Raw genomic sequence first — 114,319 nt, 5'->3', positions numbered from 1 at the left:
GTCGTGAAAATTTTGTCAACTTGTCTGCTGTATTAATTTCAGAGGGGGATCCAAATTTAGCGATTTTGGATCAGAAATAAGGATGCGTATATCTGAACAGCGAAGGAACTTGGTTAATTAGTTGGAATCCAACTACTTTATGACATGCATTTACAGACGATTCACATAAATATTTATCATATATTGTCAGTATCCCTGGCTTGGTGATGTGCGTCCAGAAACTCTACATATTGCAATAATATAGATTATGCCACGAAAAAATTACTCACATATATAGATCTTAAATCCTTATACGTTTATGTGTAGAGCCGTAGTAAATTCTCCCATTAGGAACTAGAGTAAACTATCAATATCCAACAGTTTATGTGATTTAAAAATTTAAACAAAAAATCTAATACCGGTACTTTACTAATGTGTGTATATACTGTAAGTGTTTTCGAATCGCAATTGTCCCAAGACTTTAACAACTTACACTTCCTTAAATTCGAAGACATAATCGAAGAGTTGTTTCTGAGATATCGAGTGCATATAACATGACTTTGTCTCTAATCTCCTCAGAAACTTGGGACTAGTGCTTGACATCCTAAGCAATATCACTCACTTTAATAAACGTTATCTCTAACATACACTATTTACGGGGCTAGACTGAGATATAAGAGAATAAATATGGTATTTGTTTTTGCCCTTATATTAAAACGCGGAAGAGAATAAGATATGTAACAACGTTATTCAAATCAATTATCTTACCTGCAGAATTATAATATAATGTCATTACATAGGAATATTAATGGACGTCAACATGTTTCATGAAAGGGCAAGTGTTCAGTGTATTGTGCTTATTTAATTCACTTGTTTTAAAAGTTTAGGAACAGATGCATTATAGGACCCACCCTAAATATAAAAATATGCAAAGCCACGAAAAAAGGCCAACGAAAGTAGCGTTTCGATCAATTAAATGATCGATATATATTGTTTTCATTATGTCGCCAACCAATCAATATTGTTATAAATTAGTTTGATCATAATCATGGCGGCAATTTCGAATGCTATAGTTAAAAATAAAAAAGATGTGGATCGAATTCTCCCTCTTGATTTAAAATGTAGGCCTCGAAATGAAAAATTATGGAATTATATATAAGTTGTAAGCTTTTTAGTTGGTTGATCCATGAATAAAGATATATAGACTATGTTTATGTTTTTTTTTATGTGAATGTGATTTACTTAGGAGTGAAATGTTTTGCGAAACATGTAATCCTGAGATGAGACTGAAGAAATTTAAAAGTAAACGAGATGAACTCCTGTGGAGATGTCATTGGAAATTACAAGGTTCTAAATGATAGATACAGGAACGCCGTATCGTAGCACTTTGTGAAATCACTCAGATAACGGAGAAGATGAAACGGAACATCTCCAGTGAGGTCCATGGTAAAATGCTAATTTTACAGCAATTTTGTTTTTAATTCTTTGGTCCAGGGAAAATACTAGTAAAAGTGTGTTTTTGTGAAAGACTAGTATTTTCCCTGGACCAAAAATGCAGTATAAATGGAGTAGAATTAGTATTTTATAATATATTATAAAGATGAATAATATGAACTTAATTTTATTGTTGCATTAATACCAATGTTGTATTGTTTGAAAGTTTAATGTTACTGTAGATGCTTTATGGTTGTGCTAGCAGATGGAGTTATTTGTAAACAATGTGACGCTTAAACGTGTGTTCAGGTTGTGCCCAGCGACAGTCCTGATGTATTTTTATATATGCGATGATTGGTTAATTAACATTAACCCGCACACTCACAATCACAAATTTCCAGACTCTAGAGACCCAGTGAATTCTTCTTCTTAAAGAAAAATTCACCGAGAGCCTAGCCCGGGAATCGAACCCGGAACCTCCCGATCTGGAAGCCAGCAAGCTGACCAACAGACCACGGAGGCAGTCTAGTTTAGCTTTGGTTTGTTTCTTTAACTTTGTTTTGAATAAAACTTAATATACTGTATAACAAAGATTACTAATATGAGCTTAATTTCATTGTTGTTGGTTTTATTAAATTATACATGTTTATAGTACTATGTGTTTAGTTTTGTTAAGATGGCATACTTGATATAATAATCGAAAATATACAATATATAATCGTTACTCTGGAATACTCGGGGTGGGTCCTATAATGCATCTCTTCGTAAGTTTACAGAGATATGAGGAACACATAATATGTAATTGAGGGCTTTGCCGGAAGAAAGGTAGATAAACCTTACGCCCTTCTTCGGGAAAACGGTTTAAAATGTAGTGAACAATTATAGTAGCGAAATTTTGTTTTGATTGTACTGTACAAACCTACAGGACAGGACTGCGTGCGTGTATAACATTTTATGCAGGTGCGTTTTAAAATCTTAGATTGCATGTATCTCAATTCGACATATTGACGTATACGCCCTTTTTCCGGCAAACCCCTCAATTACGAAACTCAAGAATACAAACATATACACAGTACACGGTATTATTATTTCAGAAATTGGAGCAATTATTATGGCCTGTCTTACCATAAATAATGTTACGAATACGTGCCGAATTCTTAGAGGTATGGCAACAATTATTACAGGACTATACTCAATGCTGCAAAAATGTCACCGCAGTATAATTTTAGCTAGAAGATAATAGGCTCAGAGACGAGTGAGAGTCACTTGCCACAAACATCGTATTTGAATTACGTTCCGCATATGTGTAAGCGTGCATGACTTTCCCGGCTCTGAGAAAGACGTTTCACACACCTTGCATTTAAATTGGTTTCAAAATATATGCGTGCATGTGATTAAACTTCGTGCTGAGGAACATATCCACCCAATCCTTCCATTTGAATGGTCTTTCGCCTGTATGTATGCGTGTAGGCGTTTTTTTTTTTTTTTTAATAAAATAGAGATCTTGAGAAAGGCTTTCTACACAACTCGCATTTCATTAACCTTACGACGGCTTGCCTACATGACTTTCTACATATTTCTCGTGAATGTAAGTTTAAACTTGCCAACTAAAAAAAAAAAAATGGGATTTCGCTTGTGTGTGCTTTAAATAACGCAATTGTGAAAAACACTTTCCACACAACTCGCATTTGAATGGGTCTTCGCCACAACGTATGGGTGCACGTTTCTTTAAGGGGAGAGGATGGTATTTTTGATGGAAAATGACTAAATTAAAAAAAAAAAAAAATCTTTAAAATTCTCTGTGATATGTGTGGATCGCCATTTTTAAACTTTCTGCATTATGGATTTATAAATCACTCGCCCACTTTTATTGTTGTTTCCGGTAAATTAAATTTTCAAAAAAATTGTTTTTCTTTAAAATACCCTTTGACATGTGTGGAATGCATTGCATAAAATTTTGTGGGTATTTCTGCCCTTATCGGATGTTGAGACGTCATTTTTAAACTTCCTGTACTATGGATTTTTATATCACACGCCCGCTTTTATCTGTTTCCAGTACCTTCACTTTTTTTGCTACATTGCCAGACAAAAATTGATATAATTTCTGAACTATTAAAGATACATGCATGAAATTTAGAACACACATTCTTTAGACTATTAGGAAAATTTCTCTGTAACAGAATTTTGTTAATTGATTTCATTTAAAAAAAAATACGTGCGTTTGTTTGCAAGAAAGGAAATCAGAAAATTGTTATTAAATTTTAATTGTTTATTTTACAAACGTAGGGACTAATATCAAAATTCTGTTACAGACAGTTTGTAGAATATGCTTTTGCAAATACATTGCAAAAACTGTTTGAAGCTATCTTTGAAAAAAATACGTGCGTTTGTTTGCAAGAAAGGAAATGAGAAAATTGTTATTAAATTTTAATTGTTTATTTTACAAACGTAGGGACTAATATCAAAATTCTGTTACAGACAGTTTGTAGAACATGCTTTTGCAAATACATTGAAAAAACTGTTTGAAGCTATCTTTGAAAACGATTTAGATATATCGGTTTTAGTACAATCCTGCATTGGGTATATTTGTTTCAAATTTGGGCTCCAAATAATTTTTTTTTTTTTTATTTTTTTGGTGGAGTTGCCACAGCTATGAGCTCTCTATATACAAAAAATTAATAATTTACACCAAATAGGAAAAAAGTTAAAAAAAATACCATCCTCCCCCCTTAAATCTCCAAATTAAAAGAACGGGTTTCCACACATTAGCCAGTATGTATGCGTGCATGTCTCTTTAAATTTGACCATATTGAAAAACACTTTCCACACAAATCACACTAGAATGGCCTTTCGCCACTATGTATGCGTGCATGCTGCTTTAAATCGGCAGGTCTTAAGAAAGACATTCTACACAAATCGCATTTCGCCGGTATGAATGCGTTCATGGGCCTTTAAATAATCAGACCTTATGAAAGTCTTGCTACACAAATCGCAATTGAATGGCCTTTCGCCACTATGTACCCGTGCATGTGCCTTTAATTCTTCAGATCTTGAGTAAGACTTTTTACACAACTCGCATTTGAATGGCCTTTCGCCTGTATGTATTCGTAAATGTCTTTTTAAATTTACCAAGTGTGAGAATAGCTTTTCACACAACTCACATTTAATTCGCCTACCACCAGAATGAATGACGGCATGCGAGTTTAAATTTGACGATGAAGAGAAACGCTTTCCACAGACATCGCATCTGAATGACTTTTTAGTTTTGTGTGTATGATGATGAAGTTCCAATGATTGCGGTGTCGCAAAAACCTCGCTGCATACATTACACTTGATAGAATTACGTCTGACGTCACTAACGTACGAAGAGACTGGACTATGGCTCCCACACTGCATCAATTTGTCTTCTTCACTATCAAAGCCAGCAAATTGTTGCAGCATATTATTCTCAACGTTATCCGGATTGCTGAAAAGAATATAAAAATAGATCAGTCTTCACAATAGTACAATGAAAGTGGTCAGATCCATATTTAACAATGATTACATACATACTGCCGACACCATATTTATGCTAACGACATACAAATCTATCTGCATATCCGACCTAACTACATAAATGACGCTATAACTAAAGTTAATGATGGCTTGAATTCAATATCCATATGATCGAAAACGCACGGATTTAACTAAATGCAAGTAAATCACAGGCCATCTTAATAGAACATCAAACATCGAAGTGTGACAAACAAAATTTGCCACCGATAATTGTAAATAATACTACTATTCCTTACAGCTCGAGTGTGAAGAACCTTGGCATTTATATAGATTGTCACCTGGAATGGAATGAACAAGTGAATCACGCTGAAGCGACTGAAGCACTCTCTTCCTGATAAATTAAAATTAATCCTTGTACAAACACTCGTGATGCCACACTTTGACTACTGCGATATTATATTAAGTAACCTAAATGCAAATTTGAGCAGCAGGCTACAACGTGTGCATAATGCGTGCGTCCGTTATATTTGCAATATTCGTAAGTATGATCATGTTTCCCCGTCTTTCCAAACTCTGTCTTGGCTAAGGCTAAGCGATTGACGAGCCCTGCATTCTCTTGTTCTCTTATTTCAAATTGTGCGCACCGCTACCCCAATCTATTTGGCTTCTCGTTTTCAAAATTTATCCGCATATCATCAGCTAAGTACAAGATCTCATCATAACAATTTACTCATTATACCCTACCACATACTTACTTACTTACAAATGGCTTTTAAGGAACCCGAAGGTTCATTGCCGCCCTCACATAAGCCCGCCAGCGGTCCCTATCCTGTGCAAGATTAATCCAGTCTCTATCATCATACCCCACCTCCCTCAAATCCATTTTAATATTATCCTCCCATCTACGTCTCGGCCTCCCTAAAGGTCTTTTTCCCTCCGGTCTCCCAACTAACACTCTATATGCATTTCTGGATTCGCCCATACGTGCTACATGCCCTGCCCATCTCAAACGTCTGGATTTCAAGTTCCTAATTATGTCAGGTGAAGAATACAATGCGTGCAGTTCTGTGTTGTGTAACTTTCTCCATTCTCCTGTAACTTCATCCCGCTTAGCCCCAAATATTTTCCTAAGCACCTTATTCTCAAACACCCTTAACCTATGTTCCTCTCTCAGAGTGAGAGTCCAAGTTTCACAGCCATATAGAACAACCGGTAATATAACTGTTTTATAAATTCTAACTTTCAGATTTTTGGACAGCAGACTGGATGATAAGAGCTTCTCAACCGAATAATAACAGGCATTTCCCATATTTATTCTGCGTTTAATTTCCTCCCGAGTGTCATTTACATTTGTTACTGTTGCTCCAAGATATTTGAATTTTTCCACCTCTTCGAAGGATAAATCTCCAATATTTATATTTCCATTTCGTACAATATTCCCGTCACGAGACATAATCATATACTTTGTCTTTTCGGGATTTACTTCCAAACCGATCGCTTTACTTGCTTCAAGTAAAATTTCCGTGTTTTCCCTAACCGTTTGTGTATTTTCTCCTAACATATTCACGTCATCTGCATAGACAAGAAGCTGATGTAGCCCGTTCAATTCCAAACCCTGCCTGTTATCCTGAACTTTCCTAATGGCATATTCTAAAGCGAAGTTAAAAAGTAAAGGTGATAGTGCATCTCCCTGCTTTAGCCCGCAGTGAATTGGAAAAGGATCAGATAGAAACTGACCTATACGGACTCTGCTGTATGTTTCACTGAGACACATTTTAATTAATCGAACTAGTTTCTTGGGAATACCAAATTCAATAAGAATATCATATAATACTTCCCTCTTAACCGAGTCATATGCCTTTTTGAAATCTATGAATAACTGATGTACTGTACCCTTATACTCCCATTTTTTCTCCATTATCTGCCGAATACAAAAAATCTGATCAATAGTCGATCTATTACGCCGAAAACCGCACTGATGATCCCCAATAATTTCATCTACGTACGGAGTTAATCTCCTCAAAAGAATATTGGACAAAATTTTGTACGACGTCAACAAAAGTGATATTCCTCGAAAGTTACCACAGTTCGTTTTGTCCCCCTTTTTAAAAATAGGTACAATTATGGACTCCTTCCATTGTTCTGGTACAATTTCCTTTTCCCAAATAGCAAGTACAAGTTTATAAATTTCGCTATATAATGCACTTCCACCCTCTTGTATTAACTCTGCTGGAATTTGATCGATACCTGGAGACTTGTACTTTTTCAGATTTTCTATCGCAATTTCGACTTCTGAAATCGTGGGTTCGGGTATAAATGGCTCAGCAGTTTGTATTTCAATATCGTCCCGATCATTTCTATTTGGCCTATGTACATTTAGTAGTTGCGCAAAATAGTTTTTCCATCTGTTTAGGATTGATGAAGAGTCTGCAAGCAAGTCACCATTCTCATCCTTGATCACGTTTACCCTTGACTGATATCCGTTCTTAAATTCCTTTATACCCTTATATAAATCTCGAATGTTTTTATTCTTACTATTTGTTTCTACCTCATTCAGTTTTTCCTTCAAGTAACCTCTCTTTTTATTCCTAAGTGTACGACTTGCTTCCCGTCTTTCATTGAAATAATTATCTCTATTCTCCTCAACTGGATCCTGTAAGAATTTCAATTTTGCCTGTTTCCTTCTTTCTACTACCATGCAACAATCTTCATCAAACCACGGTTTCTTTTTCTTAGTTTCATAATAACCTATGCTCTGCTCAGCTGCAATTTTGATACTATCTCTGATATTTTCCCACACGCTATTAACATCTAATTCTTTCTCAACTTCGTCGGAACTTTCTAAAGTGGCAAACCTATTCGAAATTTCGACCTGATAATTTTGCTTAGCTTCCTCGTCCTTTAATTTCAAAATATTGAATTTAGTAATATTAACTTGTTGCTCTACTCGCTTGGCTACTGATAATCTTTCTCTTAATTCTCCAATCACCAAATAATGGTCAGAATTACAGTCTGCACCTCTGAAAGTTCGAATATCTACTATACTAGTATGTCTCCGTTTATCTATCAAGACGTGATCTATTTGGTTGTGTGTCAATCCATCTGGAGAAGTCCAAGTATATTTATGTATATCCTTATGGGGGAATGTTGTACTTTTGACAATTAAATTTTTCGATGTGGCAAAGTTGACTAATCTAACTCCATTGTCACTACTAATTGCGTGTAGGCTCTCTTTTCCAATAGTTGGTCTAAAAATATCCTCCCGTCCTACTTTAGCGTTGAAATCCCCCAATAAAATTTTCATATGATATCTAGGGAACTGATCAAAAGTATGTTCCAATTCCTCATAGAAGCTATCCTTTATATAGTCGTCTTTCTCTTCTGTAGGGGCGTGAGCATTTATAACTATGATGTCGCACCATCTACCCTTAAGTACTAAATATGATAACCTGTCACTGATAAATTCGACCTTTTTTACTGCTGATTTTATTCTTTTATGTACAAAGAATCCTGTTCCTAATTGGTGATTATTGTTTCCTTCCCCATAATACAACAAGTAATCTCCTATTTGTGATATGCCATTCCCATCTAACCTAACCTCTTGTACTCCCACAAAGTCTATTCTATATCTAGCTAGTTCTTTTGCTACTAATGTTACCCCTCCTGTTCTATAAAGACTAGTTACGTTCCAAGTGCCAAATCTCAAAACCTTATTCCTTTGCTGTGGTCGTGCCAGAGAATCAGTCCTATTCCGAGGCTTACTGTAGGAATTCGTAACAAGCTGTTTTTTACGGTGATGGGTTGTTAGCCCTTCGCCCAACCCCCAAGCTGGAGGACCACCCCTTATCGGCTGTCCACGACTGCTTATTCAATATATTCGCAGCTACCCTCCATATCTGGAGGCCGTCTCCTCTATCCGCAACCTGAGGACGCGCCATGCCGTGGTGATAGGGACCCACCATACATGGATACCCTACCACAAGACATCTTTATATTCATCATCTTATAGAGTTTCAGTTGCTAGAAATTGGAACTCGCTACCGAGTGATATAAGGGGTTGTTGCATTTAATGAAACTAACATCTGTCCATTCTTATTATTGTCATTAATTTCTCTAAATAGATTTGCAAAATCTCTAATGGCAATTATATTAATATTCTCATTATAGAAATCTATTTTAGATTTATATATATATATTTTTTTTCCTCCCTGTAACATAGTTCTAGTAAGCTTATATTAAATTAATTTTCATCATTTTACTAGCTATCTCAAATCTCAAATTAATTATAATAGATTGAATTAAATTAGCTCATAAATTTAGTTACTACTTTACCTTATAGGTTTACCTAAATTTAAATAAATATGTAGTCTACTAGTCGTTAAAACTTAACTGAAGATTATTGCTGGAAAACCTTTTAAGTGTAGTGTAAATATTCGTAATTTAAATATGTATTGTACTGATTAAGGCTGGTTGAGTGGAAGAGATGGCCTTTTGGCCTTAACTGCCAACGAAAATAAAACATTATTATTATTATTATTATTATTATTATTATTATATTATTTTTATTATTATTACATTTCACACACAACACACAATCTGTTGCTCTCTTCCAGGTCAGTTTAAGCATTTATACAAATTTGAATTTCAATGAAAAATTTTGTACATTTACTCGTATTTACATTCTACCTCACTTCGATTATTGCGACGTTTTGTTCAGTGATCTCAGGATTTATTCCGCTCAGAAACTACAGCGTGTTCATAACGAGTGCGTCCGTTTCATTTGCAATGTTCGATACTATGATCATATCTCAACTTCTGTCGAGAAGTTATCATGGCTTAGGTTACATGAGAGGAGAAATCTGCACTCACTTTCTCTCTTATATCGAATTATGCACACTTCGTCCCCCTATTATTTATTCGCTCGTTTTCATACTCTCTCTCGCTATCATAATAATACTCGATAACACGCTAGAAATTCCACTTCACACATCATCTCTGTATTCCTCATCTTTCACTGTTGCTACCTCTCGTCACTGGAACTCTCAGCCGCCTGAAGTCAAGGGCTGCCGAACATTGAAATCTTTCAAATCCAAGTTAGAAAATTATCTTATGACGAGTTGCCAAACTAACTTACTATTATGACAAGTGTTGTATTGCATATTTGCACATAATCACATTTTTTTTCTGTTCTAGTGTTATTTAACTTATTTTATGTTCGACTATGCCGAAATGTAGTAATTATACACCTGGTAGCAGTCCATTAATGCATGTCATTAAAGTACACCTACTCATTAAAGTTCTGGTGTTCAGCCAATGACAAGTCAGCTCTTTACCGTTATATAGATTATTCTCGGATATGCAACCGAAAGACAATTAGCGAAAAGTCACGGAGACTGGAAATCCAATACTGTCGCAGAAGGTTATGTTCTGTTACTATAATAATTAGCGTTAATTGTAAATAACATTCAAATAAATTCAATTTGTCATCTCGTTTTTCAATTCTAAATCAATTTCCAGGTTATATCAGAGTAATGTTCAACTTATTCTGTGCCAAGGTCAATGACATTCGGCCTCGGAAAAAATCAATACTTTCGCGTCTGCGCACATCTCACAATTCAGGTCAGTTCGCACATAACCATACGAAGACCTAATTTTCAATACTTTCAAGTTAGAAATATGGTCGAGCATAAAAAATCGTATGAAACTTGCCTATAATCGCTTGCGCTCGTTTCATAAACAAACATACTGTAAATTTTATTTAGTAACAACAATGTAATTTATTCGTCACAACAATAATTCCTTTCTACAATTCACCTTAAACGCTCTCGTCAACAATTGGATCTTCACTCACACAGTATTCGTTATAGCACTCCACCGACGACAATGACAATTTACTTGGACTAGTACGAACAACAATTAACTGTTAATCTTAACTAATATTTACAAAGCACTATTTACAAATCAGAACTATCAGTTCTCAGTTCACAGTTCTTCTATCTCAGTCACTCGAGTTCACAGTATCTCGAACCACAGACCTTCAGAGACAGTTCACTGTACTCGAACTCGGGTCCCTCCAACTGCGGTCCACTGCACTCGAACTCAGGTCCCTCCAACTGCGGTCCACTGCACTCGAACTCAGGCCTTCGGATGCTGACACAGATGCGGACGCACACTCGAGTCGAACTCCGGCTGGCTTGCTCTGGCTTTCTCACTGACTGAATAACTGAAAACTCTGAAAACTGCTGTCGTTACTTCGCGACCGTAATTTATAACTACAGCGACGTAGCCTCGAAGGTTCCACCCGTCTCTAGAGATGGCATTCCAGAGAAATCCAGAGCCCTCTCCTCTCTACCAGCACCAGATGCGCGCGCAAACTCGTCGTGTTGACGTAATACTCCCTCTCTCTTCTCTCCACCGCGCGACGTCACTCAATATTCCGTGGAGCCTGTGCGATCTGCTTTCATGCGGGACGCTGGTCGTGAGTTCGAATCTCACGTCGCTGTCACAATACTTGCGTCTCAATTACTACCATTATAGGCTCGTTGCATAATGTACTATTATATTTTATATTTTTGTTTTCATATTTCCCGATAATGGTATATCTATAATGTGATAAGTTGAGCTATATAATCATAATCTTTAAAAATATTGTATTCATTGTATGCTTTCTACTGCTACTAATACTATTATTATTACTATTCTTATTTTTTATCATTATTATTATTATTATTATTATTATTATTATTATTATTATTATTATTATTATTATTATCAATAATTGTCGTATATATTTTTTACTTTGTATGTCTCATGTATTTTGTCCTGCTGTTCACATATTATTATGCTTTCTCCTTTTTCTGTATGTTATATATTATGTCTGGTTTCTACTTACTTGTTGTTTACATTTTATTATTATTATCTTATTTAGTTTTGTGTGTAAAATTGTAGTGTACTTTGTAAATTTGTAGTGTTTTTTGTAACGCAGTTTTACTCCTGGTTGAGTGTCAGAGAAGGCCATATGGCCTTATCTCTGCCAGGATAAACAAATAATCATCATTATTATTAATAGGTAACACCCATTACCCTAGTGAAGGAAAACACACTCGATTTCGTTTGAATAGTCACCTTTCATTTCTAAAGTGTTTATAAAAGTGGAACTTTTTAATATCAAAAGCACAGTTACTACATTTCCAGTTCCATAGTATTACAATTTCAGATATCATTGACGAGTAAACGTTATTGTTGGTGTCTTGGTTTCTAGACAAGCTATTGAGGTGATCTGGTGCACTGATTCAGAATGACATTGCATAAACCGTATCAGCTCTAGTTTCTTACATACTAGTACCACAGTCTAGTATATACAGTCACGAAGCTTATTACTTACTAAATACGCAAACGTAAACAGTTGAAATATGCAACCATAGATAGTTGCTCACCACCAGGATCGCTACTATCGCCTCATCACAGACTCTTTCCCTAGCAGACCTTAAAATGTATTGTACTTTCGATATCGTGTTCTTTTGAAAAAATTAACACCTTCCTTTCACTATTTAAATTCGAAAGACATAAGGTTTATATATATGGTAAATGTTTTGTCTAAAATTAAGGAAGGTAGATGTGCTAAATTGAAATCCCAATATAAATTTGTTTTTTATTAAACCTCAAAATAGCTTCCATTCTAAACTTGAAATGTTGACACGAACAGATTATGTTAACATGTAAAATTCTCTTCACATTAAAATAACACAGTTTTGTAATTATTTCTGCAACATATTATGCAACATGAAGTAAACGGAACTTACGGACACATTACACTAAAAAAAAGCTTAGCAATGATACGCAATAAAGTTATAATATAATATTTCACTGAGCTCCATACACTGAAATAGAAAACCCAAACATACATTACGGCCTGGTCTAGATCGAAAAAGCATTGACTGTGCCGTATTTCGCATTTTTGTGAAGAGTTCGTTATCGGTTGTAATAACTGTAAATGGCTAAAATACAATAATTTGAATAATACTATGGGACAAGGAGACGTTTGTAGCACTATATTGTAAGAAACCTAGGTTAGAGTTATCCTTCCGAAAGATCCTGGAAGGTGAGTTTATAGAATATAATATATATTTTATGAAAATAATATATAAATCTTATGTATTTCATATTTCAATAGTGGAAGGAAGGTGTTAATTTTTTCAAAAGAACACGATATCGAAAGTACAATACATTTTATGGTCTGCTAGGGAAAGAATCTGTGATGAGGCGATAGTAGCGATCCTGGTGGTGAACAACTATCTATGGATGCATATTTCAACTGTTTCCGTTTGCATATTTAGTAAGTATTAAGCTTCGTGACTGTATATAGTAGACTGTGGTTTAACAGAGTACATAAAATTTAGATTTCGTCTTTAGAAACAACTGTTTATCGGTGTCTCTTTTACTATTACCCACTTTGTGCTTTTTCGTGTGCATTACATAGTATCTTTACGTGTTTCCAAGTATAATTTTGCATCCGAAACATTGCATTCTGAAATGTAAGTTCTTAATTATATCACAGTTAAATCACATAGAAGGTGTGTACAATTATACTCCAACTCATGTCGTTTGATTTCTGGAGATCGAGAGTCACAAAGGATTGGCCACTTCAAAATGGCCGTGCTTCAATCATCGAGACATATTTTGCTATACAGGTTGCAAGGGGTATAAGTGCCATTATTTTAACTGATGACTAGTCATGTTATAATGAAAAAAAAAATGTCCTCACAACTTTTTTTCTAATTGCAATATTTAACTAATTATTAAAGTTTATATAATTGACTCTTTGCAACGTTGATGGATGGGGAGGAAGGTGTTTATAAGTACACAGTACAGCTCAAACAGATACATACAAAACAGATGATCTGTTCTAATGCAGGAGCAGATCATGATAATACAGGTGTTACATAAAACGAGCAGCAAATATAAACTTTCAATCTCATTAATAGATCATTAAGGTTAATTTACATTTTAATGTAACAATACTGCTCGATTTTTTATTTTATTTATTCAATAAAGACATCAGCTGAAAGAATTTGAGTGACCGCAAGGTTCCTGAATACAATAAACATGTGCGATATAATGTGTTTTGAAATATTAAAGAAAAAAGAAAGTTAATTGTTGAAGGCAAATATAAGTGGATTAATTGAAATAGAGATGATGATGTAATATTTGAAGAGAATTATTGATAATATTTATAAGGACAGACATTACATAATCAAAAGAAATGTGAAGTTCCTTAAGATAATTCCACGTGAATTTTGTAATAGATGCATTGGCTTGTTACTTGTCATGGTAATGATAATTTTAGAGAATCTCATGTCATGTGCCAAAATATATTGAGGAGTTAATAAGAATACCCACACAAATATAATAGATAAAAAAAAGTATCATACATTATAACATTTATTTTCTACGTCGCCATTAAATAAAATTGTGTAAAAATGAAAGAAGCAAAATAACCATAGTACACTCACCTATCAGTCAACATTTCATCCTCTTCTGAAGATACTTCCACTTCTTGTTTCTGCTGAAATCTGTCCACATCTAACAAATCTTCCTGGAAAAGTGAGTAAATAATGGCCATATCGGTTAATGGTTTTCTATGTCACAGAGCTCTCTATTCAAACATAGTGAACCCAATCTAACTTTTCGGGAAGGTTGTAATGACTTTTACTCAAAATCCAAAAATGGTTCCCCTGAACTGCATTGATTTACAGTCTGAATCAGCTTACTTTATATCCCGGCGTGAAACCGAACCATTTTTCCGCCATTACTACATATGCTAGTGTGCGATACCGACCGATGGAGTAGGAGAAGGTGACGAACAGTTATTAAGAGGTAAATTGACAAATAGAAACTCTATCAGAAATAAAGTAGATTCAATCGAAACTATAGATACTGAACGAAACTACCTACTAAGAAGTAGGCATCAGCAAAGACTAAATTTTCCTAAAATTACAAACACTTATTATTAATTAAATTAGATAAGCAGACAGGTTTTGAAAATAAGATAGAATTACGTCAAGGTTTTAAAATAATAAAAAGTGAAAATAGAGAATTAAGGTAGTTATTAATGTATTCAGATAGCTATATTATTTAGTAAAGGTTCAGAAGATAATTTTGAGTTTATAAATTGCTTTACTAATATGTCTTAATTTCAATAATAATGCATTTATAATGAATTTAGTAGGCATTATAATAGTAATTAATTGATAATGAGTACATGCGTCACAATAATGAAACTAAATTGAGGTTGATTATGTAAGCAACTTGTCAAGTTTGTTTTTAAGCAGGTATGCGGTAGTCTTCATTGAAGTTACGCAAACGTTTCTGCTGACAAGGAAATATTGTAAGAAATAAAGACAACCTACATATAGAATGTATCGAGTCAGCTAATTCAGGTTCATGACTTACAGTATGTCGACATCTGATCACCTAATTGGAATAATAAGTTATTATTAAAGTAAGACCTAAATAATTACAATTAAATTGTGAAAAGGAGCAGATAAAATAAGGTTTAATGTCTTAATGGTTATCACGATTGGTTTAAACATGCAATAAAACCAGACGTAAGTGCAAGTTTGAACCAATAAATTATTGAGATTTGCGATAAAATAATGAGTCTAGGAAATTGTATATTTAGTATGTAGAACTACATTTGTTTATAGATCTTTTGTTATATTATTAAGTTTTGTACTTGTGAACTATATCAATAAATCAAAATCAAATCAACTACATATGCTAGTGGATTATGGTTATTTGGTTTGAGGGTTAAATTTTCTTTTCACAACTTCGTTTCGAATTTCGGTACGGAGAAATATTACAACTGGTAGTGATTTTCTAACTTATGTTGGCAGCAGTGACACCAGTCGTTGGTAGTGCAAATACAGAAAATTCAAATTGTTCAAGTTTTCTCATCCGCTTACTGGAAGCTAGTGAAATGTGAACATACTAATAATTAATTAATATCAGTATTAATATTAATACACAATAATTATTTCATGTGTTGCGTTGTGGTTAAAATTCAAGATTATAATCACATAAGTGCAGCTAACTAAATATAACATAGGGTGTGATACACGTACTGAGTGACAGATAGAAATGCCATTTCACATTTTAATGAATTTCTTTCATGTTTTGGTTTTTATTCTAATAACGCCAGAGAGGGGAAATAGCAGGGCAGTGATTCCTCGAAGAAAGAAATGTGCCCCATTCAGAGGGCCCTTTAAGAATCTATAGTTCAAATGTATAATGAACTGAAGAAAGACAATAATGAAGAAGGAATAATGCGCACAGAGACGCCGATTATAACTAAGATAGCAAAATTACTAAGAGTAGAGAGAGAAGAATCCAAAAAGGATAGCTGCCCTTGAAAAAGGGGTACCGAGCGGTAACAGCACCTAAATTAATTGTAGATCAACAATATCCTACTTTAAATTTAAATTTTATTTTTATTTTATTTTAATTTAATTTGTTTTTGGGGGGCAGCTATCCTCGACATGAATAATTTATTTTTCATATATAGAGCTCTACAGATGGTTATTTACAATTAACATAATAATAATAATAATAATAATAATAATAATAATTTTATTTAATCTGACAGGATTAAGGCCATAAGGCCTTCTCTTCCATCCTACCAGATAGCACATATAAATACAAAAAATAAATACAAACACTGATGAAAATGATACAAATTAAGTTAAAGCCCTATAGAGGGTCAACAGAGTCAAAAGAACATTATAGAGCTCTCATCGAGCTAATACAACGAAAAGAAAGAAAACAGAGATAGCAATTATGATATTGATAACTGACAATAATAATAATAATAATAATAATAATAATAATAATAATAATAATAATAATAGTAGTAGTAGCAATAATAATAATAATACTAATACTAATAATAATAATAATAGTAATAAATACATTACATATTAATTTTCAATTTTACAACAGCATAGTTACAATATTTACTATATGTCACGGGTTAAGGTGAAGTTGCGCAACCTGACATGTGTCAAGGAATGTCTTTAAAACATTAATGGCTATATCTTGAAGTTCCAAAAGATCGATATGGAAACCATGAAAGAAACTGATACAAAATCTTGATATAGTGCCCCTTACACCAAAGAGCAAGCCAATTACTTCCCAGCGACAAACGGGTATGCGATATTTCTCTTCCAGATAAGGAAAGCAGGGTTCATAATGTCTTTTCTATTCCAGATCTACTTCTTGTGGTTGGAATTTGGCACCCTCAAATCTTATAGTGGGATCGATTATGAAGCCAATCTTTTGATTGCTATCAATTGCTATGATGTCGGCACGTTTGGTGGGGTCAGTGGATGAAATACAATGTACTTCTTCATAAATGTCAAACTTTCCAGACTTCTTGAGACATTCAGCAATTCGGCTTCTAACCCAGTGATGACGATTGTTCCGCAACAGTTCCCCTTTTCTGCAGACACCAGAAACACGAGGAAGGGTTTCATACTCGTTGCAATGGCGGCAACGGGATTCTTGGCTCCTACCAGGGACACTACATACTGTGGTGACATTGCAATTCATTTTTATAGCGTTAGTCCATTGAGAGGTGGAAAGGTCTTTCTTGGTTGATATCCAGGAATTTGATTCTGACCATTCTCAAAAATGCGAAACACCTTTACCACGGTGGTTAAGTTTTTCCCATTCTTCAAACTGTTGATTTCGTAGTTTCTTCCGTAGATTCCGCAGATTAGGCTGTTCCTCAGAAGGGAAAACAAGCTGTTGTACACTGGCTCTTATTTCTTGTGCAAAATTTCTTGTAGTCGCAAGAAGAGGATCATCATTGGAATCTAACAGGTTAAATACATTAATATGTTGCAAGAATGCTTCCCACGAAGCTTTCATAATGCCCAGACCACGAACTTTTCTGGAACTACACTGTGTCCGGGACAAAATTTACCAATAAGAAAGTTTAATGACTCGCATAATAATGGAGATAAGAAAATGAAATTTGCGGCAAATGAAAGAGGGACATTTTAAGTTTTATGTGTGATGTTGGCAACATTTGGTCATTGTTGTTGACATAGCTGTAATTAAAATGGCGTTCACAGTGCAACAAAAAGTTCAATGCTGCTATTGGCTTGCCGAATTCAAGTATCCGAAGATAGTGGAGAGAAGATTTAGACAACAGTGGCCTGAGAAGCAACCACCAGATAGGCACACAATAACAACTTGGCATAGGAAGCTTCTTGAGAGAAAACACCACGCAGGAAGAAAGACAGAAGCGCAAGTCGACAGAATTCCAACGGAGCCCGTGTAAGTCTGTTTGCCGTGCCAGCAGGGAACTTGCAATTCCAAAGTCAACTATCCACGATGTTCTGCACAAGAGGTTACGTCTGCATGCATACAAGATTCAATTGATTCAAAAGTTGAAACCAAACGACTTGCTTGCACGATATGATTTCGCTAGTGACATGCTGTTGAAAATTGATATTGAAAATGGATATCTGCAGAAGGTCGTGTTTAGTGATGAGTCCACCTTCCACGTCTGTGGGATCGTCAACAGGCATAATTGTCACATCTGGGGATCAGCATGGCCTCCCAGATCCCCAGATCTAACCCCGCTGGACTTCTTTTTCTGGGGATACATAAACGACATTGTGTACAAGACTGTAGTGGCAGATTTGGAGGATCTGCGTCGGAGAATAGTCGCTGCTTGAGCAACTGTCACTCCAGAGATGTTACGAAACACATGGCAAGAACTTAATATCGCCTGGACATCTGTCGTGCTACAAGAGGTGCACACATAGAAGTTTATTAGTGGTCATTCGAAACTTTGGAAGTCCCTTTGTCAATTCCCGCAAACAGCATTTTCATCCATCAATTATTTGGTGAGTTATTAAACTTTCGTATTGGTAAATTTTGTCCCGGACACCTGGTATAAAGCATACTATCAGGGCTACCGATTGGCAATCCAATTATTTCCTTGACAGCACTTCTTATCAATTTATCAATATGAAGCAAAAAACTATGATAGAGTTTTGATAATGGTGCACATTGTAGAGGATAAATCAGACTTGGCCATATATATTGGTTTATTATATTTATCTTTTGATCCGGTTTGAGAAGCGTTGAATGTACTAGTTTGGATATACTAGTATGTAATTTATTCATAATGCCTTTCTCATCTAAAATGATTTCATCTTTATATGTGACCCCTAAATATTAATGGTGTCATTGCTATTTGTTGACACTATATTCAAACCACTTATTGTTGTAATGTCAGATGTTTTTAGATTTCCTTTTTCTAGAACAATGGCTTTGGATTTAGAGGCATTAAGTTGTAGACCTATTCGCTGTAAGTATTGATTAGGAGTGTCAGTTAGAAACATAGCTGATTCAATATTATTTGATATGAGGGCAATATCGTCAGCGAATTCTAGAGCTGTTAAGCTCTGGCAGTATGGACTAAGTTGGTAACCAAATTGAGAGGCATATTCAGGGTCATTTAATTCCTTAAAAATTAAATCAATAGCCAGATCGAACAGAATGGGCGATAAAGGTGATCCTTGAGCAACTCCTCTACGAAAGGGGATGTGCTTTGTACGGGTAGCTGCATCTAATTCAATGAAGACAGAGTTATTGGTTAAGAGAGATTTTATTAGGGATTTAATTTCCTGAGGAACAGAGGTCGAATTAATAGAGTGTTCAATTGGTTGATGTCCAGTATTATCAAACGCTTTGGAAACGTCCAAAAACGTGATACAACAATCTTTCTTCTTTAGTTGAAGAATTAATAAATGTTCCCGGAGTTCTTACAAATCCTCTTTGTTGAAAAGATAGTTCCAGAAAAGGTCGAATTTTTCTTTCTAAGGTCCTTTCAATAATTCTGCATAAAATAGAGAAAATAGTTATGGGACGCCAATTAGTAATTATACTCGGCTCTCCAGATTTATGAATTAAGATGGTCCGGCCTCTTCTAAAGGATTTGGGAACATAATTCCAAGCAAGCATTATGTTGGCAATAATGCAAATAATATTAGAGCATTGTAGTTCTTTTATTACCTTAAGGACTATCCGATCAGGGCCAGGTGCCGTATCAACATTCATTCCTTTCATGGCATGCTGTGTGTCTTCAATTGATATCAAATGGTGAGAATCTTTATACCATCATTCTCAGGGAAAGTGTAGTTTTCGAAAGTGGAAACATTTTCTGTTCCTAATGTTTCAGAATAAAATTCATAAATAATAGAAATGGGAATTTTGCATTGTGTAGCCTCTGTATCATGCATTATAGATTGAACTACCTTCTTACGTCTAAAATAATAATAATAATGTTGAACGAGATCATAATTATATTGTGACAGCGACGTGAGATTCGAACTCACGACCAGCGTGAGCCGACACAGGCTCCACGGAGCACTGAGGGACGGCGCGCGGCGGAGAGAAGAGAGGGGAAAGGGCCTACGCGGCAAGGGAAATTGCGCGCGCATCTGGTACTGGTAGAGAGGAGAGGGCTCTGGATTGTTCTGGAGTGCTATCTCTGGAGACGCGTCGAACTTTCGAGGCTACGTCGCTGTTGCTATAAAAGAAGAAACGCCAGCGAACTCGAGCAGTTTCAGTTTTCAGTTTATTCAGTCAGTGAGTAAGCCAGAGCAAGCAAGCCAGTCTTGTGTACCGGAGTTCGACTCGAGTGTGCGTCCGCAACTGTGTCAGCATCCGAAGGCCTGAGTTCGAGTGCAGTGGACCGCAGTTGGAGGGACCTGAGTTCGAGTACAGTGGACTGTCTCTGAAGGTCTGTGGTTCGAGATACTGTGAACTCGAAGGACTCAGCTAGAAGAACTGTGAACTGAGAACTGATAGTTCTGATTTGTAAATAGTGCTTTGTAAATATTAGTTAAGATTAACAGTTCATTGTTGTTCGTAATAGTCCTAGTGAATTGTCATTGTCGTCTGTGGAGTGCACTAACGAATACTGTGTTACTGTGTGGAGAGCAAATCCCATTGTTGCCGAGAGCATTTAATGTGAATTGTAGAAAGGAATTATTATTGTTGAGTTGAAATAAATTTACAATATTGTTGTTTTTTCCTTTCTCGAAAACGTTTATTACGACGTATGGGATTTCTGGACTGAGAAAAGTTTGATTGTTGCTGATTGAGTTTCTTTGCTTTCCGTACTCGAAAGTTCTTGAAGCTGGGCGTTCAGGACCTTTACACTGAGCTGTAGCATTCCGTAGAAATGTATATATAATTATTTCAAGAAATAGTCTGCCCAGGCATCCTGGGTTGCCAAAAACACAGAATAACTCACATATAAGAATAGTAATGATTACAGTAAGATAGATGAGTCAAATTGAAATGTGAACTAGGAGCTTACGTTTAAGAAATAATAAATTTGTACATATATATGTAACAATCACACACTAACGAATAGAAAAGGGGGGGGGGATTATGATATTCCGTATAAATGATTTTTCAGAATTGCCACACAGCCTTTAATGGTTGAAGTAATTATTTTTGGAATGATGTCATGGATTCCAAATGTTTTGATAGTGTTTACAGTTGATCGTGGGACGGTGCCCCTCGCTCCGATCATTAAACCATGCACTTCCCAGGTGCCTTCCATCTGATATTTTTCTCGAAAATACGGAATAGTAGGCTCATAAATTTGTTGTTTTTCTTTGTTGACCTCGGAAGGTTGGGTCTGGCTCATCTCAAATCTAACAGTTGGGTCCAGTATAAAGCCTTTACTATTAGTCTTGTCTAGAGCCACGATGTCCGCTCTTCTAATTCCGCCGCCTTCAGACGCAACGCAGTGCACCTCTTCATGGACCTCGAAGGATTTGTTTCTAAGGGCTTGTGCTAATAGTTTTCGGATTTTATGATGGCGTGAATTTCTCAGCAGTTCTCCATGCTGACAGGATCCTAGGACGTGTGCTAAGGTTTCAATCTCGTTGCAGTATCTGCAACGGAAACCGTCCAAGGATCTCCCATGAAGACTTCTCACTGGTGCTACGTTAGCATTTTCTAAGTATAAGTTCATCAAATTTATTGTCATCAAATTTATTATCATCTTTAAATTCATTAGATAGTTTTAATAAGTGTTGTTCCCAAAATTTTAAGTCCTCTTCATTTTTAAGAGATGAACTATCTTGACTCAATATATATACTTACAGGTTATACATTTAAGTACGACAATATACGTAAATACATAACCTATAATATTTCCCCCAACGAGTGATTACTATAATCAGAAAAATGCTTTCTGCATGAAGGCAGTGCATAGATGATCATAGCGAGGTGTGATCTGTGATAGCGAGAACTCGCCAAGTGTGTGGAGGAAGGCTCTTCGCCTCTTTCTCGCAACACATTTCTCGCTAGCGAAAACTCTTCAAGTGTGTTACGGGCCTTATAAAGAAAATAATAACAGTAGTAGTAATATGCTGCCACTGCCACTCCTACCACTACATATAAAGTTACTCATTAATAGAATTAAAGAAATTCGAAATCTTTGGTTTGTTTTGTTTAACCCTATACATCTGCTTGAACCCATCCGTCATTGTTCAGCGTAGCAATTGCTAGATCAGTAACAACATAATAACAATTTTCGTAAACTGAAAATGAAATATATACCTAGCCACAATTATCTCCGTGTATTCGACATAATTCTCTCTTCCCTACCACAAATATAGATACTCGAGAATTATTATTTTATTTAAAATGTAAAATGAAAACGATCTAAGTTGTAGATGTTATGGACTATTTCACTTTCACTACGTCACACTACTTTCGACCAATAAAACGGTACGAAAGGACGTCTTTCAACCAATCATGGCCGCTTATCGCACAATTTTATCGCGTCCCTAGCATTTGTTTAATTTTATCGCGTCCCTAGCATTTGTCTATTTTTATCACTACCCTAGCATTTGTTTCTTTGTTTGCCAAAATTTCAAACTGCACTGGTCTGCCCGTCAAAAAACAGAAAATTACAAACCACTCCAGTCGATGCACATCACTTTCAAATATGACTCGCATTTTGGCATTCAAGAACAAGAATTAATAAAGATCGCTGGTCATATACGAAGAGCACCATTCGGAAATCCTGAATGAGTTGAGGGATACACCATGTACACCAACGAGTTCACTTCTTTTACGCTCATATCCAATATAACATCAACTGAACCACCAAAACATTCAAATTTGAAAATTGTACTTTCAATAATTGTTTCTTTTAAAATCATCCATGTTTATTTTTTATTTCATCATCGTTAATTAAAACGTTTCTTGTTTATTTCATCAACCCTAATTAAAACTTTTCTAACACTTGTTTATATTATTTAGGTTATGTTTGTTATAGCTTCTGCTATATATTATGGATAGTCACGTAACAGAGATTGTTTAATACGAAGATTTATCGAAAATCATCTGTCAAGTGACGTTGATTACTGGGATCCGGATGATTGAAACGGAATGCAAATGTTTTAATAAAAATGAAACTGAATCAACAAAGCCTTCTTCACTAGTAACAGTCCACAGAGTTCAATGATGATTCCATAGTTGGCACAACTGATACCGGTAACAAGAAAACATCATCATAAAACACTACTGCCAACTAGCGTAATGTTGAGATGGTACAATAATACATTTGAAGACAGTTGTATTTTCGTAAGCCAATTAATATTTTATTGTACATTTTGTTACTTCTAATCTTTATATAGTCTACTTTCTTCTAATCGTGTAATAGTCAATTAAATCCCACTCGAGTTTTGATTTCCTCTAGATAAATCAAAACCTCTAGTGAGATTACTGTTGATAAAATGAAAACAGTTAATACAATTCGAAACTGTTAATAGTCTAACACACTTAAAAATGCACTACTGGGATAATTCTATATACAAAATGATCCACTTACATCAAATTCAGTTTTCACCACAGGAAAGCTAATAGGCACTGGTGTGGCGTCTTCAACCTTTATCTCTGATTTGATATCGTAACTCTGGTCCACGCATTCTGTCTTCACGGCAGTCACTTCCAGATGCGATAAATTCCCTTCCTACAGAACAAAAGCACATCGCGAATAACTTTATTACGATCTAGCCATAACCGTGCACTTTGCTGCACTTGTTAGAATTGTCAATTGCTTTTGCATTGTCTTTTGGCTTACGCCTTTTGACTTTGCTTTTGCAATATTTCTGACAAGATTACTGGTGAGAACAGAATAGTATGGGGCAAAAACACAGACATTACAATGAAAAGAAGAGAAGCGATTAAAAGCATTTGAAATGTGAATATGGAAAAGAATGGAGTGTGTGAATTGGACAGACAGAATAAGAAATGAAGCTGTAATGGGAAGAAGAGTGTGTGAGGAAAGAATAATGGTGAAATTGATAAGGAAGAGAAGAAGAAATTGGTATGGTCACTGGCTAAGAAGAAACAGCAGAATGAAGGATGCACTGGAAGGAATTGTGAACGGGAAAATAGTTAGGTGCAGAAGAAAATACAACATTATACACGATGATAAGAAATGCGAATCATATGCGGAGACAAAGAGGAAGGCACATAAAAAGGAAAGATTGCAGAATGCTGTATTTGCAGTGAAAGACCTGCCCTTGGGCACCATTAATGAATAGTAAGACGTTTCAGTTTACCTCTAATAGAGCCATTTCCTCTTCTGTTTTGTACGTGTTATCATATGGTTGTAAGCCCAAAGGGTCAGCCTGAATTTCCACCTTGACCACATCCATTACAACTGAAAGAAGAGGTTATGTGACTGACAGCGATTACACAAACTGATCTGTAGAGAAACTCTCATTACAAATTCTTTGGTCGGCGAGATAAAGCATATAAGTAAAAAAATAATAATTTTTCAGTAGAGACTTTTTTTTAATTTACTCTTAACTGAATATAAGTATAATAATGAAATTCATATATGTTAAAATAAGACCCTTTTCAATTTAAAATACAAGAAAATTTATTATTTCTAAAATTAGAAAAAATATTAGACTTATGTGATTAGGGACAACAGAAAAATCGACTTTTTTTACTTATGTGCCTTTTCACGCCAACCAAACAATGATTACGATCTGATTCACATCACACTCCCTCCCATGGGAACAAGTAATCTGCTACACAACATATGGGAAATGTTTATTACTATTACAACGAAGAATGCACGAGGCAGCTTTAATTGCACTGCACAGAATTGATAATGCGCATTTTTTGTAAGCCGCCAAGGCTATATTTATTGTATTCATTGTATGCTTTGTACTGCACTATTTTATTACTACTACTACTACTACTACTACTACTACTACTACTACTACTACAGACGTGGACAAATTATTAACAAAATTGACAATTTTTATGATAATTCTGTTTACAAAATTTGACTTTTCAATTTAGATTACAGTTGAAAATTCTGCATATTTCTATCATTACAGTAGACAGAAATATGCAAAAATGTCAACTGTAGTTTAAATTGAAGGGTTAAATTTTGTAAAAATATATAATAATCTTCAATTTTGTTAATAATTTGTAATTTAGCAAAATGTCAACTACAGTCTAAATTGAACAGTCAAATTTTGTGAAACTATAAAATAAAAATCTTCAGTTTTGCTAATAATTTGGAAATATCCAAAATGTCAACTGTATTCCATATTGAAGAATCGAATTTTGTAAAAATATACAATAAAAACCTTCAGTTTTGCTAATAATTTGTAAATATGCAAAAATATCAAATGTAGTCCAAATTGAAGAGTTAAATTTTATAAAAATATACAAAACAAATCTTCAATTTTGCTAATAATTTGGAAATACGCAAAAATATCAACTGTAGTCTAAATTGGAGAATTATATTTTGTAAAAATATATAATAAGAATCTTCAATTTTGCTAATAATTTGTCCACGTCTGTACTACTACTACTATTATTATTAAATTTAAATTTAAAAATAGGCTTAAGGACCTTACTAATAGACGGTAATTATACACAGTATTTAAAGGGTGTAAATGATATGTTGTTATTGAAGTGTTGTATCAGTGAAGTGTGTTGTATCAGTGAAGAAGTATGTCGTGTCAGTGAAGTGTGCTGTGTAAGTGAAACGTGTTCCTGTCAGTGAAGCTTTATAGTTTATAGTGGCAGTGCAAAGAATTTGAACAGTGAAATGTTTTTGAAGTGTTAGTGAAATCAGGATAGAATCAGTGAAATGTGTCGTAGTTCCAGTGCAGTGAGTGAGTTGACAGCGAAATGAGTGTAGTATTAAAAGGTACTTGTGCAGATATGAACATATACTCGTGGGTTTTAGTTCGATCTTAGTTTTAAGATACAAATTAGAATATTTCAAATGTTATTTTAAGTGATCGTTTCATTTAATTTAGTATATTCCCTGTTGTTATTATTATTATTATTATTATTATTATTATTATTATTATTATTATTAGTATTAATTATTAGTATTATTGTTAATTGTATTTTTAATTAATAAGTTTATTATTGTCATTATTGAGTGTAATTAGTTACCACTGCCACCGGGTATATACCCATTGCAGTGTGAATAAATACATACATACATTATCTTTATTATTATCATTATTATTATTATTATTATTAAAAGGTAAAGGTATCCCCGTCACATGCCATGAAGGCACTTGGGGGACATAGAGGTAGAGCCCCATGCTTTCCATGACCTCGGCACTAGAATGAGGTGATGTAGTTGGCACCATGCTCTGACCGCCTTTTACCCCCAGGAAAGACCCGGTACTCAATTTTATAGGAGGCTGAGTGAACCTCGGGGCCATTCTGAAAGTTTCGCAACGAGAAAAAATCCTGTCACCACCTGGGATCGAACCCCGGACATTCCAGTACTATCCTTATTTATAATTATTATTATAATTACTATAATAATAATAATAATTATTATTATTATTATTATTATCAATAATTGTCTTATTTTTTTATACTTTGTTTGTCTCATTTATTTCGACCTGCTGTTCACATTTTATTATGCTTTTTTTCTTTCTTTCTGCATGTTATATATTATGTCTGATTCCTACTTACATGTTGTTTACATTTTATTATTATTATTATCTTATTCAGTTTTGTGTGTAAAATTGTAGTATACTTTGTAAATTTGTAGTGTTTTCTGTAACGCAGTTTTACTCCTGGTTGAGTGTTAGAGAAGGGTGTATGGCCTTAACTCTGCCAGGTTAAATAAATCATTACTATTATTTATTATTATTACTACTGTTTAATTCTTTCATGTCATTCTGCTTCAAAGTAAAGGCAAAGAGTCCACACCAGTGGAGTAACGGTTAGCGCGTCTGGCCGCGAAACCGGGTGGCCCGGACAAGTTACCTGGTTGAGGTTTTTTCTGGGTTTTCCCTCAACCCAAATTGAGCAAATGCTGGGTAACTTTCTGTGTTGGATCCCGGACTCATTTCACCAGGATTATCACCTTCACCTCATTCAGGCGCTAAATAACCTGAGATGTTGATACAGCGTCGTAAAATAACGTACTTAAATAAATAAAGACATAGTTTGCAACATTGTAAGTAAGACACTCGAATATTTATTTAATCTAATCCTCAAAACATTTGGAATAAGGCCATTAGTCTTCTGGCTTAACAATAAAATAGTCCATCCGATTTGTGCAGTAGGCCTAAAGTGCACCACAGGTTCTAAGATGGTCCCACTTCAATATGGCATCTTCATTACCCAGCATGCAATTTGGTGAGGCTATTATTTTCTTCCGATGTAGCTGTTCTGCCACAGTCAGGGTGCGTTGTTACGCGGAATGCTGCAAGTGTCGCTCAGTGGTAACTCTGTTATGCTATTATTATTCACGAGTACCTCAGTCCATCGTTCTCTTCACTTAATTCCTTAAAATCTGCAAGTCATTTAGATTTAAAGCCTGATTTTATTACGAGTTTTTAAGAATGGAAGGATAAGTGTACTTTTAAGGTGTTTAATACTGTAGAAACATTTTTCGCCTAGTACTCAGTTTCTTCATTACCTTTTATTACAATGTATGTATGTATGTATGTATGTATTCACATTGCAAATGGATAAATATTCGGTTGCAATAAGTAATTACACACAATAATGACAACTATTAATAAACGCAATTAATAAAAATACAATTAATAATAATAATAATAATAATAATAATAATAATAATAATAATAATAATAATAATAAGAATAAGCATTCCAAGATTAAATGAAGCACGACGACCTAAAATAACATTTAAAGTAAATCTAATTTGTATCTGAACCCTAAGTTAAAACTAAAACCCACGAGTATTATATGTTCATACCTGCACAAGTACCTTTCAGCACTACACTTATTTCGCTGTCAACTCACTCACGGCACTGGAACTGCGACACATTTCACTGATACTATTCTGATTACACTAACACTTCAAAAACATTTCAATGTTCAAAAACTTTGTACTACTACTATAAAACATCTCTGACACAAACGAACTTCATTGACACAACACACTTCTTCACTGATACAACACTTCAAGTGACTAAATCTCAATTTCACCCCATAAATAGTGCATAATTTACTACCTGTTATTAATAAAGTCCTTAAGCCTATTTTTAAATACATTTTTGATCATTGGTAAAGCCTTTAGTAAGTCTGCAGGTAAAGCATTCCAATCCCTGATAGTACGATTGAGAAAGAAACAATTTCCAGTGTCCGTCATCTGTCTTCTTTCCCTCAATTTATATGAGTGGTCGTTCCTTGAGTAATTTGGTGGCTGCAACCTATTTTTTATTTCTCTACAGGCAGGCTCACCTCTGTATGTTTCGAACAGTGCGCATAATCGAATTCGCGTTCTCCTGTCCGTGAGTGTGTCATGTATTCCATTACTGCCACTGAATAATCGCAAGTGCGTGCTTAGATAAGTGGCACACTGAATAATCGCAAGTAACTTATGGTGCAATGATAATTCCGTCAACATATTCCTTAATTGTAACTTACCCAATTAATAAATATACGATCTTGATACAGGGAGCGATTCAATAACGAAAATATCGCCATTTTGTAACTGAACATATTATCAAGGCGTTGCGATCCAGCTGGCAGTGGCTCGCAATCATAGAGAGAATGTCCGTTTTGAGAAGGATGATCCACAAGCCGATAACGTTAACGATGAAAAGAATTCTATTTACAACCCATGTATTCCTCACTTGAGTGAGAGATACAAATTGAATATTAATACATGGGAAGTGAAAGGACTTCTTTTTGGCGCTAGGGGAACTTCATTTAAGTTAACCAAAACCATTCTCCTTTTCTTAAATTTTCTAATGAGGACATTAACAAAATTTGTCGAATGGTATTGAGAGATTCATTATCCATTTTTCACAATCCCTTGTATAATACTATGTATTTTTTTTTTACTTCATTTCATTACTCTTCAATGTATTTTCATCTCTTCTTTCTCCGAAATCTAATTATCCTTTATTTTTAAATTTATCATTGTTCCTTATTCTCTCTGCAATCATATTGTATTTTTAATTTAACCTCTGGTTTGTATTCTGGATCCTAGTGGTCAGCCGTAGATTTCGACCAGATGTCCCAAATTGTGGAATTTGTGTGCAGAGAGACAATCGAAATGATTGCCGTCCAAATCTTGGATTTAAAATATCGGCATCCTAATCAATGCAAATGAACAAAAAATAACATTTTAATTATTTTAAATAAATACCTATTGAAATTTAAAAAAAAGGACATTCTGCGACAAGATGTGGTAGCTATCAAAACTATAAAAATTTATTGAATATAAATATACATTGAATTTATAAAGATGAATAGAGATGGTGATTGATGATGTTCAATGAAGATTTTAAAATGGTTGATGCAATTGGTACTGACCATCAATGTGTGCAGTTAAGCAATGTAAAAAGTTATTACGACAATTTAAGAGATTTATTTACGTCCGGGTTAGTTATGATACCAAATGATCGTATCATGTGTTAATACAACCAGCAAAATGGCGGACGACGACTAGCTTTTCGTAATAGTTCTATTCAGCGCTCTACCCACGCTCTACGACCACTTTTCAATGCCACAAATTGTTATATCACTAATACAATTTACTTTATATACACCGACGTCAAACCTTAAAATTGTAAACAATGAAATGTGCACCAGCACTGGAGGCCATGCGCCCCATTTTTAAACCAGGAATGGGTAAAACTGAAACTGCAATATGTCACTATGATTACGAAGGATGTTTAGGGTTGGAAGTGTATTCTTAACATAAAATAAATACAACTTGGATAAGCAATGTACAATAAATTTATTTCAATGTGTATAAAACCTATCATGGACACAATGAACAAATGTAAATCTTCCCTAGTCATCATAAAAAGGAAATAATAATGATCACAAGTGCTAAAGGAATACGCAATATAGCAATTTGTACAGAATAAAAATTGCAAAATAACAAATGATGAGTTCGCGGGAAAAACGATGACTGTCACATTTGTGTTAAGGATTAGATAATGATCTAATTGACTCTATAACTCAAGATGTAGTGCTGTTTCTATAGAAAATAAAGGAAAGGATTACTGTATTCGTGGTGATAATTTTCCTTTTTACCATTTTTCATAAGAACAACATTAAATTTCGTAGTGATCCATTGAATTAGACAATGACATCAACCTTAAGAAAACAGTGACATTCATCGTTTTTCTCGCGAACTCTTCAAATACTAACATATTACAAGCGCCATCTATATTTAAATCTCCTAAAATCCATATTTTACTCACAACTGATTTATCCACACCAGTAAATGAGTTCTATAGATATATTTTCTTGAGTTGCAACAGCTACTAAATTTCATGCAAAGAATCTTGCTGAAAACACTGTCAGCTTCAAAATGCCTCCAACTGCCACCAGATACTGTACATTCAAAATTATTTAACTTGTGAAGGTGGATAAAAAGTATTTTGAATCTATTAGTGGAAATTAGGCCTATATACTGGAACATTAAACAAGTTCCCCTAACTGTAGTTACCATTCATAACGAGACTTAAACGCAAACTTTTAATTACAAGTAAAATTTAAACTTATCATGTAAAACCTTGTATAGAACACAGTGAATAAGGTGTCCTGTTTACGGAATCTGAACGATCATTCCACAGTAACTGACGTTACATTCTGACACATTTATGAACTAATTAAATAAAAATAAGGCTTATATACTTATTGCATTTACAAACATTCTTCATAGCAATAGCCAGTAATCGGGAATATAATTAATTACTTGTGTAACTCACGTTATATTATGTAGGTAACATGAACATCTCTTTCATTTAAGAACCTCACAAATTCTGCACTGACACTTTCCAATAGTATAGTGGAAACATTTATTTTTTCAGAACTGTTCAGTCTTCCGTGTCCAAAAAGTATTAAGCTCCATACAACAAATCCGAAATAACAAAGCAAATGACGGAAGATAACGATCACCAAACCGTTATGTTGTTCTGAAATGTAATTGTTCCGAAACTCGCAGACCACAATGCAAATCGAACCATGACGAGTGTTCTAGTCAAGTATAGAGTGAATCAATTTAATGTTGGGCCAATATCACACTACCAATTTGTAGGTCTACATTTGACATTTCAAACCAAACATACATACAAGAAATTCAAAATATTATTTCAATTTAAACACAAACTTACTTCTTAAAAAATACAAATTGTTACTTGAAGAAATAAAACGACTCTCCGAAAACAAAAAACCTAATATAGACTATATGCAGACAATTTAATATTGGGCCAGAGAAATTAAACGTTTCCTCCATTGTACGAAAACCTAATCTCTATTCTATCCTCTTTTTCATATCATCTTATAATATTTCCAACACTATTCTTCAATAAATTTAGCATGTTGCCTATTTGTCTTTGGCTTTTAACTCTTGCACGATGGTATATAATCAGTTGCCACTCCTCAAACGTAATGTTGGGTCCTCTTCGCCCCACGCCACTGTTACGTCCCCACGGCACAGAGGAACACATGACTCCACCTGAGATTGAACTGAGTACCTTGAGTGGACAATAACACTGATTGGCCCAATATTAAATTGACGTGCTCTTACTGTATTTCAAGAAAAATAATACAAATAATGCCATCTTATGATTGAAATATTTTTACCATGTCACTGTGACTATAGTAGAATAACGCAGTTTTCTTACTCCTAATTGTAGAATATATTTATATCCATGTATTTTACAATACATTTACTTTAATGCAAAATGTGATTCTGCACATATAGCAAGGATAACATTGGCCCAATATTAAATTTTTTCACTTTACTTATGTGCAGTAATTTATAACAAACTACAAAATATAATTATTATTGCATCACTCCTTCTGGTAATAAACCATACAAATACTACGCAATGCTAACATCTATTAAACTTTTAGAATTTTATTCGTACAAACACTGAGTTACTTTGGATACAATTGCAATATTATTTTATACAAAATTGATAACAAAACACAATATCGTACATTTCCGTCCATGGGACTGGTTCATTGTCAGTTGTTTTGTGATGTCTGAGTGGTAAGCCTGCTTTTGTGAGACAGAATGAAATGCATTCCGTTATTCCCCTGAGTGATTTGTATCATGATAGGGGAAGTGAAGCAGAATCAAAAATAAGAAATAGAGGTTTATAATTTTTCCTCGCTGGATACATCACATAATGATGATTTTGGAATATAGTCTTACAATTGGAAATCGTACTGATTCTAGTTGGAATATAGGCCTACGTAAATCGCAAAGAATATTAATGAAGTTGATAATTTGGAGTGATTCATTATTGAAACAAACTCTGAAAATGTAATAGAGTTAAAATTCCGTGCTCTGCCCAACATACACAACTATGAACAAATTAAATATAAGGAGAAAACTTTGGCTGGAAGAGCTTTGGTTTGAGAAAGTATCTGGAGAGTTCTGACAAAAAGAGGGAGGAAGGGACGTGTAGCACTCTGGTTCCCATGAGGAATCGTCCATCAGGAACTACGACCGTGAGTTTGGAAAAGGAGATTTACAGACTGCTGCTTCATTTCGAAATGTTACGAACGCAGTAATAGATTATATTTTTCAATTTCTACGTCCACTGCTGCAAACTATGAAACATCTAATTTGTTACATAAATTAACATCAGCACATTCCTCATTTAAGAGGCCTACAATATCTAGGTTACTACTTGTAACTGAAAATTGATCATGTGCTATCACAATTTTTGTTACATGCAATAATATAAGGGCGTTTATTCATTAGGAGTCCCATTACGTCCTTTTGCAGAAGCGGATATTGCACTTTCACACGACATGTTACGTAGATTAACATCAGCGCCTATATCCATTAGGAGTCTCACAATATCCACATTACCTTCTTCTGCAGCAGCGAATATTGGACTTTCACCAGACTTGTTACACACATTAACATCAGCGCCTTTATCCATTAGGAGTCTCACAACACCTATATTACCTTTTCTCGCAGCAGCGAATATTGGACTTTCACCAGACGCGTTACATGCATTAACATCATTGCCTTTATCCATCAGGAGTCTCACAATATTCACCTTGCCTTCTTCTGCAGCAGCGAATATGGGACTTTCACCAAATTTGTTACACACATTAACATCAGCGCCTTTATTCATTAGGAGTCTCACAACACCCAGATTACGTTTTCTTGCAGCAGGGAATATTGGACTTTCACCAGAATTATTACACACATTAACATCAGCGCCTTTATCCATTAGGAGTCTCACCACATCAACATTACCTCCTTCTACAGCAGCGAATATTGGACTTTCACCAGACTTGTTACACACATTAACTTCAGCGCCTTTATCCATTAGGAGTTTCACAATATTCACATTACCTCCTTCTGCAGCAGCGAATATGGGACTTTCACCAAACATATTACACACATTAACATCAGCGCCTTTGTCCACTAAGAGTTTCACAATATCCACATCACTTCCTTCTACAACAGTGAACAATGGGCTTTCGCCAAACATGTTACATACATTAACATCAGCGCCTTTGTCCACTAGGAGTCTCACAATATCCACATCACTTCGTTCTACAACAGTGAATAATGGACTTTCACCATACATGTTACACACATTAACATCAGCACCTTCATCCATTAGGAATGTTACAAAATCCATATTACCTCCTTCTGCAGCAGCGAATATGGGACGTTCACCAGCCATATTACACACATTAACATCAACGCCTTTATCCTTTAGGAGTCTCAAAACATCAACATTACCTCGCTTTGCAGCAGCGAATATGGGACTTTCACCACACTTATTACACACATTAACATCAGCGCCTTTATCCATTAGGAGTCTCACAATATCCACATTACCTCCTTCTGCAGCAGCAAATATGGGACTTTCACCAGACTTATTACACATATTTACATCAGCGCCTTTATCCATTAGGAGTCTCACAATATCCACGTTACCTTCTTCTGCAGCAGCGAATATTGGACTTTCACCAGACTTATTACACACATTAACATCACCGCCATTATCAATGAAGAGTCTCACAATATCCACATTACCTCCTTCTGCAGCAGCGAATATGGAACTTTCACCAAACATGTTACACACATTAACATCAGCGCCATTATCAATGAAGAGTCTCACAATATCCACATTACCTCCTTCTGCAGCAGCGAATATGGGACTTTCACCAAACATGTTACACACATTAACATCAGCGCCTTTATCCATTAGAATTCTCACAATATCCACATCACTTGCTTCTACAACAGTGAATAATGGACTTTCACCAAACAAGTTACACATATTAACATCAGCGCCTTCATCCATTAGGAATCTCACAAAATCCACATTACCACCTTCTGCAGCAGCAAATATGGGACTTTCACCAGACTTATTACACAAATTAACATCAACGCCTTTATCCATTAGGAGTCTCACAACACCAACATTACCCCGTTTTGCAGCAGCAAATATGGGACTTTCACCAGACTTATTACACAAATTAACATCAACGCCTTTATCCATTAGGAGTCTCACAACACCAACATTACCCCGTTTTGCAGCAGCAAATATGGGACTTTCACCAGACTTATTACACAAATTAACATCAACGCCTTTATCCATTAGGAGTCTCACAACACCAACATTACCCCGTTTTGCAGCAGCAAATATGGGACTTTCACCAGACTTATTACACAAATTAACATCAACGCCTTTATCCATTAGGAGTCTCACAACACCAACATTACCTCGTTTTGCAGCAGCGAATATAGGACTTTCACCAGACTTATTACACACATTAACATCAGCGCTTTCATCCATTAGGAATCTCACAAAATCCACATTACCACCTTCTGCAGCAGCATATATGGGACTTTCACCAGACTTATTACACAAATTAACATCAACGCCTTTATCCATTAGGAGTCTCACAACACCAACATTACCTCGTTTTGCAGCAGCGAATATGGGACTTTCACCACACTTATTACACACATTAACATCAGCGCCTTCATCCATTAGGAATCTCACAAAATCCACATTACCACCTTCTGCAGCAGCAAATATGGGACTTTCACCAGACTTATTACACAAATTAACATCAACGCCTTTATCCATTAGCAGTCTCACAACATCAACATAACCTCGTTTTGCAGCAGCGAATATGGGACTTTCACCAGACATATTACACACATTAACATCAACGCCTTTATCCATTAGCAGTCTCACAACATCAACATAATCTCGTTTTGCAGCAGCGAATATGGGACTTTCACCATACTTATTACACACATTAACATCAGCGCCTTTGTCCATTAGGAGTCTCGCAATATCCACCTTACCTCCTGCTGCAGCAGCGAATATGAGACTTTCACCAGACTTATTACACACACAAACATCAGCGCCTTTATCCATTAGGAGTCTCACAACACCAACATTACCTGCTTCTGCAGCAGCGAATATAGGACTTTCACCAGACTTATTACACACATTAATATCAACGCCTTTCTCCATTAGGAGTCTCACAACATCAACATTACCTCCTTCTGCAGCAGCGTATAATGGACTTTCACCAGAGTTAGTAAACATATTAAGATCAACGTCTTTATCCACTAGGAGTCTGACAATATCAACATTACCTCGTTTTGCAGCAGCGAATATGGGACTTTCACCAGACTTATTACACATATTAACATCAGCGCCATTATCCATTAGGAGTCTCACAATATCCACATTACCTCCTTCTGCAGCAGCGAATGTGGGACTTTCACCTGACTCGTTACACACGTTAACATCAACGCCTTCATCCATTAGGAGTCTCACAATATCCACATTACCTTCTCGTGCAGCAGCGAATATGGGATTTTCACCCGACTTGTTACTCACATTAGCAACAGCGCCTTTATCTATTAGGAGTTTCACAATATCCACATTACCTCCTCGTGCAGCAGCGAATATGGGATTTTCACCCGACTTGTTACTCACATTAACATCAGCGCCATTATCTATTAGGAGTTTCACAATATCCACATTACCTCCTCGTGCAGCAGCGAATATGGGATTTTCACCCGAGTTTGTACACAGATTAACATTTACGCCTTTATCAATTAAGAACCTGACAACATCAACATTACCTTCTTCTGCAGCAGCGAATAAGGGACTTTCACCACACTCGTTACACACATTAACATCAACGCCTTTATCAATTAAGAGTCTGATAACATCAACATTACCTCCTTCTGCAGCAGCGAATATGAGATCTGTATCAAAGCAGTTCCACACTCTGACATCAGAGCTTTTATCAATTAGGAATCTCACAATATCCAACTGACCTCCTTCTGCAGCATTGAATATGGGACTTTCACCAAAGTTATTACACACATTAACATCAACGCCTTTATCCATTAGGAGTCTCACAACATCAACATTACCTCCTTCTGCAGCAGCGAATATGGGGCTTTCACCAAACGTATTACACACATTAACATCAGCGCCTTTATCCATTAGGAGTATCACATTATCAACATTACCTCCTCTTGCAGCAGCGAATATAGGACTTTCACCACACTTATTACACACATTAACATCAACGCCTTTATTAGTTAGGAGTCTGACAACATTCACATTGTCTTGTTGTGCAGCAGCTAATATTGGGCTTAGGTCTTGCTCGTCATATGCATTAACATTAGCGCCACTTTCTATTAGGAACTGCACAACGTTCACATGGGAACCATCAATTGCACAAAACAAAGGAGTTCGTTTCGACGCATCTTTTGTATTCACATCTGCACCTTTCTCAACTAGCAACTTCACCGTTTCTAGATGACCTTCGTAAGCAGCCCATGACAAAGGTGTCATGCCATAAGAATCTTTTATTTCTAGACGTTCTTTGGTAGTAGTAAATGCGGAAGTCCTCTCAGATTGTGGAAGATTGTGCTCGACAGCCCACAGTGGACCACTGTTCTTTATAATTCCTTCTGTTTCTTCAGCCTCGAGCAAAAATTCCACCAGCTTTACTTGTCCCGCAGATGACGCTTTGTGTAACATTGTGGTAATAATTTTAGGGTTATGCACATCAAGATCAATGTACGTCGTAAAGGGATGATTCACACATAAGCCACATTTAAACATCAGTTTTGCAATATTGATATATCCATTTAATGCAACACTTTCCAACACGCTACACAAAAACTCTCCACACTCTTCACCCTTGAACAATTCCATAGTGAATATCATGTCACTACTTTCAGCATGACTGCCGAGCAGCATGTCAACAGCTGCCCACGCTTGTATCTTGTCAGCAAGTGTCAGGGGTCGCCAGTGAAACACTTCATCTTCAGTTCTACAATCACAATGATTTTGCAATAATAGCGCCATGATTTCACACACAGCTTTAATATCACTTTCACTATGACTCATAACTGCCAAGTGCAAGGGTGTCCTCCCACCCTTATCATTTCCATTCATAGCACATTCAGGGGATAAAAGTAATTCCTCAACAGAATGTCTGTCTTTATTCAGGATGGCTGTATGCAATTTAAATCCTTCTGCCAGGATCCTATCAAAAAACTGTCTCACGATTACGAACTCTTCTCTAAATAATATTTCTTTTATATGTTCTCTTTCATCTTCGAAATTCTTTGTGAACCACTTCGCGGCAAAGAACTCCAGAAATGTTCTGTGAATGAACACTGCTGTGGAATTTACCATTTGAACAACTATTCCACTTTTCTCATCTCCGTGTCTAAATCGGTCCTGGAAACCTTCAACTCGTTTCATAATATTCTTGGAGGAGTGTAGATGTTTAAGGTCTTCAGTTTTTAACAAGGAATGTAAGGCGCATGCCATGTGATCTTTCTCAAACTTTTTCCAGTGCGACTGCAAAAAATCACGGATCGCCGGATTTCTTTCATCTGCTAGGCTCTTGTCACGAACAAAAATATTCCACTTTCTTTTCACGAATTTGTTATACAATTCCAACAAATCCAATTTGCGGTCAACCTTCATCTTACCTGACTTAGAAAAATCAGAAGCTTCACTGCGAAATACTTCAGCCAACATCAGAGTCTGCAGAGGAATTTCTGTGAATTGGCCAAGTTTGTCATTCAACATATTCCCTGTCACTTCCAACAAATTGGAAATAAATATATCTATGTTATATGGACCATCACTTATATCATTCCAAAGTTTAGCAAGGAAATCACGTTGATGCTCTTTTGTGAAAGGCTGCAGTTCAAATGGTAGACAAGAGAAATTTTCTTCCAGCCTGTCCTTCATTAATGAACGAGAAGTGATCCAAAGCTGTTTAAATTTATAGCTGATGATAAGTTGCCTTAACATGTGCAACACCTTCCCTGCATAATCTGGGCTGATCTCATCAAACCCATCTATCAATATCACAATATTGCCACCATGATTTAACTCGTGTTTGAACAGTGACTTAGAAAAGTCACTCATGAACTTTCCTGCTCGTAACAGAAGTTCAAGCGTAGAATTTCCACAGTCACTCAGGTAATCAGTGTGCTCAATCAGAAATACAGTGACCATCCAACATTCAGGTTCACGTCGCTTGAATTCCTGAGCTAAATTCACAACTTCTGTTGATTTTCCCATTCCAGGGTGAGCCACAAGCAACTTGACCTTGTCAGACAGCTGCATGACTTCCTGCAAGCTTCTGATCGAGGTCACATCCATTAAGTGAGACTTAATATAGGACACACCGCCTTTGGACTGTTTCCAAATAAAGTCAGTCTCTTCTCTATGAAGCCAATGGACTCGTTCAAATAGAATTTTGACCTTCTCGAAATCCTCTTTTTCTCGAATTACAAAACAGCGACACGCACCTTTTACAGAATGTTTCGTGTCATCAAATATCTCCACTTCCTTCCTAGGCTGGACTATTTGCCTCAGAGCCTGCAGTGATACTCCAGTTACAACTAAGCAGTCCCGGTCATCAAAAAATATTCTCTCACTCACATGATCTCTACTAAAGAACATACGAGGTATGTAGTGTTCATTTTGTTGAGTGAGTTTATCTCCAATGCTTTCCACAATTCCAGAGACCAACTGAGTTACAATTTCAGCATTCAGTACTTTGTCGAATGTTGTGTCGTCAACTAATGTGTTAACTTTGATGGACTTACCTTGGAAAATTATTTCGCAATCTAATACTTGTTTCATAGATTTCTCATTCAGTTGCCCAAAACGAAACTCGTCTTTGTGACTGAGAGATTTTAATTCCCTCCCCATTTTACTATGGTCAATCACAACAAGGGTCTTTCCCGAACCTAAATTGGTGACGACCTTTTCTATTGTCACACCCCAGCCATCAATTACAAGCACATCACAACCAGGCCATCGACCCCACAATACCAACACTTCACTTATTCTATCCTCCAACACGTTGGCATCTACCAAAATCTTCTTGTCAACGCTTTGGTGAACTTTGAGACAAGTGAGAGCGTTAGAATTCTGAACTCTCAGAAGTCCTCCGCCTTCCGGTAACTGCTGTCTAAATAAATTCAACTCTCTTTCATCAAACTGCAGATTAAATTTTGCGAGCTGATCTATTTTTGCTTTATTTAAATCATCAACACTGCACTTCACTATATCCTTCCAAAACTCAACATTTTCCGTGAGGTAAGAACCAGGGCCTTCCATCCAGTTCGTTATATTAGTCAGAAATGTCTGGAACTGAGAATCCGTCCCCAATGCCCTAAGAAGTTCAGTTCTGATTAAGGACTCAAGCTGCTTCTCACTTGCTTGTTCTGTATATAACCTGAACTGATGGAGGAACTGGTTGAACTCAGGCTCGTTCTTTAACTCGGGAAAGTCATTTTCAGAGAATTGTAAGCATTTTCCTCCTGTCATGAGAACATTCTGGACATCAGTATCAACAGCTTCACCCACAGCCACAACAGCATTTGTGTAAACAACAAACTGCACATCGCTGAATGCACCCCACCGTTGTAGATCAGTTTTCTGTCCCCAATCCTTCTTGAGATCGCAGTAAGAACTGTAGTGGTCCTTCATTGCGAAGATTCTGCGTACTGTGTATAATTTCTTTTTTTCTGAGACTTGTGCCCCTAGCTTATGTTTCAACTGTACAAAAACTGTTTTATCACCAATGCCCAGGACTAAATCATCGAACTTTCCAGCTGCATCCATGTTGGAGGCTATATGGAAGCCTTTTCTCTCGTTGATCAGTCTAAGGAAGATTAGTCCAGCCATTTTGACTTCATACATAAACCCTTCAATCCTGCAGGCTCCACCTGTCTTCTTGTAATCCTGTAAATAAACAAAACATAAGCAGTATCTGCGTGAGATGTCTCAGATCCACTGCTATTACGGTATAATCGAATTGTTACATGAAGTCTTATATCTAATGTGGCTTGTAAATTTTATATATCCAATTAATATATAATTATTTCTCAATTCCTTGCAGTGCAATATTGGGTTAAATATTGAAGAATTCGCTATATGAAAACTTTCTGCTTACGGTAATTAGTTCGTCAATCAGTTTGGAATTATGCAAACTCCGAAACATTACAATAGAACATTGTGCAGAACAGGGTGAAGTAAAACTCGTCCGGGTGTTAGGTCACTGTAGCATTGAAGGAAATGGAAAGTTGACGAAATTGCTGAACAAGAGGTGGGCTTCAAATTCACCGGACCAGAGGAGTCTGTTGCAACTGCTAATTACATATAAGAAGAAATTCAAAGCTGGTAAAAAAAAAAGACTTGGTTCTAAGATCCAAGAAAAGACACTGTACGCTATTTATTAGAAGACTTACTTACTTATTGGCTTTTAAGGAACCCGGAGGTTCATTGCCGCCCTCACATAAGCCCGCCATTGATCCCTATCCTGAGCAAGATTAATCCAGTCTCTACCATCATATCCCACCTCCCTCAAATCCATTTTAATATTATTTTCCCATCCAAGTCTCGGCCTCTCCAAAGGTCTTTTTCCCGCCGGCCTCCCAACTAATACTCTATATGCATTTCTGGATTCGCCCATACGTGCTACATGCTCTGCCCATCTCAAGCGTCTGGATTTAATATTCCTAATTATGTCAGGTGAAGAATACAATGCGTGCAGCTCTGCGTTTTGTAACTTTCTCCATTCTCCCGTAACTTCATCCCTCTTAGCCCCTAATATTTTCCTATGAACCTTTCCTCAAATACCCTAAATCTCTGTTTCTCTCTCAAAGTGAGAGTCCAAGCTTCACAACCATATGGAACAACCGGTAATATAACTGTTTTATAAATTCTAACTTTCAGATTTCTTGACAGCAGACTGGATGATAAAAGCTTCTCAACCGAATAATAACAGGCATTTCCCATATTTATTCTGCGTTTAATTTCCTCCCGAGTATCATTTATATTTGTTACTGTTGCTCCAAGGTATTTGAATTTGTCCACCTCTTCGAAGGATAAATCTCCAGTTTTTATATTTCCATTTCGTACAATATTCTGGTCACGAGACATGATCATATACTTTGTCTTTTCGGGATTTACTTCCAACCCTATCGCTTTACTTGCTTCAAGTAGAATTTCCGTGTTTTCCCTAATCGTTTGTGGGTTTTCTCCTAACATATTCACGTCATCCGCATAGACAAGTAGCTTATGTATCCCGTTCAATTCCAAACCCTCTGTGTTATCCTGAACTTTTCTAATGGCATATTTTAGAGCAAAGTTAAAATGTAGAGGTGACAATGCATCACCCTCCTTTAGCCCGCAGTGAATTGGAAAAGCATCAGTTTGAAACTGGCCTATATGGACTCTGCTCTAAGTTTCACTAAGACACATTTTAATTAATCGAACTAGTTTCTTGGGAATACCAAATTCAATAAGAATATTATATAAAACTTCTCTCTTAACCGAGTCATACGCCTTTTTGAAATCTATGAATAACTGATGCACTGTACCCTTATACTCCCATTTTTTCTCCAATATCTGTCGAATACAAAAAATGTGATTAGCAGTTGATCTATTATTCCTAAAACCGCACTGATGATCCCCAATAATTCCATCTAGATATGAAGTTAATCTTCTCAAAAGAAAACTGGACAAAATTTTGTACGACGTCAACATATAGTACCATGTAAAGTTTAATGCAAAAATGCTTAAACACTAACCAAATGATGTACATCACTGCAGATGACCCACATTTTCAGAAATCGCCATTTTTTAAATGTGTCCATCCTACGTTTTGGAAGCCTTGTTTCTATTGCGTCACGCACACCATCAGAATGGTGGTCGACAGAACGATACATATTGAATTTGTCCGCCGTTACTCTGACTGCCTGAGCAGGAAAAAGGTTAAAAGGCAAAACATCCTTGTGCCTCATTTTAGGCAGATACTTACACATTCTTCACTCGTGGCCATTTCAGTCGCTGGTGGGGCTGCTACTCTTGTGACTAAGTTGATTCAATTAACCTGTAAACATTAATTTATTGTAAATTGTTTCAGGTCAGCAGTCCATAAAAAAAGAAGGTTAGGGGACAGAGTTAATTTCAAAACCCTGAAAATGCAATATCGAAAAACCTTAATATTGTGAATTTTATTTCCACTCAACAATAAATTTTATTCTTCCAACAATAATTCCTTTCTACAATTCACCTTAAACGCTCTCGTCAACAATAGGATTTTCACTCAACACAGTATTCGTTATAGCACTCCACTGACGACAATGACAATTTACTTGGACTATTACGAACAACAATGAACTGTTAATCTTAACTAATATTTACAAAGCACTATTTACAAATCAGAACTATCAGTTCTCAGTTCACAGTTCTTCTAGCTCAGTCACTCGAGTTCACAGTATCTCGAACCACAGACCTTTAGAGACAGTTCACTGTACTCGAACTCAGGTCCCTCCAACTGCGGTCCACTGCACTCGAACTCAGGCCTTCGGATGCTGTCACAGTCGCGGACGCACACTCGAGTCGAACTCCGGTACACAAGACTGGCTTGCTTGCTCTGGCTTTCTCACTGACTGGCTGACTAATCAACTGAAAACTGCTCGAGTTCGCTGGCGTTTCTTCTTTTATAATCACAGCGACGTAGCCTCGAAAGTTCGACGCGTCTCCAGAGATAGCACTCCAGAACAATCCAGAGCCCTCTCCTCTCTACCAGCACCAGATGCGAGCGCACTCTAGTCGTGTTGACGTAATACACGCCCTCTCTTCTCTCCGCCGCGCGCCGTCCCAAAGTGCTCCGCGTGATCTTCTCTCTTGCGGGACGCTGGTCGTGGGTTCGAATCTCACGTCGCTGTCACAGTATGTAGTAGGAGTAGCAGTAGCAGCAGCAGTAGCTCACTACCTCACGAGATATTTTGATGAACAATATTATTATTAGTATTCAGGAATCCAAGCCGAATGTCACCTGAGTCAACAAACGCCTTTGTAGGTAAATTCTTTAAATAATTTTGCATTGTTTCCGAAGTGTGTTCGACTAATTGTACCTTACGTAACCAAGCTAAGGCACTGAAGTTTCCATATTATTTCACTGTTTAATCAACTGCATTCAGATATAACCAATGATCTATTTTACCATTTTTTTTTAAATTAAACTCATGTAACTGAGTAGGTATACCAAGTACGTATATCCTAGTTTCTCTTTTATTGGTTAAGTAAAGTAAAGTGATGCAAAGTAACAAGAAATATATATAACTTACAATACCAGTTAAACATTCTGCAACTTTTCATAACATAGCTAAATGTATAACTCATGTATATAAGAAAGTTTTACAATATATTATAGTATAACCAGTGAAGTGACTTATTTGATTTGATTAAGTTGATATTCTTCGAGCCTGATCCAACCTGTGATCCTGTTCTTGAATACACAGTACCTAGTTAAGATAATAGCTCGACCATTCCATCCTGAAATATCCTGACGTAGACAATAACAAACTGGTGTCAGAAATACCTTGAAACAATAACGCTTGGTAGGGCAGAACCACAACATAACAATTTGGTGTCAGAATTTAATCATTACATAACCGTGACCGATAGCATCGGCCAAAACAAAGTTGTGCCTAACAACAGAGGCACAACAATTTGGTAGTAGCTGTAGCAGTAGTAGTAGTAGCAGTAGTAGTAGTGGTAGCAGTAGTAGTAGCAGTAGCAGTAGTAGTAGTGGTAGCAGTTGCAGTAGTAGTAGTGGTAGTAGTAGTAGTAGTAGTAGTAGTAGTAACAGTAGTAGTAGTAGCAGTAGTAGCAGTAGTAGTAGTAGTAGTAGCAGTAGCAGTAGTGGTAGTAGCAGTAGTAGTAGTAGCAGTAGTAGTAGTAGTAGCAGTAGTAGTAGTAGCAGTAGCAGTAATAGCAGTAGCAGTAGTAGTAGTAGTAGCTGTAGTAGTAGTAGTAGCAGTAATAGCAGTAGTAGCAGTAGTAGTAGTAGTAGCAGTAGTAGTAGTAGTAGCAGTAGTAGCAGTAGTAGTAGTAGTAGTAGCAGTAGCAGTAGTGGTAGTAGCAGTAGTAGTAGTAGCAGTAGTAGTAGTAGTAGTAGTAGTAGCAGTAGCTGTAGTAGTAGCAGTAGCAGTAATAGTAGTAGTAGCAGTAGCTGTAGTAGTAGCAGTAGCAGTAATAGCAGTAGTAGTAGTAGTAGTAGTAGCAGTAGTAGTAGTAGTAGCAGTAGTAGTAGTAGTAGCAGTAGCAGTAGCAGTAGTAGTAGTAGCAGTAGTAGTAGCAGTAGCAGTAGCAGTAATAGCAGTAGTAGTAGTAGTAGTAGTAGTAGCAGTAGCTGTAGTAGTAGTAGTAGCAGTAGCTGTAGTAGTGGTAGTAGCAGTAGTAGTAGTAGTAGCAGTAGTAGTAGCAGTAGCAGTAGTAGTAGTAGCAGTAGTAGTAGCAGTAGTAGTAGTAGTAGCAGTAGCAGTAGTAGTAGTAGCAGTAGTAGTAGTAGTAGCAGTAGTAGTAGTAGTAGTAGTAGTAGTAGCAGTAGTAGTAGCAGTAGCAGTAGTAGTAGTAGTATTAGTAGTAGTAGCGTTTAGAAAAAGAAGTGTGGTAACTCGGCAAGGGTCTAATGGGACTTTAAACCCCTTAGGCTTCGGCCACAGTGCAAGCGGCAAGCGGCGCGGCGCGTTGAGTGGCGGCGTGGATGAATCACAAACGCGTGTTAGCAAATGCAGCTGGCCATAGTGTGAGCGGAGCGGCATTTTGGAGGGGAAGTTGGTTCAAGGACAACGCTACACGCCGCTGGCCGCTCACTCTTGTTTGAGATTTTAGCGGCACCGCTCACAATTGCAAGTATGAACTGCCAAGAAATGAGAAAAAAGTTATCATTTAAGAAGTGAAAACCCGAATATTCCTGTGGAATGACAGAGAGAAGAACTTCGAAACTTCTCCATGACGAGGAATATGTAGAAAGAAATTTTACTAAACGCGAATAATATTTTTGTAATATGCCATGTGATTATAATAATAACAATAATAATAATAATAATAAGTTATTATTATTGTTGTTATTGTTATCATTGTCACCATCATACTTCGTAGAATATTGTCGGGATAAACACTCAGTATTTTGTACATTATAAACATATTCTAACTCCGAAATAAAAGTACAATTATATGATTTAAATGTTTCTATTGTTACGATTAAACATCGTTAATGCAAAAAATACGATTAAAACTATTAGGTAAAAACTAATTATTTACAATCTCGTACAAGAATATTGACACTTTTGTTATGAAAAAACACAATCTATTAAGTACAAAATATAATGTTATACATATTAACATCTGCGACTGATTGAAATAATCAGTGAAGTTATTCTTATTTGTCTAGCAAATTCACTGCAACTGTTATTCCTGCGATCTGAGTTCTAATGAGTTTGCACATCATCAGTTTCTGTCAATTTGTAAAGTTGTTTCATGATAATGCAAATCATTGTTACAATCTTTTTCTCAAATGGAAGATTATATGTGCTGGTTCTTTTCAAATTTGTCAATATTTCTATTCATGAATAGCCACTTAGCACGCAATATTGAGAAAGTAGATTCCATAAATTATTTTTCGAACACCAGATAAACGTTACTTAAAATTTTCCATTCTAGGCGTTAGTTCTCTCACTAGATATTGCCTCATAAGATAAAGTTTTAGAGAATAGGCTTCATCTCCAAAAAGTACAAGTGACACCTCTACATGTGAGTTCGATAGTTCAAGCACATTGAAGTGTAAAGTTGTGAAAATGCCTCCATCACTCGGTTTTCCTCTTCCCACCAAATCAATTGTTAAAATTTTTTGTCTGCGCCAGCAATATTCTGTAGTAATATTAGGTAAATTAAAATAGCTGGAACCGAATTTATCAGGACCCTTTATCTGACCATGCTTTTCGTCGTTTGTTACGAAGCAATTAGAGAACCACATGTTCATAGTAATCACTGACCACTTTTTTTAATTTTTCTTTATTTGGTTGTGGTATAAATTTTTTAATCGGTTCATTCTAGATTACCTCACATGTTTCTCTTGCCATTACAATTGCTGTAGTTTTCGTACCCTGAAGGAAAATGTCAGTGATGGCAATGACGTCCCTGTGGTTATAAACCTACAAGAAAGAGTAATGTTAGAAATGTACCTTAAATTCTTCTTCATTTTAACGTAGTAGAAGACTAATATTAGAATATATTAATATTTTAATCACTAATTCATTAAATATTCTCTATTGAATCCTATTTCAGAAGACGTAGCAAAAATAAGTTGTAGAATTTAAAAGAGAAATTTCATAAGTTACTCCAGATACGAAGCAGTTCCGAAGCTCTCGAATCGCTACATCGTTAGGGGCGTTTTTTGACCTGACGATGTTTATGAAGGACGTCGTCCTTTCTGGTAGGACTGTAGGAAATCTTTCCTTCAGAAGATTCCATCGACTCCAAACAGCCCTGATTTGGGAGAAAGTAAAGACTGTGACAGCGACGTGAGAATCGAACTCACGACCAGCGTCCCGCATGAAAGCAGATCGCACAGGCTCCACGGTGACGTCGCGCGGTGGAGAGAAGAGAGAGGGTGTATTACGTCACGCGACGAGTTTGCGCGCGCATCTGGTGCTGGTAGAGAGGAGAGGGCCCTGGATTTCTCTGGAATGCCATCTCTAGAGACGGGTCGAACTTTCGAGGCTACGTCGCTGTGGTTATAAATTACGGTCGCGAAGGAACGACAGCAGTTTCAGTTTCAGAGTTTTCAGTTATTCAGTCAGTGAGAAAGCCAGAGCAAGGAAGCCAGTCTTGTGTACCGGAGTTCGACTCGAGTGTGCGTCCGCATCTGCGTCAGCATCCGAAGGCCTGAGTTCGAGTGCAGTGGACCGCAGTTGGAGGGACCTGAGTTCGAGTGCAGTGGACCGCAGTTGGAGGGACCCGAGTTCGAGTACAGTGAACTGTCTCTGAAGGTCTGTGGTTCGAGATACTGTGAACTCGAGTGACTGAGATAGAAGAACTGTGAACTGAGAACTGGTAGTTCTGATTTGTAAATAGTGCTTTGTAAATATTAGTTAAGATTAACAGTTCATTGTTGTGCGTAATAGCCCAAGTAAATTATCATTGTTGTCGGTGGAGTGCTATAACGAATACTGTGTTGAGTGAGGATCCAATTGTTGACGAGAGCGTTTAAGGTGAATTGTAGAAAGGAATTACTGTTGTGACGAATAAATCTCATTGTTGTTACTAATAAAATTACATTGTTAGAAATGTACCTTAAATTCTTCTTCATTTTAACGTAGTAGAAGACTAATATTAGAATATATTAATATTTTAATCACTAATTCATTAAATATTCACTATTGAATCCTATTTCAGAAGACGTAGCAAAAATAAGATGTAGAATTTAAAAGAGAAATGTCATAAGTTGCTCCAGATACGAAGTAGTTCCGAAGCTCTCGAATCGCTACATCGTTAGGGGCGTTTTTGACCTGACGATGTTTATGAAGGACGTCGTCCTTTCTGGTAGGACTGTAGGAAATCTTTCCTTCAGAAGATTCCATCGACTCCAAACAGCCCTGATTTGGGAGAAAGTAAAGACAATTGTCAGCGATGATAACGTATCACTTCAGACGAATATGTTTTCGAATGCCTCAGCACCAAAGCCAAGGGCTCAAAAACGCAGATCAGACGGATTGATGAAGGGAAGTTGCTGAAGCTTGAGTAGTTCGATATCCTGTTAATAAAGTAACGGCTAGAGAGCATTTCAGCGATCCGGAGCACAATTTTTAATGTCACTTCTGCTGAATATGAAAAGTAATTATAAATGCAGTGCAAAAATTAAAATTGCACAGCACACTATTGTAAGAAGTTTTAAATGCAATAAACCAATATGAATAAAATGAAAAATATTGAAAACTGTTTATTTCTAATATTAAATTTTCGTAAGTATAAACATGTGTTTTTTTTTTGCCATGTAAGATGCAGCCCATGCAATTATTTGTAATGAATGCGACTTAAATCCATAAACACAAACAATTAAGGATTTATAGGACTATTCTTACTTAATTTAATTTAATTTATATGCAGTATAGCCTACCTGCATCATTGCTCGAAGAATGCATGATCCTGTGTCTTTACTTACTTACTTACTTACTTACTTACAAAAGGCTTTTAAGGAACCCGAAGGTTCATTGCCGCCCTCACATAAGCCCGCCATCGCTCCCTATCCTGTGCAAGATTAATCCAGTCTCTATCATCATATCCCACCTCGCTCAAATCCATTTTAATATTATCCTCCCATGTACGTCTCGGCCTCCCCAAAGGTCTTTTTCCCTCCGGTCTCCCAACTAACACTCTATATGCATTTCTTGATTCGCCCATACCTGCTACATGCCCTGCCCATCTCAAACGTCTGGATTTAATGTTCCTAATTATGTCAGGTGAAGAATACAATGCGTGCAGTTCTGCGTTGTGTAACTTTCTCCATTCTCCTGTAACTTCATCCCTCTTAGCCCCAAATATTTTCCTAAGCACCTTATTCTCAAACACCCTTAACCTATGCTCTTCTCTGAAAGTGACAGTCCAAGTTTCACAACCATACAGAACAACCGGTAATATAACTGTTTTATAAATTCTAACTTTCAGATTTTTTGACAGCAGACTGGATGATAAGAGCTTCTCAACCGAATAATAACAGGCATTTCCCATATTTATTCTGCGTTTAATTTCCTCCCGAGTGTCATTTATATTTGTTACTGTTGCTCCAAGATATTTGAATTTTTCCACCCCTTCGAAGGATAAATATCCAATTTTTTTGTGTCTTTAACTTAAAATAATTTTATCTTAATGTAATGATTAGCCATTGTGCGATAGGAGTGATAGATCTCTGAAATTTGATGGCTTGCTTCTGTAGTCGCTTCTTGTGTTTATTTGGAAAATAGTCGAAAGTTGTAAAAGGCATGCGAGTATACTTCAAATATTTGTCTGGAAATGTCCCTAATTCTCCATACAAATGATAAAGTTTCAGAGTTTCACATCTCTTATTAAATGGATGAACACAAAATTCCCTACCTTTTCAATTTTAAGCTGTTCTTTCTAGATAAAAATTGCCTAAAAGCAAAACACTGCCATGATCTCATCTCCACGCCGTGTCGCTCACCATCTCTGCGCTGTATGGCCACTCCAACGCTCTTACCTCCCCACTCCTCAATTTTTCGAAAGCGGTATCGCGCCGCTTGCACTGTGGCCGAGGCCTTGTGTCGTCACGGCAACTGAGCGAAACATTGGCGTGGCGATCGTTCTAAGACTGCAGTTTTCCTCTTAATACTGTGGACAGAGCGGGTAGAACTCGTTCTGCTATGGAAATAAGGAGATATGTTTTGTGGTGTTCGGGTGACTTTTAAGCTACGGTTTCGCTACGACGATCTTCGTCGAACGAACATCGCTGACGATTCAAATCGCCAGCGTTCATCGTCAGAGAGTGGTTTCTTTACCGGCGAACTTCGTAGGTGGATAGTAAATTGTTTTATATACAGACGTGGACAAATTATTAGCAAAATTGAAGATTTTTATTATATATTTTTACAAAATATGATTCTTCAATTTAGACTACAGTTGACATTTTTGTGTATTTCCAAATTATTAGCAAAATTGAAGATTTGTATTGTATATTTTTCAAAATTTAACTCCTGAATTTGGACTACATTTGATATTTTTGCATATTTACAAATTATTAGCAAAACTGAAGGTTTTTATTGTATATTTTTAGAAAATTCGATTCTTCAATTTGGACCGCAGTTGACATTTTGGATATTTCCAAATTATTAGCAAAACTGAAGATTTTTGTTTTATATTTTTACAAAATTTGACTCTTCAATGCAGTTGATATTTTTGCTAATTTAAAAATTATTAGCAAAATTGAAGATTTTTATTATATATTTTTACAAAACCTGACTCTTCAATTTAAACTACAGTTGACATTTTTGCATATTTCTGTCTTCTGTAATGAAGGAAATATGCAAAATTTTCAACTGTACTCTAAATTGAAAAGTCAAATTTTGTAAATAGAATTATCATGAAAAATCGTCAATTTTGTTAATAATTTGTCCACGTCTGTAGTTGCCCATGTCTGATCAGCTGTTAAGTGGATGACAATATGATAACGTTATAATGTAAGTTTTGCCTTGAAAAACAAGTACGGATCTTTAAAGTTGTTAATGTCATGTTTAGAAATAGATATATAGAGGGGTCTTTTAATTCATTGATATTAAGACATCTTGAAAATGAATCCACCAATTTTAAGGAATATTTCGGACTTTCTTCCAAAATGAATCCACCAATTTTAAGGAATATTGCAGACTTTCTCCCGAACAATTTCATTTTGTTTCAAGTTTAATTGAAAATGATATTGTAAAATTACTCAAAAAATTTATTCACAAACGAATAAGCCCAGCTGAAAGATAAGCATAACTTTAAGGTAAAAACCAATGATATAAACATTTTATTTTCACTTTTTACAATGTTATTTCTTTCATTTAGGAGCATTTATTTAGGAAATAATGTTACAAAAAAAATAATGTGAGAAGGAGAGTGTTGCACTTCTCTCCTTTGCTCGGAATTCCACTTCACTTACTATTTCACACTCTAACTTTTGCTTCAGTAGCCATATCTGTCGCATCGTGTGTGTCCTTCAATTATGAATCTACTCAATTGTAACAGTTGCAAAATATAGATTTGTTATTGTATACGTTGGTTCTTTTTTTTTTTTGGCTCATGTCGAACATGTGTTTAATCAATTAATATTTCGTCTTCATTAGTGGAGAAATTGCAGAAAGATTTCTGTTTTACCGCCATTATTGTATGTATGATGTGTAAATCACATGTTATTAAATGATTTAATTCATGACCTACTGTAATTTTACAATTGTTTTCTCGGCGATGATCGCCAGGTTTTTTCCTCCAGGGCAAACGTCGACGATGTTCGTCGAGCCCAGCGACGTTCGTTGACGTTCATCGCCGTAAAGAAACCATGCACATGCAAATCAACGGGACAGAATCCCAGCGAAGATCGCCAATGATGATCGTCGGAGAAGATCGCCGTAGCGAAACCGTAGCTTTATTGTGCCGTTTATGTGAGCGGGTAGTAATAAGCCTAATTGTTTTGTTCTTGATGTAAATCCGATTATAGATACTCTATAATCTGTAAGGAAGAGACGTTTCTCTTATCCACCCAAAGACTAGACTACTTTTCAGAAGTGGTGTAGAGCAATTCCACGAAGTCAGAAAACTGTATGCTCGCCCTTATATCTGTGATATTCATTTTTCTGCGGTTTTGATTGTAAGATCCGATAAATTTATTATTGCCGGTAAAGAGGAAGGACTTCCACGCAAGAACTCGCGATCTAAACAGTATGCCATAACACATATATTTCCAAACTTGCCTCGATATCTTAAAAAAAGAAAAGAAGATAAAATATCTAACAAAGAAGACAGCAGTTCTTTCTCGTAACAATGTACCCAATACCATCTGGCTATGACCAATTCCAATGACGCTATATAACCCAATAGTTGATACAGCATCGTTAAATATCCGAGTAAAAAAAATAATTGGATGTGACACCCGAAAATCGGAACACCTTAGCTAAGCTTGCGCATGTGTGCATTCATGGGCCATTACTCCACACCTGAATGCCCGAAGTTATGTCTAGTTACATGACCGTAATTCCTTACAGGGAATAAACCCCACACCAGCATTCAACTGTTTAGTGTGAGTTTTTCAAAATCGATACATTTTTTAGAGTCATAAACTGTGATGGGTTCGAGGAAAGTGAAAATACAAAAGAATTCACGAGGTGAATGAACGCCCTCTCAGACACATGAACTCAAAGACTCCCTCCTCTGCCCTGTACAAAGGATTCTAGCATTTACACGATTTTAGAAAATATAACTTATTACACGTAATTGGCAATACAAAGAAGAAGTTTGCCTAAGAACCCTTGAATTATTTAGAGTGACAATTCAGAGCACTAGCGAAATATATTAATTCTTGTGGGATAGCAGATTTAAATATATTGACAGAAAAATTTAACCAGGATCCTTTAGAGCGACATTTTGGAATTAGAAAATGATTATCTTGGGATGATCACCATAGACTTTCTACATCTGAACACTTTTCAATTTATGTGCCGGTTAAAAATGTGCTGTATTCAAGTGCTAATTGTGAACTCCTAATTGAATCCAAGCACCTAGCTTCCACTTCATTAAATATGCATATTTAATTATTAATTATTTTATTTTTAATAATAGCACTTTAGTCGTAATTAACGTAAAAGTTATTTCGGTAACAAAAGTACAGTATAATTCCACTTTGCATCTAGGCTAAAACTTAATCTGGTTTACAATTTTATTACAGTTGTTTCTTACGTTTCCACATCATAAGAGATTTCTAATCGAGCATATGAGAAAGTAATAGACCTCATGCAAAAGTCGTTAATTTAATAGTCTCCAATAAGTAGCATACAACTACTTAATACAGTGCTACCAAATTGTTTTAATTTTACAAACCACAAAATAACCTAGGTATTTCAAAAGATCAAAACTTACATTAGCATAGATATAATATCGAAGCTTAATTTATGAGTATAAGTTGCACGTAATATTTTTTGTTCCTCTGAATTACGTACAAACCAGATACAACTGCAACTAATGGGTAAATAGTAAATAAAAACTATTGGTGAAAATAAAGTGTCTCTTTGATTATATTACATTCTTTCTTGTGTATAAAAACTATAATTTCATGTCAATGCGTACTTTATAATGCCATAAATATGTTCAGTTTTGCGATGCTGTACTTTCTTTCGCGTATTTCTGGCTGAAGCCGGCACAATGTTCCATTTTCGGTTAATTATTATATTTACAACTAGCCGTACCCGTGCGCTCCGCTGCACCCGTTAGAAATAAATATAAAGTAATTACATAATTAAAATAGGACGTTTGATCCAGGGAACAACTTTTACAACAGCGCAAGATAATCTGCTTCGCTCATTACCCAATTTTTTTTGCATTGCATTTATTGCATATATATTTTATTTATTTTAACACGATTCAATTGAGCATAGTTAAAATTTGAATTATAAAATAATGGATTGCTAAGCTAACGTACTATTACTGCATACTAAATCAATACACTCTCGTTGTTCGTTAATTCTCTGACATTAAAATGAGTGTACATAAATATTATTTTAAGAAATACAGAAAACGAATGTACAAAATAGCCTATCAAATTTTCTGCTCATAAGAAGCTATTTTAATCTTACCTGTCCTCGATTTACTCAGACGTTACTGTAATAACATTATAGCATTAAGTCCATCTAGAGAAACTACACTTTCCAATGGTGAAATAATAATTAATTATACAAATCGGTTAATTTAGCTTCTGATATTACTTCATACAAACACAGAAACATTCTCTGTAGGCTATGTTTAATAGCTTTCGATTGTTGATGTCCAAGGCCCCTGTTTCGATTGTTGTTGTCCAAGGCCCCTTATAGACGAAGTCATTTGTTCTTAATTCATTGCACCGTCTTAGATGGCGTTATTTCATTTATCTCGTTAAATATCAGTCCTATCAAAATTTGGTAAACAATAAAACATATCGAAAATCATTTTTTAAAGAAACTTTTGTTATGTAACATTTTTCACAAAAATCAATAATAAGCGAGATATTTCGATTTATTTAATTGAGGCCCCCTTATAACCCCCTTTTAAATAAAGTATTTTCAATGCCATATAGCCTAAAATCTAAGTTACAACGAACTTAATTTATATTCCAATTTTCATATAAATCCGTTCAGCCATTATCGCGTGAAAAGGTAACAAACATACAGACAGACATACAAACAAAAATTAAAAAAAAGCGATTTTCGGTTTCAGGGTGGTTAATTATATATGTTAGGATCAATTATTTTTGGAAAATCGAAAATTACCAGAAAAATTTCGGCTACAGGTTTATTATTAGTATAGATTCAGGGTTGTGTTATATAACTCACAATTTGTTAATGTAGTAATATTACGTTTTTAAACAAGTAAAATATTGTAACAAAGTATTCTACAATACATTCTTATCTAATGTGTTATTTTTAAGAACCTTTTGCATTCGATCGAATAGCGACTCTGTAGCTGCGGACGGAAAACACAGCTAACGCCACTCGGCGATGAAACACTGAACTAGACGAAGTAACGTCACTTTCTCTTCTACCCGCTCTGGTAATAATAATAATAATAATAATAATAATAATAATAATAATAAATAATAATAATAATAACAATAATGGTAATAATAATTATAACAGTAATAATAATAATAATAATAATAATAATAAATAATAATAATAATAATAATAGTCATAATAATAAGAATGGTGGTAATAATAATAATAATAATAATAATAATAATAATAATAATAATAATAATAATGGTAATAATTATAACAGTAATAATAATAATATATAATAATAATAATAACAATAATAATAATAATAATAATAATAATAATAATAATAATGAGCTAATAGCAATATTTATCCTGTGACATTTATAACCATTGAGCAAAAAGAAACTTGTAACAGCTATTATTGTTAACGAGAAGTGTTTGAAAATTATTTCGTTAGTCTATTCTTAAATTGGTTTGATGTCTGACAGTCCCTGACATTACTCGGTAGGGAATTCCAAAGTCGAGGAACAGCCACAGTGAAAGATGATGAGTATGAGGATGAGGGAATGGATTACTAAATAAAAATATTATAAAATACTAAAAGATTTACTCAACATTCTTCACACATTGAACATTAGAGAACTCTTAAAAAATTAGCAAGTCTGCTTGCCCAACTTAAGATAGCACCCACCTTCATAGATAAAGGTACTGTTATCTGGAATTTTATCTCTGCACTACTTGATAAGATACTACCAATTGAAACTAGAGAACATAAACGACAGTCACAAATAGGATACATAATCGAATATAACCACTTAAAATAATGACTTGGAAAAAATTATGGTTTATTTAACGACGCTCGCAACTGCACAGATTATATCAGACTTTTCTCCCGCAGGAGTTCTTTTACATGACAGCAAATCTACCGACATGAGCCTGTCGCATTTAAACACACTTAAATACCATCGACCTGGGCCGGGATCGAACCCGCAACCTCGAGCACAGAAAACCAGCTAATAGTGTACGTTACAAATATGTTTTACCTACATTTATTCAGCAACATATTGATCACGGAAACCCATCTAAAGCCCGATCGTTTGAATATTTCGAAAGAGGTAATATACTGTATGGACGGCCCAAATGCACCTTATGGAGGCGTAGCTGTAGGCCTACTGATAAAATCTGGAATTGTACATAGTTATGTTCAACCTTCCAATCTACAATATTTACAGGCAGTGCTTATATCAATCAACTCTGTAAATGGAAGAATAATTGGTATGCACCACCCAGTGTACCACTGATCGAACAAGATTTAACTGCTTTGTTAGAACAATGACCCACGTTTATTACCAGAGGAGATTGTAATGCAAAACATATGAATTGAAACTGAGACTAAACACTCAACGCAGGAAAACATTACCCAAGCATTCCTATGAACATGATTATAATATCAAAGGGCCAGTATAACCTACATACTATCTTCCACGTGTCAACTGTAGACATCTTGGATTTATTCTTCCATAAATCCAATGCACCTGCAAACTATACAGGGCTACTACAAAGGCTTTACCCGATTCCATAGCCTTGTATTATGAAAAGTATGAGACATACATTATTGAAAGTTATACCAATAAAAAGAGAAACTCATCAAGTTTTTGGTCCATCAACTGCTACAAGTGCTCGATGTGACAAACTCTAACTCCTGCCACACCGCTGGAGTATATCTAGCCACTGCCGCACGAATCCGGTTATTAAGTTCTTCAAGATTAACTGGCAAAGGAGGTACATACACTTGATCTTTGACAAACCCCCATAGAAAAAAATCACAGGGAGTCAAATCTGGCGACCGAGGAGGCCAACAGAGAACACACCGATCGTTGTTAGAAGCCCGTTGATGTGGTTGATGCCTCAGTTACATGAAGATAAACCAGGGTTTTTATTTCCACATTTCCATCTGGAAGTGCGTGAGTATCTAAATGAGCATCTACGTTTGTCTCCTACATAAAGCGGGAAATATGAACTGACTGAAAAGTAAAATTAGAATGAGGAACAAAATCTATCAGAATGACAGCTGAGTGTCACTTTAAAGGGCTGCAACTCCCCTCGCGTATGTGGTACCTAAGAGGTTACGTCCATTTTCGGTTTTCCCCTTCAAAATTTTCTAGAGCTCCTTCAGTGGAGCAGCGTAACCCGGAGTGAGACTAGTGGCCAACAGGCTTGGACCTCACATATTTAGTTCTTACAGGCCCGAACCCCTTGCAAGGACGCGTTTTGCGTACCTTTTAACTTAGTCCTCCTAATTCTCCTCTTTCAATTCAACTCATAAAAACTTAATATAAGGTTTCTAGAATATGGGAATTTACAGGTCTTTACCCTACTGTCGTGTGATAAATCCTCAACTTACAAAACTGATGTTCAACAATAATTCCTGCACTATTATGGTAGCAGGTGTGAAAATATCAGCTTAAAAATGGGCTCACTGTAGGCCTACTTTACGGCAGCAAAGAGTTCGAGAATAATTACAAATACTCTAGAAGTATAACACGTCCATATGTAAGTACTGCTATAAATCAAACTTTTAAGCTGTAGCTAAATTTTATTGCGTACTTGGATATTTGCAATGCTGTCTGGATATAATCTGTTAAAATATATAGGCCTCCTTTATTTAAGAAAATCCATTCCTTTCCCTGACTATAATAATAATAATAATAATAATAATAATAATAATAATAATAATAATAATAAAAGGTAAAGGTATCCCCGTAACATGCCATGAAGGCACTTGGGGGGCATGGAGGTAGAGCCCCATGCTGTCCATGACCTCGGCACTAGAATGAGGTGGTGTGGTCGGCACAACGCTCTGGCCACCTTTTACCCCCGGGAAAGACCCGGTACTCAGTTTTATAGGAGGCTGAGTGAACCTCGGGGCCGTTCTGAAAGTTTGGCAACGAGAAAAAATCCTGTCGCCACCTGGGATCGAACCCCGGACCTTCCAGTCCGTAGCCAGCTGCTCTACCAACTGAGCTACCCGGCCGCCCAATAATAATAATAATAATAATAATAATAATTTATTTATTTAATCTGGCAGAGCTAAGGCCAGTAGGCCTTCTCTTCCGCCCAGCCAGACTCTAATTCTAATTGAATACAATTGACTGTACACCCACCGCACGCAACTAATGATTTTAGAAGTCCAAAGAAAAATTCAATTATGTTTTATTTAATGACGCTCGCAACTGCCGACGTCATATCAGCATCGCCGCTGTGAGGGAATTTTGTCCAGCAGAAGTTTTTTTTTACATGCCAGTGTATCTATTGACATGGGCCTGTCGCATTTAGGTACACTTAAATGCTATCGACTTGGCCGGAATCGAACCCGCAATCTAGAGCACAGAAGACAAACACTCTACCGACTGCACCACCCAGGATGGCAGTCCAAAGAAGCTTAAAGTACTGGCAGAGAATACGGAATTGAAGGAGCAGCACAGCATGTAGAACAAAACTAAAATGTTAAGTTAGAACATTCAGTGATTGTCATTCAGTCTCTGATATGTTGAAAGAGTGAGTGTGTTACTAATATGGTGAAAGAGCTTTTGAAAGTGCAGACTGAAGGTAAGGTTCCTCAGCATTTACAGCAGATAAGGAAGTCTGCCCTAACTCTTTATTTTCATTCTGCTCAAGCGTACAGATATTTAAGAAAATGTGTGAAGCTACCCCATTAAAGAAATCTTCGTCAGTGGGTAACGTTAGTGAGTGGCCAACCAGCTTTAACCGAGGAAAGTTTCGTCAAAATTACCAGTGAGATAAAGACTGGCGTAAGTCAATTTTAATAACATAAAATCTATGGAATACAATAAAAAAATAATAATATGAAAGCAAGTGGAGAAAGGAAAAAATCGACTCTGAAAGAATTGAAGATTACAAAGGGAAAAAGATGCATGTCACACATCTTTTAAGAGTGAGATAATGAACTAATTCAGAATAATACTGCAAAATTTATTGACGTTGCTGTTCAAAATGAAGAAAGGGTCACTTTATCTACAGTGATAATTCTCCTTTGCATCAGTTTTGATAAGGAGACTAAAGTTCATAGTTATCTATTGAATTTGATGACATCACACTTAAAAATTGTTTGGTCTACATTTATCGTTTATCCCAGTGATGTCAAAGCAAGCGCATTTTTCTGACCTTGACGTCGAGCGCGGGCATCAAGCACTAGGTGTGGAAGGAAGAAGGATTATATTATATTATATGAATAAGCAGCCTGTTAGATTAAGAATATAGTGGTGTACAAACTTCAAACAAAACGTGAAATTTTATGTCGTTATTTTTATATGGCTTCTTTCTGTTTCATGTTATCTATATTGTCTGTAAAACAAAAGTACTCACACTAATTTCTTAATATTGCTGTTGTGTATTAAACGTTAATAACATAATAAAGAGTTAAGAAGGAATATTCACATAAATTCCATAGTAGTACAACTATACTGTACTAAATGGATGGAACACATCATTCATAAAGGAAATGATATCCCCCATCAAAACAAAAAGAGACTGAGTATAACATGAGTTGGAATTGATATTGATGGTCTCTTTAGTCTTATAAAAGTAATCAATAAATTAATCAAAACAATATTACACTACGAAGGAAAGTTACCTAGGTACTGTATCTGTTTTAAGTATAACTAATATTATATAACGAAACTCTTATCGCATTATGCTTTCAAGGTGATATTGGTGAGCAACTTCCTATCATCAGAATATTAAATTATTTTCTCGAAATCTGCTGAAGCTGTAGAGCTGACATTTTTACACCACATGGGCACGCATGTTTTGTATACGATGTAACAGTAGTTGCTTTGTTAATTCATTTCCTTACAAACATTTTCCATGCCAATATTTTCAAAATCTGCAATACACTACCTTCAGTAATACGTATTTACGATATATTAGATTTACGAAAACACTGTTTCAGCACCTTTAAGGCTACTGAATAAACATGTCTGAAAATTTCACTTTTCTGTAAAAAAAAAGTTGAGAAAATATTCCTTTTGAATAAAAAAGCAAACTTGTCAAAAATGAGCATTAAAATGAAAACTTACTTTCTTATAATGCACTTTTACCTCTCAGACAAGTCTAAAAATTAACATGGATACAGTTTTAATAAGTTCTCTTCATTTTATCTATTGAATCAGTGCTGGCCATCCCTGTATATATCTCGACCAAGCGGCATATACTACCTCTTTCGTCTGTCTCTTTCCTTTCCGCTGTAAAACGCTCAGGCTCTCCTGAGCTCTTAAGCGCGCGCTTGCGCCTGTGGGCATCAGTTGACATGAGTGATTTATCCCAAGTACCCTTAAAATGTTAATGGTTTATGAGAATTATTGCTAAAAATAAATTTTGAGCGAATTGTTTATTTTTCCTTTAACAAGTGTTTTCCTAAATATGTGATGTAGGCCTACATATTAGATCTGTCACGCCTATTTTAATTCCTTGACTATATAAAACATGGCGGACGGAGGTTCAAATATCTTCAAACATGGCGGCTCAGCTCTATAAAAACTATGGGTCGTTGAATAAAACTAATAGAAAATTGCAACGAAAGTAATCACGCAAGTTAGTATAAACTTGATTTGATACACAATTACTTACATTTTCACTGCTGTCTTTGCATAACACGTAGAGGAGAACGCCATATTGAGCAAAAGATGAACATTCATGCAAAAAATAGATTGCTTTGCGTCTGTGGACGACTGTAGATGAGTGTTCTGTATTGTAACATTTACTTACTTACTTACTTACTGGCTTTTAAGGAACCCGGAGGTTCATTGCCGCCCTCACATAAGCCCGCCATTGGTCCCTATCCTGTGCAAGATTAATCCATTCTCTATCATCATATCCCACCTCTCTCGACTCCATTTTAACACTATCTTCCCATCTACGTCTCCACCTTCGTAAAGGTCTTTTTCCCTCCGGCCTCCCAACTAACACTCTATATGCAGTTCTGGATTCGCCCATACGTCCTACATGCCCTGCCCATCTCAAACGTCTGGATTTTATGGTCCTAATTATGTCAGGTGAAGAATACAATGCGTGCAGTTCTGTGTTGTGTAACTTTCTCCATTCTCCTCTAACTTCATCCCTCTTAGCTCCAAATATTTTCCTAAGCACCTTATTCTCAAACACCCTTAACCTATGTTCCTCTCTCAAAGTGAGAGTCCAAGTTTCACAACCATAAAGAACAACCGGTAATATAACTGTTTTATAAATTCTAACTTTCAGATTTTTTGACAGCAGACTGGATGATAAAAGCTTCTCAACCGAATAATAACAGGCATTTCCCACATTTATTCCGTGTTTAATTACCTCCCGAGTATCATTTATATTTGTTACTGTTGCTCCAAGATATTTGAACTTCTTCACCTCTTCAAAAGATAAATTTACAATTTTTATATTTCCATTTCGTACAATATTCTCATCACGAGACATAATCATATACTTTGTCTTTTCGGGATTTACTTCCAAACCTATCTCTTTACTTGCTTCAAGTAAAATTTCCGTGTTTTCCCTAATCGTTTGTGGATTTTCTCCTAAGATATTCACGTCATCCGTATAGATAAGCAAAGCAGCTGATGTAACCCGTTCAATTCCAAACCGTCTCTGTTATCCTGGACCTTCCTAATGGCATATTCTAGAGCAAAGTTAAAAACTAAAGGTGATAGTGCATCTCCTTGCTTTAGCCCACAGTGAATTGGAAACCCATCCGACAGAAAGTGACCTATACTAAGTCTGCTATACGTTTCACTGAGATACATTTGAATTAATCGAACTAGTTTCTTGGGAATACCAAATTCAATAAGAATATAATATAAAACTTCTCTCTTAACCGAGTCACATGCCTTTTTGAAATCTATGAATACCTGAAGCACTGTACCCTTATACTCCCATTTTTTCTCCATTATCTGTCGAATAGAAAATATCTGGTCAATAGTTGATCTATTACGCCTAAAACCACACTGATGATCCCCGATAATTTCATCTACATATGGAGTTAATCTTCTCAAAAGAACATTGGAAAAAATTCAGTACGACGTTAACAAAAGTCATATTCCTCGAAAGTTACTACAGTTAGTCTTGGCCCCCTTCTTAAAGACAGGTACAATTATGGATTCCTTCCATTGTTCTGGTACAATTTCCTTTTCCCAAATAGCAAGTACAAGCTTGTAAATTTCATTAGATAATTCGCTTCCACCCTCTTGTATTAATTCTGCTGGAATTCGATCAATACCTGGAGACTTGTACTTTTTCAGATTTTCTATTGCAATTTCGACTTCAGAAAGTGTGGGTTCGGGTATAAATGGCTCAGCAGTTTGAATTTCAATTTCGTCCCGATCATTCATATTTGGCCTATGTGCATTTAGTAGTTGTCCAAAACAGGGCACTTTTCAGTGCCTTCATACTTTAGAAAACTATATTAGACATTGTTAGAAGTAAAATAAAATTCTTTTATCATGCACTTACCAACAGACAGCTTCCTATGCTCTGCCGTTCCATTTTAAACGATTTCATCACCTTGACTTACAATGGAGTGATACGATACAGCCGTATATATATCACGTACGCAACGGTGCTATCTTATCAAGTTATCACTCTCCTATCAGTCAGATTTTCCAGGAAATTAATGAAGTGGGAAGATAGTGACATTTGAAGTTCTTGCCCTATAAATATAATTAAACAATATTTTCTGAGCAACATTTATGCTTCAAAAGCTACAATTACACAGGGTCAAAATTTTAAAAAATATTTTGGGTGTCTGTATATGACCTCCATCCCCATCGTAATGTAATGCAGTAGTATGTCTGACACTTTATTTCTGTGAAAATTTTTACGGTTGACTAACATTTCTGGCATCGAAATTATCACAAGGGATTCTTCTAGAAATTGTATGTGTAGAATGTTAATATTGACTTGGAAAGTATTTTTGTCCTTATACTGCTTGTTTGAGGCTTGAAAGTCATGTAATTTTCCCTAAGATAGGTTACTAGCCTTATCGGCTAGTATTTTTGACCTAGAGGACATCGTCGACCAGGAAGACCTTTAAGAAGACTTCTAGATGGGGCCGAAACAGGTCTACAGAGGCCTAATTCGTGAAGGATGATGATGATGATGATGATGATGAAAGTATAAACTTTCATAGGTTGTTCAGGGATGTTGGCTGTGTGTTTTGATAAAAGGAATCGATGGTTTCCGGTGACTTATTACTGAGTAACGTGTTGATGTGTTTACTTGTAGCATGTCGTTTGGACGGTGATAAGATGGGTTCTGATAGGTTACAAGGAAGAATTAAAAAGCAATCAACTAGGTTCTGAAGTAGGTTCTGTAATATCATAAATTGTATTACAGACAATACAGAAATTACATGAATAATGAAGCAAACATTAGAATAAAACGCATACTTGTTTGTTAAACACTTCACTGTACATTACACTGTGTACTCTTCATTTTGTTTAAAGCCGCTGTTCAAAATGTCGGCCGCCATAATCTCTGCAAACTGTACAGCGACGCACCATGGACTGCCGCATACGCTCTAAGCGATTGGCGCACCTCTTCAGCGGCCGCGAGAATCCATTTCAATGTCGACTAGAATGTGTCGTACACGAGGCCTTCACTTGACCCCAGAAGAAGAAGTCAATCGGCATTGGATATTGCCGTACGCCGGTCTCCTAGGTTCGCTTCTCTCCTTGCGGGTTGTCGAGATGGGGAGGGGTAATGGGAGAGACGTGGACAAGATGGCTGTAAATGATGGAGAAACGAGGCGTTGGCGTTGGGTCACTTGTCCACAACCGATATGCGTGATGAACTCCCTCCAGAAGTCCGAATGAGGCGCCGAGGAGTCGCTACTTTATTATCATTGTTCATTTTTCTTTTTTACGATCTGGCGTCTCCCTTGCGGCGGGAGTCATGAAAGAAAAAAAAGACTGAAGAGAGGAGTAGCTTTTGGTTTATTTGATATACGATAGTCGTACAGTAAGTTTTAAAAGGAAAGCTAATAGGGGGTACCGGAGAAGGGTAAGGGACAGGGGGGTAATGGGAGTGCCTGAGGAAAAACTCGGCTTGTTTTGTAGGGCGCCAGGGGGTTGACGGTTGGTTCTCTAGGTCGAAGGATCTAACACAGCACACTGTGCGATTTACCGACATTAGAGGGGGGTTTAGGAGGGGGTTTGGGGTGAACAAGCCGCGTTAGGTGCAGGGAGTCGAAGTCCGGAACGTAGCAGTTGAAGACAGGAAGGATCAGAAAATAAACGCAAGGAGGTGGGTGGCTGATGGCGAGCTGAGGTCTGCACCAAGGCGAAAAGAGAGGGGAGAGATAAGCGTCGTCTGTGGAGAGTGAGGAGTACACAGATTACTGTACAGGTATGAGTTTTGCTCAAAAGTTCAGAACTTAACTGATTACTTTTTTATTTTTTCCTTGTAATCTACCGCAACTCATCTTATCACCGTCCAAACGACATGTTACAAGTAAACACTTCAACAACACATTACACAGCAATAAGTCACCGGAGACCAAAGGTTCCTGATATCAAAACACTCAGCCAACATCCCTGAACAACCTATGAAAGTTTGTCGGTAGAGTTATTCTTTATTTATTTATTTAACCTGGTAGAGATAAGGCCATCAGGCCTTCTCTTCCCCTCTACCAGGGGATTACAACTACAATATTAAGAATACAATTACAATTATAATTACAATTAATACTGAATTTACAAATACAATAAAAATCGAAGTACTAAAACATTAACTGATTAATAAAAGCTAGACAGTTTATTGTAAAAGTTAAGAACAGAGAAGCATTTCTTTTATTAATTAAATACAAATTAAATCTACTCTACGCAGTAAGAAAATGCTTAATAAGCTTGCTTTTGAACGCTACTAAATTCCGACAGTCTCTGATGTCACTGGGTAGGGTATTCCACAAGCGCGAGAGCGAGATTGTGTATGATGATGAATACGATGATGTCTTATGTGTTGGTATGGCTAGTATGCTGCTATTTTGCGTGCGTGTGAAGATGACAGGTAACTGAAACGGGGGGCAAGGTAGGTAGGTGTAGAGGTGTGAAGGACTTGGAAAAGGAGAACAAGAGAATGAAAATTTCTACGTTCGTTAAGCTGTAGCCAGTTTAGAGTTTGGAAGGATGGGGTAATGTGGTCCGCGCGACGGACATCGCAGACGAAGCGAACACAAGAATTATGAACACGTAGTAATCTTTGCGACTGGTTGACATTGAGGTCGGTCAGTAGAGAATTACAATAATCGAAGTGGGGCATTACTAGTGTTTCCACTAGTATTTTCTTGAGTGATAGCGGGAGGAATTTTCGAATGCTGTTTAAGGAATGTAGTATGGAAAGCACTTTTTTGGTAATATGGGTTACTTGATAATTCCAGTTTAAATGCGTATCAAAGTAATCTCCAAGGTTTTTAACACAGGAAGCAAAAGGGATTATTTATTGTGTCGTTTAACTTGACTGGAAGAGCAGGAGTAATATTGCATAATAAACGTTGATGTCCCACTAGGATTGCTTGTGATTTTCTTGCATTGAGAGTTCTGGCTCACCCTATATATATATATATATATATATATATATATATATATATATATATATATATATATATATGTGTTATGTTATGTTTTATTTAACGACGCTCGCAACTGCAGAGGTTATATCAGCGTCGCCGGATGTGCCGGAATTTTGTCCAGCAGGAGTTCTTTCGCATGCCAGTAAATCTACTGACATGAGCCTGTCGCATTTAAGAACACTTAAATGCCATCGACCTGGCCCGGGATCGAACCCGCAACCTCGAGTATAGAAGGCCAGCGCTATACCAGCTCGCCAACCAGGCCGATCATATTTAATATATTCAAATTTAAAGGCAAAGCCTCATAACACTCTATATATTGTAAGTATAAAAATTCTACTCACTAAATCTTTTCCGTGATATGTTCAGAATGTGCTGCAAAAATTTCATGCATACATTCCTAATAATGTCTGAGATATTACAGTTTTAGTATATAAATTACAGTTTTAGTATATAAATGTGTGAAAAAAATGTGGATGCAGAAAAAAGCTCTCAACGTTTTAAATGCAATTAGCTACTTCAGCTCCGACTATTTAAAAATGGCGTTCATAGACATATACAGTACTGAATATAAATTTCTTCACACATCAAAGGATTATTATAAACATGAATGTTTTTCAAATTTTTCAAGTTCTTTTGTACCTCTTCACTATCCCCTCCCCTTAAATATACCCCAACCTGGCACATGACAAGGCTTGTGAACTTAAGAGTCTAAGGACATCTTCAGTTACAAGCCGGAGCATGTGTACATTTGGCAACGCTGAACGGAGGCGAAATACAGCACAAGGTTTCACATTATAGTGCTTTGTTATCGTTGTCACGTGTACATTTTCGACATTAATTTATACGAAGATAAGTGGATATGATCAACATTTTAAGTTTTGCTGTACTTAATATATTACGGAATCCGAAATTTATTTTATTGGAGCTTCAGAATAACGGATAAATACTTACATACAAAAACTTAAAATAACTTAGGGCGAATAAATAAATACCCAAAGAAATATTACTTGTACTAAAAATAAATCATTCAGTAATGTAATAACGACGTATTTTCGCAATAGCCAATTCCAATTAATTAACTAATATGGTATGTAACTGGTAAATAGGGATATCCTGAACTAGCACCACCAGATAGTGCGCGTGTACTCTGAGGGATGCGCTTTGCGTGTGCATTTGTTTTCCAATATATAGACATTGACGATTTACGTAGTGTATTACGGCCTGACTAACAAAAACTCTACATACAGACGTTTAACTGTCTTGTACTTATACGATAAGTAGCTCGTTTATAAGTCGTGTGTAAATTCCTTACTAATAATCACTACATACGTCGTGTATAACAGTACGACTGTTACACAGCTACGTCATTACTTCATTATAAAAGATAATAGAATACCTGAGATTCTCTATTGCATCCGGTAGAGCGCTCTAGTGTGCTGTGTTAAGAATCGATAGTACAACTGGCTCTGATCGATTACCACACCATATTTTGGTCAAAGAGTACAAGTAACAGCAATTTTATTCTAATTATTCTGTGCTCTTTGGTGTGTTCTTCTGTGGTTACAAGGCAACCATCATCACAAAATGACAGTCGATACGAACAGCTGTTAGAGGGACGGCCATTTTCTCTCTATATACAACGCTTAAACAAGGGGTTTCGTGTATATAACTACTGCAAAGCAATTCCCATTGTATAGTTACAGCCTGTTTATACGTCCATAGCTCATTCATGGTTTATTAGTAACGTTTTCTGTCTCAACGCTGCATAAGTCTCGTATAAAAACTATACACGGTTTATTAGTAAGACCGTTAGTATATTAAATACTCTTAAAAATAACACAAAATGCCAAATTTTTGTTGAGTTCCTATATGTAAAAACCAGGGAAAGCTTTGAGTCTTCAATCAGGTCCCGAAAGATTCTGAATATATGCTTTCAGCATTAAAAATATAACTAATTAAATAGCGCCTATTAAACAAAAAGAACTACTTAATTTTTTTATTTTATTGGGTGTTTTTACGACGCTGTATTAACATCTATGTTATTTAGCGTCTGAATGAAATGAAGGTGATAATGCCGGTGAAATGAGTCCGGGGTCCAGCACCGATAGTTACCCAGCATTTGCTCGAATTGGGTTGAGGGAAAACCCCGGAAAAAACCTTAACCAGGCAACTTGCCCCGACAGGGATTCGAACCCGGGCCACCTGGTTTCGCGGCCAGACGCGCTGACCGTTACTCCACAAGTGTGAACAACTACTTAAAATAAGGAATCGCTGACTACAGTTTCATTTTGGAAGAGGGCAAAGAAAAAAAAAATATTAGAGACATAAACAACCTCGACAGCAAGCTGTGTTAGCTTAGATTGTCTGCAGTACTTGTAGGAATCCCCGAAGTTTACGACTGCATTTCACAATGGAACGATACCGTACTTAGCCTACAGTAAACTCTCGATGAACTGAGATTATTATTATTATCTAGGACGATCCGTAGTGAAAAAAATATATAGGCCTATAAATAATATAGTCTATATAACGTATTGAAACCATGTTTTAACTTAAAATTTTCAAAATCATCCTACATAGTATTCAAAACTGCATGTCCTTAACCTAAAAAACGCACGAATAATAGTGATACTACTGCGATCATATTGCATCACCCCATTAAAAAGTGCATTTGTTCTTTCTGCAAATAGAGAAAAAATGTACGAGGAATTCAAGCCAAGCAGTCCCCCTATAAAAAAAGGACATTGGTGGCTGCATATCCCATTTACCGCGTACGGTACCTACTTAGAATACTTATGGTTAAAGAGGCAATATTCACCTTCGACAAAGATCCTTCTCTTTTTTATTCGTGCACCTCGTTCTCAAAGTTCTCGTTCAGGTTCATGAACATTCAATTTACTCGTATCTATATTATGCATACTGCAAATTTCCCCATCAATCTCTTAATTGCTCAGTATTTTATAAGTTTACGCTATTATTTATTGCTTTCGGAGTCTCAGCTATAACAATTTTGTCTCAACCATTTTGTGCTTCATTATCGTTATCATTCGTTATTTCTTTATTTTTACATTTTCTGAGTTTAAGTGGGGTTGTAACATTTGTCTTAAAACAAGATGCGACCTGAAGATGTGGCTCGAGCTGTAGCCCTTTACGATGATGGACGCAGTGTACGTTACATTGCAAATGTTATGAATATGGCTAGAAGCACGACCCATGATGCCATAAAACGGTATAGAGAGACCCTAGAATATACCAGAAGACCAGTTTCGGGTCGTCCAAGAGCTACAAATCCAAATGAAGAAAGGTATATGGTGTTGAGAGTTCTTAGGGAGCGCAACCTGCCAGCTACTAGTGTAGCCCAGCAATTTGTTAACATGCATGGACGCCCAATTTCGGCCAAAACAGTTAGAAGGAGGTTGAAAGCAAGTGGACTGATATCAAGTAGACCTGCAACTGGTCCCAGACTTCTCAGGATGCATCGAGTTGAACGACTGCGTTTTGCAAATGATCACAGGGATTGGAGAAATGGACAGTGGAGCTGTGTTCTGTTCACAGATCAGTCCCGTTTCAATCTGTGCTCACCTGATGGACGTGAAAGAGTTTGGAGAAGGAGGGGAGAACGATTTTCACAGTGTTGCATTTCCGAAAATGTGCCGTATGGAGGTGGTGGAGTGATGGTTTGGGCAGGAGTGTGTACGGATGCTCGTACAGAGTTGGTTTTTGTTGAAAATAGAAGACTAACAGCTCATAGGTATATAAATGAATGTTTGGCTGATCATGTTGTGCTATTTGACCAATTTGTAAGCGATAATTTTGTTTTAATGCATGATAATGCACGGCCGCATATTGCCCATGCGGTCGGAGATTATCTCCAAGAACTGGGAATCCATGTTCTTCCATGGCCAGCAAGGAGTCCAGACATGAACCCATTGAACACGTGTGGGACATGCTGGGACGGCGTGTTAAGAATAGACGACCGAGACCAGAATCGTTACAAGAGTTGAGGCGAGCACTGGCGAAGAATGGGAACTTATTCCTCAAGAAGACATTGCTAACCAAATTGAGAGCATTCCAAGACGTATGGATGCAGTTATTCAAGCCAGAGGGGGTAATACCCGTTACTAAAAAGACTTTTTAATGTTTAAGGCACCATAAAATGAAAAAACAGTTAGACCAAACGATGCCATAGTTATACGCCATTTGCAATTTTTTGTAAATTTTCTCATCAGAGATTTTTTTTTCTTCAAATGTTGTCGTATAAGGTGCTAAATGAAACATTATTTTGTTTAAATGGGTTTTGTCTCATTTTCAAATAATTGGCAACAAAATACAAGCAAATATAGAAGTGTCCGGGTTTTTTTTGTCCCTGAGTGTATTTCAGCCGGTTTTGGTTTCAACCTGCCAGTCACCGTAACAATACTTTTCTCGTGAATTATTAGTTATAACTTTTTCAAATATAATTTTAAATAAATATAACTACAGAAAACAAATTATGAATTTAAACTATGCAAAAAATATAAATGTGAACAAAGGAAAATTCCGACACATAATCAAGTGTGTGCTTAAATTCGACAGGCTCATGTCAGTAGATTTACTGGCATGTAAAAGAACTCCTGCGGGACAAAATTCGGGCACATCCAGCGACGCTGATATAACCTCTGCAGTTGCGAGCATCGTTAAATGAAACATAACATATAATCAAGCATGAGGGTGTTAATACAGTTAGGCCAAGTAAAAAGATCTATAAAAAAAGTGCAAAAACACAGCTTGTAACAAAACACATCATTATCTATTAAGTATAAGCCAATTAGCGTAAACTCAGTAAGCTTTAAATCCTGTAAATATGAAGTGAAAAGAAGCATGTTTATAACCAATTAATAGTAATAATAATAATAATAATAATAATAATAATAATAATAATAATAATAATAATGCCAACAAACGAACCTTGAAAACCAAAGGAGAGAGTATGTGCATCTACAAATTATAGATAGTTCTGACATTTAACAGGCATTCCGAGTCTTCTATGATATATACAGCAGGCGAGATCCTACAATTTGGCTAGAACAACATTTCTGGTAGACCACAAATCACAATTAAGATCATAAAAATGTAGTTCATAAACTTTTTAATATGTAGAAAAATTCTCATTCACTGTGTCATCGTTAACCGTAAAAATTACCAAAGACTGCAGCCACGTTATTTTCATTTACTGTCTTGCTTTTATCGCTAGCGACGCAAGGATTTTACACTTGTCGCAACAATGTACTAAACTGTAAAAACTTATCAGCTCGCAACTGTGATTGGTACACGTATCTAAACTTGAAACAGAAATTAATAATAAATTGTATGTCTACAGAATGAAAGATACCTTTAAGGGGTTAGGTACAGCTTAGAGAAGTAACATTTTTGGAAATATTCAACTTTTGTTTTCCTCCATCACTGTATCTTGTACAATAATGAACATTGGTATGTGTAAAACACTGTCCTTCTGCTATACGACAAAAATTTTTTTAAATAAAAAAAAAATATTTATACATATCTTTTTCAAAATTTAAAATTTTGGCACTTCACTGTGCACTGATGAAGAGCTTCCCTCATAACTCATAAAGTTGTTAACTTTATCATATTCTTTCTCTCTTTTATTTTATTGCTGAAACTCAAGTTTATAATATCATGCTCTTTCAATTGCATTCCTTAATAAATAATTTATTTTTCTTATTTTGTGTTAATAGAAAATACAGACATATGACAATTTTTTTAATTAATTAATTCTTTCAGACAATCTATCTAAGACAGAGAAGTAATTTTGCATCATAATGTAAATATGACATGCATAAATTCGCACAAAAAATTTCATCACAATGTTGGATAGTTTTTTATTTACGATGGAAACGTTTCAACAGTACACAGTGAACTGTCAGAATTTTTAATTTTGAGAAATAAAAATTTAATAATAAAAATACTTTTTTTCATATAGCAGAAGGAGAGTGGTTAACACTTATAACTTTTATTATTGTACAAGATAGAGTAATGCAGGAAAAAAAAAGTTGAATATTTCCAAAATTTTACTGCTGTCAGCTGTACCTAACCCCTTAAATCATTATTCTCACATTGTCGCTTTATAATACATCTTTGCAACACACAGCACGCAGTCTGTCTATTTAATTGTTAGAAATTAATAAATCGGCAGTATACAAAATAATGAACTGATTATTGCAATGTCAAGTAATTAGAAGGAATGGCGGCTCGTGAACTTGTGGATTGGGGGAGCTGCAGTAGATTTTGGTACATACAAATTTCACTTCTTGATATCATTACTAATAAGTATAGGACAAAAATAAATGCATTACATATCGAAAAACCAAAACTTCCTGACTTAGTTGGGAGATGTCTGTGGCATCATTTGCCATAATCGCTAAATAAAAACTAATACCATCGATTTAAGTCTGAAATTCAGATCGCCAGACACTCAACAAGCAATCTACCAGTTCATTCTCAATTGTTTTAGAATTACCTTTAAACAGTGGCAAGTTCCAAATGATTTTTGAGAGGCTCGTTTAGATTATTCTCGAAATGTAGCAGCGCACGAAAGCACCAGGGTTCTTCGAATCGTTCTTTCATCATGTCCCCTAAGGGGAAGTTCATATTGGCCACGAATTTCATACAATTAATATTTTTTTAAATAAATTTACGATTTTTTTCTCACTTTTTGAAAATTTGTTCTGTTCGCTTCACTTAATTGCGCAGCAATATTAGTTTTGCTTAACATAACCAATGAAACAACATTTTTCACGTGAGATTGCGAAGATTCGTGCTTTTTAATTTTTAGGACCAAATGTCCTAAATCTGCCACACCACTCCTAGTTCATGCAGCATCACCACCGAAGAGGAGGCAAAGAAAACAAAATACTGAATTTTTTTGTTCACATCCACGTAACCACAAATGCTTAGCGTAAATTTCATTGTTATACTTCCTAACATAAAAATGTACTATTTCGGCAGGATGAAGCTTGAGTAAGATTTAAGTCGGGTAACGGACGACCCTTTAATTTCACTTCATTACATCAATCTTCTCCGGAAAGGTAAGTTGAGAAAAATAAAATTAATATTCTGTAATTCACACACACTCAAGCTTGCACATTTGCACTGGTTAAGTTACGATACTAAGACGTCACACCGAAGCAATACTCAGATATACTGATGGTCAACAATGTTCTAAAACTGGAAAAGAAGTCTCTTTCGTATTTTACGTGCTATATCAAAAGGATTCTACTCGTGCAATCATTTTGAGTTAAGGCAAATATTAGATTCTGCTGGAGGCTGGATATATACGTAATAATAAGGCAAAAGACAATATTAATTTCGTTATATTAACTCGATAAGATTCTACAACAATAAGTATGTGAAAAGAAAAGAAAAATGGTGTTATTAAGTTTCAAGGAAATACAGAATCCATTTGACGTAGCATTACAATAGCGGTGTGGGAGTGGAGGAAAGATCTTCCCTTGTGGCCTGGCTCTGCAAGTCACTGCAGCGAAATATGGGTTTTAAACAGCGGCAGTTTCCCTCTGCTTCCCTTCACCTCTCTACCCCCTGACCATGCAAGACACACTCTCTTACGAGCTGTCCCACCCTGCAGATACCAGGACGACTTTGAATGGTGTCAATTCCAGTACAGTCGACGCGCAAAAAGATTCTGCATAAGATAATAGTACATATTCGCGGCTAGATCAAATATAAAGCAATTTACCAATAAAAGCTGTAACAATTCTTCTACAAGTTAAAATAAATATTATTTCTATTTTCCTGTCAAACAGGGAGTGTTTCAGCTCCGCAGCTCTTATGGACGAGCCGCCCCTGATTAGGAGGAAGTTCGATCACCCACAAACAACTCCCTGAGTTAATCCGTCACGAAAGTTTCCTCGCTTCATTTTATTCCAGTTTCCTCTGTCTGAGAAATCGCAAAACGACAACAAAGAATGTGGCAATATCAAACGGATCAATTTCAGACGCATTGTTTCTAGCGGAACTTTAATATAAAGATTTAACCTCAACTACAAACAAGTTATCAGCACGTAATTTCACCAGTGTTGCCAACACATCACAGTCTATCACCTGGCAATCCGTCAGAATCCGTCAAAATTAAAAAAAAAAAGAAAAAAATAGACCCACACAACATATCTATATACAAATGAAAGCAAATAATAACACAACTTCTTTAACAATCTTGATTAAAATAATAATAATAATTCATCCACATTATCTGCCTCTAGTTCTACAGCTGAAGTGCTTTGCTGGCCTACGCTCCCCCAAACATTAAACAATTACAAATGACAGCAGCTAAAAAAGTCAAAGGACGATGTAAATAGTAATTTCCGCCAGAAAATCCGTCACTCGTCAATTCCATTTTTTCCCGTCCGCTACATTGAAATTCCGTCACTTTTGACGGAATTTCCGTCCAGTTGGCAACAGTGAATCTCACTTGCAGACGATCAAGTCAGATTATCTCAAGACACTTGGGAAAATTTTAGAACATGGATTGCACCTACCAAATTATGTCTTAAAATACTAAAAAGAGCAGATTTGTCTGCGTTTGTCGAATGCATTGAAATACCAATAAAGTAGCACTCATGAGGCAGCTAAGCCTGGGGATAATGCAACAATCGTTCTTCCTCTGACACATATCGTCAAGTGAGATGTAACTTATTGCCTGATTATAGATGTAGGCCATAACAGCCATAACCTCAATCACGGGCAATAAAACATAATTGCACATAATAGGCACTATAACGATAGTCACCGCTGTCAATGTAATGAAATACAATTATTCAACATATCCTTATATGAAACACAGTCTGTCATATCGGCATAATTCTATGTTACTTGTAATAATTATACTTTCTACTCATAATATAACTATTTAAGTCTATAATAATAAATTATTCACCTACATACCAGTATCACTGCAGTCTCCATGTTACCAGAAGCAGTGATGTAAATTCACACACGGGCTTCTTCAATCAGATGTTAATTGTTCAGGTAATTAATTAGTATAACACTTTAAATATGTCGAGAAGTTCACAAAACAGAACTGCAACACTTATTTTGTTAACTCACTAGCACGTTCTTTTTTCAAACGAAGCCGATCGCTACATCCAATAACTTTCTAAATTAACAAGCACACATAAGACAGAAGTGAACAACAATAACGAAATTAAATAAGTTAGCAATCAATTTAAATTAAAAAGGTCACAAAATATGTAAAATATGAAACTGCTACGTATAGGCTACAGTCAATTACAGAACTTGCACAAAATCCGCAAATAGCTAGAAAAAGTCAGCCGGCAACGATCGGCCATGCTCACAGCCCTCTTGATCTGTGTAAACATTTATTCTAAATGCTACTGTATAAGAGAGCTACGTCAGATGGCTTTGGATCTAGAGGAAAACCTGTTGGTGTGGGAACAGTATTGTAAAGTAAAACCTGTACTAGACTGTGGTGAAACTACTGATAATAAAAACTAATTACGTCCTATTGAAGAAGCGGATATTGCACTTTCTCCCGACTTATTACTAGATTAATATCAGCGCCTTTATCCATTAGGATTCTCACGATATCCACATTACCTTCTTTTGCAGCAGCGAGTATTGGACTTTCACCAGACTTATTACACACATTAACATCAGCGCCTTTATCCATTACAACATCAACATTACCTCCTTCTGCAGCAGCGAATATGGGACTTCCACCAGACTTATTACACACATTAACATCAGCGCCTTTATCCATTACAACATCAACATTACCTCCTTCTGCAGCAGCGAATATGGGACTTTCACCAGACATATTACACAATAACATCAACGCCTTTATACTTTAGGAGTCTCACAACATCAACATTACCTCGTTTTGTAGCAGCGAATATGCGACTTTCGCCAGACTTGTTACACACATTAACATCAGCGCCTTCATCCATTACAACATCAACATTACCTCCTTCTGCAGCAGCGAATATGGGACTTTCACCAGACATATTACACAATAACATCAACGCCTTTATACTTTAGGAGTCTCACAACATCAACATTACCTCGTTTTGCAGCAGCGAATATGGGACTTTCACCAGAATTATTACACACATTAACATCAGCGCCTTTATCCATTAGGAGTCTCACAATATCCACATCACCTCCTTCTGCAGCAACAAATATGGGACTTTCACCACACTTACTACACACATTAACATCAACGCCTTTATCCATTAGGAGTCTCACAACATCAACATTACCTCCTTCTGCAGCAGCGAATATGGGACTTTCACCAGACTTATTACACACATTAACATCAACGCCTTTATTCATTAGGAGTCTCACAACATCAACATTACCTCGTTGTGCAGCAGCGAATATGAGACTTTCACCAGAATTATTACAAACATTAACATCAACGCCTTTATCCATTAGGAGTCTCACAACATCTTCATTACCTCGTTTTGCAGCAACGAGTATGGGACTTTCACCAGACTCGTTACACACATTAACACTAGCGCCTTTATCCATTAGGAATCTCACAATATCCACATGACCTCCTCCTGCAGCAGCGAATATGGGACCTTCACCAGACTCGTTACACACATTAACATCAGCGCCTCTATCCATTAGGAGTCTCACAATATCCACATGACCTCCTCCTGCAGCAGCGAATATGGGACTTTCACCAGACTCGTTACACACATTAACATCAGCGCCTCTATTCATTAGGAGTCTCACAGTATCCACATGACCTCCTCCTGCAGCAGCGAATATGGGACTTTCACCAGACTTGTTACACACATTAACATCAACTCCTTTATTCATTAGGAGTCTCACAGTATCCACATGACCTCCTCCTGCAGCAGCGAATATGGGACTTTCACCATACTTGTTACACACATTAACATCAACTCCTTTATTCATTAGGAGTCTCACAACATCCACCTTACCTTGTCTTGCAGCAGCGAATATGGGACTTTCACCAGACTTGTTACACACATTAACATCAACTCCTTTATTCATTAGGAGTCTCACAACACCTACCTTACCTTGTCTTACAGCTGCGAATATTGGACTTTCTCCAGACTCGTTACACACATTAACATCAGCGCCTTTATCAATTAGGAGTCTCACAACACCCACCTTACCTAGTCCTGCAGCATCGAATGTTAGACTTTCACCACGCTCGTTACGTGCATTAATATCATTGCCTTTATCCATTAGGAGTCTCACAATATCCACATTACTTTCTTCTGCAGCAACGAATATGGGACTCTTACCAGACCTATTACACACATTAACATCAGCGCCATTATCCATTAGGAGTCTCACAACACCCAAATTACCTTGTCTTGCAGCAGCGAATATGGGACTTTCACCACGCGCGTTACGTGCATTAATATCATTGCCTTTATCCAATAGGAGTCTCACAATATCCACATCACCTCCTTTTGCAGCAGCGAATATGGGACTTTCAACAGACTTGTTACACAAATTAACATCAGCGCCTTGATCCATTAGGAGTCTCACAACACCAACATGACCTCGTTCTGCAGCAGCGAATATTGGACTTTCACCACGCACGTTACAGGCATTAACATGAGCGCCTTGATCCATTAAGAGTCCCACAACACCCACATGACCTCGTCTTGCAGCAGCGAACATTGGTATCTCACCATAAATGTTACACGGATTAACATCAGCGCCTTTATCCGTTAGTAGTCTCACAACATCCACATTGGCTTGTTGTGCAGCAGTGAATATTGGGCTATTGTCTAGCTCGTCGTCATATGCATTAACATCAGCGCCACTTTCTATTAGGAACTGCACAACGTTCACATGGGAACCAGATATTGCAAAATGCAAAGGAGTTCGTTTCCACGCATCATTTGTATTAACGTCTGCACCTTTCTTAATTAGCAACCTCACCGTTTCTAGGTGACCTTTCTGAGCAGCCCATGACAAAGGTGTTCTGTTATACGAGTCTTTTATTTCTAGACGCTCTTTGGTAGTAGTAAATGCGGAAGTCCTCTCAGATAGTGGAAGATAGTGGTCGACAGCCCACAGAGGAGCACTTTTCTTTATAATTCCTTCTGTTTCTTCAGCCTCGAGCAAAAATTCCACCAGCTTTACTTGTCCCGCAAGAGACGCTTTGTGTAACATTGTGGCAATAATTTTAGGTGTATGCAAATTCCCATCTATGTACATCGTAAAGGGGCGATTCACACATAAGCCACTTTTAATCAATAACTTTGCAATATTAATATATCCATGTAAAGCAACACTTTCCAACACTCTACACAAAAACTCTCCACACTCTTCACCCTTGATCAACTGCATAGTGAATATCATGTCACTACTTTCAGCATGACTGCCGAGCAGCATGTCAACAGCTGACCACGCTTGTATCTTGTCAGCAAGTGTCAGTGGTCGCCAGTGAAACACTTCATCTTCAGTTCTACAATCACAATGATTTTGCAATAATAGCGCCATGATTTCACACACAGCTTTATTATCACTTTCACTATGACTGATAACTGCCAAGTGCAAGGGTGTCCTCCCACCCTTATCCTTTCCATTCATGTCACATTCGGGGGATAAAAGTAATTCCTCAACAGAATGTTTGTCTTTATTCAGGATGGCAGTATGCAATTTAAATCCTTCTGCCAGGATCCTATCAAAAAACTGTCTCACGATTATGAACTCTTCTCTAAACAATATCTCTTTTATATGATCTCTTTCATCTTCGAAATTCTTTGTGAACCACTTCGCGGCAAAGAACTCCATAAATGTTCTGTGAATGAACATTGCTGTGGAATTTACTATTTGAACAACTATTCCACTCTTCTCATTTCCGTTTCTAAATCGGTCCTGGAAACCTTCAACTCGTTTCATAATATTCTTGGAGGAGTGTAGATGTTTAAGGTCTTCCGTTTTTAATAGGGAATGTAAGGCACATGCCATGTGATCTTTCTCAAACTTTTTCCAGTGCGACTGTAGAAAATCACGCATCGCCGGATTACTTTCATCTGCTAGGCTCTTGTCACGAACAAAAATATTCCACTTTCTATTCACGAATCTGTTATACAGTTCCAACAAATCCAGTTTGCGGTCAACGTTCATCTCACTTGACTTACAAAAATCAGAAGCTTCACTGCGAAATACTTCAGCCAACATGTGAGTCTGCAGAGGAATTTCTGTGAATTGGCCAAGTTTGTCATTCAACATATTCCCTGTCACTTCCAACAAATTGGAAATAAATATGTCTATGTTATATGGACCATCACTTATATCATTCCAAAGCTTGGCAAGGAAATCACGTTGATGCTCTTTTGTGAAAGGCTGCAGTTCAAATGGTAGACAAGAGAAATTTTCTTCCAGCCTGTCCTTCATTAAAGAACGAGAAGTGATCCAAAGCTGCTTAAATTTGTCGTTGATGATAAGCTGCCTTAACATGTGCAACACAATCTCTGTATAATCCGGGCTTATCTCATCAAACCCATCTATCAGTATCACAATATTGCCACCATGATCTAACGCATGTTTGAACAGTGACTTGGCGAAGTCACTCTTGAACTTTCCTGCTCGCAACAGAAATTCAACTACAGAATCTCCACAATTACTCAGGTAATCAGTGTGCTCATTCAGAACTACAGTGACCACCCAACATGCAGGTTCACGTCGCTTGAATTCCTGGGCTAAATTCACAACTTCTGTTGATTTTCCCATTCCAGGGTGAGCCACAAGCAACTTGACCTTGTCAGAGATCAGCATGACTTCCTGCAAGCTTCTTATCGAGGTTTCATCCAGTATGTGAGACCTAATATAGGATATACTGCCTTTGGACTGTTTCCAAATAAAGCCAGTCTCTTCTTTATGAAGCCAATGGACTCGTTCAAATACGTTTTTGGCCTTCTCGAAATCCTCTTTTCCTCGAATCACAAAACAGCGACACACACATTCTTCAGAATGTTTCGTTTCATCAAATATCTCTACTACTATCGTAGGCAGGACAATTTTCCTCAGAGCCTGCAGTGAAACTCCACTTACAACCAAGCAGTCCCGTTCATCAGAAAAGATTGTCTCACTCAAGATTGTCTCACTCACATGTTGCCTAGTAAAAAACTTACGAGGTATGTAATGTTCACTTTGTTGAGTGAGTTTATCTCCAATGCTTTCCACATTTCCAAAGACCAATTGAGTTACAATTTCAGCATTCGCTACTATGTCGAAGGTTTTGTCGTCAACTAATGTGTTAAGTGTGATGGTCTCACCTTGAAAACTTATTTTGCAATCTAATACTTGTTCTTTTGACTCCTCATTCAGTTGCCTAAAATGAAACTCGTCTTTGTGACTGAGACATTCGAATTCCCTCCCATTCTCACAGTCATCAATCACAACAAGGGTCTTTCCTGAACCTACACTGGTGATGACCTTTTCTATTATTTCAACCCAGCCATCAATTACAAGCACATCACATCCAGGCCATCGACCCCACAATGCCAACACTTCACTCATTCTATCCTCCAACACGTTGGCGTCTACCAGAATCTTCTTGTCAACGCTTTGGTGAACTTTGAGACAAGTGAGAGCATTAGAATTCTGAACTCTCAGAAGTCCTCCGCCTTCCGGTAACCACTGTCTAAATAAATTCAACTCTCTTTCATCAAACTGCAGATTAAAATTTGCGAGCTGATCTATTTTTGCTTTATTTAAGTCATCAACACTGCACTTAACTATATCCTTCCAAAACTGAACATTTTCCGTGAGGTAAGAACCAGGGCCTTCCATCCAGTTCGTTATATTAGTCAGAAATGTCTGGAACTGAGAATCCGTCCCCAATGCCCTAAGAAGTTCAGTTCTGATTAAGGACTCAAGCTCCTTCTCACTTGCTTGTTCTGTATATAACCTGAACTGATGGAGGAACTGGTTGAACTCAGGCTCATTGCTTAACTCGGGAAAGTCATTTTCAGATAATCGTATGCATTTTTCTCCTGTCATGAGAACATTCAGGGCATCAGTATCAACAGCTTCACCCACAGCCACAACAGCATTTGTGTAAACAACAAACTGCACATCGCTGAATGCACCCCACCGTTGTAGGTCAGTTTTCTGTCCCCAGGCATTCTTGAGATCGCAGTAAGAACTGTAGTGGTCCTTCATTCTGAAGACTTGGCGTACTGTGTATAATCTCTTTTTTTCCGAGACTTGTGGCCCTAGCTTATGTTTCAACTGTACAAAAAATGTTTTGTCTCCAATGCCCAACACTAAATCATCGAACTTTCCAGCTGCATCCATGTTGGAGGCAATATGGAAGCCTTTTCTCTCGTTGATCAGTCTAAGGAAGAGAAGTCCAGCCATTTTGACTTCATACATAAACCCTTCATTCCTGCAGGCTCCACCTGTCTTCTCGTAACCCTGTAAATATACAAAACATAAGCAGTATCTGCGTGAGATGCCTTAGACTCACTGCTATTACGTGTATAATCTAATTGTTACATGAAGTCATATAGCTAATGTGGCAAGTGCCAATGCCTATGTCCCTATAAGTTCAGTAAGTGCAGCCCTATGGAGTTGGCGAAACAGAGCACAAGCTGGACACCCCCAGCCTTGGAAGAGAACCACCAATGAACATCACTCACCTCAGACTCACACTTCATCGGAGGGAATGTAACTGGCTCCTCTGTTTCCTCCATTTTTATTTCCGATTTCAGATCACAGCTGGGGTCCATGCTGGGTGCCGTTGTCCCACAAGCAAGAGGATTCTGGAAGAGACAGATTATAACAAATCCTAAAGTCATATAACAAAATATTATATAACAGGCATCCTCAACTGACAGTAGTGCTAGTTAAGTGCAGCACCTCGCCTGCTGTGTAGCGATGGCTGTGCAGGCGCATGGCCACAGTTCGTTCTCCACAGTACACAGTTGCGGATCAGAAATGTCAGAAGAAGGGATGTCCGATAGGCCATCCACGCCATTGAATTTGTTATTATGGGAAGAGTCATTTCTATTTGCTGGAAAGTCGGGAGTGCCCACGTGTTTGGTTCGTTGTGAAAATCTGAATAACTGAAGGAATTTCAACCTACGACGATATTATTCGTCCTATCACTCAAATGATTATGAAATATATAAGGGAGAAGAATGAACCACTCTCATCCAACAATTACTAATAACTGATGTGTATTATAATAATAATAGTAATAATAATAATAATAATAATAATAATAATCAACTAAACATTACACATTCTTTTCCAAACTCTATGGGTATAAAAGTAACTAATTTTTGGAATTCGTTATCTTAAAGTAAGTGTAATAAGCTCATTTGGCATTTACTATGTTTCTAGAAAGGATAGATGTTTATTAGGTATACTGTTCAGGAAAACAATTCTCTTATATAGGCTGTAGTTTGATGGAGAATAAGTACTGAATATAGTTTATTAATTTTTATTAGTTGAGAGAGGAACATAGGTTAAGGGTCTTTGAGAATAAAGTGCTTAGGAAGATATTTGGGGCTAAGAGGGATGAAGTTACAGGAAAATGGAGAAAGTTACACAACACAGAACTGCACGCATTGTATTCTTCACCTGACATTATTAGGAACATTAAATCCAGACGTTTGAGGTGGGCAGGGCATGTAGCACGTATGGGCGAATCCAGAAATGCATATAGAGTGTTAGTTGGGAGGCCGGAGGGAAAAAGACCTTTAGGGAGGCCGAGACGTAGATGGGAAGATAATATTAAAATGGATTTGAGGGAGGTGGGATATGATGATAGAGACTGGATTAATCTTGCACAGGATAGGGACCGATGGCGGGCTTATGTGAGAGCGGCAATGAACCTCCGGGTTCCTCAAAAGCCAGTAAGTAAGTAAGTTGTACACATTTGTGGCCTTTATTTTGATCTTATAATTTGGTTAACGGTTGTTTAAAAAGGAATAACACAAAATTGGAGAAACTGTTTCTAGCTTGAGGAACAAAATGGGTCGTTAAACTCAGTGTATTATTTGGCTGATTTCAACATATCTAATGTGCTCCGTTTGATTACTAATTTGCCAGAAGACATTAATAATTGAATGTTTCAAATTCTTTAAGTTATAGGATAAATTTTATTACCGTAAACTGGGGTTACATTGAATACAGAGGAAACTTTGACCATTTTTTCAGAAAATCGTATTTAGGTTTCTACATGCTGCACTTGTTATAGGTGGAGGTAAATTTGGTATGAGACAGGGGCGTATTTTGCGGGCTACCGGCCCAACTGTAATTTCAATGACGAAGTCATCAAAGTATTTTCGTCCCAATCAAGACGTCTAGAATTCGCATATAAATAGGTAAGGAATTTTATTATAGGGATTTTAAAATATATTTTGCGTAATAATAGGGTCAGCGGTAGCCCAGACCCTTAAACCATTATACGCCACTGGTATGAGAATGATTTTATGATAATTTACATTCATTGTAATCACATTCACAGACACTTCAATACACTAAAGGACAACAAACTGCCCAGCAAAAATTTACAGAATTTCATTACGGCCGAGTGAGGAATGCTGTTTGAGAGAGAGGGTTAGCAAGAGGGTGAGGTATTGTAACTGTATGTAGGCTTTAACCACGCAGATAAGGAGTCGAATAAGAGAGCGTAACAAGAGGGTGGGGTATACTAAGGTATGAAGTATGAAGGTTTAAATGCGCAGGTAAAGGGTCGAATACCAATACTTTTCAAGTTAATGGCACCAGTGTGAGTTCAGTGACCAAGATGTTTCAATGCTGTTACAGAACATTGCCGAAAGTTACATCGAAGATATTCCACAGAAACAGCGTATTATGTGGGACTTGAGCGCAACAAACGGGGTATTTTATAAAGGCGTTATATATGACATGTGTAGGGACCGGACAAAAAAAGCGTAATAAACGGGCGTCTTGTCGAGGTTTTACTGTATATTAAATAAAAAGATTTGTCTTTATATCAAGTACAATAAAATAAAAATATTTTAGACCAAACTAAATAAGAGTGTAAGAGAAATACCGTAGAGAAACTGTTGTAGGATATCCAGTAGGCTATTAACAAATATCTTACTATAATAATACCGGACAGCGTTATACTAGTAGCATTGGCGTGAGTGAGAAATATCGCGGATCTGACATCTAGCACAGAGGAATGGAATTACGTCCACATATACAAATATTAACATAGCGGGATTCGGACTATTGTTTAAAACATGAGTTACTAATGTAACTTAAGAAATGTTGAATAATATTTAATGTAAAATTATTATCTTATATCAAAGCTGCATATTATGAGAAATATTGCATCCTTCATATTACTTTCCGTAATTAATTGTTACATATTTTTTCTTTGGTTTACCGAGACAATATCAATCTGATATAGGAATTAATTTACAGTAATGTTTTATAGACGCATTGCTGACAACTGCAAAGATAAAATTGATAGTAATCTGATACTTGTAATAATTAGTAAAGGCATGAGGACAACAACAAAACTTAATTTGATAAAACCTTAAAATCCAATACATTTTAACATTTATTCATTTATTAGGTGTAAATAAAAAAAACTAATTTGTATTTTTCTATCAATACAAAGAAGAAGGAATTAGGCCTAATAAAGATGTTGGAATGTTGTTGACTCACGTTTTATGAACTGTCGCAAATCGAAAGTACGATTTGGAGCAATTTGTAATGCTGCAATTGTCACAATTATAAACAGCACATATACACCCTGACATTTTAACACAGCATTAATTAATAAAACTATTAACAAGCCCAGCAACAATATACATTGCAGTTGAATACAGGTTGTTTCGCGAGTATCTCCACACCGGCAGGTAGGTAGCAGCACCAGCGTCTTTCGCACGCAAAACTGCTAGCTGTCCGGTATTATAGTAAGGTATTTGCTATTAACTTACACACTAATGAACAAATCGTGGGAAAGCGACTTCTATGTTGACATCAAATATAGAACGATCAATAAGAATGTACTAATGGAGTAATTTTTACTCAAACACAGATGAACAACCGAACATACGTGTTTGTTCCCACATATGATCAAAGCTTTGTTTTTGATATGACTCCCAGCAGCTCCTCAGTCCAAGTCAGTCAGATTATCAGTTTAGTTTAATTGCTGGTGTAAGGAAGGAGAATGTGATCAACATCTCTTAATTAACAACAGTTCCTACTAGTTCTGCAAAACATAACATCCTGCACGAGAATTTAATAGTAATAAGAGTAGGTAAACTAATGACTAGAAATGAAATATGAGTTTATATTTACATCTATTGAAGGATTTGCTTCTTCCATATCCGAGTCATGAAATAATGATCCTACAGCCAATACATCGTCCTCGGGTTCCATCTTGATTTCAGTCATCATAACTGAAAGAATATTATCAGACAGTTGAATATATTAAAATGGTATCCATGAGGGACCAGATCCCTTGTCAAACGTGGTAGCATGCAAAACATTTCGATGTCACCTAGATTAACAATATAGTTCAAGCCTTGCTCATAAAATCACTTCAAATATAATCAAACAAGGATACGAAACAGCAAGCTGTGAGCTGTTGAATAGAATGAACCACAGCCCTCTTGACGTAAAGCTATAATATCTAGGAAACAATGTTTGCACTACGACCACAGACAACCAGTTACATTACAGTGTTAAAATTCGTTAACCATTGATAACACCCAAACACGGTTTGCACATTTGTCTTGATGCCCAACGACGCAAGTAAAACAAAGAAACTAAAAGAAGGAAGAACCAGAAACTTGTTTAGATATACATAAATAAATAATTGGTTAGATATACATAAATAAATAATCGGTTAGATATACACAAATAAATAATCGGTTAGATATACATAAATAAATAATCGGTTATATATACATAACTAAATAATCGGTTAGATATACATAAATAAATAATCGGTTAGATATACATAAATAAATAATCGGTTATATATATACACACAAATAAATAATCGGTTATATATACACAAATAAATAATCGGTTATATATACACAAATAAATAATCGGTTAGATATACATAAATAAATAATCGGTTAGATATACATAAATAAATAATCGGTTAGATATACATAAATAAATAATCGGTTAGATATACATAAATAAATAATCGGTTATATATACACAAATAAATAATCGGTTAGATATACATAAATAAATAATCGGTTATATATACACAAATAAATAATCGGTTATATATACATAAATACATAAAAAGTTATATATACATAAATAAATAATCGGTTAGATATACATAAATAAATAATCGGTTTTATATATATATATATATATATATATATATATATACATAAATAAATAATCGGTCATTAATCCACTGACTTTTTGTGGGAGTCCCACGCAGGTCTTGCTACTGCCAACATAAACATGATCTTAGGAATGCAATTTGTGTAAAGGAATGTCCTTTATTTTACCCAGTTTTGCAGAATTGCCTTTGCGTTTGCAACACAATTTCCTCCCTTCCTAGAATTAGCTCACAACTTGCTTTTATCGAACTGTCCTTCAGTTCGGTTATAGTTAGTGACGTTACTAGAAACTTATCAGCAGCTTTCTTAATGGTACTCCTCTGCAATTTCCAGCTTAACTGCATTGCAGAAGGAACTGCAGAATGGCACCACGGCATTCACCGTCAATTGTTTCTTTGAGGTTCTTCCCCAATTTGGTAGGAGTGATGAACCCTGGTCTTCAACACTGAGGGCAGTGTGAATGGGAAATTTTTAACAGGGCGTCATCACAACTTCAGTGATATTCACTTTTTTTTATTGATTCGAACACTACTTACGTTAGCCGAACGTTTAGTTCTAGAATGGCGTCACCGCTGTTATTCTCCACAGTTTGATTGACAAATGAAGTTAACGACTTTTTAAAATAAGGCATCAGTCTGGAATCATACCATTTTAAAACTGATTTGACGGTCACTTCCTATTCCTCCTTGCTCATTACCTTCTACAGTGAAGCTGTATTAAAACTTCAGTTACAAGTTTGGAAGCCCACAGGTTGCACTTGTGCGCAATGGAACCTGAAAATTAAGTCCCCACACTTGATAAGAATGTTCCCAACATTGTTTACATTAAGCTGAACTCTTCCAAAGTTGTCGACTTATTTATTCACTTGAATCACTAATGTTCACTGACCACTTATTCCCATTAATCTAATTTATATATTTTCAGGCGAAGTAGTTTATACAGGTTTATTATATTTCCATTCCCATTTTTTACTATATTTTTATCACTACTTACTTATTATCACGCACTAGTTATTATTTGTATCTTATCCATTTCCACTATTCTTCCCTTGCCTTACCGTCTTTTCTGTCACCATCACCATTTTCACTTTATCACTTCCCTATGTTTTGTCACTCATGCACCAACCTCTTAAGTTATAACTTTTCTGTCCCTTAATTCTTCCCACTGACGTACTACTTTTCGGTGTCGCTAATGTTACTTCATCCCTTCCAGTTCTTGCAGAATCTTGACTTCTTATCTTAGTTTCTTTTTCAGCTCCCGATCCCATTTGTAAATGCTGACCCATATTTGCTCTTCCAACTGGATTCACTGAACTAATTAACTAACATACTGAAATATTCAACTTCTCGATATCACATGACTCAGTGAAATTACAGACACGCATCACTAAACGGGAAGGGTGGCCTGGGGTATTTTCTGCACTTTTCAACGCACGGCTTTAAAAATAAGCTCTTTTCTCAGGATTTTCGCTTTTCACCCCCATGTTACTGACACCAAACAAAAGGCAAGGAATGCGGGCAAAGGTAAGGGGTGGGTAAAGTGCGATTCAGTAATAATATTTTCCACTACACGTAAATCAATTTGGATGGGGTCATAAAATCCCCAGCGTCATCATTCTAGACTTAAGTGACCTGTGTGAGAAGTTTCCGACAAAACTTTAAAATACTGTTGTTCAATAAGCTGCATTTCGTCATGGGTTATATAGTATGTCTCAAGGATAAGGGTTAGTTGAGGGGATAATTATATAAGTGACGTGAGTAGTGTGATAAGTTTTCATTGATTCAAGTACGTTTAATCTCGTGAGCGTAGTGTGGGAAGTTATCGAAGTTTCACTAAAAAAAAATATAAAAAAAATTCACTCAGCTCATAAACGCACAATATATTAAGCCACATTTGAATGTATGGCTAGATCATTTAAAACAGTCTCACATATAAATTACCATCATCACCCCTTAAGAACCTTTCCCCATCTTAACGTTTCCAAATTCCTTAAAACTATATCAGCCCACTTACATTTTTAAAGTCAACAATGACGTAGCTTGTAAGGGTAGCCATACTGAGTCCAATAAACTACTTCATGATCAGCAGGCGACATATCCCATCCGATGCAATTACGAAATTAAGAATTTATTATTACGTAACACATTCAAGTTGTAACTTCGCAGGAAATAGTTTCCAACACTCACTTCTTTTCCACAAGGACCCTGATATACCTTTTCGTAATAGTAATAACAGTAGATAACCTAAAGGCAAAAATTAAAAAATTGATTCTACCACATCTGAGTCACCAAATGATTGTACAATCACCAAATCGTCCTCGGGTTCCGTCTTGATTTCATCAGTAACTGAAAGAATAGTGTAAGAAAGTTAGTCTAACTGTTTGCACAAACAGTTTAGTTAAAATGAATCATATGGCCAGCCTTACTGTGAGTCAATTTCACAAGTGTTCATATTAACCCACTGCTATCAATTGTAAAAATATATATGTATATAGGCTATATACTTTATTTGAAACAATCAAGCTACAAAAGTTGCCCACCTACAAGTTTAAAGATATCATTAGTGAAATGAAAATTGTATCAGGCTGTTAAGGCTAGAAATACACAATTATTATTAAATGTATTCCAGTGTATTCTTGTTTAGAACGGAACGAAAATCATATTTTCGAAACTCCTTCAAAGGCAAAATAAATCCACCAAACTTCTAAATATGGCTAGCCTCGAAAATTAAACCTAAAATCACGAACATAATTATATGCCTCAAATAATTATACGAAAAGAATACGAAATCATAGATAGACATAATCATCTTGTGACGAAACCAACAAAAAGAAACTTCAATTTCGATTACTGCTCTTGCATCTAACAGTTACATTCCACGGGATTTATCTTGGATTTAATGCCTGTAATAAATAACATTTCCACGCACTCATTTCCTCAGTATGATGAATTGCATATAATAGAAGTTGAATATGACTATCTTACAGTGCATTTCTTCATCATGAATCTTCTTAAGGACTTACAGCCCTTAGAAAGGGATCAGAATGGAACTCTTTAAATAAAGAACATCCATTGAAGTGTATACAACTTGATGATGATGAACACAACTATAAAGGAGGAGCGGATTTTCAAAACACTACGAGATCAAATGAAGTTATTTCTGTCGTGCATTTTTGAAATATAACTCTATATAGAACTGTCATGCATTGGCTTGAGAACGTTCTATAAATCACTATAATCTTTCGTTAAAATAACTATTATGAAAATGGACAAGGATCACTTTGAAAATAACTCCTCAATTAAGCAGTTTTGTCCCAGGAAGATAATAATTAATATAAAACATCGCTCACAGCCCCTTATATCCAAGTACCGTATGTATTATTTCTTAAATTATTACTCTATGTATTTCCTTAAATGCGTCCGCCTTCGTGGCTCAGTTTCCACTCGGCTTACAATGACTGAAAAGTCAGGTTCGGATCCTGGTGGAAACCTATTTGCGCTGGACAAAACCAATGTTAAGTATTTAACTAGGGATTTTTTTGGTAATTTCCTAGAAGACGGGCAAAATCCAACATGCCTGACGAAAACTACCAAAACGTTCTGCCAACTATGAAGTTCAAATGTCACCAAACATTACAAAATCAAAGATGGAAAATTAAACATATATTCATAATTTTAAGAAAGAAAAAGCCTTTCAAAAAATGAAAATATGTTTAATTTTTCATCTTTGATTTTTATGGTGTTTGGTGGCATTTGAACTTCATAGTTGGTAGTACTTTTCTGGCAGTTTTCGCCCGCACTTTACCCCCACAAATCACTAAAACAATATTTTATCACCTAATCAAACAAAATTCAATCCTCATTGACGTCTTCAAAGACAACCACTTCACTTGCATTATGACACAGGCTTCAAGGCAATCTGAACTTAAAGCATGCAGCCAACAAAGAACTAAACCACCACTTTGTCGTACAGTTAAGTTCACATAACTAAACCATGTATTTACACAAAATGAAATTCTCTTTGAACTCATATTACACCTTAACTTGTATGAAGAATTCAATGAACAATTCCTTGGAATCACAGGAACAGTTTTCTCGTCAACAATCGATACAATTTTTATTCACCAGCGAAAGAACTGAACCAAAATCGACATAAAATGTAATACTCTGTTCTATGTTCACACATCTTTCACAAATATCATAAAATGACAAACTTTCAATAGGTTTACCCATCAGACACAATTTAACACCACTCACGTCAAACAACCAAGAACAACTTACTGACGTCATTATCCATTCAAAATTAACGAAAATTCTAGAACACATGATGACAACTATAACCACTGAAATCGAAGGAAAATCATAAAATGACAAACTTCCAATAGCTTTAGCCAGCAAAACAGCATAACACCACTCACTTCAAACAACCAAGAACAATTAACAACGTCATTACCCATTCAAAATTAACGAAAATTCTAGAACAAATGACAACTATAACCAATCAAATTGAAACATCATCAATGCGACACCTCGTATAAAAACCTAGAACTAACATATAAAAGTCACTAAAAATCACTAACATTTAACTCTAAAGTAAAAAAGTTGGTAATACTTAGTACATCCAACCAGGTGCCCGTCTTCTATGAAATTACCATTTTTTTTCTCTGCATTATTTGACGATCATAGTATGACCATTATAATAGTATTACCCAAAATGTTGTCTCCGTGTAGTAGTATCAGGCAGAATGCCAGTCACAGTCAGGCAGTCGCAGTTCGCTTGAAGTGTGGAAGGACACACCAGGGAAAACTTCGCAGGAAACTTAATGCTATGCTACACAGCTGAATCGAAAGATGCCAGCACGCTGATGAATAGCAATTCTGCTCCCGGGACCAAATGATAATTATGGTACAATGATAATTCCGTAAAAATATTTCTTAATTGTAACTTACCCAAATAATAAATATACGATCTTGATACAGGGAACAATTCAATAATGAAAATATCGCCATTTTGTAACGAACATATTAACAAGGCGTTGCGATTCAGCTGGCAGTGGCTCGCAATCATAGAGAGAATATCCGTTTTGAGAAGGATGATCAACAAGCCAATAACGTTAACGATGAAAAGAATTATATTTACAACCCATGTATTCCTCACTTGAGTGAGAGATACAAAATGAATATTAATACATGGGAAGTGAAAGGACTTCTTTTTGGCGCTAGGGGAACTTCATTAAGTTAACCAAAACCATTCTCCTTTCTCTTAAATTTTCTAATGAGGACATTAACAAAATTTGTCGAATGGTATTGAGAGATTCATTATCCATTTTTCACAATCACTTGTATAATAGTGTTTAATTTATTTTTACTTCATTTCATTACTCTTCAATGTATTTTTATGTCTTGTTTCTCTGAAATCAAATTGTAATTTATTTTTAAATTTATCATTGTTCCGTATTCTGTCCGCAATCATATTGTATTTTTAATTTAACCTCTGCTTTGTATTCTGGATCCTAGCGGTCAGCCGTAGATTTCGGCCAGGGGCCTGTTTCTCAAAACTCACAGACTAGTAATACTAGTCTATACAGTAGTAATATTAGTTTATTTTACAAGTCTGTGTTTCTAGAAACTACATGGGTAAAGTAGTAGTTACCAGTTCACAGACTAGTAATATTGATCGATTTCACCAGTTCAAAAGTGATTCTGTTTCTCAAAATGCTAATCTAGTTGATTATACTAGTGTTTAACAGGAATATTCCTACAAGGCTCTAAAGACTGGTGGTTTCAATATTATCAGTTACCAGTGGCAATCTTTCTCAGATAATCAAAACAAAATATTGTAGTTATTTTTTTAATATATGTGGTTTAGTGATTTCGATTGAAGTAGTAAAGAAGTTGTCGTGAGAAGAGCTAAAACTATATCGAGAAAGAACAATTATTATTCCTTTACGGGAGCATTGCTTAAATATAATGAACGGTTTAAATAATGTGCTGAAAAGCTTGGAGAGTTGTTAAATATAGTGGGACCTGCCATAACAAGACAAACAAATAGAAGTCATGCATTATCAGCAAAGTTTCAAATACAAATACAAATCGGGATGTTGACTATTTTCCAATGCCATCTGGGTTTTCTGCCCTAGACCAGCAACACATGCAGATTTTTTTCCTAATAATCTAATACCAATTCATCAACTGCAGTAATTTTTGCTGGCTTTCCTCCTCCACTGCCAGTTCTTCTGACATTGTCAACTTTAGCCTACAAATTAAATACAAAACGACACTAATTTATGAATAGATCAAACCTAAAACTGAAAAAAAAAAAAAAAAAAATAGCGATTTTTTTCAAGTCATAAGTGGCATCCATGTCGCCAGTAGACTCACTTGCTACATAATGTGTTCATATTATGATACTGTGAACTTGAATTGGTACTCGTCAAAGTTGCTTTCTTAATGTTGGGCCAGTAAGCGTCCCTAACGTATGCATAATCTTTGTTCTGAGGTATCAGTTCCATAGCCTCACTTATTACAAATTTTTTTGTCCAGTCGTTTACTTTATCATTTTTGTTATTATGCTTGAAAAAGCACCGAATGATATATCCTTTGAGTCATTAATCATATTGAGTATAGTTAATTTGCTTTCAATTGATGGAATTTCAAGAGAAGAGAGAAGTAAGAACCAAAACACAAACAACTTAACCTCCTAACCTCAAATAACAATACCTACCAATGGGTATAAACAAATGAACTCAATCAGCTGACTAGTTAAAGAGATCATGTGACTAGTGACAAATTGTCACAAGTTACTAGACTGGTAAAATAGTTTGAGAAACAGAATCTACTAGAGCTGGTGAAATATACTCTGGTAACTAGTAACTGGTGAACTACTAGACTAGTATTTTTGAGAAACAGGCCCCAGATGTCCCAAATTGTGGAATTTGTGTGTAGAGAGAGAATCGAAATGATTGCCGTCCAAATCTTGCATTTAAAATATCGGCATCCTAATCAATTCAAATGAACAAAAAAGAATATGTAAATTAATGTTATATAAATACATATATAAATTTAAAAAAAATTACATTCTGCGACAAGATGTGGTAGCTATCAAAACGATAAAAATTTATTGAATATAAATATAGGCCTACATTGAATTTATAAAGATGAATAGAAATGGTGATTGATGATGTTCAATGAAGATTTTAAAATGGTTGATGCAATTGGTATTGACCATCAATGGGTATACTTAAACACTGTAAAAAGTTATTACGACAATTTAAGAGATTTATTTACGTCCGGGTTAGTTATGATATTACATGATCGTATCATGTGTTAATACAACCAGCAAAATGGCGGACGACGACTAGCTTTTCGTAATAGTTCTATTCAGCGCTTTACCCACGCTCTACGACCACTTTTCAATGCCACAAATTATTATATCACTAATACAATTTACTTTATATACACCGACGTCAACTCTTAAAATTGAGGCCATTTCCGGAAGAAGGGCACATAAGACAATATGGTGATTCGACTAATCCTAGTTTATAAGATTTTGTTTTAATTTATTTCAATGAACACTTTATTCTTGCATACAAGAATGAATTAAATATATGTAGAATATCATTATGAACCCATTTTCACAATACAAAGCATTTTATCAATATATTTCATTTTAAAATATTATTTGATATAAGCCATTATGTGCCCTTTTTCCAGAAATCAGTCTAACATCAGTTTTAGGCTGTTTGAAGCTATAGTTACAGTGTTGTTTGAAATATTTGAAGTTACGTAACTCATTTGGAGCTTTTCACCTGTATCCTCTAAGAATTTCTTCGAGAAAAGATCGTACAGTATTCTGACACTTAGATTCGGATCTTCGAAATACCTCAAAGAAGATTTGTGTCAGCAGTAATGGCTTTCTTGGCTGGGAATTGTGCTTAGGAATTGTATTTTGTGAATGTTTGCCTCTTCCCTCCACAGATGAATCAGTGGCCAGTGTTTTATCTTGAATAACTCTGAGTCTTTTAACTGATACCTGATATAGCTTTAATATCAAAGCACGACAAACTTTAAATTTAGTGCCATCTGTTTGGAGAAAATATTCCCAAATATTTTCCCTGAGCTTCTTTGGATTTAATGTTGCCTTCCGAGTGTGTGTATTTGACTTCTTCAACATATATTGGCTTAAAAATGAATCCTGTATTCCTTACCTTGATCACTACGGAACGTTCCAAAAAGCTCTTCTTGCTTACTGATAGGGACTTTCACATAGCACTGCTCTTGACAACACGATGATACTGCTGAAAATGTTGTTTTTTATGTCAATTCCGTTGCTTGAAATAGATCCTACCGCTCTGCCGTTTTCTCTTCTTTTCTTTCTCTTGTTATTAGAATTATCGTAAGATAGTCTTTTTTTTTTGCCCATTAGTATGGTAGGGAAAGAACGGCTATTGCACTAACAACACCAGCCTGAACCTACTGTACACTTGATGTATTAGCAATGAATCTGAACTTTACACTCGCAAAGAAAATGCTCTCCCGACCTCTAGCGTTGAGATAATGAAATAAAATTTTGGTGGAATAATCTACCTAATATAGCGGTTACGTTTAAACAATTTCCCGAAAAAGGGCTTATAGGACTATAGGCCCATCTTCCGGACATGGCCTCAATTATAAACAATGAAATGTGCACCAGCACTGGAGGCCATGCGCCCCATTTTTTAACCAGGAATGGGTAAACCTGAGACATAAACACGTGATGTTTCGTCTATTAGCGCATTTCGATAGTATATTTTTGCAAATGCACTCTCCTCAGCACCTTGTACAAATAGGGAAAAATTAGAGTATAAAAAAACGCGAGGTTTTTAACTGATCGATTTCATATGGAATGCCCGTATGTAAAGCAATAGATTTTAGTATTTAAGTGTGAACTTCGGTTTTTTCACCTCTTCTGCGAGATGCAAATTGCAGTTACATCTATCTCTTCAAGTAGGTTACTCGGGTGTCTTGGGTAACTCTTCTGTTTCTATGTCTAGGAAGTAATTGTGTATAATTTCTTCTATATGTACTGAATATTTTCGCTGTTTTCAGATTTCTAATTTTTCTCACATAGTTTCTCTAAGCGTTCCCTGAGGGAAATCTAACTACTTTTTAATATTGTACAAGAGCCAGCTTGCTTATCGCGGAATGCAGAAGTGGGTCACCAGTCATGATTTCAAAGGCCGGTAATTATTCTCATGGCCTGGTATTTGCAAAAGGATGTTCTACAAACTGTCTGTAACAGAATTTTGATATTAGTCCCTATGTTAGTAATATAAACAATTTAAATTTAATAACTAACCTGCATTGGGTATAGTTTTTTCAAATTTGGGCCCCCTCCAAATAATTTTTTTTTTCAAAATATTTTATTAGGTTGAATTGCCACAGGTATGAGCTCTCTACATAAAAAAAATTAATATTTTACACCAAATAGGAAAAAAGTTAAAAAAAATACCATCCTCTCTCCTTAAAATGAATCGTCAATTTAATTTTTCTTCTTGCATATTGACCCCTGATGTTCTTTTATTTTTGTAATTTTTACAAATAAACTTCAGTGCATTTTCCCTCCGAATAGTCCTTACTTCAGATGTCATATATGCATGGACATTCCTCGTAAAGCTTGAACAGAGAAACAGCTGATTAAAAGTTGTCTGCTGCTGCTTTTCCGAACCATGTTCGGGTCCTGTCGCGTGAATTCGGCTGGCCCACCTACGGAAATGCCGCACACAAATAGAAACAGCTGCTACTCAGCAGATGTCGAAAAGGAAGGAAAGAAATCTGTACTGCGCATGTGCCCGCGCTATAAATCAAACGACAATGAGCAAGTGTAAACAGGGACTGTCTTTTTTTTTTTTTTTTCAGCAATTTAAAAATGTCTCATACCCAGTCCCTTCTCTCAATCTTCTACATGATCAACTAATTCTTCAACCATTATGAATATTCAAAATATTTATGGCCAGTTTGTCCAAGTAATGTTTAATTTTACTTAACGAATGTTAAATTAACAGTCTCTTTATTTTTAACCCTCTGTTAATGTATTGTCCATTTGTTCAACACAATTTTGTTTAAGATAACCAACACTTAACTATAACGTCTGTTAGCACTATTTTAACTACTCAACAGCAGTTGGTAATGATTCTACAGAAGTAAGACAATTTTTGATAGGCTAAAATTAATCTTTAAATTCTATATTATAGAGTGAGTCATGAAACTTGCATAAAATGACAAGCTGTTGTAGTAGGCCACGCTCCATAAACAAACAGGTTGTAGGTTATTTTACGACGCTTTATCAACATCTTAGGTTATTTAGCGTCTGAATGAGATGAAGATGATAATGCCAGTGAAATGAGTCCGGGGTCCAACACCGAAAGTTACCCAGCATTTGCTCATATTGGGTAAAGGGAAAACCAGGTAACTTGCCCCGACCGGGAATCGAACCCGGGCCACCTGGTTTCGCGGCCAGACGCGCTAACCGTTACACCACAGGTGTGGACTAAACAAACAGCTTACAAATGAAAGTTGTATGTGACGTGCTGAATAATAATTACAAAGTAAGGTTATATTCCCTCATTGCTATTACGGATACGAAATACGAAAGAAATAAAATAACACTGATGTATTTAAACAGTCCAAAGTATTTTTTAAATGTTATAGTACCAGTCATATGCTAAACATTCCCTACAGATAGACACAAAATATTAATTTCGCAACTTCTGTTCGAACAGCTGTGAGGACATCGGCCATATTTAACTAACTGTTAAACGAGCTAACTACCCGAAATCCTACATTTAAAATTAACAAACTGTTAACAATCTGTTAAACCAAACTGGTGTTGAAAACATACAATTATATTAATTAACAAACTGTTTAGAGTTTAACAATCGTTAAATTTTCTAACAATACTTGGAAAAACCGGCCATTAGTCTAATGTCTTATATAACTCCAACCATGAAGCAGCAATTAACAATCACATTAATTAACAATCACATTAAACTCAATGGCATAACAATCACATGCCATTGTTCTGTGTCAAATTAGTCTTTCCTTGTGGAAGTAATTGATGTTAATAAATAATACTAGATATAATATGTTGTAATGTATTATTTATTTATTTAATGGCGCTCGTCCAGTAAACAGTACGTGTCCAGTCAGCTACAAGCTGAAGCATTTGCACATTTGGCAATGCTGAACAGAGACAAAATAGAGCAAGATGCTGGAAATCAGTATTGACAATTTGACAAGCTAGTGCTTTGGTTTCGTTGTCAGTGTACCTTTCGATAATAATTTCTAGAAAGATAAGTCCATATGATCCACATTCAAAGGACTGATGTATGTAATTAATTATGGAATCCGAAATGATATTCTATTTGAGTTTCGGGATAATGCATAAGTACTTTTATACAAAGACTTTGCCACTTGTATTAGTTAAAAGGATACATGCTTTTATTGACGATACAAGAGTAAATAAATCAATACATACCTAAAAATAAACAATGCAGTAATACAAAACGAAATACTTTCGAGGTACTCTGAAGTCATTCCCATGAATTAAGCAATAAAATGAATAAGTAGCAAACTGGAAATGTTTTGGCGTGTTTCACGTGTAACGTGCAAGTTGTAGGATACCATTTACATATTAATAATTCATAAGATTATCTGTCTTGCTTTTCTATAAGTATTTCAGGTGCTTAAGAAGCCATTTTGGTTTGAGCCCGCCCAGTCATTATTGTCCATTATTATTTGTCAATTTTTTTCAAATAAATATGACTCCTGAAAGGAAGTTAAACATACAACATATAGGTGGGTCACCTTGATCCATGCTTTAAAAGAACAAAAAATTAAATAATAGTGCATTATGCAACGAGCCTCTAATGGTAGTAATTAAGACGCGAGTATGTTTATGAAACGAGCGCAAGCGAGTTTCATAATTTTCATACGAACGTCTTAATTACCATTATACGCAAGTTTCATACGACTTTTTATCCTCGACCATATTTCTAACTTGAAATTATTCAGAAGTATTCATGTTATTCTTATCTGAGGAGCGGAAGTGACCTTGTGCAATATCTCGTAAATTGTGAGATGTGAGCAGGCGCGAAAGTATTGATTTTTTTCCGAGAAACAAATGTCTCGCGCTAGTTGTCTTTCGACTGCATATCCGAGAATAATCGATACTTGCGCTTTCATATTGCTACAATGGTATTTTCTGATTGGTGGAACACCTGAACATTAATTAGGTCCATTAAAGGGCTGCTACCAGGTGTATAATTACTACATTTCGGCATGGTCGAGCATAAATATTTTTATGCTCATTATTATTTAAATTAAACCTTTTGCCAATTGAACTGAACGAAGAAAAATTGTTTAAGGGCAAACGACTATTTCTATTTCTATTTCAAACAATTGAATTTGTGAACAAGTATTAATTTAAATTTATCTCTTATGTATTCTATATTGATCCACATTCAACACACATGTAAGCACTATGCCCTAAACAAATGTACTCTGTGAGAAAGTCTTTCAAAACAATCGCATTTCTATGGCCTTTCGCCTCAGTGCATGCGTGCACATATGTTTATGCTTTTATAATAACTTAATCTGTTTACTATGCAATGTATATTTTTGTTTTAGCATAACTGAAGAATTGTATGTGCTGTAAGTTGAATAGTATACTGTGTAGGTCAACTGATGATTTGCTTACTTACTTACTTACTGGCTTTTAAGGAACCCGTAGATTCATTGCTGCCCTCACATAAGCCCGTCCATATGAATTTCTGGATTCGCCCATACGTGCTACATGCCCTGCCCATCTCAAACGTCTGGATTTTAAGTTCCTAATTACGTCAGGTGAAGAATACAATGCGTGCAGTTCTGTGTTATGTAACTTCCTCCATTCTCCTGTAAGTTCATCCCGCTTAGCCTCAAATATTTTCCTAAGCACCTTATTCTCAAACACCCTTAGCCTATGTTTTTCTCTCAGAGTGAGAGTCCAAGTTTCACAACCATATAGATGAACCAGTAATATAACTGTTTTATAAATTCTAACTTTCAGATTTTTGGACAGCAGACTGAATGATAAGAGCTTCTCAACCGAATAATAACACGCATTTCCCATATTTATTCTGTGTTTAAATTTCCTCCCGAGTGTCATTTAGATTTGTTACTGTCGCTCCAAGATATTTGAATTTTACCACCTCTTCGAAGGAAAAATCTACAATTTTAATAGTTCCATTTCGTACAATATTCTGGTCACGAGACATAATCATATACTTAGTCTTTTCGGGATTTACTTCCAACCCTATCGCTCTACTTGCTTCATCAAGAATTTCCGCGTTTTCCCTAATTGTTTGTGGATTTTCTCCTAACATATTCACGTCATCCACATAGACAAGAAGCTGATGTAACCCGTTCAATTCCAAACCCTGCCTGTTATCCTGAACTCTCCTAATGGCATATTCTAGAGCGAAGTTAAAAAGTAAAGGTGATAGTGCATCTCCCTGCTTTAGCCCGCAGTGAATTGGAAAAGCATCAGATAGAAAATGGCCTATACGGACTCTGCTGGAAGTTTAACTAAGACACATTTTAATTAATCGAACTAGTTTCTTGGGAATACCAAATTCAATAAGAATATTATATAAAACTTCTCTCTTAACCGAGTCATACGCTTTTTTGAAATCTATGAATAACTGACGCACTGTACCCTTATACTCCCATTTTTTCTCCAATATCTGTCGAATACAAAAAATCTGATCAATAGTCGATCTATTACGTCTAAAACCAACTGATGGTCCCCAATAATTTCATCTACATATGGATGAATTGCTTAAGTTTATAAATTGAATTAATCTACTTCATATGAATTGTATAATTTTCTATAACTTAACGAAAATAAGTTTGTAAATTGAACTAATTTGATTGTATAGTTTGGCTGATGAATTGCATATGCTGTAAATTGTGTAGTAGTCTGTATAGCTGAACTGATGAATTGTTTATGATTAAAAATTGAATTAATCTACTTAATATTAATTCCACAAATTTGTATAGCTTAATAAAAGTATGCTTGTAAATTGAATTAATCTGCTTACTTTGTATTGTACATGTTTGTATAGTTTTAGCCGATGAATTGTATATGATTTAAATTGAATAGTAATCTGTATAGCTCTATTCATAATTTTTTTGCGTTTGTAATTTCATGTAGTTTGCATGAGTTGTATTATCAATTTCTGTATATCACTACTGACTGAATTGTATATGCCTTAATAGTACATTATGCAACGAGCCCATAATGGTAGTAATTAAGACGCACGTATGATTGTTTATGAAACGAGCGCAAGCGAGTTTCATAATTTTCATACGAGCGTCTTAATTACCATTATAGGAAGTTTCATACGAGTTTTTATGCTCGACCATATTTCTAACTTGAAATTATTCAAAATTAGGTCATGTTATGGTTATGTGCGAACTGACCTGAATTGTGACATGTGCGCAGACGCGAAAGTATTGATTTTTTCTGAGGCCGAATTTCATTGACCTTGGCACAGAATAAGATGAACATTGCTCTGATATAACCTGAAAATTGATTTAGGATTGGAAAACGAGATGACAAATTGAATTTACTTGAATATTATTTACAATTAACTCTAATTATTGTAGTAACAGAACATAACCTTCTGCGGCAGTATTGAATTTCCAGCCTCCGTGACTTTTCGCTAATTCTCTTTCGATTGCATATCCGAGAATAATCGATACTTACGGTTTTATAACGGTACAAAGCTGACTTGTCATTGGCTGAGGTTTTATAACGGTACCAAGCTGACTTGTCATTGGCTGAACACCTGTACTTTAATGAGTAGGTGTACTTTAATGACATGCATTAAAGGACTGCTACCAGGTGTATAATTACTACATTTCGGCATGGTCGAGCATAAAGTTAATTAACTTACTTGTTTTGTATTACACATATAGCTCAACTGATGAATGATCGTTTGCGTGCACATATGCTTGATCCTATCGAATCCGACAAACACACCCCTAACCCACACCTAGCATTTCAATGCCCTTCCGCCTGTTATGTATTCATGCAGGTCTCTTTAAATTACCGGCGTCTAAGAAACTTTCCACAAACTTCACATTTGAATAGCATTTCGCCGGTGTACATGCAAGGATGTGATTAGACAATGCTGAGAAGCACAATCTAACACTTCACATTTGAATGCCCTAGACAGTGTGTACGCGAGCATGTTTTTCTAAACTTGACGATTCTAGGAAGCTCTTTCCACACACCTCACATCTGAAAGGCCTTAACGCAATGTGTGTTCGTACATGCCTACTCAAATTCCCGGACGTTAAGAAACACTTTCCACACACCTCGCATTTGAATGGCCTTTCGCCTGTGTGTAAAAGCAAATGTGTGTTTAAATGTCCGGATTTTGAGAAACCATTTCCACACACCTCGCATTTGAATGGCCTTACCCCAATGTGTATTCGTGCATGCCTACTTAAATTCTCGGATGTATTGAAACACTTTCCACATACCTCGCATTTGAAAGGCCTCTCTCCTGTGTGTATAAGTACATGTCTGTTTAACTGTCCGGAATCTGGGAATCCCTTTCCACACACCTCACATTTGAATGGCCTAACCCCAGTGTGTATTCGTCCATGCCTACTTAAACTCTCGGATGTTATGAAACACTTTCCACAAATCACGCATTTGAATGGCCTTTGCACTGTGTGTACAAGTGCATGTGTACTTAAATGTCCGGAATCTGGGAAACCCTTTCCACACACCTCGCATTTGAATGGCCTTACCCTAGTGTGTATTCGTAAATGTCTACTTAAATTCTCGGATGTTATGAAACACTTTTCACACACCTCGCATTTGAATGGCTTTTCTCCAGTGTGTATACGTAAATGTCTGTTTAAATGTCCGGACACTGAGAAACATTTTCCACACTGCTCGCATTTGAATGGCTTTTCAACTGTATGAATGCGTAAATGTCGCGTTAAATGTTGTAACTGTGAGAAACCCTTTCCACATAGATCGCATCTCAAATGTCTTTCCACTCTGTGAATGCGCTGATGTTTCTTTAATTCTGACAATCGAGAGAAACACTTTCCACACAACCCGCACTTGAATGGAAATTTTATTGTCTCTGTTTCAAAATGAAGTTTTAGAGATTCCGGTGTTGCGAAAACCTCGTTGCATATATTACACTCCACGGAATTACTGCTTACATCGCTAAGGTTTGCACAGTTTGGTGTGTTGCTACCACACTGTATCAAATTGTCTTCTTCGAGATCAATGCCGGCACATTTTGTCACGCTATTCCCAACATCATGAACAATGCTGAAATGAATATAAAAATATATATGTCAGCGCAAGATATAGGAAATAAAAAAGATCATAATTATTTTCCAATGGATCTTTGGTTGTAACTGTTCCAAAAAGTAATAGCACTTTTTTCAATATTACGTCCCAAAATAACTGTGTATCTCATGAAGTACAAAGTACTCGCTAATACAAAATACCAGTTTCAATTTGGAACTACATTATTACAACACCTGTTTCACAGATAAGAACATCTTTGGCATTATTGGAAGCAGAAGTGAGATTTCTGTCGTCACAATTAAAGAATTGTTCGAAACTTAAGAAATATATAAATCCGGCAACGCTGATATAACCTCTGCAGTTGCGAGCGTCGTTGAATAAAACTTAACATTAACATTAACATTAATTGTCAATATTCCAGATATTATTCTGTAGTCCAAATTAATAAATCCATAATATTCTCACAGCTAGCAGTGCATGTAACTGCGGAATCTCGGCCAAATAAGTCACTCAACTGAGTGCGCTCCTAGTAAAATGGCAGTTGACATTGGACATATACGTCAACATATATGCTTAACTTAGAGTCAGGCCACAAAGGGAAACATTGAAGGAGGAGGGTTCGATCAGGTGCTGTGGATTGAATTCGGCGTAGCTCAGTGGTCAGAGCGCTTGGTAGGCAGAATCAAGGACACGGGTTCGGTTCCCGGCGCCAGAGCAAATTTTTCTCCTCAAATATTAATTGCTAAATATTACTGATATTATTCTGTAGGACTAATTAATAAATCCATAATAGAAAATATTTAGGTTTAGGTATATATACAAACGTTTTTCATATTTTAGTTTCATTACAAATTCTTGAAATTAAATAAAATTCTGTTCAAACATAACTGCATTGTAACCTTACTGGGACAGCAGAATATATATTTTTTATTTACAAAAATACAAAAGCTGTGTATTTTCTTATTTAATCTGATTGTTAATATTCTACATGGCGGTATTACGAATTTTAGGACAGTCGAAATTATTCTTGGGTTTTATTTACAAATTTTTTTTATAAATCATACCCCATTGTGAAATTGATCTGGATGGAAGAGAAAGAATAGTTCAAGTTTTATTTATCAACAGTAATCTCACTAGACGTTTTGATTTATCTAGAGAAAATCAAAACTCGAGTGGGATTTAACTGACTATTACACGATTAGAGGAAAGTATATAAAGATTAGAAGTAACGAAGTACTCCAATACAATAAAATATTAATTGACTTACGAAAATACAACTGTCTTCAAATGTATTATTGTACCATCTCAACATTACAAATATTACGCTAGATGCATGCTAGATGGCAGTAGTGAGCAATGCCTTCTCGTCGAGAAGTTCTCGATCTATTATACACGATGGCAATGTTACTAGTCAAGAAGGCTTTGTTGATTGTTTCATTTTTATTAAAATGCAACATTCCACTTCAATTATCCGAATCCCAGTAATCAACGTCACTTGACAGATGATTTTCAATAAATCTTAATATTAAACAATCTCTGATACGTGACTATCCATAATATCATATAGCAGAAGCTATAACATAACCTAACTAATATACACAAGTGTTAGAAAAGTTTCAATTAACGACGATGACATAAAAAATAAACATGAATAATTTTAAAAGGAATAATTATTGAATGTACAATTTTCAAATTTGAATGTGGTTGGTGGTTCAATTGATGTTATATTGGACGTGTACGTAATAGAAGTGGAACTTGTTGATTTAGGCCTACATGGGGTATTCAACTTATTCAGGATTTCCGAATGGTGCTCTTCATTTATTTGTAAATCGGATTTCAGAAGATGCATAGGTATGATCAGTGATTTTTATTAATTCTTGTTCTTGAATGCCAATGCGAGTCATATTTGAAACTGCTGTGCATCGACTGGAGTGGTTTGTAAGTTTATATATATATATATATATATATATATATATATATATATTTTTTTTTGACGTCCAGACCAGCGCAGTTTCAAATGTTGGCAAACAAAGAAACAAATGCTAGGGACGCAATAAAATGAAACAAATGCTAGGGACGCGATAAAATTGTGCGATAAGCAGCCATGATTGGTTGAAATACGTCCTTTCGTACCGTTTTATTGGTCAAAAGTAGTATGACGTAGTAAGAGTGTAATAGTCATTGGAAACCATTTCGATTTCGTGACCAATTCACAAATAATTAAAAATTTAAATTAAATTTCCAGTTTCGAACAGAACTGATCTACGAATTCAGTCATTTCATATCGGTTTTAGAGACATGTTCAAAATATTATTGTGCACCTGTGTAGATATATACGGTACAGTTATTCGGAACTATTATTGGGAACCTAATATTAGTGCATTGTTTGTGATTTCAATATCAAGATACAGTATATTGAGGCGTTAATAAGAATAACCACACAAAATAGATAAAAACAGTACCACACATTATAAAATATATTTCCTTGTACCTTCATTACACGAAATTCTGAAAGCAATGAAAAATCAAAAGCAACACAATGTGCTTACCTGTGAGTCAACTCTTCATTCCCTTCCGAAGTTGATCCCGCTATCTGTGCCTGTTCAACTCTGTCCACATCCAACAAATCTTCCTGAAAGAGTGAGTAAATAATGAAGCGAGCTTTTACTTACTGACCACATCTGTCATTGGTTTCCTATGTCACACACCTCACTATTCAAACCTAGTGAATCCAATCTAACTTTTCGATAAGGTTGTAATGGCTATTACATAAAATCCAATTGGTTCCTTCGAACTGCATTCAGTTATGGCTATCATACATCCTTCCTTACATTCAGGCAATTTGCTTATATTGTGACACCTACGAATCAAGTTTCAACTTCGAAAATATGTACAGGTCACATATAAATGCCTTCAAATAACGTAACCGGAATTTGCTAGAATATCTGAAGTAAATAAACACCAAACATGTCATATTCGTACATTGAAACATTAATATATTTCGCTTTTCAAAGTTTTATTACCTCAAAATGCAGAGACTTTAACAATAGTCTTCTTCTAACACCATATGGAAGAAAATAAAGGTTTTTCCATCACATTGCAAATTAAGTTTTAATAAAGATTGTTGCTGTGGATTCAGAAGATTCATAACCCAGAATGAATTGAGGTATAGAAGCTGGAATTTGTCATCATGATGCAAGTTTATAAAAGAAATGAAGAAACCGGTTTCGTGACGGACAATGAAGGTTATGGCGATAGAAATGAGTACAAAGCTGTGTAAATGTCGAGTTTATAACTGAGTCCAGAACATAAATAATCTAAATATGAAACATGCACTCTCAAACAAGTTGTGACATTATTATTATTATTATTATTATTATTATTATTATTATTATTATTATTATTATTAGCAGTTTAAATTATATTATTATTTTTCATTATTATTTTACTATAAACTTAGTTCTTAAAAAGTTAGAAGGACTCCAAATGTTTTGTGAGTTTTGTAAAAGTCTTTACATCTGTTTGAACCGATTTTTATTTTAATTTAGTAGGTTATTTTACGACTCTTTATCAACAGCTTAGGTTATTTAGCGTCTGAATGAGATGAAGGTGATAATGCCGGCGAAATGAGTCCGGGATCCAACACCGAAATTAACCCAGCTTTTGCTCATATTGGGCTCAGGTAAAAACCTCAACCAGGTAACTTGCCCCGATCGGGAATCGAACCCGGGCCACCTGGTTCCGCGGTTAGATGCACTAACTGTCACGGCACAGATGTGGACGTTCGAACCGATCGTTTACTGTCTACCATAAGTAAGTAACAGCAAATTATCAAATTTCGTAAACTTAACTTGAAATCTGTTTCTAAGCACAACTTTCTTCCTGTATTCGAGATAATTCTCTATTTCCTACCAGAAATACAGGGTGTTAAAAAAAGTATCCAATATTTTAGGAAGTGATAGCATGCGTCAAAACAAGAAAATAATGTCTAATAAACATGGGTCCTACGACACATACTTTCTGAGATCTGAACGTGTTATTAAATTTACTAGGAAATACAGAACCATCCCTAAGCTATATAATATTAACTGAATGGCTATCACAGTCATTGCTAGACCAATAAGAACAAAAATAAATAGATAAATAAATGTTTGTAAGTTAATATGACATCCTGTGGCCACCGAGATCTCCGGATTTGACAACGCCGGACAACATTTGCTATAGAGGTAAATAATCTCCCAAAATTCCTCTACATTTTAGGTATAATAAGTTGTCGTTAGCACAATTCGTTTTGAAACAATTAATGAAAGAAATGTGTCAGTTCTATATAAATCACTCTGTATATAGTTTTGCGAATTATTATCACATGACATCAAGCCTAAACGTGAGAGCTTTCTAAGTTTAGGAAATATTGGAAAAAGAGAAAACCGTTAGCATTATTCCAGATTTTTAACGGTTCTGTTATATTATGTAAAATGCACTGCCGGTATATCTGTATATTGACAGAGAACCACTTACATCTACTTCAGTTTTCACCATAGGAAAGCTGATAGGAACTGGAGTGTCTTCAACCTTTATCTCTGATTTGATATCATAGCTGTGGTCCACGCATTCTGTCTTCATGGTCATCGCTTCCAGATGCGATAAATTCCATTCCTACAGAACAAAAAGATATCAACAATAACTTATTTCATTTACGATGAAAGAGTAATGGAACGGAGAAAAATTCTCTCCGGCGCCGGGACTTGAACCCGGGTTTTCAGCTCTACGTGCTGATGCTTTATCCACTAAGCCACACCGGATACAACTCCGACGCCGGTTAGAATCGTCTCAGATTAAGCTCCAACTCTTGGGTTCCCTCTAGTGGCCGCCCTCTGCACTACGTCATAGATGTCTATGAACGCAGGACCGAAGTCCACACATGTGCTGAGGTGCACTCGATATGAGTGACTAGTTGGCCGGGATCCGACGGAATAAGCGCCGTCTTAAATCACAAAGTGATTTACGCATATCATATATATTTTTTTAATGTACCGAAGTACATATGATATTTCCATGCAGATATTCTGCGTCATCATCCGTTCCATTACTCTTTCATCGTATGATGACGCAGAATATCTGCATGGAAATATCATATGTACTTCGGTACATTAAAATAATATATATATTATTACATTTAACTATTTCAAAGCTGACTACATGGATACTACGCGTCAATCTGGTTCTGTGTGAAGATCACTCGCTAACTCCCTGAACTCAGGCGACAAAATAGAGAAGAAAATTTGACTCAGAAGAGGAAGTATGGCACACAGCAAATGCCCGATTATAGAACAGGTGTTATTTCTGGAAATAATAGCCTATACATACTACAATATGTGTAATAGAAGCTGATTTTATTCTACACCATACGTGAAAATATCTTTTTCAATATATTTTATTACTCAGGAAAATACCAAAGTGGATTAATGAAAGGAATTAAAACAACCTAACACAGACAACATCCAACCTCACGGCTGTTCAACATACAACGAGCTATCACCTTCACTTTTATAAAATAGACTACATGACAATTTTGTGATGTAACTAAAATTTAACACTCTAAACTTATTCTCCCTTTAACAGTCACCATTACAAAATCCTTACTGGTTGAGTAGATAAAAAAATTTAAAATTTAAATTATGGTTTATTTAACGACGCTCGCATCTGCCGAGGTTATATCAGCGTCACCAGTGCTGGAATTTTGTCTCACAGGAATTCTTTTACACGCCAGTAAATCTACTGATATGAGCCTGTATAATTGAAGCACACTTAAGGGGAGAGGATGGTATTTTTTGGTGAAAAATGAGTAAATTAAAAAAAAAAATCTTTAAAATACTCTGTGATATGCATAGCATTATATTTTGTTTGTATTTGTGCCCTTATCGGATGTTGAGGCGCCATTGTTAAACTTCCTGCGTTATGGATTTTTAAATAACTCGCCCACTTTTATTGTTGTTTCCGGTAAATTGAATTAAAAAAAATCTTTAAAACACTCTTTGATATGTGTGGAATGCATTGCATAACATTATTTCGTGGGTGCCCTTATCGGTTGTTGAGACGCCATTTTTAAACTTCCTGCGCTATAGATTTTTAAATCACTCGCCGCCCTTTTATCGGTTTACGGTAAATTCATTTTTTTGCTAAACTGCATGACAAAAATGGATACAATTTCTGAACTATTAAAGATACAGGCATGAAATTTAGAACACATTCTTTAGACTATTAGGAAACTTTTCTCTGTAACAGAAATTTGTTAATTGATTTCATTTTAAAACTACGTCCGTTTGTTTGCAAGAAAGGAATTCAGGAAAGTTTTATTAAATTTTAATTGTTTATTGTACAAACGTAGGGACTAATATCAAAATTCTGTTACAGACAGTTTGTAGAACATGCTTTTGCAAGTACATTGCAAAAAACTGGATGAATCTACCTTTAAAAATGGTGTAAAATATATATATCGGTTTTAGTAAAGGAAAATCTTGCATTGGGTATATATTTTTTTCAATTCTGAGCCCCCAAATAATTTATTTTTCAAAATTTTTAATTTTGGTTGAGTTGTTACAGCTATGAGCTCTCTACATACAAAAAATTAATATTTTACACCAAATATGAAAAAAGTTAAAAAAAAAAATACCATCCTCTCCCCTTAAATGCCATTGACCCGGGCCGGGATCGAACCCACTATCTCGGACACAGAAGACCAGGGCTATACCAACTGCGCCGCCAAGGCCGACTAGAGTGAATCAATGGGATAATATTTTCTGTATTACAAATATTTACAAAACAAAAAGAGTATATAATAAATAAAGCAGTTATAGTGAAAGAGATTCTTTAGCAAACTCGAGTATTCATAAATCCATATCTGTATTGTGAGACAAATACAATTAATGAACATACATCGAAAGTCTTCTGTTTACCTCTGATGAAGCCTTATTCTCTTCCACTTTGTATTTGTCATCAAGTGGTAGTGAGCCAAAAGGATCATCCTCAGCCTCCATCTTGATCACATCCATCACAACTGAAATAAGAGGTTATGTAACTGACAAATGATTACGGTAAATGAACAGTTGAGAAACACTTACTGCAAGTTACAACGAATAAATTCGAATCGCACTTCCTCGCATACATTTTCACACACGAGTTGTTCTATAAAATTATTAATGTAACTCGTAGATTTCAGCTGTAGTCTCACTACGAAACGGAAAACATTTATGCTCATATAGACATTACAAAAATATCCAACTTTTCTTGAAAGTAAAAATAATTAAGTATGTATGGCATATGTTACAGGTATCCAATCGCGCAACCAATGGTTTCAACGTTCAGTGGCAAGGAATCGGTAATTATATTCTGGTATTACGTAATACAACTAGATGTAAACAATTATAGGGAAAAGGAGGTAGGCCTAGTAAAAACTATAGCTGCTATATTTATAGAACCTATCATGGGGTCAGTAGCGCATGCGTATTTGTATATTAATATGCGCATTTCATCTTATTAGAGCAATTATGGAGTTTTTAAATAAGGGCTCTTGATTTTAGGGTAGTTTTATAAGGTGAACACAGAGTTTTGCCATTTACTTTTCGGAAATGTTTTATTTGGACGGCAGTGGCAATATGGGACGTGCTCCGGTCTCACATTTTGCATATATGAAGGTTAGGTTTAGGTTAGGTTAGGTTTTTATTGACCAAATCCGCGCATTCCAATGATGTGTTGTGCCAATTGTGTGGATATTTTGAAAGCAGATATGGAGACCCCATATTCGCCACCTCACGTCTAATTGGTAAGTTGTATAGCGTATTATATTCCCAGGTAATTATGAATTTTGGTGTGCGTTTTTTTTTTTTCAAACATTCATTTTCGCCGTATAGAAATATTTTCAATTGTCGGAAAACAACTATAATAAGGTATTTTCAGGTTAGATTAGGTTGTAGATCATTTCCGACAAATGAAAAGGGTAAACGAGCGTTGAACGACTTCCGCCGATTTTGGAATAGACACCGACGCTCTTAGGTTAGGTTAGTTTAGGCTTTTATTATCCCATCAAGATGAAGGTGAAAGCGATTGAGTGTGATTTTTTTGTTTTCTATGTTGGCAGTTCAAGTGCGTCGGTATCTATTCCAAAATCGGCGGAAGTCGCTCAACGCTCGTTTCACCAATGAAAATATTTATATCGTTCTTACGATGGTAAAATATGGTAAAAATGGAATTGTCCAAAAGTAATCAAACTCCATAATTATTGGTATAAACATAGATCACAGTAAATATCACACATGTAGGCCAACTCTGTCATCAGGAATGATGATATTTATCCATTTGTATTGTAGTGTTCAGTTCTTGTGACATTGTTGCTTCTATTTGAAGAAAACATTTTGAATAGTGTGCAGTAATCCGATACTTAGGCCCGTAACACACTTGCAGAGTTTTCTCCAGCGAGAAATGTGTTGAGAGAAAGAGGCGAAGAGCCTTCCTCCACACACTTGGCGAGTTCTCGCTATCACAGATCACACCTCGCTATGATCATCTATGCACTGCCTTCATGCAGAAAGCAGTTTTCTGATTATAGTAATGACTCGTTGGGAGAAATATTATAGGTTATGTATTTACGTATATTGTCGTACTTAAATATATAACCTGTAAGTATATTGTCGTACTTTACAAATTACGTACGAACGCTATGTTGAATCTGAGTATTCAGATGATGAGGAAATGGAGTTACATGAACATATTTTGTTAATGAAAAGGAAAAGTACGCCTAAAATTAAAGCCAGAAATATCTGAAAATCACATTGTATCTTACGAAAATAAGGGCGAGTTTTGGACACTGGTTTCGATTTGAATGATGATACGTTTAGGCGTTATTTCAGGTTCAATGGACCACAGTTTTTTGCCATTCATGATATGATAAAGGATCCTTTGCTATGTTGTGATTAAAATTATGTAAACTGTTATGACATATAGATACATTATTTGAAATGTTTAATTAATACTATTAAATCTCATCAAAATAAAATATAGCCCTATTTATTTTCAGATAATCTCCAGATTTCTTCTTTAAGTTTCGTGTTTTTATAGTTTTCATCCCGTGTATCATATAAATAGGCCTACGGGTGACATCGTACAAGTTCGATAAGTTTCTGACTGCAATTATCAGCCATCTTTCCTCATTTTCAAATAAAAACAATAGAATTAATCGCCACCTGTGATATCTTTTTCTGCATTCAATCGTCATAAAGAGTATAAATGTCAAACATCTTTGATAAATATGTCAAGAAAATTCGCTGAGCTACCGATTCCAGGGAGAAACTCGCGCGAGGTTTTTGCCTCGAGCGAGAATCTCTTCCAGTGTGTGGACGTCCATTTGAATCCACGTTATCAATTTTTTAATTTTCTCGTAACACATTTCTCGCTGGCGAAAACTCTGCAAGTGTGTTACGGGCTTTCAACACCCCCACACATGAATTGAGATCCAAAATAGTGAATCAGTCAGTACCCATTGTCATACGTTTAATTATAACATGTACAGGTGCTTCTTTAGTATATCTTAAATGTAAAAAATTGCAACCTACCTTTTGAACGAAGTAAGAATTTTGCAAACGACGTGCTTACTGGGCTATTAATCAGAAATGTATTGCCAAGACAACGGCCTAACGCGAGGATCAAAAGGGCAGTGAAAGAGAGGGCTATGACATTGAGGCCCTGGAATATCTATTCCCGTTAGAGTGTAAAGGCACACACAATATGCTAGTCATGAGAACATTTTTAAAATTTAATTAAAAAAATATATATCATATATTTGAAACTGTAAGCAATGTGTGATGTAAGTGACGTGTATGTTTTACTGTTATAAACGTCAAATAGTTTTTTTTGGAACAAAACTGAACGTTTCCCTCACATTTGCAAAGAAAACCGACCATTTCCAAAAGATTTCTGTCTATAAAATGCACAGAAAATGACTAAAATCATGATTATTAACACCATTAGAACAACGCACGCAATATGCAAGAGACATCAAATTATAGTTCACTTTGGGATAAAGCGAAGGCTCCATACTGTTTTTCTACTTCCTGAAAAAATTCTATTTCGAAAATAACCTCGACAGTTGAACAAAGTTATTAAAATATAAGATAAGCCTTTCTTGCACGTGACTGATATCGGGTTTTAATGCAATACCTCCGCTATTATAGCAGGCGGTGAAATGAAGACGCGGAAATGTCGAAAGAATGACATATTACACACTACTGCTATTGATTCAACTATTCTGCAAACATGACGTTCAAATGTACTGCTACATTGTTGATATAGTTCTAAAAAAATCGGACGTATCATATTTTACAACCCATTTTATTCACTTTTCATGTATTTTCGTTTAAAAGCGAACATCGTCCAAAGCCAAATTGTTCCTTCGGTTTACAAATTTCGTAATGGATGACGGGAGGGCGACAAATGACTGCCTCTTAGCGTGATTTCTTTCAATTCTCTGTCAATATGAAAAGGGATGCTTTTACCCCGTTTTTTGTGAGCTGATGGTACACGCGTTTCACGATTCCCTCCAGCATCACCAACAATGAAACAACGCAAACCTGTTCCGTAAACTGGGGTTACTTTGAACACAGAGGAAACTCTGAACAAGTTTTCAGAAAATGATATTTAGGTTTCTAGATGCTACACTTTTTCGGTGGAGGTAAATTTGGTATGAGAATGATTATTATGATAATTTACCTCCATCTATAACAGGGCTGGGCACATCACGTGATTCTGAGAAATGAGCGCTGTGTGCTTTAAAGAGCCGGTCTTGCGAGCGCTGTGACGTAAAATACTGTACGTCATTCAGTGTCGGTGCAGTGGTGACTCTGCAGTATGATGGCGAACTTTGAAGACGGAGCTTCAGCTCATACACTAAAGCGTCCCGCTACTCCCAATGCGTTTAATGTATCATGGGAGAAAGAGTTCTTTTGGTAGAGATCAGTGGATTAGCAAAGTGTTTACTAGGGCTGCATAAAAAGTAATGGCAACAGTTCGATATTTGACATGGTTTTATTCACAGGGGTACAACATTTACGTACCGTCTTCAGTATAGTCGCCCCCTTACTTATCACCCTTTTTCCAAATGTTTGGAAGGCATCGTACACCATCAGTGCGTCCATCTTCATTGATGTTCCGTATTGACCGCCCTACAGCACGGGTAAGTTCATCTCTGGTATTGTACCGGGTCCCTCGCAGTGGTTCTTTGACTTTGGTGAAAAGTTCGTAATCGCATGGGCTCATATCGGGTGAGTACGGTGGATGTTCCAGAATCTTCCATTGCCAGCGGCAGCAGCGGTGTGACTCCTTGCATTATCATGAAGAATGATGGGATTCTGTACCACCAAGTGTCATCGTTTTCTCCTGAGGGCAGGACGAAGGTGGTGCTGCAGGAACCTGCAGTAGTAGTCCGCGTTTGCCGTCTGCCTTGGAGGTACAGCGTGGTGCAGTATTACCCCATCAATGTCATACGCCACAATGAACATCACCTTCACAGCACTTTGTGTAGGGCGCACTTTCTTCGGACGAAAAGAATCTGGATGCTTCCATTCATTTGACTGACGTTTCAAATTTGGCTGGTTCGTATGAGCAAAGCCCAGGTTTCGTACATAGCGACGATTCGTCCAAGAAAGTCGTCATCTTTCCTTTGGTACCGGTCCAACAAGGCCTGTGCGACTGCACAGCGGTGCCATTGTTAAACCTCGAAAGTTTCATGGGGTATCCAACGCCCTGTAATTTTGCGGTAACCCAGAATATTTTGCAGAATGTGGAGCACAGTTTTGTGACATACTCCGACTTCCGCTGCTAACT

General features: G+C 36.1%; 4 protein-coding genes across 5 annotated transcripts; all 4 read right to left on the bottom strand.

Moving 5' to 3' along the window:
* Positions 1-2,479: 2,479 nt before the first annotated feature.
* LOC138691959 (zinc finger and SCAN domain-containing protein 22-like) lies at positions 2,480-29,024 on the bottom strand. Of its 2 annotated transcripts, XM_069814638.1 has the most exons (5): positions 28,918-29,024; positions 24,579-24,679; positions 23,843-23,983; positions 14,421-14,503; positions 2,480-4,879 (listed from the first exon to the last, which is right to left on the bottom strand). In XM_069814638.1, exons 2-5 carry the CDS (start codon positions 24,672-24,674, stop codon positions 4,321-4,323), a joined length of 879 nt encoding a protein of 292 aa, XP_069670739.1. In that variant the 5' UTR covers positions 24,675-24,679; positions 28,918-29,024; the 3' UTR covers positions 2,480-4,320. The 2 variants fall into 2 exon arrangements, with proteins under 2 accessions (XP_069670739.1, XP_069670740.1); XM_069814639.1 differs by lacking the exon at positions 14,421-14,503.
* A 1,241-nt stretch (positions 29,025-30,265) lies between these two features.
* On the bottom strand, positions 30,266-62,678 carry LOC138691953 (uncharacterized). The gene is made up of 3 exons (XM_069814623.1): positions 62,624-62,678; positions 42,841-42,912; positions 30,266-40,760 (listed from the first exon to the last, which is right to left on the bottom strand). The coding sequence occupies exons 2-3, from the start codon at positions 42,859-42,861 to the stop codon at positions 33,219-33,221; spliced, it is 7,563 nt and encodes a 2,520-aa protein (XP_069670724.1). The 5' UTR covers positions 42,862-42,912; positions 62,624-62,678; the 3' UTR covers positions 30,266-33,218.
* A 10,092-nt stretch (positions 62,679-72,770) lies between these two features.
* Positions 72,771-91,089, bottom strand: LOC138691954 (uncharacterized). Its single transcript, XM_069814625.1, has 4 exons — positions 91,033-91,089; positions 85,068-85,168; positions 81,419-81,541; positions 72,771-81,194 (listed from the first exon to the last, which is right to left on the bottom strand). The coding sequence occupies exons 2-4, from the start codon at positions 85,164-85,166 to the stop codon at positions 75,780-75,782; spliced, it is 5,637 nt and encodes a 1,878-aa protein (XP_069670726.1). The 5' UTR covers positions 85,167-85,168; positions 91,033-91,089; the 3' UTR covers positions 72,771-75,779.
* A 6,123-nt stretch (positions 91,090-97,212) lies between these two features.
* LOC138691956 (zinc finger protein 726-like) lies at positions 97,213-112,125 on the bottom strand. Its single transcript, XM_069814631.1, has 5 exons — positions 112,054-112,125; positions 109,402-109,502; positions 106,964-107,101; positions 104,995-105,077; positions 97,213-102,463 (listed from the first exon to the last, which is right to left on the bottom strand). The coding sequence occupies exons 2-5, from the start codon at positions 109,495-109,497 to the stop codon at positions 101,335-101,337; spliced, it is 1,446 nt and encodes a 481-aa protein (XP_069670732.1). The 5' UTR covers positions 109,498-109,502; positions 112,054-112,125; the 3' UTR covers positions 97,213-101,334.
* Between the last annotated feature and the right edge of the window lie 2,194 nt (positions 112,126-114,319).

This window comes from Periplaneta americana, chromosome 16, assembly GCF_040183065.1.
Source record: "Periplaneta americana isolate PAMFEO1 chromosome 16, P.americana_PAMFEO1_priV1, whole genome shotgun sequence".
NCBI classification, from domain to species: domain Eukaryota; kingdom Metazoa; phylum Arthropoda; class Insecta; order Blattodea; family Blattidae; genus Periplaneta; species Periplaneta americana.
The sequence above is the reverse complement of the archived record's forward strand: the minus strand, read 5'-3'. Positions and strand labels throughout refer to the sequence as shown.

What these genes read in the sequence shown, in the direction of transcription:
- LOC138691953 (XM_069814623.1), bottom strand. Translation starts at nt 42,861, where the DNA reads ATGGCCACGAGTGAAGAATGT. An exon ending in TGGCCACGAGTGAAGAATGT is followed by an intron (nt 40,761 to 42,840) that starts GTAAGTATCTGC and finishes GTTTATTTACAG; the next exon opens with GATTACAAGAAGACAGGTGG.
- LOC138691956 (XM_069814631.1), bottom strand. Translation starts at nt 109,497, where the DNA reads ATGGATGTGATCAAGATGGAGGCTGAGGATGATCCTTTTGGCTCACTA. An exon ending in TGGTGAAAACTGAAGTAGAT is followed by an intron (nt 105,078 to 106,963) that starts GTAAGTGGTTCT and finishes TCACTCTTTCAG; the next exon opens with GAAGATTTGTTGGATGTGGA. An exon ending in AATGAAGAGTTGACTCACAG is followed by an intron (nt 102,464 to 104,994) that starts GTAAGCACATTG and finishes TATTCATTTCAG; the next exon opens with CATTGTTCATGATGTTGGGA.
- LOC138691959 (XM_069814638.1), bottom strand. Translation starts at nt 24,674, where the DNA reads ATGGATGTGGTCAAGGTGGAAATTCAGGCTGACCCTTTGGGCTTACAA. An exon ending in TGGTGAAAACTGAATTTGAT is followed by an intron (nt 14,504 to 23,842) that starts GTAAGTGGATCA and finishes TCACTTTTCCAG; the next exon opens with GAAGATTTGTTAGATGTGGA. An exon ending in GATGAAATGTTGACTGATAG is followed by an intron (nt 4,880 to 14,420) that starts GTGAGTGTACTA and finishes TATTCTTTTCAG; the next exon opens with CAATCCGGATAACGTTGAGA.
- LOC138691954 (XM_069814625.1), bottom strand. Translation starts at nt 85,166, where the DNA reads ATGATGACTGAAATCAAGATGGAACCCGAGGACGATGTATTGGCTGTA. An exon ending in AAGCAAATCCTTCAATAGAT is followed by an intron (nt 81,542 to 85,067) that starts GTAAATATAAAC and finishes TGTCTCTTCCAG; the next exon opens with AATCCTCTTGCTTGTGGGAC. An exon ending in CGATGAAGTGTGAGTCTGAG is followed by an intron (nt 81,195 to 81,418) that starts GTGAGTGATGTT and finishes GTATATTTACAG; the next exon opens with GGTTACGAGAAGACAGGTGG.